Raw genomic sequence first — 143,584 nt, forward strand, 5'->3', positions numbered from 1 at the left:
ACAGCCATCGCTGAGGTCCTTTCCCTGTCCCACCTGCCACCTCTGCAATCTCCAGAAGGCGACTAGCCTGTGCCTCGTGTGCAAGGGACAGGATGTGCTGTCCTTCATGTCCTCGTGCTGTCCTTCATATCCTCATGCTGTCCATGTCCTCGTGCTGTCCTTCATGTCCTCGTGCTGTCCATGTCCTCGTGCTGTCCATGTCCTCGTGCTGCCCTTCATGTCCTCATGCTGTCCATGTCCTGGTGCTGTCCTCCCCAGAGAAGGGCCCCTGTGGCCCTGGCGCAGGCATGCAGAGCGCATGGAAGAAGGAAGCATGGGTGCTGGCCTAGAAAGCTGACGAGAAGGTGCTGCAGGAGCCAGACAGTAGAACAGAATGGTGTGGGGCAGAAAACCTTCTACTTGCAGTTCGTTTTCCACAGTTCCAAACCCCGTTGCAAATAGCGAGTGTTTTCTTAAATGCCCCAGGCGGTATTTGAGAGAGAAAATTTTCTCTCTTTAACATCTGTGTGGCTAAGAGGTGCCGGTGGAGCTCAAAAGCAAGGATAGTTTATGGGAAAATTTTATTTGCGCCATTCCATGTTCAGCAGTGTTTGTGTATTTCACACTGAAAATTTCACTAATGAAGGCACTCAATTTAGTTACTGTCAATGCACACATTTCTGACTGTTCGTGCAAGGTGCTCATACTGCTGAAGGATTCTAAAACGATCCTTGAGACAGCAGACTGAAAGCTCCAAATCAGCCATTTTGCCTGGTGATTGCTTGCGAAGGCAGTATTGTGAGCATTTTGTACAGAGGAATAGATGAAACCCTAGTCCAGTAGGCAGAATGAGCAATAAAAGCTTTTTCGTTCCAGTAAAATGCTCAGTAGCTGTTATCGTGATCTTTTTGCATAACTCAACAGCTAAGCTGAGCAAATGGGGTTTTGCAGCTCTAATACACTGCATTTAGAGACACCTCTGAGACTTCTTTTCCATCCATACATTGACTCCAATGAAGTGTCATTTTGTGAAGGGTAACTGTATGTCTGAATTGTTTCCATGACTGCCTGATTACTTTGAAATTCAGTATTTAAATTATGGCCCAACACAGAAGATTTAAGCTCTGAACTCCCCTTTTTCATGTTGCGAAACAGCTGCAAAATGCAATAATGGTGCTGTTCCAAATTATTTAGCACCCTATTGCCTTCTGCATCTGTTGCATAGTTTGCAACAACGCAAGGCCCACAACGTCTGCAGTAGCCCTTCCACATGATTTATTTTTAAAAGCTTTGGAAAGTACATATCTCATAGCACAATTCAGAAGAGTGACATGACTGGTTTTGAAAGCATACTCCAAATAGCTTTTCCAAGCAGGGCTATCTAGAAAATGAAGTTTACCGTTAGCTATGCAAAAAGTCTCTAAGGTGGGAAAATTCCAGTCTATGACGTGTTTGTTCTTAACCTTTACAGAAAATAGCTCACTAACCATTTTTAATATTTGACTATCCTACTCCAGTTTCAAATGCTCATAGCTCTGTTTATGCAAAACACTCTCAAGTGTTTCTCACAGCTTGCTTTTTACTTGAAATTCGCAGGAACATTACATGCTGTACAAAACAAACTGCTGCTTTCATGAAAGATCCCCTTTGGATATTTTTTGCTTGTGTGATTAACATTTGCATTTAACACTTTGCATAGATGCTCTTAGTTGCTTCTGTTAGACTGTGTTGTGTATTCCTGTGGGATCCACAGGTCATTGCCTGAAAAAAATCATTTAGTCATACAACAGTATTATCAATGTAATTAATTATTTTTAAAAGGTTGTGAAGTGCTTTTTTGTACTTACTTTATATATTATCTTTTGTGCTCATATATTTTCTAATGTTTTTGCAACATTCCACAGAATTTCTCCAGTTTGGGGTTTTTCTAGGTGGTTGGGAGGCAGGAGGCCAGTTGCCATGTTAAAGTTGTAGATTTAGGCATTAGCTCTTCGTTTTCACAGGTTTATCACTCCTTATTTTAGTCTGCCAGGCACAGTCACTAGGTCTGCATGTGTAGTCTCCTACACACTACGGTTTCACGGCAATTAGGAAGGCTTTCTCTGTCCAACTCAGAAAGGTGGCACTTGGCATGTTGTATGATGACAATTACATTTTCTTGTCAGACACAAAAAGAGAAATTGCATACACTTAGGCTCACTGTTAACCACTTCAGACACTGCTGAAATATCTAAAGAGTTGATGAGATATGGATCCAGAGGCATTTTCATACACTATCTAGGTAAGACCCTAAGATTTTTGAATTTTTGGACTGTTGCTACTCAACCTTTCCCAAACAAGGGTCTTAATTTCTCTAGCACAGATATATTGTGTTTGGGTAACTTTTAAAAATAAATCTTAGTCTGTGAGATTACTTTATAGGCCAATTTGTTATAAAAGCCCCTTTTGTGAGTTTGTGTGGATGAGTTGTACAGGCACCTGCCTATGGGTGTACATGGAGAAATGTTACCAAAAAGCAGGCTGAAGAAAGAATTGGTACATGCTGAGAGATAGCGTGTGAAAATCCCCCAAGAACTCATAAGCTTTAGAGACCAGGAGACCTGTTGAATTCACAAGGACAGATAAACTCAGTCGACCAAGAGTTTGCCAAATCCATACAAGGCCACCGGCACGCACAGGTATGAACAGGTTGTGTAACTTGGACCACAACCAAAAAGCGGTGGCTATGGCTGCTAAACACAAATGAAGCCTACAGGGCTATATATACACCTGCGGAAAGAAGAGGAGCCCTTCAAAGACTTTCTGAGCACCTTAGCAGGCAGGTGAGTTTGGCCCCCCAACTGTTGCACAAACCAAGTAGGTTAGTGTGTGTACGCGTAATCGAACCTTATCAGTATACTGTGTGCATAGTTATCTGCTGTTAGCAGTAAAAAACTTGATTCTAAGGATAAGAGCAGCTTAAATAATAAAAGGTGTCTTAAATACCGGTTGTGATTTGTGTCTTCCCCGACTTGAAAGTCCCATTTCCAAGTGACAGGACCGCTGTCAGGTGCCACTAGGTGGCAACACTGACCTGCACTCGCCTGAGGCCGGCTGCGAGACGCACGGCGTGAAGGTGAGCCGGCAGTCTATCTACTGTTTAGTATGAATGCTGCTCAGTCTTAAAACTGGTTTGATCAAGAATAGGAAAAATATATATATACATAAATTAGATTTGTAAACCATCTGTTACCTGCTGTTGTTTAATTACTTCTAGAACTGCATCATGTACATTCAGTACCAGAACAGCAGAAGTGTCGTTAAGAAGGGCCTTGGGTGGTAGTATCCTCTGACTTTGGGATCTGTTCACTCCCTCGTGCACATCAGGAGGCTCTCCATTAAATGCCACAGTCCAAAATCCATATCTACTACGCTAGTCATTTCTTAGCTTCAACGTATTAGCGATGGATTTAAACCACAGCTGTGTAAAACATGTTAGCTGTAAGCAATAAACAGCTTTACAGCTCAGAAACAAACAGGATCTGGGAGTAACAAAAGTGCTATCTCCGAGGTGTTTGGGAGTTGACTTGCATAGCTGCCACCTTTACCTCTGTACTTACATTAGCCTAGCCCAAGTGTGAGCAACCACAGTGCACTAACCACACGTTACCCTGACTGCATTGTTAGGATCTTGCTTAAAATGCTTATATCAAGTGTTGCTATTTAAATATTGCTTATATTAAATACTTCTCTTTTCTCCTCAGTTGTTAACTGATTCAGAGTTTCATGGCTGCCTTTGTTGAAAGGACCATTGGTGACAGGGCTGAGAAACTAAGTGCTCAGGGCCCAGGGACACGAATAGACCCTGTCCACCCTCCCTGCCCATGGGGGCCAGGAGCCCCCTTTAAGCTCAGACCTGGGCCTTCAGGGCCTGTCTGGGCTAACTCACAGGGCACAACAAGGCCAGCTGCTCCCTGAAGCATCCCACCATAGCATGGCCAGCAGGGCAGGGCCCTCATCAAGTGGTGTCCAGTTCTATGGGCCTATGGATGGGGAGTGTGGGTGGAGGCCCCAGGTGAGGCTGGCCGGGATTATTAAAGCCTATTAGTGCACTTGAGCTGCTAGCAAAATCATATGTCTCTTAAGACAGCAGAAAATAGGCAATATTTTCCTTGTGTGTATTTCAAGCAACTTCCAGACAGTGCTGCTCTCAAACAGCTCTCCCTAGGCATTTTCTGGTGTGCATGGAGGCTTCTATGAATGTATCAGGGGTTTCCTTATATTTATTTTGCCTTGTTTCATGGTGTTTCCACCTCTTACATCTCTTCCAAAATGTAGTTTGCAACACAGCCCATCTAACAGCATTCTGAAAATGGTTGTCTCACCACTCTTCTCCAGGTGGGATCTCGCTCTGCACTGCCCTGTGCAAGCAGTGTCATTCATCTTAGCATAAGGTGAGCAACACCGGCAAGGCTGACCCCACAGAAAACTATTTCCTGTCTTTTAGAATTTTCCTACTGGTTTAATGCTCTAAACAGACTTGCTATATGGTCATAAAAATGCCAGAAGTGATACAAGGAAAGTGGTGGGAGGAGTTCATAGCTAGGGGCAGGAGGGAGAGCGAGGCCTTCCTTCCAGCAACAGCTGGCTGCTGGAATGGGAGTAAACCCAGACTAAGTTCACACCCTGGCACATAATCAAACTCCGTCTACCACCACTATCTCTGTCTCTTATTTCTTAAGTAACACATGGTGAAAACCTTCTGTCACACATCTCTTGCACAGTTTGACTTATGGCCTGTGGTTTAATGTGTGCCTCCTATTGTTTAAGTTGTCTTAACCATTTACCTGCTCCCTCATTTGCACTAAGCTAAAGGAGAACACGGTATGGAGAAGCCATTTTCCAAATCTCCTAGGAGGGATTTCTTTCAGTCAAGAAAGGACTGCTGTTTCTGTGAAATCTCCTGCCTGGCTGGAGTTGCTTGTCTGGCAGAGAAACCATCTCTTCCAGTTTCCATTATTACATCTTCTGTCGCTGAGAATTCAGAAATGCCGCCTCCATTCCTGTGTCAGTGGTTATATCCTCACAATTAACTGTGGTTATGTCCAGCGGCACAATTCTGTGCATTCTTGCACTTACCTGTGCAGCCCTGTTTCATTCAGATCCTTATTTCATAGGTTCTCTTCCAAAGTTTGTCCACTTTAGTGTTCCAGATTTTTCCCTTCCTCACATGATTAGAAAGAAACCTAAGCCTCCTCCTCTAGAGCTCACAATATGGAAACTACTGCTAAAATGAGCTCTTGGTTTATGCATCTCTCATTTGTAACCCAGATTTTGCTGAAGATGTCATTGCTGAGGATGTCCATTGCTGCAGAGCCTTGTGGCAGCTGAGTAGATAAGAGCGGGCCAGACCTGACTACAAACAATTGATTACCTGATTCTGCTTCAGTTATAGGCACAAGCACATCCAAGCAATGTACTCTGATAGGCTTGACATTGTGTTGCAGGCTTCATAGTCATGCATCAGTTTCCTGTATCGAGTTTTCATTTTATCCAACAGTTAGTTTCTGGATTTGCCGGGAAGGTTTGCAAATACAAGACCTCATTCAGCATGGAAAACTATAACAAAATAGCTAATGTGTCCTCTGTATCTGGTTCAAAGAGCTAATGGCTGTACAAATACTCATTGGGTTTTGCTATCTTGCATGCAATACTTCATTTTCAATTCCAGGTTTTAGCAACCAAAGCTTTACTGTGATACTGCAAAGGCTTCTAGTATGGCTGTTTTTCCCAACCACAATTTTTTTGCTAAACATTTTTTCACTTGGTATTCACCTTTTTTCTTTTTTTTTCTATGTGTTCATTTTCTCAGCGGGAGAGCCAGGAACTTTCACAGTTTGGTAAATTATGAAAGTGAGAAGACTGTCATCCCTTCATGGATATGATGAGCCAGGTTTATGTGTTAATTTACTGAGCCTCATCAGGAACGTATTGCAAAGATACCTTAATTGCCTATATGGACACCTTTCATCCTTTGCAACTTTGAAATTAAACACTGTGGCTCATCCCCCCCATTATGTTTCTGCGTTCCTGACCCCTTGCACTGTTACTGGTGTTTCTGCAGGTGAGCAGTATGTTAGTTCAGGGTTCTAAAAAGCAAAAACTGAGCCCAAGTAACTAGTAACTGAGAGAGTTACTAGTTTTTTCCCAGATCAGCCCAGCAAAACAACCCAACTGCCCACACATACAAGGGCCAGTGCCAATGCAGCAGAGAAACAGATACATGGCAAGATGGAGGGTGGGATTGCAGCCACGCTAATTTGTATCAGTTTAAGCTACCATAAACCAGACTTTAATAAACAACGTTACAATTGTGTATTCTGTCCTGAACTAGAGATTTTTGCCCACCTACAAACAATGATGTCATGAAGATTTAATAATGATCAGGGATTCTTTTGGAGGTCATACAATAATTCCTGATGTAATAAGCTATGACTGACAAAACCTGGAGCATTGTGTCAAGAGACCCCCTGACCAGAAGAGACTAGTTTTGTAAAAATTGAGAGGCATTTAAAAAGTAATTTTAGTCAAAGCAAAAGCTATCAAAAGAGGTTTTTCCAACTGAAATAAATCTGAAACATACTTTGCTGCTCACTGCAATGGCATCCTTTTCTCCCCTAACCTATGCAGTAGTTTAGCAATACTGAAAACTGGTAAATACCCTGCCCATAACAGAGACAGAATCTTACAAAATTTTGAATATCTGTGAGTATCCAGCAAGCAGGCTGGTGCAGCGTAGCTTTTAACTCTCTTTAATGATGATAGAAATTCTTTCTTCACGAATTCTCTGCCCAAAATAAATTACCTCTTTCTTAAGCAAAAAGCCTGTTTCTGTGGGTTTGATTTCACACTGTCATCCCTAAACTGATCACAGACTATTTGTAAATGTAACAGTTCTTGTTCAAAGGTTTTAGCCTGCACCAGGATTTCTTTTAAATACAGGAAATGCCCAGAAGGATGCTGTGAAGTGCTGCCTCCATCAGCCTTGCAAACATGGCAGATGCATTGCATAAGTCAAAAGCCATCACTTCAGTTGCCACAGGCTTTATCCTGCTGTGAAAATACATTTGATCCTGTCCTTTTTATCCATTTTTACTTGTCAACATCCACTCACTGTGGAAAACTATACTGAACCTGTTATATTTTCCAGAGTACTATCCATTTCTGCTGAAGGATCTGTTAAACTACAGTAGCTGTTTTTATTTTATCCTAGTCCACACAGAATCTGTTTCTGCCTTTCCCCTCGCTCCCCCATTTTTTTTCTATTTTGCTTCCCTGACTGCCTGGGCCTTCTTTCTTCCTCATCCTGTAATGATTCTTCCTTTTTTGTAACAGTCTCAAACACACAGCTGCCATCAAAACAATTCTTCCTTTCCTGCATTTACATTCTTCACACAGGGCAACCTTTTACACATGTAGTTCAGAAATCTGGTCTGCTTACTGTAATACCCTCTACTCAGTCATAATTAAATAAAGTACTATTTAATTTTTCCTTCAATTACCTAGAAGGGGAGGGTATCTGTTTCACCTACTGTTTTGCCATCTGCATGAAAATTTCTCACAAATCACAGTGTAAGAGGTAAGGTTCCTATAACTCTCAGTAAGGCATTTTGGGGCAATATAGAGAACAGAAGCAGACAGTGTCCCATGTTAATTTCCCTGTGTTCATTTTCTGGAGTGTTCTCTGGTCTCAGAATATTTTAGTGAAGCCGAAATCCATCCTCTACTTCATGATGAGCCTTCCACATTTGTGAGTCTGAAAATAGCTAGGTAGATTTTTTTCACTTAAACTGCAGACTTCTTTTTCCATCTGTTTCTGCAGGCCTTCCTGAGACCTTTCTTTAAGCTTCACATCCAAACTTCAGGCTGCTCCAGTTAGTTTGGAGTGAACTGGATTTCAGCAAATCTTCGATTTCAGGAGATTAAAATTTAATAATAATTTGGTATTTCTGATCTGGAGAAGGCATGTCATAATCTTGATGTTGAATAGATTATTTTGGATTTCTGGCTGTTACAGATTTGATTGTGTCATATCAGCTGTGCACAGATAAATTCTTCCAAATTGCCATGTAAAGTTAATCAGTAGACCCTCTCACATGTGGGTTGAGTGGTATTCATCATTATACATGAAAAAGGAAGTAGATTTTCAAAAGTGATTGAGAGAATTAGAAAATAAATTTTGGTTCTTTGAAAAAGCCATCTTCTCTCCTTCTGTATCTCCTCCCTCAGCCACAAGGATTATTTGCTGTCCTTGAGGGGCTATTGAAAAAATTACCACACAAGGAAATCCAGAAAAGGGTTGATACCAGTACATATGTAGAGAGTAACAGCCATGACTTGCTTGACCAGCTATGTAGGCATCATGAGGTTGTTTACTAATCTACAATCAGAAGCTGAAAAGTAACAAAAGCACAATTTTTCATGTGCCCTTCTCTGGACGACAGAGAAGAAAGAAACCTATCTTCTGGCAAAAGTGCCAGGACAGAGGTGTTGTACCAAGATGGGGTTCTGTTTGTTACCACCCCAACTTAAGAGAAAGGCAGTTGTACATTTGCAAATAAATACGCTGGCTCTTCCACCAGTTACTTTCCTGAACGGGAGACTTTCCTATGAGATGCTGGATGTCTACTGCTGTTTCCCAGAGGAGATTAGAGCCAGAGGGCGTTGGTTTGTTTTCTGAAACGGATTGACAGTGTTCTCCCTATGTGTCATGAGAGCTTTTGGTAAAATTAGATTCTGCCCTGTCCATAACAATAAAGGCCATACCCACATGCAGCTTACACAGTTCATATACTTCCTGGAGCAAAACCACAGCAACGTTCAACTGTCTGGTTTTTTTTATTTTCACAATGGCTCCTGCTTCAAAAGCAGGTATCTGACCGTTGGGTCCCACTGCCATTGAGGGCCTGTGGGTGATGGAGCATGCAGCCTGGTTCGGGCAGAATATACTCGTCAGTTAAGCAGCGTAGTGCGGACAGGGTCAGCATCGTTCTGTGTCAGTGGTCAGGCTCCAGTTTTTGTAGCTAATTGTTTAAGCAACAATAACAAGTCATGTTGCTCTGATGATTTGTCTGTGTTCCTCTATTAGACCTGATTTGTATGGTGAGGACAGGCTACTGAAAGGAAGAGAAGGGGCTGAATTATCCCCTGTGACTTTGCTGAATTTGTCCTTGTGAATGGAAAGAGAGTGAAATATCTATCTGCAGGGGGGAGGAGAGTGGTAACTGTCAGGAACAGCTGGAACATATATACTGTGTCATGTCTTTTTGTGGTACTGGACTTTTCTGCTTACTGTGGGAATGCTGCAGAGGCATGTTAGCATTTTGCTGAGTAAGTGTGGTGCGAGCTCCATATGTAAACAGGGATCAGTCACTAGGTGAGAGAAAAGAGCTGTTCTCCCAGGGCTATGGCTGTCTCTTGCATGCACCTTCACAAGCCTTGCAGGGTTAATTTGTAAATTAATGTGGGGCTAGATTCTGGGAAAAATATATATGCTTGTGGGAATGTCAGCCTAGATAACTCTTCCTGCTTTGATACCTAGAAATCTGTGAACAAAATAAATCCTCCTGATTCTTCCCATCCTCTCATCCCAATTATTTTTCTGTCTCCAGGGGAGTAAGTACTTTCACTGCTCTCAATATTAATAATACCACCAGTTGCATTACAACATGGAAATGGGCAAGCTTAAATAGCACACTTACTTTAAATCAGTTGCCCGTAAGGTCATGAAGGAATTTCCCATCAAATGCAATGAGCCTGTTTGTTCTCTTCTAGTTTATTAGTAGTCAAGTGTTGTTTTTCTCTGAAACATCAGTAGCCTAAGTTAGGAAAGGAGAGGAGTAGACCAGTACTTTCATGATGAGCAGAGATTTCCTCTTAGGTATCTGGCTGATGTGAATTGCACACACATCCAGGGTAAAACTGATCATGCTTACTCTGATCTTTGCTAGCGGCGCATACGAGGTTACTCTGGGGAGCACTGCATTGAGTTTGCAGGGCAAGGTTCTGGAAGTGGGGGTACTGCAGGGGTGTCTCTGTGAGAAGCTGCCAGAAGCTTCCCTGTGTCCGACAGAGCCAGTGCCAGCCGGCTCCAGGATGGACCCGCTGCTGGCCAAGGCCGAGCCCATCAGCGATGGGGGTAACACCTCTGGGATAACGTATTTAAGAAGGGGGGAAAAAACTGCATAACACCAGCAGCAGCCAAAAAAAGGGAAGGGTGGGGGGAAGGTGTTTTTAAGATTTGGTTTTATTTCTCATTATATTGCTCTGATTTGATTAGTAATAAATTGAATTAATTTCCCCCAAGTCAAGTCTCTTTTGCCCATGACTGTAACTGCTGAGTGATCTCTCCCTGTCCTTATCTCAACCCAGGAGCCTTTTGCTGTATCTTCTCTCCCCTGTCCAGCTGAGGATGGGAGTGAGGGAGTGGCTTGGTGGGCACCTGGCTCCATCCAAGGTCAACCCACCACAAGGATAAACACTCTGACATGTTCCAAATAAAGACACATTCCTGAAATTTGATTGAGACGTGTCAGAACATGAATGACCTGTACAATTTGTGTAGAATAGAGAATGACTTCACCTTCTGGGGTATCAATTTTATGTTTTACATTTTATTTAGTTTTACTTCCTCTATAATCATGTCTACAGTTTATATCCATGAAGGCATCTCAGCTTTTGACTTTATTCTAGGAAGTGTCACAGCATGAAAAAAATTCTGTCTTGTCAGACTGAAGATTTGCTAACACTGGCTTTGATCTCATGTAGAAAGAAAGAGAATTTTATTGCAAGTCATTTTATGTTGGGTTTTTTCAATGGTCAGTCAGTTTTGAGAACATTCCTGCAGCTCTGCCTACAGCATATTTGGGGAGGCTGGTACTACTGGCTGAAGTTATTGTTACCAAGCAAAATCTGATCTCTTTCAGGGTAACCATGTGATACGTATAAAATAAAAGCTTTAAAAGTGAGACAAATAAAGCTAAGGAAATATATGTAATTCTACACTTTCAAACCTCTAGGCAACGCAGTAATACTAAGAAAATATTTTATTTTTAAACTTTTTAAATTGGGTTTTGCCAGTGATTTCAGCATATACAAAACATATTTAAAGCCCGAAACTAAATACTAATGGATAAATGCAAAAGCTAGAACTAAAATAGAACACCCCAAGGGTTTCACAGAAATGTTCAGCCAAAATCAATTTTTCTTTGCTCTTCTTTCCCTCCACTTTCCATTCTGTTTCCAGCCTCAGCTCACTCTCTACATATGTCTTCAACTGAAAAAAAAAAAAAAAATTATAAAATCTTTTGCTTTAAAAGCAAAGACGCTGTCATTCACCATCATGATGAAAGATTTAAGTAAAGAATTTTATAATTAAAAAGTGGTTGAAAAATCTGTGCATGGAGCAGGACAAAAGTGAAATCGCCCTTCTTCCATCAGGGCTAGATACCACTCATTTTTAAACCTGCTATTGTCAAACACATGCGTGAGTGACACATTATCAGCACTATTAAAATCATTAGGGAAAGAAAATAACTTTATTTCTTCTTTTAATATTTGGAGCACAAACACCAAGAAGGCACAGCAGCTTTCATAACAAACATGTTAACCCCCACATGCTCTGCTTAATTATGATTTCTGGCTTCCTGTATTTCCCCTCAGGCTACTGGCACCATAAGTAAACTGGCACAGATTTTATTTATTCTGAATATTCTGAGCTGCAATGTGCAAGTAGTTCAGCAGGTGCTTCACAAACAGCTGAGTTGTTCCAGCAGTGAGGACTGGAGCCGTCTGAGAGAGGAGTGACACATCTAGCAGGGAACAGAATCACTGTACCCCTCCCTGTCACCATGGCTACCACTCAGCAAGCGATTTTTGGGCAGAAGTGCCAATTTAAGCAACTACTGATCTCTTATTACTGCCCCTGCATCCCCCCTCTGTTGGTCAGGTCTGAGTGTGTAGTAGGCCACAGCGTTTATGAGAATAGGAAACTAGTCCTGATCCAGCTGGAAAATCACCTCCTTTTTTTGACTCATTCTTTTCCAAACAGTTTTTGAGTCAGTTCATCATGTATCCACACAAATACCCTGTGTAATGGAGGAGATCGTGGAAGGGCAGGGACAAGTGGTGTAAGAGGTGGAGACTACCAGTGATTTAGGCAGCACTACCACCAAGCGCAAGCGAAGACGGAGCCGGAGCTCTCTTTAAGGCTGTGGTTTGGTATTCAGTGTTTAGATCCCTTTGGCAGTCCAGGTTCCTCACCACCCTGTCCTGCCCCCTCCTCACCTCCTCTGTTGCCTCACCGCAAGTGGTTATGCAGCTGCAGGAGGAACCTGACAGGGGAACCCCCATCTGTCTGAAGAATGATCTGGTAAAGAATGGGTATTGTTATGGCACTGCAGGCATAACACATGAAGTATATCACAATTCACTTTGTTCCGGCAGACTGAAGTTTTAAAGTCTTCAGGGCTATCGCATCTGTCACGAGTGACACAGTCAAGTCACATGTGGAAGGAAAGTGTGACTCTCCTTCCCTAAATAAATTCCATGGCTGGATGCGTCTCTCCAAGGAGGAGCATTACAAAGCCTTGTTCACAAACCTGCTATTAAACATGTGAAGTTGTTAAAACATCACTGTGGATAAAAGATATATGGAGCTGAGTGAAGGCAGTAGTAGAACATCACGCTGGGAATTAAGTAATATTGCAAGGCTGCATGGAAGTCACTCTCAGACAAAAACCTATCTAGAGAAGTCAGAGCACATTTGAAATCAAGTGTTTCTAGTTTATCCATGACAGTTTTCATTTATAGCAAGATTCTTTTAAGATCGGTGAGAATGTAAAGCAGTAGCAACGGGGATGCTATGAGTTTACACAGATTTATTTGTACAGCTATGTAAATGCACATAGGGAAAATATTTATATATTATACGCCATGTATAGTACATATTATATTAAATACAATAAATACCTCTTGCCACATATTTGCTTAAAATCTCGAAAAAAACCCAAGCATGGTTTCCAGCTTGTCAGATTCCAGCAGTGACACTACAAGCTGTTGTCAGCTTGCTCTGCCGAAGAGCTCCAGCACAGCGGTGAAAATTTCTGTGGGAACGTTAAACTCTCCCCCAGGCCTGATGCCGCTAACCACACCTCGCAGAGCCCGGCTCTGCCGTGTGCTTGTGCCGAGGCAGAGGCATAGGAGACCCCTCAGAAACTACAGACTAGTAAAAACCAGTGAAGGGTCACTGCACCCGCTTTAAATCTAAGCCGTAAGTAACTTCTTAAAAACGAACACAAGCTGCCCTGTCCTTGAAGCGCCAGGAGTTTCCCATCCGGGAGAGAGGCACCAGCTCCAAGGGTATCAGCATGTTGTGTGCTCTGCGGCCGTATTTTGTCGGTTGTGGCAGTGGAATGGCAACCCGTCTCGCTGAAGTCACTGCTGAAAAAGTCCGTTTCTAAAAAATCTGCCCCGATGTGACCAGAAAAATGAAGTTTATTCGTAGTCAATTCATACAGGGGACCGAACGCCGCTGAAAAACCTCCGGATGCACAAGCTGACGAAGTTTGGGAGCGGCGGCCCGGGCGGGCGGTGGGGTGCGGGCAGAGCCGCGCAGAGGTGCGGAGCGGCGCCCAACCCTCCGCCCGCGCCGCCACCGCCGGGCCACGGCCCTTCCCCGGGCGGCGGGGCCGGCCCCGCCCGCGGCCCCGCCCGGACCCGCGCTGCGCGGGGGCCACCGCTGCTGCCGGAGCCCCCAGAGCCCCGCCGCGCCGCTCGCCCCCCGCGGCCCCGGGCAGGGGCTGTCAGCATCGCCGGGGCGGGCGGCGGGCCGGGCGCGGGCGGTGGCGGTGGCGGTGGCGGGGGGTGTCGCAGCCGCCGGCTGCGTGGCGGCGAGCCCCGGCCGCCCATCACGTGCTCGGTGTGTTGCATTGTGTTTGCGGCGGAGGGAGGGCTGGCCGTGTCAGTGATCAATGTCATGACTTCCTCCTCGGGCTGGAGCAGTATCAGAGCACAGCTGAAGGAAGCTGATTACTGCTGGTTTCAAATTGGCTGGGAACAATACACGCACACACACGCACACGCACACGGACACACGCGCGCACACACAAGCACACGGACACACACACGCGCGCACACACACACACACACGCACACGCAGCCCGCACCCTGGCTCCCGCGTCGCCGCTCCGCGCCGGGGGGGAAGATGAGCTCAGGGGACGTCGTTTGCACTGGATGGCTCATTAAATCACCCCCCGAGAAGAAACTCAAGAGATACGTAAGTACAGAGGCTCTGCTGGTATTTTTTTCCTCGCTAAAGGGATTTCGGCATGTGCTCGGTGTCTTTACTCTTCCTTTGAAATGTCTCGCCTGGTTCGGCTTCGCCTCGGACCAAAACAAAAAGGTTTACAAGTCCGTGCGCTTATGGAGTATTTTAGTTTCCACCGATATTATTGTGCTCTTTGGAATTAACCTTTCCCGGCTCGTAAGATTATAATACTTCAATTGTTATGCAACAGATCTTAGGTTAAAAACCACATTTCGGTTTCAGTTAACGTTGCCGTAACTAACAGAATTGTAACAGAATTTCAGATGTCACTTTTCCAGGGAAGGGCAAGAACCTCCTGAAAAAACTAATACTTTACATTCTGTGGCTCTGCTTTGTTAAGATGCTCTGTAATTTCTATGGCACTTGCTAAAAGCAACATCTGCAATAGTTTTATTTACTGATTTAGTATGCCAGATGCAGTTGCTAGCAGAAAGCTTTACTTTTTGTCCGTGATAAAGAGGTGCTGGAAGATGCCATGCTGTGAAGTTCCTGATAGCTGAAAGGTGAAGGGAGCTGGTGAGAAGAAGCGAGCACTGTATGCATGGAGAGCTGCAACCGCATTATGTGTAAAGGGGGCCCCTTGTTTCGTTCTGTATCTGCCTGCCTGTTTTTCTGAAAAAAAAAAAAAAAAAAAAAAGAAGAAAAAAAAAAAAGCGGGGGGGGGGGGGGCTGTTGCAAACATAAGAAACTATTATTGCAGGGCTGTGAGGAAGGCACTCCGGGTGGAAATAAAGGACCCTTAAAAAATTGCTTGGGACACCGTTAAAAATGTAAGCCCACTGTGGGCCATTTTGCATACTCATTTGTGATGGTTCTTCAGCAGGCTTGTTGTTACTGTTGTTACACTTTGGGAATCGGTAACACTCTGTTTGAGTCATGCACTTCTAACCTGACTTACCCCAGAGCACTGCACTGGACTAGAAGGATGCCATCCTATGTGTCTGTCACACTCCCAAGCCATCTACATAGCTTACATCATTTGTCGTATTCTCTTCTGTTTATCAGCATTTTTTCTGGACTGCTGATGTTGGCTTTTTCGAGTAATATGAGGAATAACTGTCTCGTGAAGAATGTGGTAGATATCGTTTGGTAGTGTATTTTTTCTCTGCACTAAAAACTAGGAGAGAAGATAATTTACTGATGTTAGAATTTACTTCTAATTTATTCTAAGCCAGAGTTTCTTCTTTTAGATCACAGTATTGCATTGAAATGGCTGAATATTTGCTTTGTTCAGTTAGCATTTTCCAATTCTAAAATAACCACTATGATGTGTCTCAAGGGAGCTGCAAATAAAATATGGATATCTAGTTTTTGTTACATTTTGTAACGAGTGTACTAATAGCACTGTACAGCAGGCACTAGACAATGTAAGAGCCACTGATTCACCCAGCTGGTATCATTAGTAACTCTGTCAGTGAAGCTATTTTTGATGACTCAATATTCATAAAAGGGCAAAGTAGAGAAAACAGAATGTGATAAAGCTGGGATTTGAAAGCCCCCATTATACAGTCAAGATAATAGTCACAACAGGGGCTCTGATCAGCTCACGAGACTAGTTGCAGGCTGCTCTCCTCAGATTTTGCACTACAAAACCTAAGGAAATGGGGTCTATGTTACTCTTCAAACATCAACCACTAGATTAGCCAGATCTTTGCAGATTAGGCTTTGTTTTCTGGTTAGGAGGATAAACTACTCCTTTGTCCATAATAAAGCAGGAAGAAATGTACTGCAAGTACAGCTAAGATTAATGTCCTTTCTCATAAGACTGGATGCTACAAACCCAATGGAAATTGTCTCTTACTCACTGTAAACTATTCTTTTCCCACTTTTTATATAGTTTCACCAGCATGGTAGCTTGGGCATCTTGCACTGGGGTAGTAGACAGCTCAGGCTGAACCACAGTGACTGCTTAAAAACAACACAAGCTTTAAAACAATGACTGTTTAAACTGACTTCAGTAGGTGTCAAGTGTCAACCGCTTACAGGAGAATGGTGTGTTGGCTCTGGTTCTGAACTGACAACATACATAAATCCCCAAGCTTTAAACCACCCTTTGTGTTCAGCCGGCAAAACCCATGGTCTGAGCTGAAGCTTCCAGGGAGCTTCAAACGCAGGCTGGGGCTGCCGCTCATGGGACCTCTCCTACACTGGAGCGACTGTTGCGCTCACGGGGTTGTCTCCCAGTTTACATTTTCCTGAGTTCAGCATCCGGCCTTTGTAAGGTCGGGCCTGAGGGTCTCTTGTTTTACACACTGATAAATTCTTAATCCTCAATCTATTGCAAACACTAAGAAAATCCAATTAATTTCAGTGGAATCTGTAATTAAGACATCAGAAAAGTGATGAATTCAGGTTGTGAGACTGGGAACTGCACATAGTCCCACTGAAGCCACTGAGAATATTTAGTGTTTGTAAAATTAAACAAATACATCTTTACAAGATTGGAGCCTAAAGACCAAAGTATACCTTTATTTATGCTTGTTCGCCGATGAAAGCTATTATTCTATGCATAAACAACTCAAAATTTGGCTCTAGGTAAGCAGAACGTTATTTTCAAAACTTTGAATAGTGAAAAGCAGGTGTTAAGAGTATATATTTTTCCTGCAATGTCTTACAAAGCTGATGCTCTTAGTTGCACTATTCTTAGAAGTGTCTTATCATTCCCTAACAAAGGCTGCTCTCTTACATGTGCAGGAAATGAACATGAGATTAATTACTCAAGTGTAACTTTCTGTAAAAACAGAGAGCTTAATGCTAAATGCAGAGAATTCATTAGAAAGCACAGGGAGCTTCACTTCAGCAAGCAAATACTCTAATATGGTTTAATAGCATGTACAATGCTTTTGCCTCTGTCTGATATTTGAACCATGAATCCACCACGTCAGCCTATCTAAAGAGGCAGTTGGGCAAGGAGTCTCCTGGGAGAGCATCTGTTGTGTGTTGCAGTTCTTTGTCCCCTAAGTATGACCTGAAAGCTGTGCTGCTCTCATTTCCTCACTTGGTTCCAGCTTTTCTCACCGATCAGTCGGGGCTGCGTGGGCTTGAGGAGTGCCGGGGAACCCCTGAAGCTCTGGGGGAGCTGGGTGTGGGGCAGGGACAAGAGAGGAAGAAACTGCTACCAAATACTAGGAAGTGGTGGAGGTGAAGGCCATCATACTCTAGAGAAAAAATGCTAAGCATCAGGCACAGCTTGACACTCAGCCCCACAGGAGGAAAACCTGGCCCCACAGGAGATGTCTGGTGTTGCTGTCAGTGGATCATGAGTACCAGCCTCTGTAGGAAATTAGATGTCATGGGAGAATCTGCTTCAGGTGTGATGGGTTTCACAGTGCCTTATATTACTGCTAAATATATCCAACCAGAGATTTAGATTAGGCATTCACAGCCACAAGGGGAAAAAAGTGATTACGTTTGTTAACAAAAAATTTAGAAATTCAGAAGACTCAGGGTGGTGGTGTTCATGTACCCAATTCTGTAACATCAGCCTTGAACAGCCAGCTTTTTGATACTTTTCATATAAAAATATATCTGCTCGCTGACTGGTAATATTTATTTTCTGTTTATTGGAGAGCAGGGAGAATGGTTTCATGGCCTAGGAAAAAAGGGAATTACTACAGCCAATGCAAAAAGTCACTATGAGGGGAAAAAAGACATGGAAGAAGGCACAGAGGATGCCTAATGAAATAAGAGGCTAGTGCCATTGAGAAGACACATAGTTGATGTGCCAATAAGGAGAAGGAGATGGGATTTTTAACAGGCAGCTCATTCCAACCTATCCTCAAATCGCTGTCCTGTAATTTGTCACACCTGTGAGGAGCAGCAGTGGTAGTTAGGCAGCCTGCCCGCTGCCTCCAGTGAACACCACGCCATTATTTACTTACTGTTAGTGTTAAGTTACGTGGTTTGCAATAGTAAAGCGCTATATACAGATGCTTGCTTGTTGTGAGTCAGTGCAGCTCCATTTAAGTCAATGCTGCACAGCTGTACCCCAGCTGAGGAGCTATTTTTAATCTTCAGTACTATACAAATTGATGAGGGAAGACCACTTGCTCAAAAAAAGACAAGTTTCCCACTTTACTTGAGTGACTGGTTTCTTCAAACGTTATTGAAAATCAAAATTCCTTGTCAGCATCTCTAGAACAAGAGTCCAAAATGGACCCTGTGTTAGAAGTTTTAGCCTTGCACGTCTTACCACACTTCTTGGATGTCTGGTCTGGGAAGACAAATCGATGTGTAAATTAATGTACCAGATGCAAAAAGCCAGTAAAGCAGTGTGTGTTCCTGCTGTCTCTGTGCGAGGGGCAGTAAGTGCTGCCAGAGGGGCATGGCAGCAAGTAGCTGCAGACGGATGTCTCTGACTGTTGGGGGGATCTGCCAGAACTCAACCACAGCACACACACCATTGCTATGGTTTTACAAGCTAAGAGAATATAGACTTCTCCATTTTTAGCTGAAGTTCTGGTATTTATCAGGAGAATAAATGGGAAGTTACTGGCCACTGAGAAGAAAAAGTAAAGTGGAAGAGTTTTCTCAAGTAATAGGAACAAGAGTCCCACAGCACTGCTAAGGGTGTGCGGGATGCAGAGCGTCTGCCCTCTAGTCTAGTGTTGGGCTGATGTCAGCAGAGGACAGTGCCACCCTCACCTAAAAGAAATCCCCAGGTCCTGTTTGAGGTCAAGTACTTCTGCTGGTTCAGGATTTGGGGGATGTTTCCAGAAAGCAACTCTCAAAGAGAAAGCTGAACTTAATACTTGTCCATGAGTCTATTTATTTCCAAATGCTTCCTACAAAGCATCACCTCTTGAGCTTTGTCCCCACCTTTCATACCCTGCTGGAATCAACATCCTGAACTCTCTTTGAAATAACTGAATTTATTTAACCAGTTTGTGCAAGTTTTGTAAGTCTAGTTTATAGGCTGGGTGGAATAGGAGTCCCATGTGATGGAGAAAGTCGACAGAGTCTTTTAGCTGGTTCTAGCTGTAAGTTTTGTACCTACATTTTTCCTGCTCTTACTTAATTTTAAAATACAGCGCATATTCTATCTGGTTTGTATATTAAGGAAGAACTCAATTTTGAGAAAATGAAGACTTTCATACAGAAGATCCTGTGCTGCAGACTATGTGTTCCCTTCTCTGTGGAATTCTGAACAAATTGATCTCACTGGTAAAAATGACAGCAGAAAAATTATTTTAGGGAGGGGTTTCCATCATTGGAGTTAAACATTTGCAATTAGACAAGTACAAATCAGACCATTTCCCACCACTTAACCTTGTTTTGGTAGGTTAAGTGCGATGTTTATTCTAGACCATTTTTTTCCATTTTCACCATGTTTTGGTAGTTTAAATGCAATGTTTAATGAGATAGGCTGACTTCTAAGAAAAAAATAATTTCTAAAAAACCCTGCTGTTCTTGGCAACCTGTGTATCAGAATGCTAAGCAGAATAATTTCCCTTGGACTATTTATTTGGGTGGAGCCATAATATCCCTGAAGCCCAAGTTTAATCTTTGACGACATGTTTTCAGTGCACAGGAATGTCCAGCTATTGGTTTCTATTCAAAACAGAAACCACAAGTTATCAGGTCTTTGCATTCAAAAATAGAGACTTTAAAAAAAGTGCCAGTTTGAAATAGAGAAGGAAATGTTAAGTTGAGTGGTAATTAAACTAGTGATGCAATCAAACATGTCTTAGAGGAAAAAGCATTACAAGTAGTACTTTGCTGTACTCTTTGTTGTAGCATGAAAACTATAATATGGACAAACACATTGCTTCTACCAATGATGCATTAAAATGCTATGAACGTGTATTATGCCAATTTGATAGGTTTTTAGGGAAAGGGACAAGTTTACTCCTATAATGTTACTCAGTAGAGAAACAAGTTGTTTTATTTGCTTTCTTGTCCTTTTCATTCGAGTTGGAAATGAATTAGTATTGTGATAAGGAAAAAATGCCATCTTTGAAATGAAATTTGCATGTCAAAACATTACATCCAGCCAGAGAAAATAGATTTTACTCTCTCATTTAACTGTTGAATAAAATGCAATACTTCAACTTTTTTTTTTCTTCTTTACAATAATATCCTTGACTTGTTTCAGTTTGTGTTGCATCAGGAAAAAACAAAAAACCAACAAACATATAGTCATGCAAAACTAAGGTTTAAAATCTGCACTTCGTGGCAGAAAAATACTCCTTTCTGAGGCTAACTCATTTGTAGCTTTATAATTGTTAGAATGAGACAACTGTTCTTGGAGATTTTGTTATTCCCTTCCCTTCTGATGCCAGAAACCCCACCTGACCCCTGCAGTCAAAACTGCTTTGTAGCTTTCCACAAAAGCCTTGAACAGCTCATTTCAGTTACTGGACATACTTTCCCATAAAGCATTTTACAGAAAGGCAGTAAAATGTCATTATTATGAATTTAAAATCACTTAAATGAAGGTGTTAATTTAAATGGAATTTAGATTGTCATCTGAAGCTTTCTGACTGGTTTTTTGACAGCGCTTTTTAAAAGTCAGTCGTTTCTGTGAGCCTTGTTAGTGACAAATATTATTCATTCTGTGACTCCCAAGTCTCAGGGACTGTGGGTTATGTATTCATATTTCTGTTGGACAGAATAATGGCCATAAAGGGACCCTTTCTAAATTTGCAACTGTTGTAATCTCAGCAGAGTGCAGAGTTTCTGAACAATCTGTTTTTACATACCAGACTTGCAAACTGTTTGTAGAAGTTCAAGGATTTTACAGTTGTGAAGCCATTTTTTCAAGCTGACATGAGCTGGTCGTGCCAAGGAGAAGCCAATAGTTCGGAACAAGCGTGAACTATGTTTTACTTGCAGACTTTACGAACTGTGCAGTGAAACCACTAAGTTTACAGAAGTACTGAGTTTATAAACCCTGGGAAAGATGAATGTGTATGCCTGCTGTAAAACTGCACTTCCATCTGTTTGATGCCGATTCCACAGAAAAGCCACCGGCATTCAGAGGTAGCTGTGTGCTGATCAGAACGCTATGAGATGAGAAAAAGCATCTGAAGAGATGCCAGCTGAGTTTACAGTAGCAATGGAGAAACAGTTTCATGAGAAGCCATACACTGCTTCATGAAGTGCTCACTGCTATTCCAGCTACTACATCTGTATTGTTTACTAATATTTACAGTGGAAGCTTTGCAAGCTTAAGAGAAGTTCAACATTTTGAACCCATCCTAAGAAGCACTTAAGTAATTGCTTTTTGAGATACTCAGGCACTTTTCTCCCACTGAAATAGGGTTTGCAGAATGTTTTTCACTGGGTACTCCTCTGACTCTAGGGCTGTTCTTACAGGTCTTCACTGGCTAACTTTCCCTGTAAAACAGCGAGATTTGGACTGTCAGCTGAAAATGGGACTGTTACATCAACTTCACTTTGTGCTTTTCAAAATGCTCCTTTTTGACAGATAACTCTGAGCATTGTATCACCCTTGAGCTATGGATTATAAAATAACAGTGAACTGTTTTTGAGAAGTGAGGGAAAAACACCAGACAAATCACATTATTATTTCAGTATCCTCCCCCAAACTGCTTTCGCCTGTGCTGAGCCTGAGAAATATTCAAGCTGAAACATGATTAAGGCAAACAAACAAAAAGGTTAGGGGACAGTCTGATTGGCATAGGAAGAACAGGGTTTGTGTTGGTGACACTGCTTTGGTTCCCCTGTGCATCCCTCTGCATTGGGTTTGCACACTGGGAACTTAATACTGGCTTGTAAAGGATAAAATAGAAGCATTTATTGATGTGTTACTAGATTGCAGTGCTTTAACAGTTTTCTTATGAAAAATATGTTATTTTTTTCTTTTCTTTTTTTGAAATTCACAACTGAAAGTACTGTTGCTATGTTACTGTGATGGTGTGTAGGCTGCTAAATAAATAGTGGGAGTTTAGTCCATGCCAGAAATAGAAAGCCAGGTCAGAGGTGATGTTTGGGACATGTTGAGAAAAAAGAGAATATATAATTATTTCTTTCCTTCCTATCATTCTCTTCGCTCTCATTAACCCCAGACTACTTAGAACAGAATTTCTGGATGTGTGAGAGTACTAAAAATTTACCTCTGGAGTTCCACTAAGTCTTTCAGCTTTGTTTTTTGCAAGATCAAATTTGCAAGGGAAACTGGTAAAACTGTGGCACCTCAGACACTTGTAAACTGAATAGCTACTTACAGGTATCACAGGGTATGAAGAACTGATGAAAATGCACCCTGCAAAGGTGTGCTCAGAAAGAAAAATCTAACAGAGGGAGCAAGCTTTGAGAAAATGTGCTCCTGTGAAGCCAGAAACTAGAAATTTGAGTCCATTATCTTTTTTAGGACAGCCTGGCAGGTTACCACATGTACAAAAACATGCTTAGACTCTTGTATGATGAGTCCTAGGTACCTGCTTGCACTTCAGCTGCCTAAATATCTTTGTAAACCTGGCTTGCGAACGTGCATGAGTGCCTTGTTTGTACAGCAGGGTCATTTTTACCCCCCTCTGCTGCCTGCATATGCTTCTCATGTACAAGACCTGGGCACAACGATCTCTCGTTTAAACTCCAGTGGCTGATTCAGCAAATGATGGGACCTGCAAGCCACTGACATGAAAAATAGAGCCCAGTCCTTCCTCCATCCGTGTCAGTCAGAGCAGAAGCAACCCATACCCTGGGAACGAGCACTGCAGCCTTGTTGCTGGCAGACGGCGGCCTTTGACTTTATGTCCAAAATGTTATCTCAGATGCTGGATGCTCTGGGTTGCGTTCCGCTAGCCACAAAGCTCCTCAGCCTGCTCCCAGCCCCTTGTGGGTGTCGCTGCGGGCATGGGCAGTGTCCCGATGCCCTGGCCCTGCCTTGCCCTTGGCCCCGCTGCTCTCGGGAGCGTCGGCAGCCCTGGGCCCACAGCAGAGCAGCTGTGAGCTGTCAGACCTTCCCGCTAGCAGGAGGTCGGACACAGAAACACGGACCAGGCTTGCTCATGTGTGAGTTAATTCAGCACATTATTAATGTGACAACAATATGAGGCATCTGATTTCTTTGTGAATTAGCAAAGAAGCCCACAGCCATAACCTAAACCAGTTCAGTGCATGCAATCCCATTAGAGATTTCTTTGTGGTATGTTTGTAGTTCCACAAATCTGTTACTTTCCTGCAAAGAAACAATGTAAAAGTGCCCCCTACCCAAGAGACATTTGGATCTGAGGCGTTCCAGAAAATCCCACATTTACCATAAAACTTATAGAGGAGGATTAAATTAGAGGGTACAACAAGAGCCAGTGATGTTAAGTACATTTATTCTTGTTCCTAATTTGCGGGGGTTTTTAAATTTTCATTTTATCTGTTAACGCTCCTTGAATGGAGGGCTGGAATTTGAATGGCTGGGAGTGTTTCCTAACACGAGGGATGTGAATAGCTGGTTTAATAAGAAACTTTCCTAATTTTCAGCCACAAGCCAACCCCTAGTGCCTTAGACCTTGAGACATGTCTGCAGAATGTCTGAGATTCTGTGTCAGAAAATGAACAAGTAGTTTAGGATCCATAAGGGTTGTTTATTTACTTACATTAGGAGTTCACTGCTGCTGTGATTGGAGACATTTCTTGTTTTCTAGCACAACCAGCATTCAGCCTCAGACTGAAGGAGAGGGTGTTAGAGGCTTTTTTGTCCCCTACGGAGTTCAAACCCTCCTTTGGGCTCTGTCAAATCCTTTACCCTTGCCAGAGACTGCATTTATCTGTGACTCTAAAGAGCAATTATTATGATTTATCTGTCTTCAGTGCGAATAAGATTTTACCAGGCATTTTCTCCACAGAAATCTCCAGCTGGGAGAAGTGCAACCTACAGCCTGTCCTTTCCAGGGCTTTGTTGCCCATGCTCAGCAAATTTCCCAGTTTTAACCAGCAGCAGCAGCATTGCTAAATGGAAGGGAGGATGAATTACACCCTCTGCAGTTCTGTTATGTTATCCTCCTAAAGGACCTATTTGTCTTTCATTGTATTTCCAGGTCCTTTGTGCTCGAAATGATCTTCTAAACTTTGTAAGTAAACTTGCTTTGCTGGCTGGTAAATTAAAGCTGTTTACCCATTAGAGTATTCCAAGAGGGCTGCAATGATGTTTGCCTGTGCTCTTTGTTGGGGCAAACAGCTTGGTTGTTAAAACTGAATGAAATTATGTCGAAGCAGAAGATGACAGACGTGACCAGGTTTCAGATAAGCTATAGTTATCTAGGTGAAGACTAAGTATCTTTACACTGCTGCTTTAAATCCTTAAGGACTCCCCTCACCATGGCACTTACCTTGTCATGGGTTCAGAGATGCTTTAGTGAAACTTGCCATTCGAGAACGGGCAACACAAGTTTGGGAGGTGAAGAGCCAGATCAAGCTTGTGCGAAGTGGTAGCTGTGCAGTTTTTTCCAGAATACGCTGATGGAGAAGGATAGTCGTAGAGATGCACCCCAGTGATAAGTCTCAGGAACATTTCCAAGCAAATGATTTGCATGTAGTTGAGCAACCTGAGCTATGTGAAGTTTTCAGCAGTGGCGGCCCTAATTCTCATACGCTCAGAACTTACCGTGCACCCACAGGCAGGTTTCAGTTTGACTCGTTCCTCAGGTTTACTGGATTTGGAAATGGAACTGGGATCTCTATATGAGCATACCATTGTAGGTTTCAGTTTAGAGATTGGGTATTTTTTAAGAAACTAACTGTTTTATGTGCTGTCTATGTGCAGGAATAAAAGATAAGGAGCAGAGGAAAGCACTCAGATACAAGACCTTGTACTATTCGTAATCATAAGGCCTAGGATCAGTTTTTTGCTGGGCAGCTGCCCACTTCTGACTTGCACCTAGGCTTGCTGTGGTCAAGGTAACTGCTCTGAGTGGAAACATGGTCTTGCAGAATCACTCCAGATCTAGTTTATGGTGCCAGTTTAGGGCAGACTCCTCATGGTTCCTTGCTGGGACTGACAAGAAAAGGCATATGACCCTACACAGCAATAGCAGCAAGTAAGTATGGTGATATAGCACAACTGAGTCTGTACCATCAAGCAGGAAACTTTTACCTTTCAAAAAAAATGCCCCCATAATGGACAGAAAGGCCAAGTAAACATTGGCTTTAATAAGCTGCTGGAATTGGGCAGGTGCACAGTCAAACTAGAAGGTTAGATCTGAAGCTTTCACTTGCATTTATCAGTTTGCACAAATCTGCTTGGAACATCTCTTTGTCCTCTCTGAAAAGATTTCAGATATAAAGTACTTAGACTCATCAGAAAAAAATATCCTGAAATAGAAGTGGTACCTCATGTTCTCTAGCAATATTGGAGCGTAAGGACAAACCAGAAGCCAAAGAAATGCAGTCTCAAATTCCAACCTATTATGACCATATTTATAGGGAACATTTAAATAATCTGAGCTGTTTCCACTACATATTCCTTACTGCTAACAACACTACCTTATGACTGATGGTATCTCATATTCATTGAACACTGAACTTGAATATCGCAGTTGAGCTTCAGGAGTTTCAGCTTTTGTATCACTTGGCTGCATGCAGATCAAGCACAGAGCCATGGTCGACAGCAATGAGGGAACAGGGAGAGAAAAGCAGATAGGAGGATTTTGCCTCCTGATGGAAACCTCCAGATCTGTCATTATCAGAGCTCCTGGTAGCTCCAGTTCAACTGAGAGAGGTGGTATGTGGTAAGGGAACTTCAACATTTACCAGCATGTAATTGGAAAATGAAGACAATGAAATAAATTAAAATGCACAATTTCACTTTATTTTGTGTAAGATCCTTAGCACAAAACTTTCCACTCAAAGAGATTACAGCCAGATAGAATTATGGTGAAAAATAAAAGCAGAGTTGCAGAGAAATTGGTAACTTCTTAAAAAGAGTAAACTGTCACTGAAAAATCTCACTTTCTATTTGAGAAATCAAATCTATGCATGGTGCAGCCATTTTTGCTTTGCCTGGCATAAGATTTGCATGACTCACAGCCAGCAGCATGCTGAGGATCTAGAAATACATAATACAAAAGCAGATGCTGACTGCTGTCCTCTGGCTGGGCAGTTCCCGTACCATCTTTGAAATGATGATCCCATTCGATGGGGCAATAGGCAGAATGAAAGGCAAGTGCATATGATGTTTCTCCCCTAGGTGAGGTTATTAATCTGAAGGGTGAGAGACAGTGTGAAGCCTGCTAAACACCTACTATTGTAGCAGTCAGTCCCAGCTGGTGGGGATGGGTGATGTAATCGATCAAGCAGGAGGAGAAAGTTTTCAAATGGGAGGGTGTAAAATTTGAAAGGCTGCACGTAGGAATGAAAAGTTGCAGTCCTAATTCGAGTATGCAGGCAGCTCAGCAGATGGCCCAGCAGATGAGTTGCTATGCACCACAGTATGTGTGAGAACTTGAGAGTAATGGCGAGGCTCCACGCAGAAACGTAACCCTGCCCTGCACATGCTATGAGGTAACATCAGATGCCATGTTCCTTACCCCAGCTGGGCCCTCTGTCCTCCGTCAGGGCACTCCACTGGCTTGCACACCAAGCTTTCCAGAAAAGTATTTCATACTGCTGTTCTGTACTACAGCAATTTCCTCTCCCATGCTTTGCCCCCCGTCTCCAAACAGAGCAAGGGCCATCCCCAGAAGTGTAGGTCTTTGCCAGTCACAGTAACACCAACGGTACGCCGCTAACTTCTCCTCCTGCCTTAGGCTGCAGCTCTCAGGCCAAGCTGGCACATCTCTTGGGGTGAAAAACCGCTTCAGGCCGTAGAACAGCCCCACTGGGATGTTTTGAGTTTATTTCCTACAATTCCAGGTCCTCCAGCAGTGAAGTCCAGTGGCCAGAGAGGTTTCATGTGCATCCTGTGTGACTGCCACCTTCCCTAATAACTGCAGCTCTTCTGGAATTTTAGGAAAAATCTTTAGAAAATCTCTAAAAATTCATTTTTTGCTTAAAAACTGACCAGTTTGCATCTGACTTTCTCCAGGGGATCCGTTTTGCTGCTGACTGTTTGTGAGACTTTTGGGCTCCATTTGCAAATCACCTATGCACTTATAGCTAGATCCTGGAAAAAGCATCTTTACCACTAACAGCTTAGAGTAGCCATTGCCACCTCACCGTCTAGTTGCACTGCTGCTCAGCATAATGGTATTAGGAGCTCTGTTTTTTCCAGTGGTTTTCTAACAAACCTCTGTTAATTCAGAGCAGTATATTCATATGGGAAATTCCAATAATCCATGTTTTGTGATACAGCAGAGATCTGTCTCACGAGCCAGTTTACTTGTAACATTGATGAAATGACTACCACTAAGTTGTTTCAAGAAGCTCCATTTCCAATGCAATCTATAGGAAAATTACATAGGTATATTGCGATGCATGAATTCAAATCACTATAATTATGCTGCTAAACATCTTCTCAGATGTTCTTGGGATGAGTGACATCTTTTTCCTTTATATTAAACTGCTTCTGAAGCAATATAAACTAAACTGGGAACAATGTTCTTTTTTCCAGTATCAGTGTTCCCATGGCATACTTGTGCCAGCTGATACGTGGCAGCTCAGCTATGCTAGTAAAACTGCAGACAAGTCCTTAGATTCAAGCAGCAATGACCCAAGCAGTGGTAATCCCTGCTTTCCCACGTGCTATCCTGTCAGATTCCTTTTATCATCTTACAGTCTTAAGAGCAGAGTTCGGGTTTTGTGTCTCCTTTGCCCTTGCTATATTTATTTGAATTGCAAACAAAGAGATTCTTTAATTCCCTCTATTTTTGTTGTGGTCCCCTGGAGCCAGCCCTAAGACTACCAAATGCACTGAGCTTGTCCAAGGGTAGACTATCACTTCTATCATGGGCTGGCCAGTCATTGGGACAACAGTAATTCTGTGAGCCCCCAGTGCAGGTTGTTGGGATCAGGTGGTTGACTAGGATACATGGTTGAGGATATTTCACTACTGAACCTATAAAGTGTGTTTAGAAAGGAGAATGTTCTGATCTACCAAAATTAAATTCTATATGTACAGCAGCCAAACAGTGATGAAAGAATCCAGGCCTACGTTCACTGTTTGTAAAATAAAACTCTCCGAATTGTCTCTCAGCATAAGGACTGTGAGTCAAAGTGGAAGGTTTTATGTTAGTAAAGGAAAAATTAAAGATCATCATCTGTCTTATTGTAAAGAAGCAGAAGGATGTTAAAACTAAGTTATGCTGGCTCACATTTTTGGGGGACATTGTACATGCTTACAATAAACAGTTAAATAGGAAATATTGAAATCCACTATGATATTTGCATAACTTTATCTTTCATAACATACTTGTGCAATAGAGTAGTTAGAATGCAATAATCAAACCATGTTTTCCTATGCTTGAACATTAGTGGCCATCTGGAAAATTGCATGCTACCTATATTCAGTGACCTGGCTGAGTGAGGAAGTCACCTCCAAAGAAACTACAGTTAGTTTTATGTGTTTGAGTAAGTTGATTTTTGCCAGGAAGAAACATAAAGAGGACCAAAAAAATCTTGTTTGTCACCATTCCTCCTTCACGATGGTGTCAACTGGAACTGGGGTTCTAACGCTGCTCACGGACCCAGTCCCCAGCTGCCCGACTTGTCCAGGGACTGTCCTCACATAGGAGTGGTGGCGATGGCGATGACTGACATGCTTCTGGTAAAGACACTGGACTCCAGAGCAACAAAGAGAAGTACCGAGCGCGGGGAAAAAACCTTAACGTTTTGCAGGAAGATCTTCTAGGAAGTACTGACCACTTCTGGCAAGGGCTCTGCCGTTGCAGATACCCTTTCTGCCTGTAGCACTTAAAATTGTAGTGTAGCAACTTACTTGAAAAACTAGCTGAAACGGCCAGTTATCACTCAGCTAGTACAGGGTGTTGCCTCTTCTCTTCCCAGTAAAAATGCTGAGCCACGGACAGGGTCTGTTCTGGGAACTGGCTACAGGCGCTCTCATTAGTCAACAAAGACCAGAGCCCCAGGGCAGGGAGTCGGCAACAGGGAATGGGGAGGAGGGGGCACATCTAACACCTGTTGGTAACTGGTTATTAAAAATAAATGTTGACTTGATGAACTTCCAACCAAAAGCTGTTATGTCAGAAGGGAACTGTTCTAATGCTCAGCTCCTAAGGTCGGGGGTATAACTCTGATAAGGCTGGGGACACCTTAGCTGGCTGCAAAGAAGAGCTGAGCTATCCGGGTAGTTATCTAACTGCATGAGGCCTCAGCAGCTTTGACCCCTGTCCTTTTGAAACCCACATCTGACTACGTTATATATTTGGTTTACTATTATTCCTGGATTTGCTCTGCTTTCTGGTGAAAATGGTATTAATCACTAATTCAGTTCAGTGGAATAAGAGTCCAACTGTGTATGTGTAGTATATTTAGTGGTTTCAATCCTTATCTTATAATTGCTCTTCCCTGAATATGATGCTGTTGGGAAAAGTCTTAGTTTCACAGTGTCAAGCCATTAATTAACCAAGTACCAAACCAGAAACAGAGCACCATGGAGAAGATTCTTAGGCATTGAAAGCCACCGGTGGTAAATCTCTGTGGAAATGTTGCCTGGCTGCGGTTGGGGAACACCTTCCAGTTACACGTTGCACTGCCTGAAAATGCAGTGCTGCTACTTTTTCCCTGCACAAAAACGAGGCACAGCCACCAAATGAGTCATGGATCTGTGCTCAGCTGTGTCTGACACATGAAACTCTGGAGCAGGATAGAGGCAGCAGCATTATGGTGTGGGAATGCAAGGCGCGCACACACACACACACACACACACACACAAAGAATCTTCTTATGCTCAATGCAGCCCAAGACTTGAAGGTATCTTTAGAGGCCGTTGGCTTTGCTGCATTTGACTCTGTCCACCCAGCCCCAACTCTCTTGCATTCTTCTTTCTGGTGGTTTTCATGGCTAACCCTCAGCATCCATACAAGTGGTTCTCTGGCCTCCTCAGGTGGCTGTGACCTGTGCTAGACCACAGAAAAGCAAAGTAGCCACAGGCTTAGAAAATGGCAAATAAACAGAAAAGATCTCTCGTTGCTGTTTCTCTCCCTTGAACTGCAGCTTTTTTAATCGCATGTTGCAAAATGGATTGTGTAGTGGGGTCATTTTGCCTGTGAGTAGGGTGGTGACCCTGGAGCTCTTAGAGGAGCAGAGCTGCTTCTCTCCAAAGGTGTTTCTAACACAGAGTGTGTGACATCTATCACGTAACGCCATGACAAAACGGTCTTTCTAATACAGAGCTGAAGCAATTTGTGAAGTGAAATTAATCATATGTCATGGGTTTTGATTTAAATGTGGATTGGAAAGAATATATAGCAACAGACTATTTCTAAAGACATGTATTCTTTACAGCAAAAGAATGGAAGTGAAAATACCCTGAAAAACAGTAAAACAAAGAGTACTGTAGCTCTGGCTCTGCAAAAATACAAAAATTTCACATTGGATACAAGGAATGGTATGGGGAGGGGGCATGCGATTATTTTAGTGCTTCATTCATCTTCAGATTCAGTTGTACTTTATGGGTCTGATTTTGCACTAAAGAAAATCTGAAGTTCCCCTCTTAGCTGTCAAATAGGAATGAACACAGAATCAGGCATGGAGAAGGAGTCTTGGATTAAACAAATGCAAAATCCTAATCTGGCTCTCTTTCAAGGCAGTTGGATGATTCTTCAGGTTAGAGAAGCAAAATTAGTATTCAGAGAGATGGACAAAGATGTCTTATGGCATGCTTAAAATACCAGCAGGACATGAGTACCCAATATCCCCAAATTCCTAGATAGGCTTAAATTACTGTCTTTTTTTTTTTTTTTTCAATAAATCATTGTGTAAATTATGTATATTTTAACTTCATGACACTAGCGGTGCAATAATATTATTAAGTACTGTAATTCTCAATTTTTGTTAAGTAATAAGAAAGTCACAGAATAAAATATGAACATATCTGATAGGTTTAAAAAAATGAATTCAAACAATCAGTAAGACCAGAAGCACTGTAAGTGCCAAATTATTGTTGCAGAAGTATTCTTTTTATCTATGGGTCATGATTTCCAAGAAACGAGTGAAAAATGTAAACACTTCCAAGCATTTGTCCCTTTGGGCACAGGGTGTATTAAACAACAACAAAAACTACTTCATGGACAGAAAAGAATTGTTGGCCAGGATATTACAGACACAAGCCAATAATGCCTAACTTGGTGAACAAGCTAGAAGAAAAAACTTGCAAATGGTTTTATCACCTGATTCATGGAAGTTCTCCATTCACCTGAGTTTTAAAATGAAGTCTTCAAGTTTAAAGAAACAAACTGGTAACCTTTTTCTGTAGTAGAATTCAAAGCAGGAGATGGTTGTGGTAATTACTGGCAAGCAAATAGTAAATACTCTCAGAGGTGAAAACCACAGAGCTGGAAATCATGCCTCTGCTAAGCTGGGTCAGATTCTGTGCTTGATTACACTGCATGAATAAATTACTATAAGACACGTTTCAAGTTCTTTTTTTCAGAAGTGAAAAAATAATCCAAATTCTTACTTTTGCAAAGCAGGGCAGAAATACGCAGAAGAACGTGGCCTCATTATTTTGCTGTAGTATTGATTCAGAGGTGCTCTTTTGAGTAATGCAGGTACAAATATCCTATTGCTCCCAGGCTAGATTTGTAAGATTTGTGAGATTGTATAAGTTATTTAAGCATCCAAATCCATTGTCAGCTCTTTGATGTTGGTTTAATCCCACAATAAAAAGTTAATTGGTATATCAAAGATAGGCTGAGAATCTATGCTGATAGAGTGAATGAAAATTGGCAGCACCCAGTCTTTTGTTGGTATGAACATTAAATAATGGCACTAGAACTGTTTCATCTAAAACAAGCAGCACAGGGGAATGCCATAAAAATCAGTAAGGTTACTATTTCTTTAAAATTGCCTGGAACCCAGCTGAGTAAATATTGTAATTTGTGGAGCTGCTGGCTGGCAATCGTAATGCTTCGTGTTTCACCTCAAGTCTTCATCTGTCCAACTTCTGCTCTGACTGCACACAAAAATAGCTATGGCAGTGCCGCAGGAAGGATCAAAGTCAGAGCAAATTTCTTTGAGTTGTACCTGGTATAGACCAAGACCATCAGAAATCACAAACTTCAGGCAGTGTTGAGTGCAAAACCAGAAAGCGGCCGAGGCTCTTCTGTCTGTTACAATCCCTGAAATTTCCCCAAGAAAATACAGTTTGCTGGGCAAGGAGTCATGTTGTAAAAATCTCCCTTGCCTTCTTTGGAAGCTTTTTCAGTTTTCCTCCACATTTTACAGTCAATCCATCAGCTCTCTGGAAAGACTAGTTCTCAGCAGACTTCCACAGTTTGAGACATTGCATTGTATTGCCTATATTTATCATGCACAGCACAGGAGGTTTTTGTATGTGTCTGATTATTCTTGTAACCTGCTGAAATCAGAAAAGGAATTTTACCCCTTGTTTCACTAAGGCCAGGATGCCATTCATCATCTTCTGGTGTGATACTGTTTTCTCCCTCTACAGTCTTCCCTCTAAATCAGAGTATTTGGGAGCAGAAGAGGCTCTTCCCTTGGCATACCCCTGGGAAAGAGCTCCCTGATATTTTGCAGTGACTTCTAACACAAACATCAAGACAGCATCACCACATGATTCTCCCTGGGCTTTGTAAACTATTAAAAAAATTTCTACTTAGGAGAGGCTTTACTCTCTACAGAATGATTAGATCAAGCATTAAATTTTCTTACAAGTTCACATGTATGCTTGTCTTTTACCATCTCTCTCAGCCTGTCTTTTAAAAGTCTCCTAAAAACCTCAGCACCACGTCAATCTCTTCTGAACGGCCCGCATCTCTGCTACAGCCACACTTACTCTTTGGCTGAAAAACATCCATAAACTTATATTTTAGAATCCACTTACTTACGGCTGATTTAGCAACGCGTGCTTTTGTAACACAAACTTTTATCCTGACCAGGGGATATTTCACCTCCAGCTGGCTTAATTTGAATCTAGCACTTAGATTTAACATTTTAGTAACCACATCAGCAACACAGAACCTGGTTGGGTTACTGACTGCAGCATACATGTTACTTTTTACACTGCATCCTAACGAGCCACATTTACAAACTGCCTCTCTGAAAAACATGGTAAGAAAGAGTCATAAGCGAAGGAGAAGAGTAGGAGTAATTCCGCATTCAGATCTAAATTTGTGCCAAGTGTGGGATGAAGTTTAAAATAAGAAAAGATAATAGTTGGGGTTCTGTTGTTTCTTTCCACCTCTTTGAAAAGTAATTTTTGATCATACTCTTTGCCTCTTTGAAATTGTAAATTCAAGTGATGGACCTTTGCTAAAGTGTTTCATGAGTTAAAATTAACCTCGAAAGTTAGCAGGAGGTGTTACTTGCTCTGAATTTATTTCTACTTTATTTTTTTGTATCTGACCAGAAATGGGTAGCATGCAAATGCCTCTTTGTGGTTTAAACAAATAAACCATGAAGTCTAAAAAAGGAAAGCAGTTACTGCTTTCTGTGTACAACCACTGCTTTCAGATGTCTCTTTTGTATCTGATAACGCCTGTGACTATGGCTACATTTTTACTCAAAAATATTCTGTACTTTTGGCGTACAAGAGATCAGAGGAAGGGATTTTACTAGTTCGATTTTCTCCTTGAGGGGAACTCCTGCATTTTCCCTCTCCTGGAAATCAGCAAGGACCTGGGGAACAGCACAAGGAGGAACTTTGTCTTTCCCTACACAACACAAAAGATTTGTTATTCAAAATGTCAGTTAATCCACAGTAGAGAACTCTGTAAGGGTTCCAAACATGGTGCCCATCCCTGAATGCCTCTGACAACATCCGTGGTTTTACAAATGTCCTTTCTGCACGCTGTTAGCACACTGCTACTGTGTGCAACACCCAGACAACAAGGGCAACACCTTAATAGAAAATCTCTATTGTCATACAGGGCCACCCTTTTGGAGTATCTTGTGCAAGAATTATCTCAACCTTCACAGGACAGAATTTCTCTCCTGTGTGCAACTCTGGCTTCAAGTAGTAGACAGCACTTTGCATTGGTATGTTTTAATGAAAGCCAGAAGAAAACAATAATTTCATTATGTTTCTCCCTTTCCTCTTTAGTGTATTAGTTTATTTTTGTCAACTTCAAGCTTTTGGATTTAATGTAGCTTAGATTGTTTTCAGTTAAGATGAGACATATGGCTTTAGTGAACCGTGAGCTCTCACCAAGTCAGCTTTGCTGCTCCTGTTAGACATTTTCTTGGTCCTTGCTCTGCTGGAGGGCTTGATGCTCCAGACTGGTGTTCTTCTCTCATGGTTTGTTAGTGAGTCATCAGGGTCTTGCTGCACTGTATTCTGATCTATTTTATTTACTAAGGATACATACTTCATGGCCTTCTAGTTTAGCAAAGTTGTTTTTGTAGAGAATAAATAAAACAGAAACATAACTGAAGGATCAATGACTATTCTTTTTGTTTAATATATATATTATCCTCTATATTCAGAGTTGTTAGGCATTCTTTGCACTTTAAGGTCTCCAGAGGTTGGCTCAGACATTTATATAATTAAAAGTTACTCATTCTAAAGTTTAAACCACTTTATTCTTCATTTGTGATTAATTTTGTTTCTCACATTGCACTTCAGCCTTTGGTTTACTTGCTTGTAAAGTGTTTGGTTACTGAGTTGTCTTTCTTTATAATACTGTAAAAAGTCAAAATATATGGTAAATTTTGACTCTTTTTAGAGAGAGAGAAGAGTTGAAGAAACCCGTTGTGCTGAAGCAGCAACACAATGCTGTCTTGCATAAGCAAATGTATTTTGGTTAAAAAAAAATTTAAAATTTTTGAGACACAGGTAATTAATTTGGCTGCATTCTGCCTTCTCCTAGAAGACCCTACCCCTTCTAACTTGAAGTTTCTAATTACTGGCACAGTTGATAGTGAACTGATCACTCTGCTGCAGGCATAGGAAGACTGAAAGTGTAAAGGTCTAGAGCCTGAACAACATCTTTCTCATAACTGAAGACAATAATTATTTAGTGAGAAACCTTATACAGAGCTCTCTGAAACATATAGATTATGAATACACAGAAGAAGAAAGATCAGTTCACAACATTTATACAGTCCATTAGCCTCAAGTGGATTTACAAAGCGTATCGGGTGATACTCTGACTGGGGGCTGCCTGTTATCCCAGGGAGCTGTACAGAACCCACCCCTCAGCTAACATCTCCCCTGGAAGGGGGGAGCATCTAACAGCATCTGCGCTGAGCTTGTCTGGCTGAGCATCTTCTCAGTACCTGGGAAATGTACTGCCTTGTTGTCCAGACTTAAATTCCTTTTCATAACTATAGGTAAAAAATAAGTGTGTGATTCAGTTTGGCTTCAGGTGACCCATGGGTCAAACTGCTGTTGTTTGTTGTTGTAATTTCTATAGTTACACGGGAAGCACTCTGGGCATTTAGGTATTTTGATTGCCGAAAGCCAGAAATAACTAGTTGGAATAAAAGTGTTAATAGTCTGATGGCTGTGTGTGAGTCATAGCCACAGTGGCCTTTGAGACAAAAGAGAGATTTCTCTAACTACAGCAGCAGAGAAAGCCCTTCCTCTGTGCAGCCTTACATGCTCATTGCAGGTCAGATTTAAACTTACTTACTCAGAGCACAAACAGCTCTTCTATTTATACAGTCTGAGCTCCCATACCCCAAGATCCCTGTATCACAGAATCACAGAATCATAGGCATTGGAAGAGATCTCTAAGATGGTTGAGTCCAACTGTTAACCTAACACAGCCAAGTCCACCACTAAACCATGTCCCTAAAGGCCATATCTACACATACCTCCAGGGACGGTGACTCAGCCACTTCCAAAGAAATACTTCAGGGATCATTGCAAAGCTTGCAGAAGCAAACCTTGCCTCACTCTAGCTGCTGAACCCCTGGGAGACTTTTTCCCAGACAGCTCGGACAGGGAGACGTTAATTGTGCCTGCTGGTTTTTCATGGCCCACTTGCAAATCAAAATCAGTGGGCATCCAACATTCAACACCCAAGATTTCCATGTATCTCTCATGCACACGTTCATGTACAGTGCTTGCTTGCCTCTCTGTGGTGCATGGCTTTTTCAATAGAAGAGGAAGTGTCCTCTCAGTTTCATGCTCTACACAGAATGTATGTTTCAAACACATACTGTGAAATAACATTTTTCAGAGAGAAAACCTTCACTGCCTTTGAAGTCAGAAGATAGTTAAATAGGAGCACATCACTTTGTTGGGAGTCAGGATTCTCACTTCATCTTGCCAGGCACTGCTCAGACTTTGGGCAGTGAAAACGCCAGGGAAAACTTGAACTATAGCCCCCAAAAATGCAGGCTCAATTCCTTAAAGTATTTTAGTTTAAATGAGGTCAAAGACTATTCCTGGGCTTGCTGTGAAGTGTGTGCCCAAGTACCTTCTGGAACTGGGATCTAAACTTGGAGGGCAAATTATCTGGTTATAAATGAGTTGGCTTTTTTTGGTACCATCAGGAAACATCCTGCAACAGAAGAGTTTCTGTCAGGCTGAATTTCAGAGGTTAAATACTGCACTTATCCTTTTGGATTTGAGAGATAGGGTCTCTTCTAATTGCTCTAACTGCGCTGAAGCCTCAGAATCAAAGTGCTCTAGGGAGTTTGTTTCTGTGCTCAAACAGCCCTTTATCTCACATCACTTTTTGTGGGATTCAGTTAGCAAAACCAGTGACTGCGAACTTCATGCTTCTGCTTACAGCTCCTGACACGATCTTTGCTCTGCAAACAGAGCAGATCATCAAGAGTTTTCTCCGTCAGTGTGCAGATACAGTACCAGGAGCTGTGGCATTAGAGCGGCACAGCTTCCTGCTCGGGGGGCAAGTCTGGAACTAGGTCAAACAAAAAAAGCAAGTAATTTTTGGAGTATTAGAAGATGTGTATCTTCAGAAATGGGTCAGGGGGCTCGCAGCTCTGTAGCCAACCTGCAGACCATTTTTTACAAAGAATTCCAGGAACTTAATGAGAATTCACATAGAAATTCAGGAAATCTAAGATTTTTGCTGGCACCACGAGAGACCATCTTGATGCAGAAGGATCGCACAGTGCCATGCTGTGGGATGCCTATCTGGGTTTGTGTCAGAGGCCCAAGAGCTCTGGATGGAAAAATAAACAAACCCTGGGATGTTTTGTGATGAGGATTGAAACCATGCAGAAGAGCTGAAGTCTGAGACAAGTCTGAGTAATACGCTCTTTCTTCTGGGGCTTTGTTTTTCTGGTATAGTAGAGAAACAGCCTCAGTCTACAGGGAGCTGAGCTGCAGTGTTTTGCATCTCTTTTTGGTGTTGTTTATTTTGGGGATTTGTTGTTGGTTTTGGTATGGCAGGACTGTTCTCACACCTACACACCACATTATGTTATGCCTAGATAGACACCCCCATCGCTGGCCTACTTTACACTCGCTCACCAAAGTGTGAACTGTTTCATATACACCGTGACCTGGTCTTTTTAATGATATCTGCATATTTGTTCTTAAATAAAATTCTAGATGTGTCTGAATTGTGACTGTAGTCACCAGCTCAGTCTGCTAACAGTGAGAGCAGGGGGGAAAACCCACACATACAAGAAGCTCAAAAGACTGTTAACATGTGTTATTCTCATGGTCTTTATGAAGGTGTATGGTGGCTTCTTACTGTACAGCAAGCAAAATTATTGTGTTGAATTGTTGGAATTAAGCTGTGATGAGAATGACTATTTACCCAGCCCTGAGATACCTTTTAGACTATGGGTGAATAGATGCCCCATGCTGTGATGGTCCATCACTGTGTTTTTGACATATGTGATTGAGGGTTCTAAAAGAGCATTGCCTGCAACATCATTGATCACAGGCTATAAGTTTTTTTTCAGTCTGGGAGTATTAATAGTTTTATTTTTAATTTCAACAGCTTCCCTCATTGTGCTTCCCCAAACTAGTCCAGCCACCTTGAGGAAGCTTTCCTATATAGAGCATTGATTCATGTAGAGCAGTGTTAACACTGATTTTTATAATAATTTAAATGAGAAGGTAGAAATCTTTGAATTAAATTATAATTTCCTGATCTCATTTCTTTCCACAGGTACTTCTACATTTATTTCCTTGAAATACACTTTCATTAGTTGCTGTGTAATGATTTACCACTAAATGGAGTTTTTAAAATAAATATGTCACTTATTTTTGCTAACAGGGATGCTCTATATCCATACATAAATAACTAGGCATTTGTGTAGCTTAATATACAATTACTCATGTTCTTTATATATTAAAGAGGTACCATTGTGGAAAGCTTTCTTTGCCCCAGCAGGGATTATTTTGTGTGATCTGAAAAAAGATGCATTTGAATGGAATTGGAATTCAGTAAAAAATGCAGAAAAGCATTAAAACACTTTTTAAAAGGATTTAAAATTAATTAATTACGTGATATTACCTACAAATATGCTAGGTGTTTTTTTCTGTGTTAAATTTTTCCTTGTTTTGATTACAGAAAAAAAAAAAGAACTGCAGAAACATAAAAATTGGGTTTATCTGACACTACCTATTTAGAAGGCAGTAGGTGAAATACACATAGGAGTCAGAACTTCAATGCAAACTGATAAACTGCACAGTCCATACTGCTTCCTTCTGCTGTTTAAGAGAACTGCTGTGCGCTGAAGCTCAAAGGCGTGATGTTACCCTTCTTACCGTATTATACAATCATGTTATAAATCACATATGTTCATACATATCAATAACACACCTGAATTCCCTTGAAGCTGAAAACCTGTGAATGGTGTCCATGCATAGAAGTGTTAAGCATGTTGAACTTGCATGTTAGTGCTTCTTTGCAACAGAGATGTGACTTGGCTTTGGGACAGCTCTGCCTTTGCCAGCCAGGAAGAGCTATATCTTTTATTTCTTACCTACTATGAAACGCACTCATGATCAGAAGCAGCACAGACACAACCAGTCACTGCAGAGGTGGGGAGGGCCGTTGTCCCAGTCCTGTCCAAGCAGTGCTGAGCAGGGAGGGCTGATGCCAGCAGCAAATACCTGCGGAGAGTCAACCGGGGAGGGGACGGGGCTCATAGCTGGGCTGGCCTGGATATGGCCTGAGTATTCCCCACTGCCAGGGGATCCCCAGCTGGCACTGCTTGGAGTTTGTTGTCCAGAAGACTACAAAATTATTCGGCAAAGGATCCTGCCCACCAGGTGACATATGATCATTTTTTCAAAGGAATATCATTAAAAGGCCAAGATCATTCCTACTCCAAATTTAAAGAGAGTCAGAAGCAGCCAGTCTGAGGGTGAGTCACACAGGAAAACACTAGCACACATGACTTGTACGTAGTGATTTTGCCAGCTGATGAGTAAAATACAAGAAACAACTAAAAGCTTGCTTTCAAAAGCCTTGTTCCTTAATTCTTTGGGAGCTCCCAACAGATCTGCCAGATGACGAGAGACTGTCTAGGTTAGGTCCTACCTTGCATTTACCATCTGGTAGGAGACACCTGGTGTGTGGAAGCACAGTAATGACAGCTCGAGCACTGAACAGTTATGTACATGCTTTATCTAGGGCTTAAGATGGAGCATGTCCTGGTTGCACAGGATGGCTCTTATTTACCTGGGAGCAACTGGAACTCTTGCAAGTGCCATTACAAATTCCAGTGCACTAGCTGTGATTGTAAACTCCTTGGATCAAAATCTGTCTTTTTTGGTTTTAATATTTTTGTCTAGTGCAACAGGGTCATGGATAAAGGCCATCACGGAGCATTACAATGCCATGTCTGCATCTAGCCCTTTTTTGGATTCCCAGGGATGCACAGGTTTGTCAGACTGTGTGGTTTTTGTTGTTTTTTTTTTTCTCACCACTTTCATGGTCAGTAAGAAAGTGGTCCAGTGCCTTTCTCCAGGTGACCCCCACCCTAGCCAGTGCCAGGGCCATCAGCCTAGTGAAGGTGGTGAGATTCCTCCTCCTCCTCTTGAGCCAAATAGTTGTGCTGAGAACATGTGGCCTAGCAATGTCACTTTTAAAAGCTGCTAAAAGTCAGTTAAAGATGTAATGGAAAAGATGCAGAAGGCTGTTAAAGATGCGGGGAATGCAGAGCAGTCCTCCCTCACCTCAGCCTCGGCTTCTGCCCAGCGTCACTGACTGCGCTGGCTGCGGAGGCAGAGGAAAGCTAGAGGAGGAGGAGGGGGAAGCTTGCACAACTATTACTTGCTCTCATCATCCCAAAGGATCAATTTTCAGACCATTACCTACTTTCCCACACATGCAGACATGCATACTTCACTGATCTGTAGAGGATTTATAAGTTAGCATTTGAGGGATAACTATCAATACACAGACACCATTTGCTTTAGGGTTTGTTAGTGGTTCTCCAGTAAAGGCTAACGCCAAAACCCAGCAGCAGCCCAGGCCCAGTTGTCCTACTGGAGACAATGTACAGTGCTATCAGCTTATTTTTTGCTAAGGCACATGTGATGTCTTTGGGATCTTTTAAATCTGTCTTCGGCTTAGTCAGAGAGCAGAGGTTTTCTCCATTCCTAAGCCAGCCCGACAGACACAGCTATCTAGCAAGCCAGACTAGCCCTCTCCAGCACAATCGCAGGAAGTTATTCCAAGCCTCAGACAAATCCCATTTCTATCTCTGGAAGAGTAAAAGGTCAAAAAACACCAGGCTGTAGCTCTGCCAGCAATAGCAGCCCTAGCTGTCGCAGCGCTGCGGCGGGGCTGAACAGAGGGGAGCATGAGCCCAGCGGCTGCATCCCGCCACGGCTCTGCCCTCCTGGCAGGCCCGGTGCCTCCTGCCCACACGTCTCCAGGAGGAGGTGGAGGTGCATGGGGCTCCGAAGGGGCTTCACAGGCTGTGCCAGTCCACAAGCAACCCCGGGAGAGGGAAGAAGGAAAGTGTAACTACCAGGTTACCAAAGCAGATTTTCTCTGGGAGTCAGTGGAGCCCTCTGATCCCTCCTACCATATTACTCTTGGCATCCAGCCACATCCCCATCCTCTCCCAGCAATAGGCAGCTTAATTAGCACAAGTCCTGATTAGCTCTTGCCCTCTGCTTGCAGTGTACTAGAAAAACAGGAGGTTTCTAGGGCTCTCTGCAGTTCTTTAGAAGCAGCCAGGTGCTCCAGAGCCAGCTCTCCAAGCTGCCCTGCCCTGGCCATGCCTGCCACACGGTGCTTTGGACACTGCTGTTGCAGTGGCTGCTCCTGCAATCAAAGCAGGGATGTGAGGCATAGTCTTTCATCATCCCTCACTGTTCTCTTAGGATTTCAGTAATGGCCTCTTCCCTCCTGTTGCTTTGCTGGCTTTTCTGCTTGGCTTTAGCAAAGAAGATACCTCATAACAATGCACACAATGGCCAGCCCATAGCCTGATGATTCAGAGCATGATGGGGCTACTCCACCCATAGTAAAAACTTGGGTGTGATTTTGAGAAACCCTTGCCTGAGGAGCTGGGAGGACTGCAATGACAGCCCTGCCTCCCTCATCTCGGGGCAAGGGTTTGCTATCAGGGCTCTGTGGGTTGTGGTGATGTGAACCACTGGGGACAGAGCTGCTCCTTGCTGAGGTTCTTCCCGCTGAGCTGAAGAGCCCAGTCCTTTCTCTGCATGATGCCTGCAGTTCATTTTTTATTTGTCCTTTTCCCTTCAGCTTTCCTGCTCCTCCCATTCCTGTCCTTCCAAGTTTCTTGCCCATTTGGGGCTCCCCTCCTCTCCCTTTGTAGTTCTCACTTTAACTCTCCCTTTGAAAACACTTATTATTGCTCTACTTTTGCTTTGCTCCTAGGACATAAACACCCTTGAAATGACCCCTGTTTAAACACAGCCTTTACCCCTTCTCCCAACGCTACCTACAAGCGCCAACAGGCGTGTGATACTAACATGCTGTCACTCCTGAACTAACCAGGCAGGAGTCTAAATGGCAGAACAAGGGGGCAAACATTGCCTGCTAAAACAGAAGCGAATTTGAGACCTGTTAAAAAAGGAGACCTTGTGTGCATGTGCAGAGCTACAGAAAACAGCACTTAAAACCAGTGGTGGCTAAGGCCTGCGTTGGTGCGACAGAGCTGTGAGCTGCACTGTCCTCACTGGTGTGGCACTCGCATCTGTTGGCACTCAGGTACCATGTTTGGCCTGGAAATATGTTTTAATCACTTGCTGAAAAAACTCTCGACTCTACTTCCCACCAGCGCTGTACAGCTTACTCTCCTCCAGGATACTGTATTCTTTATAAATAGGGCTGGACTGATCCGCACGGCTCCCGAACACCACATTTCAACTGAGGGCAGCAACGGGGAAAGTCTTATTTGTTTTTCTCTAATAGACCGAACACTGTGGGTTCAGCCCAGAGCCAAGGATGTTTCGTACGGTTTCTTTGTTGTAAATCTGTCTGTCTCCACACCCTCCCTAAGACAAATGCTCTGAGCAGTGGTTTCTTTGCCAGTGTGAAGTCACTGGCTGTCAAGGATCTGCACTATTTGAAGTAAGCTGAAAGCAAATTGTTGGGCACAGACCTTCAGTTATTTAACTGTTCTGCAGCTGGGGTATTGCTGGTGGGAGGAAGAGAAGAATTCGGCGTTAACTGGGAATGGTGTACAGGGCTTCCACACAGGCAGGAGAGCCCTGTGGATTAACTCTGCTTGCACATTCAGCTGATCAGGAAGTAGTTATATCTGTGGAGAATTTGGAGTTTTTATGTGTCTACTTTGTGGGTTTAGCAGATTTCAGCATACAAGGCTGTCTTGGCATTTCTGCTGTTAGTTTCTCTGTCCTCATGGATCTCTCCCATGGGATTAGAAGCAATGAAGTCCACTTAAAAACTGAAAATGAGGTTATATGATTTCAAAAATCAGCAGAGGAACTCCAAAACGGCCTGAATTTCACTTCACCTCCTGTTTTGCAGTTCAAGTTGACAGCGTCATGTTAGCATTAACATCAGCCACGCTTACATTCACTTCCTTCTGAAGCACATGCAAGCACTGAAGACTATGCAGAGGACCATACACTTTCAGTTTTGAAGATTTATAAAATTTGGGCTGGGTGATGTATGGTTTTAAGACCAATTGGCGAACTCTTTCCGTCAGAGGAAAGCAGAATGCAGACTTTGTGGTCATTACCACAGTCAAGAGGGGGCCCTTCACCCCAATGCAGTGTGTGTCCTCGCCAGCTGGTTGGGATTGTATGGTCCCTGGGAGCCCTGCAGCCTCACTGGGGATAGAGCCAGATGTGCTTCTGGTGCCCCAAATGTGCTTCAGATGCTCCCCCCATTTCAGGGCACAGGGGGAGAGAATGTACAGATAATTACCCCGGGGCAGAAGGTGTTTAGGTGGCCGTTGCACAGAGCTGGTGGCACTGACCTGCTGTGACCAGCTGTGAGGGACTGCCCAAGGCTGTGAAGGCATCCTCACTCACAGGTTCTCAGGTGACACAGGGTGGCGGGGAGGAAAGCAAGTGGCCCAGGAGCTGATGGAGCTCTTTGCATTCCCCACTTTCTTGAAGCCTCGACATAGGAGAGGGCAGCCTGGTGGAGGCATGACAGGTCCTGCCAGCCTCACGCTTGCAGGACACAGCAGCCTGGGTCCGAAGGATCCCTCATTTCTTTAGCTGTAGGCACCAGGAGGGTGCAGGGAGGCACCTCTCCCTGCAGCAGCATCCCATTGACTTCTGGGAATCACCAATGCCATGTGTTTCTCCAATGCTGGTTCATTCAGTGTCAGCAGCAGAGCGGGTGGGACATCCCCACACCCCAGCAGTCCAGTCCTGATGCCTTCTCCTCCGCCCCAGGCCTCTCCCTCGCAGCCTCCAGGGATCCGCGGTGCTCCCGCCCTGATGGGGTTGTGCAGCAGGGAGGCAGCCAGCAGCACACACACAGAAAATGATGCAGTCACACACTGCATCCATGTCCTTACTGCTCCTCGGTGACCTCATTTTCTGGGTGTAGCTCAGAGTGCAAAAACCACCAAAAAAAGGGGATAGGGAAGGGAGGAGAAGAGATAGAGAAGAAGTGGCAGAAAAGCAGAAATAAATGCTGCAGTTTTGAAAATAACTGTGGAAAAACCCAGCTGGCTCATTATCCTCACTTTTGTAACAGTAACATTGATCCTATTTCACCATCCCACAAGCACATACTCTTCCGATAGTTTTATGGTTTCAAAAAGATTAAGATCCGGATAAGCTGCACAACACCACTGCCTCAACTGCATTTACCAGTTTACATTTACTAAAAATCTGGCTTTTGGTGTTTCATAGATTAGTGTGCTGACAGATTGAAAAATGATAGAAAGGGAGCTATTACCCTTCTCCCACATTGCTCATATTTAAGATATTGCTGAGCACATTAATTGCACGTTGTTCCCAGTAGATCAAGCTGAACTTTCATTTTTGAAATCTGTTTTTACTCCCAAACTGTTCCACTATTTGTGGAGTTTGGCAGAGAGTTTTACTCCTGCTGTACTCGCAAAAAATCTGCATTACAAAATACTGACAACTGGCCGAATATAACCCCAAAGAGAAGGCACCTGCTCAGGAAAGCCAGCCCATCCTTTTGCAAGCTGCAGCTTCACAGAGGAACCGGCACATTTTGGCCGTGCCTGAGGAGCCAGGCAGCGTGTGAGGGGCAGGCTTGCCAGCTGCCCCCAGCCTGGGCTGCTTTGGCGCAAGCCATGCCACTTGAGTCTGTCACAATGCTGATATTACAGAAGTATCACGCCATCATGTCACCTCACAGCAATGCACTGCTCTGGGTGTGAAATCTGTGGGGTTCTGCAGAAATGAACACTTTTTTTCTCTCTTTCTCTCCATGCCATTTGGGGAGCCCCCAGTGGAGGGGCTGGCACCCAGCAGCCCTCCCAGGATTTCAAGCTGGCCCTTGGTGGCACAGGGAGGAGGACCACGGTCAGCTGCTGAGGAGCAGCCCCGCTCCTGCCCTTCCCTTTCCCCATGGCCAGAGAGGGGAAGTTCAGATGCTCGCACCAGCACATGGTCAGGGTGGATAGTGGGGAGTCAGAGTCGGAGGCACAGCCAGCCAGGGCAATGCAGTGCATCGCACCTTGTCATTTTAATGCCACATAGAATTTGGGCTTTCTACGCCACGGAGACAGCAGGACTAGAACTACCCAGTACTAGGTTAGACATGTTCCCAAGCAACACAGATCTGCTGCCTGCAGGCCAGCAGGTGGGCTGCTGGTTTGGGGCATCCTGAACTTGCTGTAGCCACCTGAAACCCAAGCTGTCCAGGCAAAGCTGGTGTTCGTCAAGTCCGGGGGATTTCCGAGGAAGTAAATCCTGGTGCATAGTTGTTTTCAATGCTGTTGTGATCAGAGAGCAAGCCTTTAAATACGAAGGGATACCAGAATTTGGAGTGTTAAGGATAAAGTGTGCAATGTGCCAAATGTAATTGTTTTCCTTTTGCAGCCTGTTATATTCAGATGCTGAGGAAATGATTTAATATTTCTGAACATGTTGTGATTTCATCGTTCGGTTCGGCAAGGGAAGTTTGAGAAGTCATGCAAATTAAGATAAACATTAAATATGCTGTTAGTACTTTATTTGCCATGCTGAGTTTTTTCTATAGCGGTGCTATACAGGGTATGCAGGCCTAGGGGACATCAGTGTCTTCACATGGAGGCAAAATTTGCAGCAGTAACAGGGGACTGAAAAAACTTAACCTATATGTGACTTGCCATTGGCAGAACCAGTCTCAGGAGGTGAAAAGAGAAGGTACTGGGGGTGATACAGCTCAGGACCCGTGCATGCAGTCCTGAGCCTGTGCCAGAGGCCACTGGGTTTGCACCCTGGTGCTCATTCCCAGCTCCGTCAGTGTTCCTCTCTGCAGGCCGGTGTGAAGTAGACAGAGCATGAAACGATACACTGAGAAAAAAAGCACAGGTCTGCAGAATCTCACAGGCAGCATTCTCACAGTGGAGCACAGAAATGTGAAGTTATCTCCTAAGCATGGGAAGTTTACATGATTAATGTTTGGATACTCGAGCTGACTTTAACCAGCTGACTTTGTGAAATGCACCTAAAACATGAAGGAAAGCGGAGCTTGCAGTGTGCAATTTCTTCAAACCCTTATCCGTGAAAACCCTGTTTTCTTGGATGAGATGCAGGGCACAATGGCAACAAAAAAAATTTCTGGCAACCCAGAAAGAATTCCTAAACAAACAAAAGAAAACCTGGCACAGGGAGCATTGTTTAAATTTTTCCTAACATTTATGTATTTTAAAATAAAAAATTACAGGCAGTGATGCTGTGTATTATGAGCCATATGAGCGATGGCCACTTTTCCACAAACTAATGAGAAGAAAAAATAATTCTAAAAATGTTTAAAAACCAGCTCAGCCTCCTGTGAAGTGTAAAGCAGAGATTAATTTAAGACAGCTTTTAAAGAAGAAGAAAACCCAGCTCTGGAAATGTAACACTGCCTAGCAGAATACTTAAGGGTGAAACGAGACAATTTAGTTGATGAGAAGACAGCTGAAACCAGCAGAACTGCAATCAAACAGATTTTTAAATTCCTTAGCGTAGCTGGTTTTCCAATATTGTACTTTGAAATAAGCAAATGGGTGTAGAACCAGCTATTGAGCACTTCCAGCCTCCTTCAGTGTTGTTGAGGTTCAGCTCAACCCCCTCTAGAGCTAGCATGGGCCGCCTAATACACCCACCAGTAATACACATTCATACTTAACGTATATGCCATATAGGAACAGACTTCATCCAATGCATTTCACCATGTGTTTTGCTTTGTGTCTTCCCCACACTTCTAGAGTACTTTTTAATGCCGTTATGATATTTACTAAATAGGCGTGACAAATAGCTCCCAGGTATAATCCAGTTTGTTTTCTGTAAATATTCAATGCAGGAATCTGGCCGGTGATGACTGGCTTTGGCCGAGCATCTGAATCACATGGCACAGCGCTGTTTCCAGTTGAAGACTGGAGACACCCAATTTCTTGAATTCGCATTTCAGTGTTGAGCGCAGCCTGTGTATTACCCACAAAAACCAAGCCAGACCCATGAAGGGAGAGTTCATCTTCTGATGTGGTTGACAGAAAGGCTCCTCATCAGTCCAGAGGCAGATTTTTTTTTTGTTGTTCAGATAATTTCTTGATATCGTGTTTCCATTTTTGGGAATCTCTGCATTTCTCAGAGCTTCCTGTCAAAAGGAGGACCTGCCCCCCTCAGATCAAATGGGAGCTTTGCCATTTGCATCAGTGGAGTTTAAATGTCACCGCAAAGGCCAAGTTGTTCCCATGGGACTGATTTCAAGCCAATACGTAGATCCCAGCAGAGGTCTTCAGAGTCTGTATAGCTAGGAGCATGCAGTGAAATCAGGGCCCCCTCCACGTGAGCTCATGATCTAGAGCTCATCTGCATACTAGATAGTTGATGTTATGCTATTGGACCTATTTCTATTTTTCTTTCTATCTTTGTATGTATGTCCAGAAAGGTTTGCTCTTATTTTCAACACGTGTGACCTGGTCTCTAAGACAAGACCTCCCACACATGTGCGCCTCCTCCCTGTTTTTCTGCTTGCCTCCTGCACACTTCCTTTCTCCTGGCAATTTTAGGAGTGAAATGAAGTGCAAAGGTCAAAGCCTTTGCAGCATGTAGCTGTGAATTCAATAAGGCTGTAAAATAGAACAGACCAGATTTGGCCCACAGTGGATGTGGAGGATACGTCTTTTTTATTCCTGTGCGCACGAAGCTGGGAGATCAGCTGGGCTGCTGAGCAAAACCCTGAACGTGGGTTCATTTCCCTGCATTGAACCATGTTGTTATGATCAGGCAAAGTGTTACAGCGTAAACATTTGCAGCTTTTATTCTGATCCTGCTGGATACTCTGGTTTTCTTCATTAGGTTTGACAGGCTGTTGTTGAAGGGTTTAGTTTAAAAAAAAAAAAAAAAAAAAAAAAAAAAGCAGTGTTGTGGTCCCCTACTAAAAGAGTCACTTTGCCCAATTTCCTGTTTGTGTTCCTTCTCTTCGGAGCCCTTGCATCATGTGAGCACAGACAGTTATAGATAGGCTGTGTGACTGTTGCTGACCTCACACCACATGTTCAGTTAACAAGGTGAAACAGCAAAATTTGTTCTGTTTGTGTAAAGAATACTGAGAAAACTGCCGGTTCCAAGTAAAACACAGGGAGAGGGACTCCCGATAGCCCGAGGCAGGGTGCAATCTCCAGGCAGCTCTTTCTGGTCTTTAACTGCTTTGCACATCTGTATTTACATCGTGCTTCAGAGTTACAAGAAAGGGGATTAGCCCCAACTCTTATTTCTTTCCTTAGCGAAGCAGGTTTGGAGTCCTTCCATAAAAGCTATTAGTTTAGCAAATTTGCTCAGAATTTGTCCAAACTTCAGTCCCTTTGGTATATGTATTTTCCTGTACTTGCTTCCAAAAACGACTGAAAACTCCTGTGACTTCAGTTATTCAGTAGATGATCATACCCAGCATTTGTATTTCAGAACTATTGTTCCTTAACCGACCTGGCAGCAACCTAATTTTCACTGAGATCTCAAGGATCCAGGCAGGATTTCTAAGAATCCTTCAAGATTATGTAGGACTTTTGGATTAGAGCCATTCTAAGAAATGGAAATTTACCTCTATTCAAGATTATATCTCATTACTATGTTGGTATTAAAAAAATTATTGTGAACGAGTCAGAGGGATCTTAAGGTTTCCAGGCCATTTTACACAAGTACTTTTCATGTAACAGTAGGCATCCCTGCCGTGCAGCATGAGGTTTCCATGGCACTTTTCCCACTAACAGAAAATGAAGTTCTGCTGTTAAATCCAGGAAGACCTGTGCCAGTGTGTTAGTTTCTCCTTTCTCCCTGTTTTCAACTTGTTTCTGTAAAAAGCCCAATCCTGTATCCTAAGAAATCAGAATTTCTGGAGTGGCACTAAGCCGGAACAGCGGGTATTTGTCCATCAACCTCTGCCATCTTAACAGGTAAATAAGGATTTCAGATGGAAAAGTTGCACCATAAGTTGGTCAAACAGATGTGAGTGCATACCTGTGGGTGTACAGAAAAGCATCCTGATTATGAGGAATACAGCATAACTTCACAGGCGGGTGTATACCAGTGACAGGTGAACAAATCACAACATAAGCAGCACGTAGTGATCATATACCAGTTGTCAAGTGCTTTAGGATTTAAAGGTGAAAATAATCACTGCAGAAATTTAAGCTGTGTTCAGGGTAATAATAATGGCATTTTAGATACTACACATAAACATGCTGTGCGGGAATATGGAACTAAAACTCTTGGCTAGCCAGTAAGGCTGTAAACATCCTCATGTAAAGAGTCCTGCCTGTAAGTCTTCACCTGTCACAGAGCTTAAATGCCTGCAAAAATGTAGCAGCAGTCAGAAGGTGTCACTTGGGGGGCAGCTTAAAGGAATTAATGCTTCACTGTGCCTGCCCTCAGGAAGGAAAAAATGTGCTGGAGGAGAGAAGGGCTCTGGGTGGGAGGAGATCCCTGAATGGCTTTAATCACTTCAGTCCTGTCTTCTGCTGCTGGGACCTCTACTCTGAGCTGTGACATACTTTACATCCCCATTAAAAGTGAAAAAGACAGGCAAAATGAAACAGAGAGGAGAGTATGAGGATGTTCACGATATGAGTCAGTGTCCACCCCTGGCTGCTCCCACGGTTTGAAACCCCCCCCCTCGGCATCACAGCTGCTTGGGCTGCGGCATGCAGGGGTCCAGGCAGGACGGGGTCCTCATGCCTTCCCTGGGCAGGGGCAAGACCAGCAGGCCAAAATCAGCTTCCCTCCACCCATGGCGTTTGCTCACCTGTCGCAGGATGATTGTGATGAGAGCTGGTGGCCCAGTGGAAGTGCTGGCAGCCCAGGCGGTGGGTGGCCAGCCCAGGGCCAAGGCTGTACTAGGAGCGCTGTGGCTGCCCGGGCTCTGCCCCACCTGGAGGCTTCCCAAGCTTGTGTGGATCTCACACCACAGCTGGATTTCTTTTCCTTAGCTTGATTTTTCATTGGTTCTCCAGATCCCTTTGGGCGCTGCTTTATAACGATGCCGAGTCACAAAAATTTTGGTTGCTTCCTGAAAGCATGTGAGACTGTCTTTACTGTCTTGTTAGTCTCAATGAAACACAGCCAAATGCAGTGGGGGAGTTACTTTATTTTTTTATTAATACCAATTGTGTCTTTTTACTGGCATCCTGCTGTTGAGATTGCTGGCTGGTCCTGGCTGCTTGGTGCTCCTGACAAATCCCACTCAGCCACAAGCCTCTCCCTGGGAGGTGCAGCCCTCCAGGCCACAGCTGGGTTTCTGCCCTGTGGAGGCAGTTAGTTCTAATTTCATAATGACTGATCCTTATGCTTTCTATAAATGAGTTCAAAGGGGCCTGCACATATTTGCAGGGCAGCTGTTAACAAGAAAAGCTCCAAGCTTTCAGCACCACTGCTGTCAAAATAAGAGGCAGAATAGAGAAGTCATGCCCGGGGATGACTAAGGGGAGGGTAGCTTATTTACTTCATGCCTTTGTCAGGACTTCACTGTTAAATGAATCCACTGAAAGAGGATTGCCATCCCTTCTTCAGTGTTTTGTTGCTACAGATTTCACAGGTAAGGCTTTACTGGCCTGGAGACATCTCCACAGCTTTGTGACTCTAGGAAGCAGTGAGCTCTGTGAAGCGCTGGCGTAGGTGGGGACAGTTGGGTCCTGCCTGCACCGCATGCCCCGGGCAGGGGGTGCAGGTAGTGCTGTGAAGCCGTTTGACACATGGCAGTCCCTGCAGGTGACATGGAGCCACGGTGTTTTTGTGGTGTGGTAGGGTTTGTTGTAGCCCAGATCAAGGCTTAGGAGTTCTTCCCCACAGCAGGATCTTGTGGAGTGATATGCCCTGTCAGCATCTTCCCCTGCAAAGCTCAGGGACCCATCCAGGGGACAGGGCATTTCTGCTCTGCAGGAGAGCCCCTTGAGACCCACCTGCCGGGAGCCATGGGGAAAAGTGAGAAGAGAACAGCAGTGCTGCTCCCCTTCAGCGGCATCTTCTCAAACAGTTCCTACTTGCATGAGGAGCAAGTCAACTTGCCAGTGTCCTCAGAGGAAACTTCTAATCAAAATGTTTGTGAGAAGCACAGTTCTGGTTTCTTTACTACTCTTACTAAAGGATGGGGGACATGAGTGAAATGTCATTTCTTCATCCAAGTGTCTGCTTCCTTTGTCCCTTCCCAAAATGCAGTGGTGTTATTATTAATTTTACTTTCAGAACTTGTTTTCTTATCTTCCACAAGGTTTTTAAGAACTCAGAACTCCCAAGTTTTTGGGTCACTATGATTTTGACCCTTCATGCCCAGATGAACCCATTAGCTTTACAAAGAATCTGCATTGTTTATTAAAGAGCAGTGACTCATTCTGTTGCAGATGTTTGTGTATGTAAAGCACTGTAAATATTATGGATTAGAATGTAGACCAGGCAGTGGGAGTGTGTGTAGGTTAGCAGGCAACATATTACCCTGGGTCTTATTCTCCTTCTTTTTAAGTGTGTGTCTTTTTTTCTTCACAAAACACGGGTTTCTTTTTGTGAGAAACAGAAACTAAGGAAACCTCTCTGCTTCTACAGGACGTCATCTTAGATGCATTATTACAAAGCTTTCATTGCACTTACAGGGCAGGAAATTTTTTGGTCAGTGTTTTTAGTCAATTAATGTATCTGTACCACCTTGAAAGGAAAAAGGTATTTCCCCTTCCACTATGCACTCATTGCATCTCCTCCAAGGAAGAGTCATGCTGACTTTCTTGAAACAAGATTCATTTAGAGTCATACTGAAACTACCGCGATCAGAAAGACAAGTGACTCAATAAAGGACTCATGACTTAGCAGATGGAAATACAATGTTAGACTGTAGTCTGTCCTGCACTCATTGTATGATGGTCCTTTGCACAGGGTAAGCCAGATCATTAGCTGTGTTGAAAGTTGTTTTGTATGGGAACACTGGTTAGCTCAGAGCTTTTTCCCCACTGTAGCTGCGCCCTAACCTTGAGAAATCAGAGCTGTAGTGGGCACGATCAGGCAGGGGCATGGAGAGCTGATGCTTCTTCAGCACCCATGGGAATGCACCTGAGCTTCCAGGCACCCAAGCAAAGGGACAAATAGTACTGAAGAAAATGTCTCCTTCTATTCTGTAGGTTAAAGAGAATTACATGCCTGTGGAGGCAGAGTAAGGCCCTAAGGGAGGAGTATTCGTCTCTGAAATTGAGTATTTATTGATTTTTCTTTCCCAGCCATAAACCATAAGTTTTAGCCTCTCACTGTTGAAGAAGTTGATGAGATCTGTGTAGAAAATAAGGGAAACCACACAGTAAAGGAGACAAAATCCAAGAGAAGCGTTAAACCAGTGGGTGATGGGCAGTGAGCTCAGCTGCTCCCATTGCGCTGCACAGGGACACACTGGAAGGGACAAGCAGGCAGCCTCATTAGGGAGAGATTTATTATGCAGAGCTGATGGGAGCTGCAGACCAACAGCCACAACTGAAGCAGCAAAACCATAACTCCAGCTGAGGGACGGGCTGGGTGGTTTAAGAGGTCTTTTTCATCTCAGATTTCTGCAAGTGAGTTAATCGAGTGCTATTACTGAGCAATGCAGGCTACTGAGCAGAAGGCATGAGCCCTTCTGCAAGGGTCTCACAGTCCGAGGAGCGCGAGCTGTGTGGGGCTGGCCCTCTTCTCTTTGCAGTGGTACAAAGAGCTCCCAACAATGTCCTTGGTTCTTTGAACGTGAGGATGCTTGCTGGGAGCTGGTCCTGACTCCTTCCCAGTGCACAGGTCCCTCTCGCAGGGACCGTTCTCTGCAGTCGCAACACCTCCCACTCAGTGCAGGCTGGGGAAGCTCTCTGAAGTTAAATGGTCTTAATGGGCTTAGATGTCAGCTGCTTACAAACCTGTCTATGTATGAATTTTAACTTCCTCTTTTAAGGCATTTAGAGGAAATGCTATAAAGTTCCGCCTAAACTTTTTTTCCCCAAGAATATGTCTAAAAATTGTTCTTTAGACAAAAGACAGCCTTTGAGAACTTGTGTCTCAAGTGCTAGCACTCCTGTGGCACTACTGCCCTGCAGCTCTGCTGGTTCTCTTGCCCCGAGCATGCCTTGTGGCTCGAGGCAACAGAACCGCAGTGAGTAGCAGGAGGAGCACTGTGCACACAGGCGCTCTAAGCCCTCAGCCAGCCATAGGAGGGAAGCCATGCCAGACCCTTCTCTGGTGGAATTTGTTGCTTTCTCTTTCCAAGGGAGTTTTCCAGGATGAGAGCAATCCCAAATGTTCAAACCTTTCACAGTCCGCCCTGTCACTGAGCTCTCGAACTCTTCTTCCAGTGTCAGACCTCCCCACAGCAGACCTGGGGACGAGTGCGTGTCCTTTGCCCAGAAGCATGACTGCAAGGCCACCAGGTGGGTGAGGAGTCAGTACGCATCCGCTGTTCATTCTGCTGCTCCTTGCCATCCCCTTCACTGCATTTTGTAAAATGAAGATTATCCTCATGGGGGAGACATGAACATTAATTTAGCTGGTAAAGAATTTAAAGTTTGTTGGCTGTTCTGTGTTTTGTTATTAAAACCAGAAAAAATCAAAAACCCACAGGACAAATTATATTTCAGGCCAATTTACCTCATTTAGCTTGTATGTGCTCTAATTAATTATTTAGATGTCAGATACTGGATATTTTGTACATACAAATGAAAACATGGTCCTTAGACAGAAGGTAGGTGCTGAAGGTCCTTGGCTAAACACAGGCACTCAGCTCTCATTCCTGTGTTGTTAACCAGCTAGCTTTTCTTCAGCACGTACTAGGTTTGCTCGTGGCCTGTTTTATCCAACATTGCCATGGCAGAGCAAATGTTTGCATGTAATAGCAGCTCTTTTTAAACCTCACACCACTTATTCAGCAGAAGCAGAGACGTCAGATTGTGGAAGTAGCGATTGCTTTCTTAGAAACTCTACTGAAATGGAAACAGAGCTATTCCTCTTCCCTTCAGAAGTGGCTCTGGAATTCCCAAAGTGAAAAATTCAGGAGCAAGATGAAAACACTGATAGCTTGTGTTGCACAAAGCAACATGCTGGCATCCAACCAATGCTGCTGCAAATTCTTTCTTCCTTTTGGCACCAAACTATTCCACTTACAAAGGGCAGATGAAAATTGTTCTAGATATATGTTGACTATTATCTGATGGTAGTTGTGCTTTTCTGATAAAGCATTCTCTCTAATGCCAACAAAGCTGTGAAGGACATGTAAATGTATCATCATCATATCATTCCTTTGTCAAGAAGGAACTAATCTCAAGAGACCCCCAAATAAATATAAGATTTATTCTGGATGCATGGATCCTTTCTATAGTGTAAGTGAGGAGCCTAGGCTGGATCCCAGGAATTGATTCCTATTTAAGTATATAGGTTACTTCATCTTAACCATGGGAGCGTAATCTTTCCCACTTAAACTGATCCAAATTCTCTTGTAAATTTAGCAGTGTGTGCAGCTCCAGACTAAATACTGTCGGATATTATTGGCTCTGATCAGCTGAATAAATCCCTCCTCGCCACAGCCCCGCCACTCTGGCCCTGCCGGCTCCTTGGATGGCCCTGCCAGCCTCAAGCTGCTGTGGGGGCTTGAAGGTACTCTCTAGCCTGATATCAGCACCCTACAGCCAACACAGGCACTGGTCCTCTGGGCACAGGCTGGCAGTGATAGGGACTCTGAGCCCTACAAGTCGTGAGGAGGAAGGTATTGCAGCAGCACAAGGGTGCAGGTTGATCATGCACACAGTGCCGTGCAGGACTGGGGGGAGCAGGGAGCACAGCTGCTTGCTGTACCACGGGGTGCTGGCACAGCACACCCTTCCCAGCGAGGACTGTCTGAGAAGCCCCCTCCAGCCCCAGGCAGGTGGTCAGCACCTTGTGTCATGGTGCTGACACAGGCACAGCCTCTGGTTTGGGTGAGTGATGGGGAAGGGGAGGAAGGCACACACCGCACCACACCGCATCCTGGTCTGTGAGAGAAGGTCATGCTCTAAAGACAACCAGGAACTGTGACAGGGGAAGGAGGAGGCAGCCGTGTGACTGGTAAATGGTAAAAAGAAAACTACTGACAGTGTACAACTATGTAAAACCCCACTGTGCTCTGCCATGGGGCTGGGATGGGCACTGGAGAGGAGCTGCTGTGGGGTATGACTGCCTGCCCTGCAGGGCAGGTGCTGGGAGGTGCCAGGCACCCTCTGCACCTCCAGCCCGGGCTGAGGAGCCCTGGCACTGCTTCAGCAGAGTGGACTGTGTAGTACATGAGCTGCCTGGGTCCCTGCAGCTGAAAGCTGCTGCCAACATCTCGTCTGGCCAAGGTGTGCCACAGCTGGGCTCCCAGTGACTCCAGTGTGCTGCATCCCCTTCCCCTGGGGAAAGGAGACATGTAGCTCATTGCAGACAAATGCCAGGAAAATGAGGAGAGGATATTTGACTCTTGGAGATAAAAGCCTCATGCTGAAAGGTGTGCCAAAACCCCCGCTTTGCCTATGCCACGGAGCAGGGCGAGTCCTGTGTATTGGCAATGTCAAACCTGCTCACGTCTGTTTGCAGGAAAGCTGCAAGTGTCTCAGAAACTTGGCACATTGTACACTCAGCATTGTAGGATAAGCAAAAACATTTTGGAGTACAACATTTTGTGAGTAAAGGCACATATCAGTGAAAGTTTCAGAATAGAAATGAGCCACTGCAGGAAGACAGTGATTGGACTGGATAGGTCAAATGGGAGAAGAGGTGCAAAAGATGGTCCTTCAAGCCCACACATGCAGGTAGCTACATTGGTAGTCATTGCCACCTTCTTTCCTAAGGAGTGGAGGGGAAAAAAAGGAGCCCAGAGAGGTGAGGCGCAAGTGCACTCTGTCTGTATGGATGCAGTTTGATGGTACAACAAAGTTGATGTTAAGCTCATCCCATCTCCTCCCACCCTCCTACCCCCTTCCTGGTGGTGCTCCCCATTTCCCAGTGTGGGATGAGGCAGTTTCCACTGATTTTGCTCCCTGAGATGTCTTCCTTTGGCAGCAGGCAAAGAGCAGCCCTGGCAGCAAGCGAGCTCGCTGGGCAGCACCGGCAGACTCCCCACTGGCCACAGCCCTGCGCTGCTGCCACCCCACTGTGGCACCTGTACTGATTACAAGGGGGTTGAGCGCTTAAACATCGTTGAAGATCTGAGCCTGCGAGTGCTGATTCACCCGCGCTGCTGACTCAGGCTGCACCTGTTTAAAAGCTGCCACCCCTCGGTGCCTCTCCCTCCCCTTGGCTCCAGGTCCAGCGGTGGGTCAGCAGCACGGGCAGGGTATTTGCTCTGGTCCCTGCTGCTTACAGCAAGATACCACCATCCGTTTCAGAGCACATTAATATTTGGGGCAATGAATGGCAGCAGCCAAGGGCTGTTAGCTTGCCCAAGCTTGCAGTATCACCAAAGCGCAGTTCCTCTGTCCCTCTCCACCTCCCACTTTCCTGCATGTTTCCTACAGCTCACATAACCCCCACAAGAAAAAACTACTCTGTTTTCACCAGATGGGGTGCTGGCTGGCTGCATGGGCTCCACCATGAGCCTGAGGAAGGCAGTGAGGGTGGCTGTGCGGGAGATGGAGAGGGGAGCCCACCCTTCCCAAGGGCAGTGCAGATTTGGGCAGCTATCTGGTGTTGTTTCCCCTCAGCCCTGTTTTCACGGCTGCCCAGCTATGATAGCCAGTTTTCTCACACAGCCTCGGCCCTGCTCTCCTCTCCCATCATAAGCTGCACTGACTGGGCACCTCTCCATCTCCAGTCTCACAGTGCCAGCCTGATAAGCCTGATCAAATGGTGTATCTGCAGGGAAGCAGGTTATCAGGCAGCTTCTCAGCTAGTACAAAACCAAAACCAGCACAGCCACAGCCACTCACACCACGTCAAAGCCAGCCTTCGCCTCCAAATGGAGGGACCGTGAGCTTTTCTGCAAACCTCAGCTGCAGTTTTCTCTTTCTTCTCACCAGCTGCTTGGGTTGCACTGAAACTACAGACCCCTTTAGACTCATGAAAATTAAAATGCTATGGAAATGGGGATGGGTACCGGGTCAGCCTGCCTAAGAGGGTTGTACTGGCCACCAGCAGGTAGCCCTGAGCTGGCCCTGGCTTCAGGGCTGGGCTTCCACCTCCCCACAGCTGCATGGGTGCCAGACAGGAAGGGTGTCCCCAGCTGCTGCTGCTGCTGCTGCTGCTGCTGCTGCTGCTGCTGCTGCTGCTGCTCCCTCTCCCTCTCCCTCTCCCTCTCCCTCTCCCTCTCCCTCTCCCCCTCCCTCCTTCCCTCCTCAGCTTGCTCATGTGCAGGTGATTTCCATCCAATTTCCATCAGAAGGAGCCAGGTGTATTTAAGCTGCAGGGCTGGCAGCTTTAGAAGAGGAATGGGAAGTGGTCTTGCAGTTTTGGTGAAGGGCTGATGGTGCCCTCTCTTTTCTACCTTAGTAGCATCCTTCTCTGGGAGGCAAGGGGGCAGGTCTTATTTGACTTGCACTCCTGAAGCCTTTCTCTTTTGTTGTTTAGGGATGAGAGTGTGTTAGGGCATGTGACCTTTCTGTCCTGATGCATCTGTGGGGTGTGTATTAAGCCTGTGTGGCACTTGGATTGCAGGTGTCAGAGGTGGGGACTCTTTCTGGGACTATATATGTGTGATACCTGCTGGGCTGTATTCCACTGTTGAAGCCTGCTCATATTTTTTTTTTTGGGGGGGGTGGGGGTGGTATGTGTGTGTTCTGGTTTTTTCCTGGCTCCCACAAAATTAGACTTGTCTGAGGTATCTCAGTAATCTGTTATCTCTAGTTACTTTCAAACCTCAACAGGTCATGAGGGCAAGACTTAGGGTTTTTTGTGCAATATACTTTGCACCTCACCACTGCTTCCTGTTTATTCTTGATGTGATCCCCCTATCTGAAAAGCCCTCCTTTACACAGGTTGGTATGTGCTTGTTCAGCCTTGCAAGAGCTCCCTCTATGATATTTCAGTCTCTGGTCCCTGTATATTGTTTTTGAATAATCTTTTGCTTTCAAAATAGATTAAGGTACTGCTAGGCTGAACAGACTTCTAGAGAAACTTTTGGAGTAATATTGACAGTCTATGAAAAGTTTGCTGCATTGCAAGGCAGTATCTTTTGAGTAGGAAAAAAGATGCTTTTTCTTTACGAATGATTGTTACTATTTTTTGTTGATCATTTTAGCTATCACCATGCTCATGGGAACTTGGTGTCAGTGAAATCTGCCAGTGTTGATCCTAAACTGTGCCAGTAAGGGCCCTTAGATATTAGTGAAAACATCCTGAACTCAGCTGTTTTGCCTTAGGCCAAATGGCTGACTGTCTTTAAAAAGATCCACTCTTTGCAAAATGAGCATGATTTTTAACTAGAACACAAGCTATCATCCAGGTTTACATCCTTGTGACAAGTCATTTTGCGAAGAGTACTTGAATAAGGTTCAGGTAGAGAGGTTGTGGTTGTTGTTCAGATGTTTCTTTAATGAATCTTTAACTCTCACAAAAGCAATTAAAACAGCTGGGGTTGTACAGCTGTTGCAGGTGCCTGGGTGGTATGTGAGCCCCTGCACCTTTCTTGGGCTGCCATCAGAGCTGGGGCAGATGCAGTCACCTGGGCCTTGCTGAGTTGGACATAACTTTATCCAACACAGTTTTTATGGAGTTTGGTAAGGGGGAAAGCTCCTGATGTCTTATTTCAGCTTTTGTCTATGGAACAGAGCTCAGAGTGGATTTCTTTTGGCCCTCAAAGTGTGTTGGTGACAGTTGTAATCAACATCGAGATGCATATACTGTTGATGAATAAAAACAGCTGCTGGAAAAAAGGGAAAATACGTTATTTTGTTCCTAGAAACATGCATATACAGTTGTAAAAATTATATTGTATCTTAGTCCTGCCAGGACTTCATTTCAGTATGGAACCCCACACCTTCAGTCCCATGGATCTATGTATATGTGACATCAGTGTTTGGTTGGGTTGAAGGTCTCTGGAAGCAGTGTCTGCTTAAATAGACATCCTTCTGCAAGGCTTGGAACTTTACTGTTTGACTTTTTAGCGTTACAACTCCCTTAAGGTTTGTTCTGGTCTTTCAGAAGTAACTGGCAGCTCATTAACAGCTTTTTATTAGCACTGAAAACCATGGGAGGGAAGCTTCACTGGTCATCTGGAGGCCTTGTCTTTGCTGGGCAAAAGATGTTTGTTGCCAGATAATTAGCTCTCATACTGCAACACAGAGTGCACTCCTAGGTGTTTTCATTTCACAAAGAAAAAAAGTGTTAGAAGCCTTCTATAGATAAGATGGTGAAGTATCAGATCGTTTTGATTAGACTGTGCTGACAGACTGAGGGTGAGAGGAGGGGAGAAGTCTTGCTCCTCTTGACCTCCAAAGGGACAACTCTTGCCTTTTTTCCTATCAGAAATGCAAGCTCATAGCAAGCACTTCAAATCAAAGTCACAACTTGGCCAGCTTATCAAAACAACTATAAAACCTCAAGGAAAATATGCATGTGTGGGCTGATTGATATATTATGTGGCTAGCACTAAAAGGGCCCTGTTTGTGCCGTTTGCAGGCATGGCGGAAGCGCTGGTTCGTGCTGCGCAGAGGCCGCATGAGCGGGAACCCAGATGTTCTGGAGTACTATAGGAACAACCATTCCAAAAAGCCCATTCGGATCATTGACCTCAACGAGTGCGAAGTGTTGAAGCACTCCGGACCCAACTTCATCAAGAAGGAATTTCAGAACAACTTCGTCTTCATTGTGAGAACCACCTACCGCACCTTCTACCTAGTAGCAAAAACTGAGGAGGAGATGCAGATCTGGGTGCACAACATCAGCCAGATCTGTAACTTTGGACATCTAGAAGATGGCACAGGTAGGATCATACTTGTCTTGGAGGTTGGGAGGATGATCTGTGTCTGAGCTCCTTGCACAGCAGCACCCAGTGTGGGAGGAAGCATGGACCTGGTTGGGCTGGATGGGTGGTGTGGGACTCTGTTTCCTATAGCTCCACACAGCACTGAGATGCTTGTAAACCCTGATTTGAAAGTTATCAGGGATCTCACTTCTGAGTAGAAATAATAGCTGGCTACTTGGTCTCACTTTGAAGCAATTCCTGCTAGAATAAACAGCAGGTCCTTAAGTAAAGGTACTGTTTATGTGAAAAGCTGACTGACTGTTATCTTCTGGGGCTGTTTATTTCATTACATGTCCCACATTTATTTAGTTTGGCTTAATGTAAGACACCTGTTCTAGGAAAGTGTCCTGCAAAACTTGCATTTTTCTCAGGCTTTGCTGGATGTGGAATGTTCACAGTCTTGGGTGCATATGCACATACATATATCGACAAAAATACTGAGCTCTCTTAGTCTATTAATGAGAAGAAAAATAAAGAAAAGGCAGAGGACAGGAGAGTGTTAGAAGTGTGTGTCTAGACTTAAGAGATGGTCCTGCCAGTCAAGCATAAAGTCAGCCTGTTTTGCCAGGACCTACACCTGTATATACTCAGCAGGGTGAATGTCTTGGAAAGCTTCCAAGAATCAACCACTCCAAGATGTATGTAGCCAGCGATTAAAGTTGGGACCTGTATCATCATTAACTTACCTTTCAAATGAGACAATTGAGCTCAGATAACAGCAATCTGTCTTTCCCTTGATGTTTCCAAGGGGCGTATACAGCAGCAATTTGAGACCTTCATAGGAAGTGAGTCAGAACGAAGTAGTTCACCATGATGAAATGTAGTGCAAGAGCAGAAGAGGGTGGTGATGGAGGTACTGGATCCCAAGGGCAGTAATATATTTGGGGCCATCATAGTGTGGCTCAGCAGATTATCCTGCCGTTGTCCCTGTGCTGCTGCTCTCAGACTGCTACTGGCGTCTTCAACTGCTGCATAGCCATACCATCACTTTGTAACTTGAAAGGAAATAAAAGGCCATGGTGAGATGTTTTATTTTAGTCTATCCTGGTTCCTGGCTTTCTTTAATCTTCTCTTCAGTAGTTTATTCCGCAGGGAAATGGTAGTGGAAAGAGCACTGCAGTGGTTCTGTTATAAATTTGATGTCTGCTCTCTTCCCATTTACTTTAGAGACCACCAAGAAAATGTACTGAGATATTTTTATGTGACAGTACAAGCTTCCCATGAATGCAACTTGCAAACTAGAGCTGGTAGCTTTGAGGGATTGGAGTCAGTTCCCCTTTGGAGCTTGGTTGTAATTAGAGATATCCAGTAACCCCTTTCCTACTGATCTGCCCTTGTTGATGCTGAGATGTTGGTCTTGTGCTGCTACTTCTGGTGCAGTATTATTTTAAATACAATATTACCAATTACTCTGAAACGCAGGTAAGGCTTTCCATGCAAAACAGAAAAGAGAAAAAATAATTTTTGCCTCTCAAATTTACACACAGACCTGTGCTGACACTGTTGAGGATGTGCATAGGAAGATGTGATCTATGGCAGAGGAGCTAAGGCAGCTGCTGTTGCCAGCACAGATGAATTTATACTGGGAAATGTCTGTGCTGTTTTGCTGGCACAGCATTGCTTGTGAAACTTGCATATGGGCAATACTCAGAGTATTATACAGTGATATTTCTCTCACAGCAAAGATTGCTAGTGTAGACACTGATGGACAAGAAGTGACAACTCTTGGCACGGCAGTTGGGAAGGCTGACATACCAAATTTCCAGTCCATTCAAGGCAGATATTGCTGGAAAAGTTCAACAGTGCGGAGCATTTTCCTTGGTTCACTGTAAAGTCTGGCACCTGAATTTACAGCCCTCATCGAAGACTACATAAGCTAAGCTTCCAGGCATGCACTTAGGTATCTCTAATGGCCAATAGCTCATAAGATATTCTATTTACCCTGCAGTTCATGCTGGTGAGGTCAGGTCTAGGGTGTATGTGGGTCAGGTTGCAGGACATGGTCAGATCATCTGATTTAAATCTGTTTAAAACTGTTACACAAGTTGCACATCACATTTCAAACAGTTGTTAATTACTTCAGATTTTTGGAAGCACCTAAATCCCCCAAGAGCCTGTAAGCTTAAACAAATTACCCTTAAAAATTAACATAAGAGAGAAGCTCTATTAAATGCCATATGCTTTTTTAACTTGAATGCTACTGTGTTAAAAAAATAATAGTCCCTGAAATGAATCATCAAAAGAAACACGCATCAATTGCAAGAAATTTTAATAAGCTGTTCTGTGTATTAAAATGAATCTCAAAGCCGATATGATATTGAGAAATCAATCACTCTTAATCCTTGCATCTGAAAATTTGCTGTGACTTTGAGACCAAAACCAAATCTGCTGCTTTCTCCCCTTAATGCAAAGAAAGTGCAGCCACAGGTTTATGCAGTGACTCAGCTGTAAACACCGTCCCATTGTTCCAAATTAGTCCCAGTAGCCAAGAAACTGGATGAACAGCCAGGTTCTAGTCATCGAAGGCCTCTGGTCTGACATGTAAGCAGCCAGATTGCAGACTGAAGTTAGCAAAACTGTGGCTGGCCCTGTGAGGACAGCTTTTTAGTCAACAAGAGAGAGGATGGCTGAGAGACAAGGCAAAATGTGAGCTCCAGGCAGATGTCAGGAAGCACCTGGAAGGGCGACTGTCAGGAAGGACTTGCCAGCAGCAATCATCATGCTGCAGCACTCGGCTGCCATAAGAAACTGTGCTGCTGGCTGTGCTGAAAATGATGGAGGAGCTGGCACCTTCGGGGGAGTCAGCTGGAAGAGAGAGGAAGAGGCTTCCTTCCCTATTTTCCCACCATTTCTATGTAAAATCTTGCTTCCACCTCTGGTGAAGGCTCGCAAGTAGAGCACTTGTTCCCCAATCCCACAGTACCTGGGGATTGAGAGGACACTTCAGGCAAGTGGCTGGGCAGAAGAGCAGATGAAATAAGGTGCACTTTATCCCATATGCAAGCTGAAGCCATGATTAATTGATATAACACAATATAGCAGCTTTTCATTGGAGAAACTGCTGTGAAAGTTGTTTAGCCTTTTTCATTAGGAAGCCTTACTTTTAAAGATTGTAGCTGTGCATTGAATGCTCCCTCAGGCCATGCCTTGGCAGGCAGCTCCTCAGCCCAAGAGGGATCTTTTGTCTTGGGTTCTCTCTTCACTTCTTCCACAGGCTCCAAGTATTGTTCCACATCCCATGTAAATGCTTTGCTCCTTCTGGATGCAGCCCTTACCTGAAGGTCCCTGCTGATCATTATTGCTCCCCTTGCTCTATTCTCTCCCACAGCACCCAGTGCCACAGTGGAGCCTGGTGTCCGTGGGGAGCCTCCCTCACTGGTGGCCCTCCCTGCACAGTGCATAGGGTGGCCCTGTCCAAGTCGTGGCCTAAGTGACAGGTTACCCTTGGTTCTCTCTTGGCTGCTGACATTTGGATTAGAGCGTTTCTGTTCCTCCACCTCTCCCTCACCTCTGGTTGCGTGTTCACTTATCCTTGCCCATTGCTGGGACTTTCTCCCTTTCTGCCTGCTCCCCTGATGGTTTCTTTGCCTCCTTAAATGTCCCTCCCTTTTGTTTTTCTTTTACCAGTGTGCACAGATCCTGCCCCCATGGCATGGGGACGGCCTAATTCCCCAGGACCTTGCTGCAGCCACACTGGGGAGCATCTCCCCCAGTCAGGGCAGCGTGCTGGGAGCAAGGGAGCCAGGACCACCGCAATGCGGGGACTGTGCCCTCCTTGCAGAGATGCTTTCTCCTGAGCATCTTCATTTTCCTGCTTTGTTCCCATACAAAGCAGGGCAGGCAGCATCCAGGCAGGCTTGCTCGCTGCCACACCTGGCCCTTGCACAGGATTTCAGGGGAGGTTGATGGCTCCTCCCGGCCCATGCTGGAGGACAGCCTCTGGAGCTAGCTCCCTCCACACTTCCCTCTCGGCAGGAGGAAATCCCCTCTCAACTGCATGGACTCCAGGCTGTTCTTTACTGTCAAGCTCTGGCCCCTGGCCAGAATGGGTGGGTGGCATTTCTACCTCCTTGATGTGGCAGTGCAGCCTGGCGGGGAACTGCTGTGAGCAGGACAACCCTGTTTCACTGTGTCCCTGCACTGCTGCTGTGCCATAACAATTTTGGGGAAATGAGATGAGGTCTGTAGCAGGTGGGAGAAGCCCTCTGTTTCCCCAAGCTATGGCCCTGCATCGATGGGGAAAGTCACTGCACAGGATGCACACGCAGTGACTTTCCCCATCAATGCAGGGCAGAGATTTTTTTGGGTTAGCACCCACTGAAGCAAGTTATTCTGGCAGCCAAAGCCTCCTGCTGCCTCTCTGGCAAAGGGGAGGACAGGCACCAAACCTGTTCTCTGCCTTCTTACTGTTGAAAGTGGCCATGCATAATTTATTCTACTCAGCTGCTGTCGTGGTACAACTTTAATGCATGCTGATTCGGTTACCAGCAGAGCTGGCAGGGACAGGGATAGTCTGTTAGGAGCTGGCTGCAGGTCTCTGAGCCCCTGAAGGTTAGAAGAGGGCAGGTCTGCGTTGTCCCCATCCCTCCCTCCTACTCACAACAGTTGCCATGTGGTCTGCAGCTCGAAGCCTTTCCTGATGGGATAATCCGTGGCTAAACCCTGTGAATACCAGATGGAGTTCAGGCCTGTTCATTCTCTGTGTTAATAATCCAGAAAGTCATTAATTTCTTTCCTATGCACTGTGGCGGTTTTTAGTTGTTGAGTTTTGTTTGGGTTTTTTTTTCTTTTTAAATGTGGTCAGATGGTGACGTGAACATGCTTTTCTGAGGTCCCCATGGAGTTAGCCTGGTGCATATTTGATCATCCTCAGCTTGCAAGACAGCTCTTAGTTCAAGATTTGAAAGCAGGGTTACTGTCTGAGCCAGCACAATGAACAAGAGAAAAGTTATTTTTCAGATGGGAAGGCTGCAGCCCTCAGCTCTGCTTTGCAAATATGAAACTCTATAAAAGCCATTCCTTCCAGATGCTCATTGCTGAAATCCTGCTGCTCTTAGCACCTGCTCAAAATTAAGCAAATGCTTTGCTTAAACTTGAATTTAAGCACGTGCTTATGTGCTTTGCTGACCAGGGGTCCACCAGTGCACCAGACCCCCAAAGGTAACAGGAGGAAGCAAGTGGTTACTGGTAGATGGTAAGGAAAGAGGCAGCTCCCTCCCCAGTTTAAAGGGATAAGGTGTGGGTAGTGCAGGGGGAGAAGATAAGCTGTCTTACCCTTCTGAGATCAGAAAGATGACAGGGTGAAGCCCACTGTGGCTGGTGTGGAAGTCTGGGTCACTAGAGGGTTTTGTTTGTGCTTAAGGACGTTTTTGTCTAACCACCCAAGTCTTGGCAGTCCTCTCCATCCCTCCTGACCTTGTGTATACACCTAGCACCTCCCAGGGTTGAGAAGTGATTGCAACAATCCAGTACAGTGCCAAAGGATTGTTGCTGTGTTGAGATGAGGACTAAGTAGAACCTGTCAGAGGATCTCAGGACCTCACTGCACAGTGCAGGATCTGGCCTGCAGCATGCACGCAGATGGTCAGGGGCTGGTTCCCAGCATTGCCAGCAAATTCTGGGTGTCAGAAATCTGCCTTCTTGCTACACTTCGGAGGCATGTTTATGCTTGGTTTGGTTTTATCAGCAGGAGCTGTTTTTTTGTTTTTGCTGCAGGGTTTTTCATTTTGAAGAGTTTTGCAGCTTTGTCTCAGACAGTGTTTGTGCTTCAGCCAGAGAGATGGGTAACCATGGCTCCGCAGGTGTTGGGGACAGCTGGGGCACCCAGGGAGCACTGCCTAGTACCCGTGCAGGCCTGGCAAGGGAACTGCCATGCAGCAACCTGAAACTTCATTAGAAAAATCATATTCTCTAATTGAGGGCTTGTGCTACTGGTGCTGCTGTCTGAGCTCGCTGCCAGGAGCAGATGCCTTTGAGGAACTGCTCTGCAGACACCCCAGTCCCCTCCCGCTCCACAGCTGCCCATGGTGGGAGGCCCGACTTGCACTGAGGACTCGATTTTTTTTGAGTCGGAATGCCTCAAAAGCTGGGCCAGAGGCTGTGCTTAGCCTTAGTTGTGTGTGGCTCAGCCATCACTCCTAGAACCCTCCTGCCCTGCATCGCCAGCTTTCTAGCTGGGATGGAGGCCAGGGAAGCAGCAGAGCCAGCCTTGTCTCTGCTGCCTGACGATGCTCAGGCCAGACAGGTATGTGTGCCTCGGCCGTATGCTGCCAGTGAATGGTGGCCTTGGTGGTCGGAGGTGAACCCAGAGCTGAGCAAATGGCTGGTTCTGTGCAGCCTGGGCCAACCCTGCTGCCTGCAGCCCAAACCTGCTCCTCTCCCCACCACCACGCCTCTCTGTGCCAGGGGGAACCGGTGTTATGCCTGAGAAAGGAAGGAGTGGGGAAGGTGTCACTGAGCACAGGCTCCCCTGTGCCTTGTGGCCTCCAGAAAAGGAGTGTCCCTTTTCTCAGCAGAGCCAACAGGCCTCCAGCTGGGCAATAACAGCTATACCATGGCTCTTGTGGATTTGATGCCTAAGGAGGCATAAGGAGTTTGCAGACAAGTTCAAAGATGCAACAAATCTGGGTACTTTGTGAGCCACAAAGCTTAGTTTTGTCCTCTGAGATCTAGAAAGCGTGAAGAAATCAATCCCTTTCCTTGTTGCCATTAATTTGAACTGTTGGATATTAATAATTAATTATTTGCATTGGGTCCTAAAAAATACTTGATAAAGCAGACTGCTCTGCCTCAGGACTTTCCTTGGCAGCAGCTGTCTTCCTTAATATCTGCAGGACAGGTGCTACAGCCCTGCAGGAGTGGGGGACCCCAGAGCAAGATGGGGTCTGCAGCTCCTGCGGCCCCTCGATTTGGCAGCTGGCTTGTCCAGCCTGGTCAAGGGCGGCAGCTGCAAAATCAGGCTTCCCTCTCCCCAGAATCGGCTTTTGCCTTGACCCACTGCTGTTCTGGGGTAAAACATCCCTGGTGCAAAAGCAAGGTGGTGATGGTCAGGAGAGGCAGTGGGCCAAGGTGAGTCAGAGCCATCCCTCAGCCAGGGCCATCTATTCCCATTGCAGGTTCGGTGGAGAGCCTGTCCCACACGACCTCGTCCCCACAGCCATCGCCGGCCGCCTCCACCCACACCTCCCGCATCGCTGATCCCTCCTTCTCAGTCAACCATGCTGCTGCTGATGTGTCTGCTGCGGAGGAGACGCCCAGCGAGTCAGAGTCAGTCTTCCTCCCTGACTACCTCTTCCTCTCCAACTGCGAGTCGGGCAAGCTCAGCCACAACAGGTAGGTCTGGGGTCTGCCAGATGCACTGGGTTGGAGCTGCCCAGTGATGCCCTGGGAAACTGGGGCAAACTGTTCCCTGAGCCCATCACTCAGGGTAGGCTCCCAAGCACAACAGGTGGTCTGCCGCTTAATCCAGTTTACAGGGGCTTTCATAGTACAGATTAGCAGTCGAGTCTTGTATGTTGGTCCTGTCCCTTTCCAGGGTGGGTGGCTGGGGACCTCACATAGCCTCCCTCCAAACATCCTTTCTGCCTGCTGCTGCCGAAGGTGCTTCACAAAGTGCCCCAGCCCAGCTCAGAAGGAACCTTCCACAGCCATAGGGAAGGGACAGATTTTGTCCCAAACTGTGGGGTTGGGGGTTTTTTTTTTTGCTGTGAGCTTGCTCAGTTGCAACCAGGAGGAAAGGAAAGCACAGGTCCTGACCTCTCTCTCTGTGCAGGTGTGACAGCTGGTCGAATTCAGACAGATCTCTGGAGCAAACCTCATCAGATGATGTTTTTGTCGACTCCTTGCAGTCCCAGCCCTCCTTGTACCTTGTACAGCCATCCAGCACTGGCAGTGTGCTCCAGGACGGGGCCCCGTTGGCAAATCCCAGCACCATGTCCAGGAACATAGACATTAGCGGGCCACCCAGTGACTTTTCCTCCTCTTCTCCACTGCTGGGGACGCCGCTGACACCAACCTTTCAGATTGACAAGAGCCAAAACACGCTGTCCTATGGTGTAACCCAGCTGGACATCCTGTCCAACACACCCCCGCCACGGCCGCCCAAGCCAACCCACTTCTCAGACAGGAGAGGGGATGAGGTGGGCGGCGGAGCCCTCCAGAATGGGCACGCAGGGATCTGCCGAGCTCAGGTTGCTCTGGTGCCCAGGAGGATCTCCTTGTCCAGCTTAGACAACGTGAGGAACTGGAAAGGTGAGTGCATTTCCAAGAGTGAGCAAAGCAGGACTTGTGTGAGGGGTAGAGCTGCCCATGAGCACAGAGTGGGTGTCCATCTCCAGTTGTGCCTCCCTGTCCTCCCCGCTGCAAAATCATACACCACCCAAAGCCATCTGAAATGCTTTGGGTGAATCCAGGTAGGATTCAGACCTGTCCCTCACATTCTGCTTGTTTTCTGTAAAAGCCCCTCAGTGTGTACGCACGGGCAGCAATTTGGCTGTGATCTCTTCAGGGTGCTTCATGACTTGATAATTTTCCATGCCGCCTCCCTCTCCAAAATAGAAAGCAACAGGAAAAAAAATGTCAGCCATTGAATCAGGCAACGCCAAACTCTCTGTTTATGCAGGTCAAAATGCGGGCTTGCACATGGGAAATGCCTCTGTAGCTGTGCTGCTTTGCTACATCCAGTCCTTTCCATAACAGTAGCATGTCTTTTTGCAGCTTAGAGAAAAGAACGGGAAGTCAGGGGGACACTGGGGATGGAATGTAATCCCAGTTGAACCAGGGACTCTGTGTGTCCTTAAGCAAATCCCACTCTGTCCTTGCACTTCAGTCAGGGTAGCCTGAAAACCTGCTGTACAGCAGGGCTCTGAAGTTCTGCTCTGAGCTGAGGTGACTTTTCCACTTGTTCTTGAAACATCAGCATGACAAACAAAAATAAGTCAAAAACCCAGAACATCAAGGTGTCAAAGAACAGATACGCAATATGAGAGTTTTATTTTGCGGAGTCACAGAACAGAGGGAGATGTCTGGAAATCAAGTATTTTGCAGTGATGTGTCATTTTTGATGAGGAAGAAAATGTAGGTTTTTAAGGACAAGCATCCCTTTAGACTTCTGTAGTTTGAATGACCAAGTGGTGTTTGGGGCTGTTAGATCTTCCTCTTAAAACTCAGAAGCTAAAGCAAGGAGACATCTGTCCAGCCTATTTACCAGTGTACAAACAGTTCTTGGAAGGTTTCTGGAGGAACACCCATCAGTGGAATTGGTATTCTTAATTATCAGTTATATTTGGTTGCTCCTCAAAAGGTGCTGCTCTTGCTTCTGCACATATGCTGCTGAAACACCACCAATGTGCTTGAGACAGTTAATGTTCCTCCAAACCAATTTATGCCAAAATGTTTTTAAGAGGATTAAGTGGCCGAATGTCATGTTCTGCTACTGCGCTGCAAGGTTATCTCTGCCTGACAGGGGGCAGCAATGAATTAATAAGTGCTGCTAATTTTTCTTACCCTAAGTGCAGCTGAAACTATTTGAAAGGTTAAACTCTGAATTCAAATGTGTTTAACAAGAAGATAAGAAGAAGAAACAGGGAGAAAAGAGCTGTTCCTCACCAGCTCCCAGAGTGAGCCCACTCGAGTTATTTACTTCATTTTTTGCCCTTGGCAACCTGTAAAAGCTGAACAGATGTAATTAATCCAGTGCAAACGCAGCATATGCTGGTTGCAGTACCATGAAGGGGAACAAGCTGTACACATGTAAGGCACCTGTATCCTGGCATCTGCCAGAGCATTGTGCCTGAATGTCTTTTTGCCAAAATAATAAATAAATGTAGCTGTCCCAGTACAGTGTGTCTATCTGAATATATACCCGCACTAACAGAATTGCTTTATTCTTGCTTAGCACTTTTGCCTTTTACGTTGATACCATCACAAAGACCCCCAGATGCAGTGCAGTATTGACATCTCCACCATAAGAGCAGGAACTGGATTAATATGGTTGCAGGGTGTTAATGCATTCCCACAGAAAAGCCATTTTCTGGACAGAATAATTTTCAAGAAAAGGATGGTAGTTGTAAGCATCTCTCACTGCTGATCCGCTATGCACTGAATATTGAATTTCAGGTTTTTTGCCTTTTGCTTCAGAAATAAAATTGACCTACACCAAGACAAAGGCCAGCCTACACAAGGGAACACTGTGACTGGTGACCATTTCCCTGGCTGTTTGTTCCCTGTCAGCTTGAGCCACTTGCACCACATCAGCATTTCTGGGTGACAAGAAGAAGAATTTCTCTCCTACCATTAAGTTTTCCTATGCACTCGCTGTACAATAACATGTGCTTGCCTGGCACCTTACATATGCGGTTCCTAAATAACTTTCCAAACAGTAACGAATTAATATTCCCTGCAGTCCCTTTGCATATCACTTCCCCAATTTGACAGATGGAAAACAGAGTAGGACTAGAGCAGGAGCTGGCTTAAATTTATTTTTTTGGTTACTTGCCCTCCACACCACACCAGTCTTTCTCCCCAACTGCTTGCATTACAGGAAGCATAAGTTACAGCTGGATATACATGAACATGTTCCTTGGTTTCATCATACTTAAAATAGATGTAATCACTCTTGAAATGCTATTGAGTTGGTTCTGGTCTTAGGTGTCATTGGATTTCCTCATTTAGGATAAATACTAGGAGTTACAGAATCTTTATAAAGCTCTAATTATTTTAGAGCCATATGCTTTACTCCAGAATTATGTCTGTAAGGTTGCACTGCCTTACCACATTTTTAATCACTTTTTTCTCCTTGCAGCAGACATGGAAGGCAGTTCCTTAAGAAGTCGGGATAAGAGGCTTAGCTTGAATTTGGTAAGTACTCTGCTTGCATAAATTTAAAACACTGGAACATAAACTTCAGAAAGTGAATCATTTCACATCCTGATATTCAATCATTCCTCTCCTGTGTTCAGAAGAAGAATTAAAAAATGGAAGAAGCACTTGGCTTTGGGCAACTTCTGAGCTGCTTCTTCACAACTACAGGAAGCCTTTGAGAGAGGAGGGAGGGGGAGACTACAACACTGAGCACTCTGTTTTTAAAGTCAGTGAAGCCAGGTCTGTTGTGAAAAGGATACCAGTAACCTCAAGAATTAAACTTGACCAGATGCATCTGGGAAAACTGCTTATCTCTTGAAAAAAGGGTCTAAAGAAGCCTATCACTTCATGATCCTGGGGGATGTCTCCTCTCTAGGACACAGGAAAGTCTCTGCTCTCAAAGTGCCTGTGACTCAGAGCTCTGTCAGTCCACAGCTTCCTGACTGAGCCTTTGACAGACGTGGTTATATGTAGCACCATCACACATCACATAACCAGTCTTCTGCCTGGCACTGGATACTGTCTTCTGTGTGGGAGATCCTTTGCTGCTTGTATGTAAGCTCTGGTGGTGGGCAACTTTTATTTTTTTCCCCTTTGAAAGCTTGCAAGGTTTCTACTCTATCCTTCTTGCCACTCAGCCAGCACTAACCTGCATGAAATTAATGTCTAGTGTTTATTCTCAACTATCACAACCAACTTGTAGGTCTGTTTTGCTCTCTCAGCTTCCACATTTGCAAAAATCTGGTTCATTGGATGTTCTTCCTTCAGATGCTTCTTTGTATGAAGAATCCTCCTTCATTTATAGGTCAGAATTACTGCTGGGAGAGGCAAGTGCAGCCTCACTGAAATTGGAGGATTTAACCTACTTAAGTCACCAATAAGTTTGGTTTTAGTTTCTAGCAGTGACTTGCAAAGCTCTGTGCACTTCTGGACTGGAGTATGCATCCGAACTCATGTGTTTGTCTCGTGTCTTTCCAGCTTGTGCCTCTCAGAAAGGTCATGTCAGGACTCTTCTGGCCTGGGACTTGTCTCAGATCTGCGGCCAGCTCACAGCACCTGGCTTGCAGGGGGTTAGCTATTCATTTATTGATCTGTTTATTTATTTTTTCTTCTTCTTTGCTTCTGAAGCCCTGTCGGTTCTCCCCGCTCTACTCAACTGCTTCGGACAGCACAGAGGACAGCTACGTGCCCATGCGCCCCAGCACCTCTCCCTCTGCGCCCGGCTCCGACTGTTCACCCGACGGCTACATCCCCATGAGCCCCGGCTCAGCCACGTTTACCTTCCCTGTCGTCAGCACTGAAAAACTCACCAGCCCATTACCTGAGCTTCCCTCAGATCTGGAGCCCCCTCCAGTGAACCGAGACCTCAAGCCTCGTAGGAAATGTAAGCCCAGACCTAAGGTGCAGTTGGCAGCCAAGGGGTTCTGATAGCAGGGACATGGGTGATCTCCTTTGGTAGTGTCCTTGGAACAGTTTAAAGCGCTTCGCACTCTAGAAGAGAGATTGAATTGCTGTGTAAGTGGCTTATAGTGCCATAACAGGATGCATCTGCAGGGTCGTTTGTGAGCAGAGGAAGAGCATCCATGCCTACTTTTCCAGTCAAAGTGGCTGCATTAGCATGGTGCCTGGCTTCAGATCCACTCTGACTGCAAATGACCAAATAGATGGACATAGCCTTGGAGCTATCCTGCAGCTCTGAAGTACATGTGCTGCTGTCTCACCAGCTCCCTGACCTTCCAGGAGCAGCACATCCAGGCACTCAAATACCCAAACTTGTGTGGGCTGTTGGTTAAACCCTGGTTGGGTAGGTGCAGCCGTCTTGCTTTAATTCGGAATTTCCTACAGATGCTTTTACTGATGGTAATTTTATACTTCTGCTTTTCATGGCATCTCCAAGATCTGGACTGGACTTCCAGAGGATATACTGGGGAAAAAATTCAGCTTTGCAGCAGAGAAATTGCCTAAACCTATCATACATTAGAGTTCTTCGGGCTGCAGAGCAACAGGGAAAATCGACTGGGGACAGATTTAGACCATTGCCAGGAAGCAAAGCAAGCTCAGGTCCTTTCTTAGAGGGTTTTGAGGATGGAGTGAAAAATAGTACATTGACTCGTGAGAGGAATGATTGTGATCTCCATGTGTAGGACCTTTTTGAAGAGAACCCAAAACCTGTGTTGACCTGTAGGCAGAACTGGCCTCTCCTCCTGGAGGCAGCATATGCAGAGCAGATCTGAGGCAAGCACATGGATCTTGTGGGGCACTTGCTCTCCTTATGCCTGTTGTATTTATTCTGTTATTTTAGGGTAAATGAGGGACTTTGCTTTCTAGCACTGACCAAAGTGGTCATTTGTTACTGATTTCTGTCTTGGTTATATCAGTTATGTTCTGTGAAATACTCTGGTAGTTTCTTGCTGTTAATATAAAACTGCATTTTTCTGAACAGTCCGTACTTTTCATTATCTCTGCTACTGGAAGTATAGTTCCTTTTGTATCTACTTGCAGCACGGCCACCTCCTCTGGACTTGAGGAACCTCTCCACAATCCGGGAGCATGCTGCCGTGACCAGGATGTGGACTGTGCCTTAGTAAGTCAACAAGAAACCTGCTGTTCCAATATTTTTTAACATTGTGGAATGGTGTTAAAAATAACTTATCATATCCCACAAGAAAAGTCCACAACAAAAAGTTCCCCAGGGCTCCTTCCAGCATCCCCCAGGCTTCTGCTGTCTCTAAAAAGCAAGTGTCCCTTTTAGGACAGGCAGCTGCAGTGCGTTCATCATCATGCAGTGATGCTCAGTCTGTATTGAAGGTTCCTTTTGAAAAGTCTGGAGCTGGTCTGCACTCTGGTGTGGTTGCTGTGATGGCTAGAAGCTCAAATGCCTCACTTTTTTCCAAAGTGATAGAGCCATTTTTGTTCCTGAAAATTAATGCAACAAAGGAGAACCAGATAAGATAAAGTTCTGCCTGACTTGTAGCCTCGGTGTAGCCTTTGCACAGCCACACAGCTATTCAGATTTGATCTGTTGGTGTGACTTTTAGTCACTGGAAATTAGTTGTGGGGTAAAACAAATGCTTTTGGTCCCAAAGCCCAGGTAGTATGAACAGATGATACTGCTGGGCTCCAAGGGCTGTGGGACTCATCTTCAGGGAACTCATGAGCAGGGGAGGACTGCAGCCTGCTGGCAGGGGGGAATCTTGGCCGTATAGCAAAAGGCTGACAGGAGACCAGCTGTGCTGAAGTGTGCATGCAAAAGCCAGGAATTCCCATCAACCTCCTCTGCACACCCCAGGCACTCCGGAAATTGTGGTTTTGTGATAGTGTAAGTGCCAGACAGGGCATTTCCACTCCTCCACCTCAGGTAGCCATTTGGAGGGCAAAAAGGACATGAGATAGGGAGGTTTCTCAATTGCAGAGTCCTCTCTCAGCTGTACAGTTCTAAGGTAGTTAAAGCCCTTCAGTGCTGCCTGTTAGGGAAACCCAGTAGCCTGCCTCCCAAGCATCCCTGCCAGAGCGCTGTGGTTAATTAGTGCTGACACAGTGCAGAGTCCAGAAGGATAACAAGCTCAGAGGGAGTTTGCATGTTTTACATTAACAAAACTAAAAAGAAGTATGCCCAGAACTAATAAAGCAAAGGGAATTATACTGTTCATGCTGCACAAAGTGGCCATCTAATTTCCTAATAACTAACCCCATTGTGCTAGCCTGCAATAATTTACTGACAATATACCTCTGACAGTTGTTAGTGGAAGAGATTTCCTTGTACAAGGGCTGAGTCACAGCCATCTCCATAGCACAGATAGCATGTGTTTACACTGTGTTCAAAGCCAGACAAGTTCCTCTGTATGCACCTCCAGTAGCTGATTAATTCACATCAACCTCCAAAATGTGGATACCCGCACAACTAAGTAGCAGCCCCACTGGCACATATTACCCAGCTGAATTATATCTGTCTCTGTGCCCCTTGTTGGAGAATTGCTCCAATGTTTTATGTTTTCTGTGATGCCAGAGATGGCAAACTTTCATAAATCCCAGGGAAAAAAAAAATTAACAAAACCACTCATAGTAATATAGCTCACTCTTTCTAGAACTGAGGAGTGGTTTTGGACATCCTCTCCATAAAGGCTGCAGCGTTAGTGTGAGTTTATTCACCATATGGACTGTGTCAGGCTTTGGCTTCATTTCAGAGCATCTGTAAGATGCTTCCTTAACCTCTCCTGTGTTTTTCTTCATAGCAATCGAATGAGCTTTATCTCACCAGAAAGAGACGGTATTAATTCAGCAAGAATATTTGCCAATTCAGTTTCCGGAGAAGAGGAAGAAAGTTACATTCATATGGTAATCTTCATTTTCACACAGCCATCCTTTGCTTTATTCTGCTCTGTCACATTGATAGAGAATGCAGAAGTTTGTTTTCTAAGAAAAAATGTTGAGGAGGTTTGTCCTTTGCCTTCTGTTTTTAAAAAAAATGATGAAACGGTTTTAAACCAAAGACACTGGGACCAATTTACAGAGAGATAAGGGAAGCCCTTCTTCTGCTCTGCAGAACTCAGCTGTTCACCCACGAATGTTGCTGAGCAGTTCCAAGAGATCACAGGGATCAGCCATATTTACATGAGAACTCATTAAGGCAAAAGAAAATTAAATCTTTTCACCTTTTAAAAGTGTGTCCTGCAAAATCTCCTAGGAAATGACAGAAAGCCGTTAGTGCACTTCCTAAAGAAACACACCAAATATTGTGCAGAAACAGAACTCCCATTAAAGTCTCTTATTGCTTCTGCTTTGGCTGGTGGCACTAAGCCCACTTCCCATCCCATGAAAGAACATCTGGCTTTGTGGCTTCCTTTTGCAAGATATGGCTAAAGAGTGAATGAAGAAAAGACCAGAATCTCAGTTTCCTTTGAATTTTAGGTGGAAATGGATCTCAAATCCCTTGATCTGAGCCAATGTCTACAGATTTGGCTCCACAGCCAAAGCCCAACAGCAATGGCTATAGAAATACATTGCAAAACTCACCACAATGTCCATGAACCATAGTTTCAAATTTTAACCCATACCTCTGCTAGATCAAAATCTGCTCAGGAGAGCAGTTCCAGTTGTAACTACTCTGTTTGATTTTTCTAGTCAAATAAGACCTTCCATACATTTGTGGTCTTCTGTGATTTTCTTGATTAACTTTCAGTTGCTAGATTTAAACAGAATTATCACCGTGTCTTCAGACTCGTAGATTGATGATGGTTAAGCGGGCACCCTGGCAAATCTGAGCCTTCCAAGGGCTTGGGTTGAGAAGCTGGGCACAAGTCCTTCCTGATAACATTGAATGAAAATCAGCCTGGTTTGTTTGTTTTGTCATAATTACGAGGAGAAAAAGGCTCTCACAGTTTCTTTATGCCGCAGTTAATCCTGTGGTAAGTCACCAAACGCACCCTTGGCATAAAAAATTAGGTGGGTGCTGACCCTTCTCACTTGCGTTCTGCCAGACGAGTCTCCCACCTCGCAGCTGTGGTCCTGCTTCCTTTTAGGAACATGTTTTAAGAACATTAAAAGTTTCTCTTCTTTCCCAACAGGAACACAGACAGGCAACATCTCCATACAGTGGTGCTTTTCCATGGACAAGGAAATCTAACCTTGATTACTTAGCATTGGATTTTAATTCTGCTTCCCCATCCCCTGTACAGAAGGTACGAGTCATCTGAAAAACCCCACAGCCTGTCCTATCTTTTTGTCTGCTGGGAGGAAAACAAGACTGAGTCACACTCTGCTAGGTGCCCTAAGTATCATGATGAAGGCAGTCGTGTAATAAAAGCACCATTAGTGTGATGATAAGGTGTCCTGAGCGTGACTCACAGGGATGCCATTAACACAAGCTTGGCAGAGGGCATGAGACTGTGCTGGGATGTGCAGCCATGAGGACTCATGGGACAAGCTTGTTGGTGCTTGCAGGATCTCTGCATGCTCCTTCATTTTCATCAAGTCTCCACAAACCCTTTCCTGCTAGTTTCCCCCCAAATCTCTTTGCAGTAACAAGTTTACAGCCCATGATAAATTCACAGAGTAAAACTGTACCATCTCTTGTAACACAGCAAAAAGTGCATCTTTATTCTTGCATCACTGAAGGCATTTCAATTTCCTTAGCAATGCTGAGAAAATACGTTCCTTGTCCCAGAGAGCTTACAACTTGCCCAGGTGGGAGGTAGGTACCACTGCAGAGCAATGAACTGGTGTCAGTTTGGGTCATTTTATATCCTGTATAACATTTCCCCCATCAGCTAATGCTCCTGGATGCAAAAGACTCAAGACTCCTAAGCTTTCTTATTTAAACCCTCCCTGTAGTTAAAATGCAGTTAGGTTATCCCTGCAACAGGATCACTCAGATGAGAAGAGAATGATTATCTGCATGGAAATAGCCAGAACAGCACGTTTCCCTCGCTCGCTGTGCTGGGCTGAGTGACAGGGTGACAGATGGATAATTATAGCTAAAGCAGGCTGTAAAGCAATGCTTTTGTCAGCTGATGTCACTGTGAGCTTCAAGGTGAAGTGAAGCAATCAAGGAACAAGGGAAAGGGAAAACAGAAAATCAAGTCAGGTTTCACTAGCATGCCTTTTCAACCCTATAATTAATAGATGTTTTTTTTCCTCTCTCACAGAAACCTTTTCTCTCTGAGGAGCAGAGAGTGGACTATGTCCAGGTAGATGAACAGAAGACTCAAGCTTTACAGAACACTAAGCAGGAATGGACAGATGAGAGGCAATCAAAAGTCTAAAGGAAGAAGATCTGGGATCTGGAGGATCTTTTTTTTTGCACTGGAACCACAATGTTAATGAAGCAGCTATCACAGTGGAGTTCAAAGGCAGAGGGAGTTATAAGATGCTTACAGGCTGCAGAAGAATGGCATTTTTAATGGAAACCTTTGATTTCAGCTGGAAATAGTATGTTGAATGAGTGGTTCACTGATGACTCAAGTAAAGCATTACGCTTTTTACTGCCCTTACCAGTAAGCTACATGGTACCATTTTCTGGCATGATTCTGCGACAAGTCATACACTTAATGTTAACAAATTCACTACATGTTGCATTAATCTAGTTAGTCCCGCCTTCTTCCTCTGTTGCATAATTCCTAGTTGCTAAAGCTATTTTTTAATATTCCTACAAACACTGCGGGTGCTCAGAGTGCTTTTATGGCAGCGGGCATCTGACAGGTATTGGTGACTAATCAACTAAAGGGCTAAAATACTGAAACAGTAAAAAGAACTTTTTGAATATATGTAGTGCTTAAGCAAAGAGAATTTTGGAAAATATTTTTCCCATGGGTTTAAAAGGTCTGACTCTGAGCTGATGCTGTCTGAAACTCAAAACAGGACTATGTACCAATGGGACTGGAACACATGGTCTCTGACCCTCCGGATGACAGTCATCATATTAAGCTTCTTTCCATTGTGGCTCACACTTGTCGCCTTTCTGTCTGATTCCTACTGATGTTTTCTCCCCTATCTTAAGCAGTGTCTTCGGCACAGCACAGCTGCTCCTCTAGCAGGAGGCTGCAGGCACACAGCTCTTGGCTGGCCAAAAAATAGAAAGGGAAGCTGTGAGCCTGTTTCTGCAAGTCTTGGGAGAACTGGCAAAGGATCAAGAATGCTTTCATCTGAACTGCAGAAGAAATGCCATTGGAATTGCTGGTAGTAGTCATCAAACTGATTGTTTCACTAGACCCACCCCCCCAAAAAAAGAGAGCTAGGAAGTGCAGCGTGCTCCGAGAGAGGCTAGCAGGCCTGCCAAAATAAAACAACAATGTGCTTACATGGCGTGAGGACCTCTGGGTTCAGGAAGCTTATCTACCTTGGGACTTGTTACAGGCATTATCTCAGGATCACATATGTGTATAGTTTATAACATATTTAACTTTAAAAGCTTGGCTGCAATCTTTATTTTAAGGTGGCACACAACCACTTGAATCATGGAAGTATGCAGTACTGCTGAGTGACCCACACTGGATTTGATCTTGCAGGCTTTGCTCAGGCAGGTAAGTCCCACTAGCCATAAGAGGTCTGATCCTGTCAGCAAGGACAGGCAGCCAGGACCCTTAGGAAAGATTTCTTCTTTGACAGTGCCAAGTCACTGGCCTCCCTTCATGTGCCTGTTGCTACCACGTTGTATTACTGTAATCTGACATCCCAAAAATGCTGATTTACCAAATGGAGGCTGTAGAAATGTCATTGCAGAAACCACTGGCATTGCAAGGCTCCTGCTTACTGTCCTCCATGCACCCACTCTGCTTCAGCCATTTGGGCACTCTGGGAGGCTGAGAGATGCGGCCGAGTCACACGTCCTGCTGGGAGAGGCAGCATAGCTAACAGAAACACCAATTTTCTCCTACCTCAAGAGAGCTGAAGTGCTTGCAAGTCTCACTGCAAATACAAAGCTGGGGATCCATGGTGACCAGGCTATTAGCTTTCCCTGCAAGAACAACGAGGCTCACCTGCGCCTTTATTGACTCTGGGGCAAACTGGGCACCCAGGCCTGCAGGCGTAAAGTGTCCTGGACTAGAGCTGCTTGGAAAAATGGGGTTTATACTGCAGATAGCTGAGCTGCTGTTTCCTCCTACTCTGCTCCTCCAGCCCCCACCAAAGCGCTAAAATGAAAGTTAACGTTCATAAAAGTTTTGAAAAGAATTCAGACTTTTCCATACAAATCTTGTCTGGTGTGAAATTTAGTTTGTTAAAACCCAGCTGTTCTGTCTTAAGACTGATTTAGGAGAGCTCTGAGCAACTGTGTCCTGGGTGTGGTATTGCTAGAGGGGAAGTGGGTTTGGGGAGAGGCGGTAGAGATCTGCACCTCCACAGAGGTGTTAGAGGTAAGTGAGGAAGGGCCACAGTTACAAATGTTTGCCTTTCTGCTCAAAAGAACTGGCTTTCTTTCAAGGTGTACAAATAATACATGTCACTGAAAGCTTTTAGTGAATGCTGCAGTACTGAAAGGGTTAAAAGACCAGCTAAAACGTATATTACAGTAGGGGACAGAAAATGTCCACCAAGGGCAGGTAAAATTATGCTATGCTACTGCAGATCCCCAATTGCAGAGTGATGGCATGGCAGCCTTCGATGCAGATTGCAATAGCATACCAATCAGCTCATGTTTGACTGGAGTGTTTCTTTTCATGCTGTCAGAAAACCTTCTAAGTAAAAAACCACAGAGTTATTGGAGACAACTGACTCGCTTGTTATTCTAGTTTATTGTAAAAATATTTAAACTTTGACAAACTGGCTAATGGATCATTCAGAAGTTTTGAAAAGAAAGAGCTCTTTGGGGTTAATTTGCCCCCATGAAAGGACATAAACATATAGCTTGGTGAGGGTTATCCTTAGACCAGAATGGGTTCCTTTCAACTTCCCAGTGTCCCCTGCTTGCCCCCCAGTACTCTCTCGATCAAACACTGTTCACTGGTTTCTGACTTTCACTTTTTAACTAAAAGCTGAGTTAGAAGGTTTATTCAGATTTTTCATTTAAGTTTTATTTTTACCTGCTGCTCCAGGGTCTGTGACATGCATTCTTGTGTAAGTTTTAAAAGCAGAGCAGTCCTCCCCCAAGACTTTTATTTCCTTGTGTTTTAGTCAAATTTCACAATACTCCAAAGCCGGTAAAGAAGAGGAGGAGGATGGCAAAGTCCAAATCTGCTGTGGCCACCCCATCATTAAAGAATTTGGTGTGAATGGAGCCACAGCAGCCCCTGCTGTAGTAGATGACTGCCATAGCTATGGGCTGCCACCAGCCCAGGACCAGCACCTGTAGAGCTTTCTGGTGGGAGAGGAGGGGTGTTACAGAGCAAAAAGGAGTCACTGTTTAATGCAGTTGGTTCTTAAATACTGATCCCTTGGCCAAACAGGAAAGAAAACCTGTGAAAGCAGCCTGAAAGCATATCTTATTTGAAAACATAGCCCAGGCAAGAGCCCTTGATTAGCACTGGGTCCAGGACCAGCCAGGCACACTCCTGGTAGTGTCTGGTTTTTGCTGGGGGTCTGTTATGTTGTTATTTGTATGTATTTCTTGAAAAAGTATCATGAGAGCTGTTGCAGAGAGAGGCTTTGCACCTAAATGAGCAAGGGATGGCCAGTGGTCCCTTAGGAAACTTATCTCCTGGGGAAACTGGCATTGCCTGGCTCAGGACTCGTAGTGCCTTCTCCAGCACTGCCGGGCTTTCTCATTTAAAATGGAGAGAGCACTCGGCAAGCAGAATAGCTTTTGCTCAATGGGAAATGTTGCTCTGTGGAGTTGCCAGGTGAAATTCTGTTGCGGGATGATGTGGAAAACAAACAAGTGAAATGGTTTCAGTGTTGTGGTTATTGTTAGGGTGATCAGCCAGATTCCCCCCACTGTTGGCACAGCTGGTGAGTGAGCTGGAGTGCCAGTACCCAGGCACAGGAGGGAGGAGATCGGAGATGGGATGGATTTCTTTTACTCAGACTGTGGCAACTGAATATAAAAATAGCCTGCATCAAACACCTGTTTGAAATACATTCTAAAGAATCATAAATAAATCAATCTGATCTGAATTTCTTTCCCGGAGCGAGCAGAATTTCAGTACTTACTGGGAGTTACATGTGTTCCCCAGGTCTTTACTCAGTTCAGGTTTAATAGGGCCTTATTCCACAGTCTTTCAATGATCACACATTTGAGCAAGGCATAGCAGGATCCAAGACTTGTTTGCTTTTTGGACTAAACTGTATTTTCCATTTATAATTCCTTTATTACAGGAGGCAGCATTAAATTCCTCACTGGCATATAGGAACACTTTACCTGACAAATGTCAACAGCCGTTTAACTCGAGTCAGGTGTTTTCAACCAGCTCACTTTTGCCAATGGTAGCACCCACACTCTTCCATGTCACTAATTACATCATAGATGTAGACTTTGGAGCTGTGTTCACTTGAAGTGATTCAGTGGTTTAGTAATTCAAAGACCATCAGATGCTGTGATGAGAATGAAGCACAGGGCAATGCCTTTCCTTTGTTCCCCTGTTCCGCAAAACTTGCTCAGGTTTAAAAAAAAAAAAGCCACCAAAATAGCAGACTTCTGCCATGTCAAAGCCAGAATATTTTTTGTTCAAATAAAAATAAACTTTTTGTCTTGTGCAAATGAAGCATTATACTTTTTTGTATTTGTAAAGCTGTGGGGAAGCATTAAACAGTCATCTCTGTTATGAAGGAGTAAGTCATTGATAGAGGGAAGGGGCTCGCCTTCCTGATGTTTCATGTAATGTTTGTTGTATATATTTGCACATTAAACTGTGTATCTTTTTTTTCTAATAAATTAATATAAAATGTAGCAGTGATCTTTAATTATTTTGACAAGCAAAGGTGCTCATGGGGAAAACTTTCACGTTTTTCATGTAATGCTTTTTCAATTTTTAAAATCTCCTACTAGGCTGTGACTTGTTCATATAAATTATTTGGATGCAAATGCAAACAAATTTCATACACCTGTGTATCAGGAAGATTATTTGCAGGTGACTTGAGAAAGAAAGAATGATGAAGTCATGACCTGGGCTGGTGTCTGCATCATCCTGGGCCTGGGTAAGATGCAGGTCCCCAGGCCCTGCTGCAGCCACGGGGCAGGAAGGTGCCACGCTCACTGACCAGAGACACAGACCACAAGCACAGATTTGGTCAGCACATGCTCTGGACTTGGATACAAAGACTAGTTGGTATTTAACCTGATCCTTTAATTGCTCTGTGCTGGGAAGCGTAGTTGCTGTTAATGTCATTTCCACAAGCAGTGAGCTGGGGACCTGGGATCCTTTTAACATGCACGTCTCAGGATTTTGAAGAGGAAACAAGGCAGTCCATGGGAGCAGAGCTGAGCAAGCCTAGCTGCTAACAAGCAACGTAGTTTGGGAAATAGTTTATTTATTGCTTCAGGCAAGTGTCACTTTTGGATCTGTGCGCTTTGTAATCCTGGCTGGATACCCTCTGTGGTGAATCGAGGGACTTGTAGAGCTTAGAGAGCCATTGATGGAAACTTGGCTGCAGGACTCCAGAAGCACAGACACATGTAATTTAGATAAGCCTACGCCTAGAGGCTTGATACAAGGGAACTGCGTGACATTTTGTGTTCAGTCTTGTAGGGAGAGCAGGCCAGATAAATAAAAGGTCAGATAAAGTCTGACTTCCAGTTCACAGGCTGCTTCAGTGTCCTCTCTTCAGTGGAGATGTGAACAGCCCTTTCAGCAGGGAGTACTCCCCAGAAAAGTGGCTCTCCTCTCCTGCACCAGCTCCCAGACCCCTGGAGGGAAGCAAGACATGCCAAAGCCACTGCCACCCCTGCCACAATGGCCTGGCATGTCCCCTCCCTGGGGTACTTCCCAGAGGAGCAGAGGTGGTTCTCACAGAGGGTCCCAGCACCCAGAGCATCCCCACAGATGGGGACAGCCCGACCCATGGGATCCAACACGCTCTGAGTTTGTGATAAAGAAATCGAGCTCTGCAAGTAAATGGTGCTGAAATGAAATAGTATGAGGCTGCAAAAAATGCAGGAAGCTCTCAGACTTCTCATGCCGCTTTGTAAAGTACTTTGGTGATTAGATAATAATAATAGGGAAAAACCTGATAGCAAAAAGTTTGACTGTGTAAGCACTTGGTAGAGGTTAGCCCCTCTAATCACATCCAGTTTCAAACCACGGAAAACATTTCCCTGAAGCAAAAAGCCACAGAGTAGCCAGCCAGTTACCAAACCCAGGTCATTTTCATGGGGCATGAAACACAAACCTCTCAAAAAAGGCAGTAATTCCCTATACCACTGGTGCTTTTTGTCTCTTTAACTCTTTTAGTTAAGAGTGCAATTGCTTTGATCTTTTTTAGCCTGAGATGCTCAACAGACCATTCCTGTGTAACTGTGTCTGTGCTGGAGACTGTATCAACACAAGTGTACAGGTCTTGGGCCACAGTGGTGATATCTCATTTCTCTCCAGTAGATCTCCAAGAGCTTTGGCAAAGGGATCTGTACTTTATTTCTGGTTTTTCATGCTCACTTTGAGGGCCGGTGGCAGCAGCAGAGATGACGCCTGAGTATGCAGTGTCTTAATCCTGCCCTTTTGCCAGCAACTAAAGCAGTTTCCACGCTGTGTTTTGACAGGTCTTAAGATCTTCATTGCCCTATCAAACAGCATCTAAAATTCCTCTGCCAGCTGTTTAGGGCAGAGCTCTATTGGTTATACATATTCATAGGCATGCGCTGGGTGTCAGCAGCACCACATCCAGTGGTTCGACACAAAGGATGTGTCTGCTGGAGGCTCAACCCCTTCCCACCTGGCGAGCTGATCCTGGACACTGTTGTTATGCAGGAGCGAGCAGGGAGCAACTCAGCCTTTCATTCATTGTCCTGTTTTGTTCTACTTCGATTTTCCTTTCACATCTGATTTTAGCATAAGCTTATTGTTATACAGCACCAACATACCCTGCTCTGACAGCTCAGGGATCTCAGTGTTGGCAAATTCATCACTGTGTAAGAGCCTGGAAAGCCCCTGCTCTGCTGGTGGGCTCTCATCAAGAGCTTTAAAGCTTAACGCAATTTGGAGATGTTTTCCTTGTGTGGTGGTCGTTGTCAAAGTTCGGTTTGCTTCTTCATTCAAAAATGCTCTGTCCAGGAGCTCAGCTACTTGGAAGTGCCTCTGACTATGGCACTATCTAGAGATGCTTGCTTTTGCTACTGCTGCTGTTAGTTCTTAACTTCCTTCCCACAGGAACAGCACAGAGCAATGGGGAAGACCTACTCTGTACTTTTCCTCACAAGAAAAAAACTACAGACTCCTCACATGAAAGCAGCGGTTCTGCCACCCACCCTGGGAGGATGCCACTCTGCAAGTGCCTCAGCTTTCTCTGGGAAGGCACGGAGCATTTTGTAGAGTTATGGGATGATGGAAAAGGCAAAACATCAAACAAAGGCAGCGCTGGTGGGTGTCTGACAGCGCTGGAGGAGATGCCAGAAGGCAAACATAGCTTTTGCCTTTAGGTTTCCAGATCAAAGTTCAGGACAAGCTTTCAGCACGACCTTTTGTACAGCCTGAGAGAGACAATTCCTCTACAGAAAGAGATGGAGGATTGAGCAATAAAGGAATTCATAATACCTCTGAGATCTCGGTAACTCTTTGGTGTCTCTGTTTTGTATTAACGTAGCTTTTGGGAAGCAGCCAGACTTGCCAGGCAAAGGGAGCCAAGGTTTCATACAGGAGTCTTGGTGGGGTTTGGGTGCCTCCACCACTGGGGCATCCAGCTGAGATCCCTCTCAGCCCTGGGGTTTCAGGGACGCGGAGCCATTGCCCTTCAAAACTCCGCTGCCTGAGGACATGCCCAAGCAGGGGCTATGTCATCCCACCACGGCTGCGCCCTGGTGCAGGCAGCCCTGGGAGGGTTGCAGTGACAGACCAACCTTTGCCCACCTCCTGCTGCTGCTGCTGCTGCTGCTTCTCCTGCCGAGCAGCCTGACCCCCCACCAAACCCCACAGGGCTGCGCCCAGGCCCATTGGGGCCCCAAAAATTCATGCTGGCAGAGGCTGAGAGATTTGCCTTTGACTACGGGAGCATGCAGCCCTCCATCATTCATATTTTACAGTATGTTCTTTCAGACTACGAACTATTTATTTCAAAGAACTGAACAAGCCCAACATACTAATGCTGGCAAATGAAGCTCCCCAAAAGGGGTAAGGGCTTCTCAGCAGAAAATACAGGGTCTTAGGGTTTGGGTGTATACAGGCCTTTGGTGTATATTTTATCCATGAAGATGAGGTGGTCAGCAGGCTAGAAGGCAGGCTGTTTACAGTTCAAAAATAAGAGATGTCGGTTTTTTAAATAAAAAATGGAAGATTCATCACTTCTTTGGTTTGGCTTCCTCCACAGTTAGTCAGAAATCATCAGGAAATGCCACCAAAGGAAATCCGTCCTGTTCTGCCTGGTCAGCACAAGGAATGTGCGCACACGGAGGACGGCAAGGGGGGGCTCTGGCTCTTGCCAGGCAGAGCTGAGTGACACAGCAGAGACAGCTGGAGAGCAAACTTGCATGACATGTAAAGTAGAAATGACAGGGAGACAAAATAAAGATGGATTTCCACAATAGCACATTCAAAATGAAAATTTCTAATATCTCCAGAAATGTCAGTAAATTTTTTTTCCATATTTATATATAGCACAAAAGCATCCTTTATTACCCATACACCTCTTCAGACGTTGCTTTTCTGTAAACAATTCTGACAGTTAAATGATACAGAAGGGTCATCAAATAGCTTTATTTCTATTGCAGACTCACCCGTTTCCCTGTGCTCCTCTCACTGGTGACCACACCTTTACTCCCTCCAAAACATGCAACTGGGCTGGCTCAAAAAGAGCTTGAATGTTATTATTTACCTCCAGCTTCTCTGAATCAAGTCCGGAGAAAGGGATGTTTTGGTGTAATTCCATCAGGTATGGTAGCTTATACACTTGTGGCTGCAAAAACAGAGACATCTAAGACAAAGCACCGTTTTTCTGCACCATAGTGTAATGTTAATCGTCCTAATGAGCTCTTGCTAACTCTGCTGAATGCAGATGTTCATTGAAAAATTAGAGTGAGGAGTGTGTAAAGTGGCTGGTCTGTATTGGGAGGAGGTGAGAAATAGAGATGTGCAGGAGACTGGAGCAAAGAGAAGAGCAGCTGTATCCATGAGGTTTGCTTCAGTCCTGTAGATGGGACACTGCATAGAAAAGGTTAAGTAGGTGAACAACCCCAAAACTCAGTTTGACAGGCTAATACAAAGTCTCTGTCTTTTCCAGAAACAGATGTTCTTATTCAGAACAGTATACCTGTATTGCGTTATTCTATAGCAGTGAGTAAAATACATTGGGTAAGGCAGCGAAGCAAGGTTCATCAGCTCTTTGCATCACTCTCTAGCTCTGACATGTGCTTCGCCGGAGGAGACAGACACAGTCAGGCTCACCCTCAGGGCCTCTAGCGTCCCAAAGAGCAGTCTGACCCGTGCTGGCAGGTCACCAAGCTGCTGCAAGACAGACAAGGAAAATAACCTTTACAGGCAGAAAAGCAGGTGTGTCCCAGCCCTGCAGATACCGTAACCAAAGAGTCTACAACCAGAAAGAGGAAACGGCTCTGAACCATGTCTTGTGTTTATAAGGGCTATTTTTCCTGCAGGTGCCTTTGATCCCGCTTCCCGGGGAAGTGGCAGGTTCAAGGATCTCTGTGGCATAAGGACACTCCTGAGGTCCTTCTACCAGGGAAAAGCTCGGCAGATCTGGCTGTGAGGCAGCACGGAGCCCGTGCCTGGCCGTGGGGACGGCTTGGTGTGCCCACCAGCTCTCACTACGGGGGTATGGGCTTTGTCTGACAAATATGTAAGCTGTCACTTTAGCTTGAAAGCCCTGTGAAAGCTCCTTTTGCTGCGTGGATCAAGAGGAAACACACCCAGCTGCTTGCACCCTCTTCCTTCCTAAGCAGCCAGGGGAGAGTCTCAGCTTTGTACCTAGGGGAGGGAAACCTGTAGTCTCAGGAGGAGGCAGAAAAAATCATGCTCAGCTGGAAGTCTTGCCTACAAATATTGTATCTTAGCAGCAGTTGGGGCATGCTTTCTCAAGATCTCCCATGCAACTATGGTCAGAAAAGACTTAAAAATCAGATTTCCCTGATAACTCTGACACTTGCACCACATCCAAGCAGAGTCCTCTGCCTGGAAAACATTGATGCAAAGGTTTCCCAGTGCTGCAGAGCAGTGGTCAGAGTGAGATTGGATCAGTAACTCCAACTCAGGGTTGTGCAACCTGTTTGTCAAACTACGATCTGGCCACTTCCCAGGGCGGTGCTTGCTTCCCCTCTGCACTAGCCCTCGCAGTACAAAGGGCCAAGGTCAGGGCAGGCGAGGAGAAACCCAGCGAGGAAGGCTACTAGGCACAAGGTGAGACAGTGTTGGGCAAAAGCAAGCGCTACCCTGCTTTACCCAATACTTAGCTGCTGCTTCCACAGGGAAATGACAACCCAGGATCCTCCAGCATGTTCAATCACACTTTTGTAGGAGGTTGGCAGAAGTTTTAGGGTGTGCACAAGGTGTCCAAAGCCGCCTGTAGCTGAGTGGTTGGGAGCTCAGGGGAATGCAATTTCCATGTCCCCAAATATTACCTTTTATTTTGGCTTAGAAACCATGCAAATAGCTGTCCTTCAAAAGGTTTAGAGCCTCTCCTTATTTGCTGTTCACATCGTGCACAGCCCTGCAGACATCACCCCAAACAGAAGGGGAAAAAAAGGGAAACTACTTAAGTGAAAGAAGTCCTAGCAAATGGCCCCCATAAAGATTTTCAGTTTTCATGGGATCTACTTTGTGCTGTGATTATTTAAAAAATAACCAGCCTCAGGAAATTTCACAAGTCAAAAAGCCAGAGGGGAGAGCCAGTGCCAAGATCTGGGGGCCACAGGCAACCTTGAAACAAATCTCAACTACGGTCAAGGCAGAGAAGAGGAACCGCTGCCACTGCCTCCTTAAAGGCTGGTCTTCCATGTCAACTTGTGAAACCTTTCAGGGGGAAGTGGTCAATCTCTAGCTGTTCTTTGGAGTCATTTTCATGGAAGTCTCCAAATAGATGTTATGCCTCACTGCTGAAGAGGGCATTTTTTAGAAAAGTAAACAAAATGCTCTTGCCACAGATCACATTTTGTCAAAGATGTTGCTGAAAGTGGATGAAGTTCAGCTGTATTCCTCTTGCCCTCTTTCTGCTCACTTTGCCTGCAGCAGAGGGAAAGAAGCCCAGCAGTAGCTCATGCAGCCTGGCACAAAGCAGAGAGGAAATCCAGGACTTAGACCCTCAAGTAAAAGCAATCCACTTGGATTTTCTTTCTCAAAATGGTGTTTTTTATCAACTCATAGGTAATGAAATCAGTTCAAGTGCTGTTTTGGCTGATGCTGAGTTGACTGAAGTCACTGCCCGTGGTTGCCTGTTCCCAGCCCCTGCAGTGACCGTGCCATGAGGGGCAGACCATGAGTGTCCACAAGTCCAGCCCACTTCTGCCAACACCAAATAATCTGACTCTTGGATTTATCAAAGTAATCCAGGATTTCTGGTGTGTGTTGTTCTTCTGTAACACTGAGTTAGACACATAGGAGAGAGCTTGAGGACGGCTGGGAAGCATGGCTCACTGCCTCCTCCTCCTCAGGATGCTGCCCTGTGCCTCGTCCTGTCAGAGACCTTCCCCACATGATTGTTCTTCACAACGCATCTGAAGGACTCCCAACCCCAAGGCTGCTGATGAAATAGTACGTACTGGAATTAAAAAAACAAACACACCTATATCTATATAAAAACTATTCATACCTATATACTGTGTGTGTGTATATATATATATATATATATATATAGCTTGAAGGCATATATATGTATATTTATATATTCTTGAGAAGCACAAGACATCTGTCTCTCGTCCTGGGACTCGGAGGTGCGTGGGGCTGGCCTGGAGCCGTACTCTTCCTGTGGGGAGACCAGAGTTTCTATTTCAGTTTCTGCCTCACTGCCCAGTGCCTGTTGTGTTGTGCCTGTGCACAGCAAAACCTGGGAGACTGTGCACGCACCAGCAGCTCTCTGTGCTGACACAATGGGCAGGCTGAGGAAAGAGAAAGGAAAAGCCTTGTTTTCCTTGTCACCTCCTCCCGTGCAGGGCTGCCCTGTGGCAGACATGCCTGCCACTGGCAGCCTGTGCTGTGACAGGGCTGCTGCAAAACACACCCAGCCTTGGTGACTTCTGTTTTCAGCCGCACAAGAAGGAACAGAAAACAACTTTCTATTTTGTTATTTTTATTTTATTGCAATTGGAAACATGCTCTCTCACGTTCTCAATATTGTGCAGGTCTGAGACCACGTTATGGCTCCTGGCGTTGAGGTTTAAGGGTCCATTAAAGCAAAGCTGGCAGCGCAGCCTCCTGCAACCAGCAGCCTGACTACAGCTCTGCCGAAATCCCTGGCACTACAGATGGGTGCCAAAGGCAGAACTGGCCCAGCTCTCTGCATCCCTTTTAGAAGATCCATATCACTGTCTTCTGTGGAAGATTAAGGTGAACTATGGTTACAGAAGTTGGTGGTCATGCCACCTGTAATGAATTGCTTCTGTTCCCTAATCAGGTCAGTGGAGGACAATGGCCAGACTTCACTCCTACCGGCTCACATGTTGCCTGCGGGATTTATTGCAATATTGGTTGTTGGTTTTGGTTTGCCAGAAGTGGGTACTGATGTACTGGTCGCTCCTTACCATGAGCAGTGCAGGTGCTGCTGCCCAAGCATTCGGGCATGCAGCAGGAGAGAGGTATGAGCGCTGGCTGAGCTGGAAACACTGGTTGACCTCAGTACAAATATCTCCCCTCCAGTGCCCCTGGCTCCTTGTTCTGGGGAGGTAACAGATAACCAGGCAGTGGTATCTGGCTGTGCCCAGGCACACTTGTGTGCACGAGCCCCAGGGTGTGAACCTGCCAACACCCAGCGCTGTAAAGTGGAGAGCTTCAAACCGCACTGTGGCTGTCCGCTCTGGGACTCTGCTTCCCAGCATTATCAGTTTTGCATGCAAGAGGCTTTGCAGTCCCTGTTCTTGTTATTTTTATCACCTTTTACTTTCTGAAGCAGGCAGACCAGTACCCGTGTTAATGCAGCTGTTTTCACCCTGTGGCACATGGACTTTTGTGGCCGTTGGACTGTTCCCCAGAAACCCCATGGAGGGTGGTGTTCCCAGGCACCAGACACGATGATACCCATCGCCCCGGGAACACAGTGCCCATTGCTGCTAATCTTGGGCTGAGGTTGGTCCGTTGTCCCCGACTCCCAACCCATGACCTGCACTGCCTGTTGGGCACCAGCCCTCAATCCACTCTGGTCCAGTGGCCAGTGGCACCGCCGTGAAGGACAGCTTGACCCATGGTGCCTGTGATAAGCACCAAGTCCTGTCTGCCTGGCAGAGTCAGCAGTCCACCCCCAGCCCTGCAGCCTTCTCAGCCACCATCCCAGAGGAGAAAGTGTTGCCATTTCCTTCATGAGCTTCAATTTACATGTAATCCAGCTGTGGCCATGCTCACTCTGGCTGCTCTCGAATGGGATTTTGCTGCTTCCCCCATGCAGAGACACTGCAGCTTTCCTGAGGGTGAAAGAGGGGATTGAGGGACTGTGAGACTCTGTCATTCAGGCCAAATCAGCCAGAGCTTTTCACCACCTTCTCTGGAGCATCTTCTGCCAGCCGCAGGGATGCCTGCAGACAAGGACCCCCACCTTGCACAGCACCACAGAGCCCAGTTCCCTTCAGTGCCTACAAGTGCATTGCCCTGTAACACTGATCCCACTGCTATGTGAGGAACAAAAACTGCATCCATCAATAAGAAAGTGTATGTGCTTGCATATTAAATCACATACTTGCATTCATCACTTCATTGTCAGAAGTGGGGATGCATTAGGGGTTGCCAGTACTTGCTTTCTATTTTCACCAATTAATTTTATCGAGAGAAGGGGAACTCTTGCAAAAACGGGGGTTCAATTGTGGTGTGATGTTTAAGGGATGGTGAGACCTATAGTAAGAGGTCATATTGGTGAATAGACATGATGGTATAGTTGGAGGAAACAGCAAGCAGCTTTTCAGCACACAAATATTTCTGTCATTGCCTGTGCACTCCTTCAGCCTGCATAACTTAAATACTTCAAAATAAAACAGGAGCCAAAGAAACTGATTGTAATGCAAAAGCTAATCCATAGTTAAGAGGTAAAGCAATAACATCATGAACAGCTAATGAAAGCTTTAGTTTTAACTTACCACAATGAAAAGTGAAATAAAACCATACTTGCTGAGAGCAAGATGTGCATGTGAGCTCATGCCATTAACATGTACATGTTTCACACTTTGGAAATGTGCATAAAAATCAGCCACGGGGCTTTCAGCAGCCAGAGCAACCTTGTGCTGGCTGACTATGGAGCACAGGGCTCTGCCCTGCACCCTGCGTACCTGTGCCCTAAGACGTTACCATCGGGTAGAGAAGAACAAATGTGATGGAAGAAGCATTGCTCTGTAACCTCTTAAAAACAGCTCCTCTCTCCCCTGCGCCAGCCCTGAAGCCTTGCCATCATCAGATGATTAATTTGTGGTTGCTCTCCTTGGCTTTTCTCCAGTGCAATCAAAAGCAGGACCCAGCTTCCTGAGCCCCGGCCCACCCGCTGCTGTCATCGCCCCGACGGGTGACGCTCCATGGCTGACAGCACACACTTTCCAGTGACCTCATCTCATCTCCAGCACGCAGACAAGTGGCAATACCACTCTGGTCTGCGCAGCCAAGCAGCCCAGGCAGCCTCCACTCCCACCGCCCACAACAGGGACCCCCTCAAAAAAATTCCCAGAGGGGTTTGTGCAGGTTAATTGCCATCTTTTTTTTCCTCCCAGGCAATGGAGTGGATAGCAAAACATCACCTCCCTAGCAATGCTAGTTAGTGAAAGTAGCTATTTTACTGCTGATATTTTGTACATCTGTTCTGACCTCTGTGATGACAATAGTTTGCGTAAAAAGAAAGCAAGAGCCCAGAAAGGAGTGTGGCACTCTCTGCTTGGCCGACTTTCTAAAAATACCTCGCACAGCCCTGTCATCTGCATGTAGGCATGGCAGCTTCTCCTGTCTCCACTGGGCTGATGGGATCTGATTTTCAACTTGTTTGCCTGTAAGGTCACACTTCATCCCTCCCCAGTAATTCTTGAGCCCACTGCTCACCTTACTGTCAAAGGAGTGAATGTCTGGAAAATATTAAGGTCTTGCAAAGTTTGTGAGAACAGGTAATCAGGCTGAGAAAAGAGAGGCAACAAAATGAATTACACCCTGGGAAAAACTTTAATGGGAGTCTGTGCCCTATTAGACACCAGAAAATCCACTCTTTAGTCAAGGTTTCTCTCTCATGTGGATTCACTGGTGTTTAATGAAGCGTGAACTCCCATTAAAGCTTTTCCTGTGGTTAGGACATTTGCAATGTGTGGCTTCTCTCATGTCTTATAAGCAACAGAGTTGTGCTGCAGTCTTGGAGAACTCAGTCTGTCAGTCTACAGGCACAAACCCCATAGAAAGTTATTTACTAGTTTATTTGTTAATTCTGTGGCACATGGGGCTGCTTGTCATATCCAGCATTTTCCCATAAAACCAGACAAATGGACAAGAGGGAAAGGCAGGCTGCATACGACAGGAGCCATCCCATCCCACATCACCCACTGTGGCACCAGCTCAGGCTCCTTCCCCCACCACGACCAGACCCTCATGTGCCTCTGAGTGTTCTCAGCTACCTTCATGAACATCCCAGGTTTGGTTAAATTCTTAGTGTTGCCAGTATCCTGATTGGGTTCATTTTAGCTTGTATAAAAAATTCCATCTCCTGGACAATTTTGAATCCCCTGTGTTTCAGTGGCATTGACTTAGTACTTGCTCTATCAGAAATGACAGGTAATGCAAATAGGCATTTTTGGTTTCAGAACACTTATAACTCTCTACTGTTTGCATCTATTTCCATTTCTCCCTTTCAGGATCAGCTTTTCAGAGGTTTGTGAGCACCTAGTAACCAGCGAGATACCTTGAGGGCATTACACAAGTGTCTTAGCTCCTTTGTCCATGTTTCTTTCTTTTTTTTTTTTTTTTTTTTTTCAAGTCTAGATAAGAGGTATGTGCTGGTTTACCCTTATCTTCTGTTTCACTGACACACTCAATGTTTTGAGATGGAAGATTTTCCTTTATAGATTTCTGTTTCTTTGTTCCTATTTATTCATGCTTAGCAAAATGTCTCATGTTTATTGTCATTGTTCGTTCCCATTCATTTATTTGATACGAAACTAATGCCCACTGGATTGCAATTTCCAGGACTGCTTTAAGCTGATTTTAATACAAGATCATTTTTCACTGGCCGTGTTTTTGAAGGCTGTACTGTTGGCTCCTTCCTCCATTGCTGTGGCACAGCCCAATCAGTGCCCCCACCCCAAATCCTTCTTCCCAAAACCAGATACGCTCCTCTTCCTTGGCGGGGATGGAAACACTACGGATCCTCTTTGGTTCGCAATTTGTCTAATTTTATTAGGTTGATTATTTTAGCTTCCTTGTTTCTCCAGGGTTATTGAGTCTGTGGTTAAAATGATCAGTATTAGAGCAGGGAATGGCTCTCTTGGTCCTGACCAAGAGGTCTCCAAGCTTCAAATCTTACCGCTAAGCACAGCCAGAAGGAAAACAGGCACCCAAAATGCTGACATTACTGGCCAAAATAAAAATCCTCCATCTACAGATTGCATTAAAGCACAAATTGCATTTCTGCCCCTTTCTCTCCTGCTCTGAGGGGCAACATGGATTGTTCTGCTCTGAAAATGGGACTTTTTCAAACTGGCGATGCCCAGATTGCTGCAAGTGGCCAGGAGTGGTCCACAAACCAGGCTCCCGTCTCCTGCTTGGAAAGATTTCCAAAACATCACTGGTTATGGCCAGCACAGCCAAATTGGCCCCAGGCACACGGCTGCAGCACCTGCGTGACACCCTTGTCTTAGCGCCCCAACAGCCCCTTGCAGAGAGGCCCCCTGAAATGAATGCCAAGGTGATGGAAACAGGGTGGATGAATCCATTGGTCAGCTGTCAACCCAAACCCTCTGAAATTTTTGGAGCAGGGCTAGCCGTGCTATTTTCTCAGTTGACAACTCCATTTCATTAGGTGTCTGATAACTTTGGCAGTGATTGACTGTATCAAAAGTGCTCACGTGACTGTACACAACACACACACAGACATACAGGATTCTGGCAAGTAAACAAGGCTTGTCCTGGGACAGTTCCAAATGAAAACAGAGCTCTTCCCCCCCTCCCCCCTTAAACCAAGACTAATCTTCCAAGCCTAAACTTCAGGTCCTGAATTTGCATGAGATTCCTCAGTCAGCTCCTGCTTCTCAGAGCTTATGAGACATTACTAAATTCATAAATGTAATAGACCAAACTAGAACAGGTTAAGGTAATTATATTACACTGAAGACATCATATTGTAGTATTTATTTTGCTCTATCGTTTAGAAAATATTGAACTGTAACATCAAGGAGAGAAGTCAAAGAAAGAGGACTTTCATGAACCTTAGTTAAATGCTCAGCAGTAAGAATCTGAACAGCTTCTTTAGCAAACAGAAACATTTTTACAGGGAAGTATTTCAGAAATATTACAGAAATTTTCTCATGTATGTCATTATTGACAGCAATACACCTGCAGGGAATATGACTAGTCTAAGGTCAGGAACCGCAGCCAGATGCTTGCAGCGGGAGCTGCAGGGAACCTGCTTTTCTGCCTCCCAGCACTTTTGCAGCTGTGGCATAACTCCAGATTGTTTCTTCCTTCCCTTTCTTTCTTTTCCTCTTTCTTTTCTCCCTTCTCTATACAAAGTCAGCACTTTGAAAGTTCAAACTTCACCAGCAGTTTGAGAGGCAGAAGTTGGAGACGGCTGAGAGGCAGCGGGCTTCTGGCGCAGAGCCCTGCCCCAGGCACCGCTCCTCAGGAGGAGCTGGATGGAAGGAAGGGGCAGAGAAAGCATGACTTCCCCTCATGTGACGAGAGATGAGAAAACGGATGTGTGGCTTTTACCAATCATACACTGTTGAGCACAAATTTCACGTCTGCAGGGCACTTGGAAAAGGAGCTTTAAAGGCCCCAGGGGCTGTGTCCTATTTTATGCATCTTGTGGGCTCCAAAACCAGCGCTGAAGCAAACCTGATCATGACTCAGGGTCTCTTGATGGTCCTGGAGGAGTGGGCTTAATCTGGGATCGATACAGGATGAGTCTAGCAGGGCTTAGGGCACGCACAGCCTCTCGCACCACACTCCTGAGTAGAGCTGAATCTCCCCCGGGGACCGGGGTCTGTTTCTGGGTGCAGGAGTGGGCTGGGCTGAACAGTTACGGTTCTGGAGGAGCTGCAAACTCCTCTCAGCACCACTTTTCCAGCCACATAGTGTCTTCTGGTGTCAAGCTTTTCAATGGAGGCACATTTTATCTTTCTGAGCATTGGCCTGATTTCTGGAAGCAGAAATTTCCCCTCCTTTATTTCCAGAAACCATACCAGATTAGTCTACATGGAGAAAATGTAGTAAGAAAGTGCAGATAAAGTTCATTAAATATTTTTACTGCCAACTTTTTTATTTCTGTCTTGTTCCTTATGATGCATAACATCAGTCATAAAACTTCTCAGAAAAACAAACGGCCCATTTTTTGTGTTAAGCACAATTCACGGGCAGGCAGCTGTAGATACAATTTCTTCTAAGAGTAGATTTCCTCCAACCAGTTTCTCTCTTAACATTATTGGGCCAGATTTGTTTGCCACTCTGTACGTTTCAGAAACTTTACAGATGTCAGTGAAACCTAAAGGTAAGTGGATCTGTTCTTGATTCCCCCTAAAAATAAGCAACCTCCATTAAAAAAAAAAGGATATTTTACGGTTTACTTTCCCAGAAAATGTTTCTCCCCCATCTCTTTCATGGCCCCTCTCTGTACGTCACTTCTGTCCATCCACACAGAACATGAGCCATGAACTCCACTCCTCAGCACTCATCTTCCTTTGCATCTTCACTTTTTTTCTTTGTTTCATTATTTTTACACCACAGTTTTCTCTTAAATTCTTACTTTAAAGACCTGCTTATTCAGGCCCGTCTCTCCCTGGAATTTTCTCTGATTCTGCCCTAAAAACCAAACTCAGACATAATGTCGAGTCTGAGTTTCAGCCAGGCAATCTCCAATGACAGATTCATTATCTGATCTTTTCATATTTTGCAGTTATGCAAGATTTGGATTAATTTAGCCGTAGAGAGTCCCAGTTCTGGACCTATACTTCCTATGCACATTTTACAACCCAGTCAGAGGGAAACAAGTATGTTTAAATGAGACTGGCAGAATATGGTACCCATAAATCCAAGTTGGACAACAGTGTGTGTGGTTTTATTTCTCTCATGTCTCTGCTGAGGTAAGAATTAGCATTGAAATTCATTTTGGTTTCAGACTTTTTAGATGATGCTCATGTCTCATTTCTTTCCCAGAAGCTTTCACATCCAGGAGCCAATTTCAACCACATCTGACAGCAGTAAAGATCCCCAAGACACTCTGCTTTGGCAAAACTCATGGACACACGCAGAAACGACTCTCAGTGCCCCTTCAGGAAGAAAGACTGGGGCAGGGGTTCACCTCTTGTTGGGGACTGGAGCACTGGGGCAGGAAATCAGCCCTGAGTCCCCATCACAGCACCCAGGAAACCCGGCTCTGCTGCTGCTGCTGCGGCTCACAGAGTCGTTTCCTTCCTTTGCAGGCAGCCATGGAAGCAAGGCTTTTCTCAGACACTTCAGTGTCCTAAACTGTGCGAGAAGCAGCTTTGCTTACAGCTCACCCTTCTGTGGAGACACCTTACTGTCCATCGGGAAAAAATCTAACACAGAAGTTTAATTCTTCCAGGTTTAAACTGGGATTGAACAGTCTGATTAAATTTAGAGTGTTATAATTCTTAGATCACAACCACAGTATTTAAAAAAAAAAAAAAAGACTATTCAACTAATGATTTTTATCTCACCTCTGTCTAGCAAAACAACAGCCATGGGTAAGGTAGGTTCTGCAATATTTTGGATTCAGTGCTGTTGAACAGATGGTATTTATTGACAAACCTGCTGCTAAACTGTTTGCATTCCCAGGGCTGTAGGTGCAGCCAGCCCGAAGGACATTCACTACTCATTACTAAAATACTCATTTCTAGGGAAAACCATCTGTGTCATTCAGTCATGGCAGAAGCCCAGAAACATCCCATTCCCTCCACCACCACCACCTCCCCAGCACTATTTATATCCATCCATGCCTGGACTATGTTTCCTGTCTCCTTTCTGAAGCCCTCATCACCCACACTACAGTAAACACAGGGCAGCAAGATGAACGAGACATAAATTGTACATACGATTTCCAGTTTTTCACCCTTACAAATATGAACTGAAGTCCACAGGTGCAGGAGAGTGGCTAAGAGCAAGACTTGCTAATGGAGCAACCTAAACTACATTGTATAACATACTGCTTTCACATGAAAGGGATGAAGGAGAGAGAGAAACAGGCAAGGAGTATTACAAAGAAGTACCAATGTGGTGTGAACACAAGAACTGCCAGCTACCTCGAGTAAGATGTGCTGTCATTCTGGCTGTAGTCTGCCAGAACCACAGTGGCAGCGACCAGCAGACAGGCTCAGATGACTCCTGCAGAAACACATGAAACCTCAGCTCACTCTGCCGTGCTGCAGGGCTGAGAAGGAGAAACCTCAGCCCTAAAAACATCGACACTTCCTTGTCTCCTCAGTTCCGATGACGTGTTTGGCACTGGGGAGCTGAGGGAGAGGTGGGTAATGTATCATTCCGTCACTCCCTACAAGCTATTTACATACCTCTCAATTGAATTTCTATGCAGCAATTTGGGTAGCTAATTGTGCATCTTTCATGGTGGCATGGCACAACCCTCCGTAAATACATCTTTAATTTAGGATGATGCATGCACCTTGCCACTCCACCCTAGAGGGTGGTAGTTTCTACTTCTTTGTCCTTATCTGATTCAAAAGTGTAGAATTTCACCCAGACACACTCTCTCACTAACAAAATTAAGTTCTACATTTCATCAGAAATGTAGATGTGTCTCTTAAGGTGGATGGATGATGGCCCAGATTGGCTTGTCACTGATTTCCTCCTCTCTATACTGATAAGGATTAATTTCCTTCACTAACAGATTCATAAGACATCAGATGTCTCAATAACCTAGTCTGCATAAGTCTTGAGAAATGTGAACAATACTAAATTGACAATGCATATGAACATAGAGGTTGCCCAGAGAGGTTGAGGAATCTCCTTCCTTGGAGATCTCTGGTGCTGCTCCAAACTGGGACCTGAGCAACCTGATCCACCCTTGGAGGCTGCTTTGAGATCCAGCTGTACCACATGATCTTCCATGATTCTTCACAAAATACATTTTCCTATGCTTCTGTGACCATGAAAAATTCTTTTGCATATCCCATCACCGCATAATTTTTTGTCTGGAATAGCAATTACACAGGCACTCTCCTTAGTAAACGAATTAACTGAAAGAAGGCACAGCTACAGAGCACTCCACTGAGATGGCCTGAATGCCACTAAAATACTGACTTGCACTTCCTACCAGTTGGTTTTCAGGCTTTATAGGCTGTGCTGTTGTGTTAGCCTGGGCAGACATCGTGCTGAATTTAGGCTTTCTGAAACAATAAAGTAAGAGAGACCCTTCTGAGGGTGGAGGTAGCACAGAATAGCTGCTGTGCTTCAGCTCACACCCTCACTTATTGCAAAATAACTTCCCTGTTTAGACAAGCCGTAAGAGATGTAGACATTTATAATGTGTATTTAATCTTTCCATCTCTTCTTTTCTTACTGTTTTGATGTTTCCTCAGGCTTTGAAGATTCAAAATCATTTTTTTCCTAGAAACTATAAGTTTTAAGGCGAAAATAAGGCAGCTAGAAATCGCCTGCTGCCAGCTGTACTAAAGAGTTTGTAATTTTTACAGCACAGGAAATGTTCAATATCTTAATTAATAGCAGTAACCATGTATTTATGCCCTTAGGGTTATAGGAACCCTTCATTTACAACATTAGCCATGCTGAATCATAGGACCGCTAACACTTGTACAGTACCATTGTGCTTTTCAACGGTATCAAAAGATAGACAGCTCCACTTCGGAGCCATCTCAGCTTGCCTTTGTTTCTGTGTTTAAACCTGTATTGGATCTGGCTGGGATGGAGTTAATTTTCCCCATAGCTGCCCTATTAGTGCTGTGCTGTGTATCCATAGCTGGAAAGGTGTTGGTAACACACCTCCACAGCACCACACCTGTCCCTCCAACATCCCCCAACCCACACCCCCAAAGGTCAGTACGCTGGGAGTGGGCAAGATCTTGGGAGGGGACAGAGCCAGGACAGCTCTGACTAGAGGGAGATTCCATACCATATGACATCTGCTCAGCAATGAAAGCTAAGAGAACGGAGGAGGGGGGGCATTTGTTATTATGACTTTTGTCTTCCAGAGCAACCACTACATGTACTGAAGCCCTACTTCCCGGGAAGCCACCGGACATTGCCTGCTGATGGGAAGTAGAGAATAATCTTTTGTTATCCCTTGCTTCTGTGCACAGCCGTTGCTTTTGCTTTATCGAACTGCCTTTATCTGACCCACGAGTTCTTTTCCATCTTATTTTCTCCCCGCACATCCTGCTGAGGAGGGGAGTGATTGAGCGGCTTAGCAGGCACCTGGCGTTCAGCCAAGGTCAACCCACCACAGTCCTTTCTGGCACCCAGCATAGGATCCAAAATAACAGCAGTTTTATATTAAGCATTTTACAGTTACAGTAGTTATTAAGTGGCAAGCTTTTGTGCAGGTCACAGAGTTTGTTTGCTGCATTGATTATCTCTTTATTTTGCTGAGCCCTGGAATGAGCTCGACTCAGGGGTCCCAACTGCCCAGGAATCCTGGGACTAACCAGAAGGCATCGGTTTTGGAGCATTGCCTGAGGAGGTGGTTCATGCCCAATAGGCACCATTATTTGAGTTATCAGAAGATGAAAGGTGATATGTTTTGTTTACTGATGGATCCTGTTGCATTGTAGGAAACCGCTGGAAGTGGAAAGCTGCTGTGTGGAGTCTCATGTGACAAATCATCGAAGCCACTGAAGGAGAAGGTGAGTCAAGTCAGTTTGCAGACGTGAAAGCCATGCAACTAGTCCTAGAGATTGTTGAACAATGTGGCCAGTACTCTATACTGACTCCTGGATGGTGGCTAATGAATGCCCTGTGTGGGTGGCTACAGCAGTGGAAGAAGACCAACTGGCAACGCAGGGGTAGATTCATCTGGACTGCTGCATTGTGACAGGACAGTGCTGCCCAGGTAGAAAACATTACCCTAAGGTGCTCACACGCTCAAAAGCCACATCACTGAAGAACATGGAAACAACGATCAGGTAGACAAGGCTATCAAAATTGAAGTAGCTCAGGTGGACCTGGACTGGGAGCGCAAGTGTGAGCTGTTTGTAGCTTGATGGGCCCACGAAACATTGGAACATCTTGGGAGAGATGCAACGTACAGATGGGCTCATGGTCAAGGGGTGGACCTGACCATGGAAGCAATCACACAGGTCACTTGTGAATGTGAAACATGTGCCGCAACTAAGTGAGCTGGAAGAGTAAAGTCTGCATGAACAGAGGACAGGGGCTGGGTTTTCAATATGGTGAGGCCTGGCAAATCGACTATATGGAATGACTGCCATGAACACACCCAGGCAAGCGCTACATACTCACCATGGTGGAAGCAACTACTGGTTGACTCGAAATGTACCTTCTAAATTATGACACTGCCTGAAACACCATCTTAGGCCTTGAAAGGCAAATTTTGTGGCAACATGGTACCCCAGAAAGAATGAAATCAGACAATGGAACTAATTTCTGAAATAACCTCATAAACTCCTGAGCTAAGAAAGAGCTTTGAGTGTATCACCTCTCTATCACCCAGAAGCCTCTGGAAAGATTGAGAGATACAGTGGACTGTTAACGACTATGTTGATAGTGTTGGACAATGGGGCATGGAAGCACTGGGATGTAAATTTAGCAGAAGCCACTTGGCTGATAAACACCAGAGGACTTGCTACCTGTCCTGTTCCTGCCCAAACAAAATCCCTACATACTGGGGGAGAAAATAAGGTTCAGTAATGCACATAGGGAAGTGGCTGGAGAAGGCGGTGTGGACTGCTCCTCCCTTGGGAAAAGGCAAACCCATTCATGGGATTGTCTTCATTCAAGGACCTGGGTGTACTTGGTGCGTAATGCAGAAGGATGGGGAGACTGGGTGTCTGCCTCAAGGAGATTTAACCTTGGGGGAAAAATAATCTGTGATGTGAGTTGTGTGTTGTAGGAAGTAACGTAGCAGGAACGATCTGAACCAGCAGGAACAATCTGAACCAGCAAAGAGTGAGTTTTGCAAGGAATCAGGCGAGTGCAATGATGACCCAAACCAAGCCAGTGTTGGTGCCTAACAATCAAACATGCTGCTTCTCCTGTCCTGAACACTCATCTTGAAAGATGGGGCTCAAGCCATAGCCTGTTCTTAAGAACATTTGGAGGAGTGGAGGAAAACTATGGAATGGGAGAACAATATCTATCTGTTAAAGGACATGGGTTAGTTGTTAATAAGAATGTATAAATATAAATCTGGATGTGGGGTATAAAGATGTGTAAGTATGTAGTATAAGTTGTAATTGCTGGTAAGAAGATCTATCAGTAGTTCTCATTCTCTGCGGTCACCTAGTTGCCTATAAGGAATGTGCTGAAGTACTTAAAAAATGCCCTCTGTGTTGTACAAATATTATGAAAAGACAGGAAATTTTATGTATTAGTGAAATATACAGTACTGTGGGATGCAAACATTTCCTGCTTTATTGCTCTTATACGTGTAATGCAGTAACAGACGGTTGGGTGTTTGGCAGTCTAGCACACATTTATGGAGCATCTCACTTTAGGGATAATGTAAGCAATAAAGCTTTAATCAGCACCCTGAAATACGAGTTGACTGTCAGAAGCTGCTAGATTTTTGTTTATAACACTCATATTCAACTGCCTCCTTCTTACTCTCCTTACTTTTTCTGGTTTTACTTCAAAGTTGTAACCTAAAATAACTATTGCTGTATTCGCAGACCTTCTATTTATTGAGTGTTCACACTTATATTAATGTACTATAAATGCAGAAGTTAAAAAAATACTCTTCCGTGAAATGGCATGGGAAAACTGAGTGTTCTGACTGAGTAGCAGTGATGCTACATTTTTCCCTCACTGTATCGGGTCTGGCTGGGATGGAGTTAATTTTCCCCATAGCTGCCCTATTAGTGCTGTGCTGTGTATCCATAGCTGGAAAGGTGTTGGTAACACACCTCCACAGCACCACACCTGTCCCTCCAACATCCCCCAACCCACACCCCCAAAGGTCAGTACGCTGGGAGTGGGCAAGATCTTGGGAGGGGACAGAGCCAGGACAGCTCTGACTAGAGGGAGATTCCATACCATATGACATCTGCTCAGCAATGAAAGCTAAGAGAACGGAGGAGGGGGGGCATTTGTTATTATGACTTTTGTCTTCCAGAGCAACCACTACATGTACTGAAGCCCTACTTCCCGGGAAGCCGCCGGACATTGCCTGCTGATGGGAAGTAGAGAATAATCTTTTGTTATCCCTTGCTTCTGTGCACAGCCGTTGCTTTTGCTTTATCGAACTGCCTTTATCTGACCCACGAGTTCTTTTCCATCTTACTTTCTCCCCGCCCATCCTGCTGAGGAGTGGATTGATTGAGCGGCTTAGCAGGCACCTGGCGTTCAGCCAAGGTCAACCCACTACAAAACCTATTTTGTATTTTTAGTCAAGTAATAAGCTGGTACGAAGACAGCCAAGCTAGGAGGACTGGGGAGTTGCAGAACCAGACATTTCTAGACTCTTTTTTTAACCCTGCTTGCGTGGTACCATTAACATCTTATTGATGGTGGCTTGAAACGTTTTTCTGGCAACGGTTCAGCTGCAATGGGCCAGCGTCCATATCAGAGAAAGCACCGTCACACCTGGCAAAAGCTGCACTCACCCTCCTGCTTGGTCTCCAGAAAATGGCAAACAAATGAACACACACATACAGTGAACTACCATTCCTCCCCCGCATTTTTGGCTGGACCCATCACCCAGTTCCTGTCCTGCCTGGTTCTTGGGTATCACTTTGAACACACAAGACCCATCAGCTCAAAACCAGGTCAATGCCAGGGGCCACCACCACTGTGGTTTGACAGCCTTGCAGTCCTGGCAAGGCAATGCGTTCCCCTCCAGAGGAGTTTCTCTTCAGCAGCCTCATGGAGGAGCGGGACAACCAGCCCCTGCGGACAGCCCAAGCAGGGTTCACTTTCCTAAGCACAACAACGCACCAGGCTCAGCAAGAGAGCTCGGGCCCTTTCTTCTTAAGGACGTTGTTTCTGCAAATAAAGTCTGCAGAAGAAAAGTCTTCCGAGGAGCTTTTATTCCTTCTCGCAACCCCCAAGAGAAGGAGGGAGTTCCCTCCAGCGGCACCAGTACCACGGGCTCGTTCCCGCACCCCGCGGACGCCGGTGTGCTCATCCCGGCGGGACGGGCTATGGAGGCTGCGGACCCCTGCTCTGCCCGCGCACGGCCCCCCTGTGCCCGCAGGGAACGCAGCGTGTGTCGGCCGACCGCCTGCTATCGCCTCTGAAGCCCACCAGGGCGCAGCGCGCCGCCCGAGGCGCCGCGGGACCGCGGGGCGCCCGCTGACGTCGCGGGTGACGGAGGAGCCCCCCGGGGCACGCGGCCGCCCCGCGCGCGCCTTCCCGCCCTGGGGCTGCAGCGCGCGCCGCCCAGCCCTCGGGCGCGGGGCGGGCGGGAGCGGGGGGCGGGCGCGCGGTCACCTGACGCCGCCGCCGCGGCCGCCGCCATTTTGTCTGGGAGTGTAAATGTGAAAGGGAAAGCCGGAGCGCAGCCCGCGGGAGGAGGCACAGGAGAGCGGGGCCGGGCGCGGCCGGCCGAGCGCGGCGGGGCCGGGAGGCGAGGAGTCGCCGCCGCGCCGCACAGCAGCGGGAAGAGCCCCGTCGTCGCCGCGGCGGCGGTGGAGAGGAGCCGGTGAGGCGGAGCCCGGCGACGACTCGCCGGTCTCGCCCTCGCCGCATCGGAGGGGGCTGCCGGCGCCCTTCCCCCGGGGACGCTGCGCTAGCCCCCACTCCCCCCCGCCCCGGCCGCGGGGGAGCCGCTGCCCCGGCCTTGCTGCCCGCCGCGGCGGGTCCGCGGGGGGAGCCGCCGGCAGGGCCGCGCCGACGATGTCGGGGCAGTCGATCACCGACCGCATCACGGCGGCGCAGCACAGCGTCACCGGCTCGGCCGTCGCCAAAGCCGTCTGCAAGGCGACGACCCACGAGGTGATGGGCCCTAAGAAGAAGCACCTGGACTGTGAGTAGGACCCCGCGGTGGCCGCCTGCGGCCTGCGCCCCGGGGCGGGGGGTGGCCGGGGCGGGCCCGCCGTTCGCCAGCCGCTGGTGAGCCGCGGGGCAACCGCTGTGGGCTCGCAGCCCTCCTGCTGCGGGGCGGTGGCGGCGGAGGGGAGAGCCAAGCGCGGCCGCTTGCACCTGGGAGAGCGGGGGGAGCGTGTCGCCTAAAGCTGGATGAAGCTGACTGGTTTGCTCTTTAAAACTTACTTTACACGTGGAAGGAGTGAGCTTTGTAACACCCTGTCGCGCCCGAGAAACAAAAATATTACAACCTTCTGAACTCTTCCCAATGAGAGCTACTTAAGTTTATGTGCTCTGGATGCAGCAGTGCTTATTAATCCGGCACCTGGGGAAAAGGTGGATTAAGTGGCGTGCTCTTACTGTTGTGAGCAAGGAGTTAAATTTTTAAGGACTCTTCCGTCCTTCTGTGTATCTGGTGGAGTGCAGCCGTTTAAATATTTCTGGTTTCCCGAAAAATCATAGCTTTGTGTCTTACAGCTCATGAAGCGAGGTAAAAAGACTTGAAGCGAGGTAAAAGGAAGGGCGAAGGTGGACCAATACATCTCTCCAGAACGAGAGTGTGCTGCCGCTGATATATTTAAACTTAATATGTTAAAACTCCTATCTGTATGCCAGAAGATGCAGAAAGCTACCCTTGATATCTGCAGAAGTATCAGTGGTGTTGCTTTGCTTCAGGTTTTAGTAACTGGATAGCAATTGAAGTTACTGTTTGCTCAAAAGTGCACTGAATGCTTCAAACCTTGTATGTGGTGCAGTTTACCCGTTCACTGTCTGTTGAAAGTGAAGTAAGCGTGTGTGTTTCCATTAGGGAGAGGCAAGAAGACATGAAGCTTTATGCTGGTTTCTTCAAAGTCAAGGGAGCAGGCGGGTAGTTTTGTAGGACTTGTTTAAGTTGGTGGTGCTAAGGGGAGTCTGCTGTTCAAGCTTTCAGAAGAAGCGTACTCGGTTGTATTGTTTGAGGATAGTTTGGCGCTCTGATGCTTGTCTGTTAATACAGACTTCTTGTGTGAGAGCTTTTGATGTGGATCAAAGAGTTAAAACCAACCAATTAGATACTTCATTTGTTACTGATCTGAACAAGTGGAATCCAGCTACGGCAGTGAATATTGCAGTCACTGTGTTGAAATTAAAAACCTTAAATTGGGTAACCGGCAATTTTCTTTTTTCTGAAGATACCATTTTAAAGTTAACTTGTGTCTGTGGTAGAAATGGCAACGTAACAGGAAGCCAGAAAGTGGTGACAGTTTGCTCAATAGTTTGAAAGCTTTTTAAGCTTAAAAGGTACAGGGTATTGTTTGAAGATGTCCTTAAAATAATGTCATCTGCTATAAGCTACACCCACAAAACAAGAAAGTGGAAACTTGAAAAAACTCTTGAGAATAGCATAAACTGAGCTTGCCTTTTGGCTGTCCTTGCCTTTTGAATATCCTTTGATACAAACCTGTTGAGAGCTGTCAGTCTCCTGAAGGTCCCCTTCTGTGCCAGATTAATTTTGTGTTTTGGTGTAATTCACTTTCTCAGACTTTGGTCTCAGACAAACAAAAAGCTTGTTGTTCTGACCTGGTATCTGAAATAGAGGAATGTGTTGGTGGGGTGAGGAAAAAAGATGTGCAGTAGGGTATGACGTATATCTCTCTAAGGCGTTAAAAAAAAATAATCCCAATGAACATTCTCCAGTCTTCATTGAGTATACCCAGGTGCTGCTTTTCAAACATCTGGAGGCCTTTGTGTGACACTTATTTTTTCCCTTGTACACAAAGTGTACTTGTATTAAATGCAAGCAGGTAAGATACTAGTTTAAGTACTGTAATCTCTAGGAAAATCACACAACATATTTTCAAAGATGCAGTGTGAGTACGTTTCAACTTAAGTAAATTATGAAGGAAGATATAGCTTGGATTTAATGCAAAACGCTGGTAGTTGCACTTTGGACGCTACATGTGTGTGTCATTCAAAATGCTACACCATCTGGTATTACTTGTAATTGCTGCTCAAGAAAAAGCTTCACCAAGAACATGTTTTTGAGAGCTGCTGTAGTTGCATCAGAGATTGTGGAGTATCAGTTTGTTCACTCTATTCAGATTAATTCTTAAAATGCCCTTATTGCCAAGCTTCCTCAGCAAGAAAAACTATAATGTTACAGTATGGATATTTATGGAAAGATGCTACACATGCAGTGTGTCAACTAGTATTTAAGAGTTTTGGGTTTTGTCTGGCTACTAACAGCTGAGTTGTATTTTTCTTGAGCAGAAAAAAACCACAAAAAAATTCCCAAACCATAAGCTATGTCGATGGGAATACTTGGGTTTTTTCCTTTTAAATAGGTCATGATGTCCTAAATAAGTCAGCAGATCTATTTCTGTAGTATTTTGTAATATTTTAGGATAATATAAAATGTTATACAGAAGCTGATCTTTTCTCTTAGTGGAGCACCTGACGGTCTTCTCTTCTTTCCCAGTGTGGGTTCTCTCACTTCCCCTCAGCCTCCTGAGTTTGGTTTGCAGTGGAGTGGGGCTAGATGCTGCTTTTAGTGACGTATCTCTTTTTGGCTAACTATTGAAAAGCCATAATAAAAAAGTAATAAATTAAAGCTGTAGCCAGGTTGGTAACTGTTAGAGTAGACTTCCATGTAGACCAAAATTTAGAAAAATAAGCCCCTAAATTAATTACATCTTAAATGTTTAAATGAGCATAGTAATAAAGAAAAAATCTTGTTTCTCTTATATATAGCCCACTTAAGAAGTGCAGGGAAGGGGAAGGTAGTTACTCATCAGAACTTAAAACTCCTGTACATAGAAAAATTTTGAAAATCTTGTGATAATTCAGTACTACAAAATTGTATTATGTAACAGAATTAAGCTCTTAAGCCTTTTGCTTTAGGAGAAAGTTCAGGTCTCCACAAAATCATCACAAACTTCAAAGTTTTGCCAACAACGTGATGTTATGACTATCAGTTTTGGGTTGTTTTTGTCCTCGTTCTTTCTTTTCCAGCTAGAGCTCATGACTGTCAGGTGAATGCTGATGCAGTGTGGTTCTTGCAGAGATATGTAAGTTGTGATACAATAGGAAGAAATACCCTTGAACTCTCGCATAGGCGGCAGTAAGGTGGCTGTCTTTCGTTTGAAGCTCTTTAGTTATCTGTGAAGCTTTTCAGTACTGTAATTGAGGAAGTTTGACTTGAACAAAAAATAGTTAATGTTTTTGTAATCTATAAATGTGGGTTTTATTTAGAAGCTGCTTAAATCTTTTTAAAAAACTTTATGGGCCATCAGGTATCCTTGTTCAGTGGGGGAGTAAGATGGAATAGCTGAATTGTGTTGCTTCTGCTGAAGTAACTTAAGGTCAGACTTGGTCGTTATGTAAATGAAACTTAAAGGTTGCTATTAAATTTGCACTATAAGAGCATATGGGCATAAAAATATTTCTTGCTATTAGTCAGGTGCAATCTTTAAATTACGTCTTCCAGCATAAATTGTTGCATTCCTTAGGCTACGCTGCCAAAGTTTGCTAATGTGGCTCTTTTGCTTTATATTTTTGTAGTTTATGGTGCAAGTTCCAAAAGGAAAATGTCTGTCTTTTTTTTCCCTTCAGGACTGCTAGGGTTAAGGAAAGTGGTCCTAAGTCTTACATCTTTCCTAGAGCAGTTTGAATCCTTGACAAAAAGGAAGAAATGTGGGAATATTAAATCATTGTGGTTGTCTTTAACATAAGTATTTACAGTTCTCTTGAGAGAGATATTCCTGAATCAAGAAAATTATTACTTTCTTGTTACTTGAAAGTGGAAAAGTGTCAGGTTTTGTCAGTGCCTGGCTGATAATGTTACAAAAGCCTGAAATATATAATCTTTTTTCTAATATCTGGATTTATGCATGCTGTTCTCCAAAGAGTTGTATGGTTTCATAGATGATGTGCCAGTATTTCAGATAAGCTGTGGAAGAGCAATTCTAATACTCTTCTAGGCAGTAAGATTTCTGCAGCTTTTCCAGGCTGCTTGAAAATGCCTGTGGTACTCTTATGGTTTAAAGTGGTTTGATTTTTTTTTTTTTTTTTTCTTTTCCTGTGTGATGTTAACATGTTTCTAAATTCCATTCTAGAAATAGCACCGCAGTTTCCCTTGCTGCAGTTGAAATGATTCCTCCGGGTAATTGGCAAAACGCTTTGAGTTGTAAAGTGTTTATATAAGTAGTGTGATAAGAAAATGAGCATCACTTGCCCTACACATTTCATTCCAGCTTTTATGGCCAACATCCATGTTACAGTTGCCCAGCTGTCAGTCTCTCAGGTGCATGTGTTCCTTTCTATTTCCATATGTATGGTGTTAATAGCCTTTTCTTCCTTTGCTGCCAGCTGTAACAGATCCATACAGTTGTTTCTATGTAGATATTCCTATCGTAGACTTAAAAGAATCATAATAAAGAAATGACACTTTCTTTTTTTGTGGATCTCAATTACTAGAATTCAGATGTGATCATAGCTTTATTACTGGTTGTGAAATAATAATAAAAAAAATTGCCCTGAGTTACCTTATTAAAGAGTCCTTTTAAATTTGTATTTTTGCAAGACACTCTTAAAGTCCAGTTTTGGTCTATAAAATGCACTAACGTTTTTTTCCCACTGTTCATTCTTAGTACTTTAGAGGTGTTTTGTTTGCCTAGGTGTGTGTTCTTCTATACTGGCAACTGTGGCTTATGTGTTTGTGCATTCAAGAAGGTTTTAAAACCAAAGACTACAATTGTGCTAAGTGTCCTCAATAAAAATTGTCTTCAGGGGAGCCAGTATGTGTTGTCTTCAGCATGTGTCTGAAGTGCATGGGACTTGCAGCTCACTCAGGTCCTCTAACCTCAAGCACAGCTTGAATTAGACTCTGAGTATTCCTTTTGGTTGCCTTTTAAAATAGTCAGGCTCATACCTTACAGAAGTGAGTAGCACATGCTAGAAAACCTTACTAGCACTTTTACAGAATTACTGGAACTGCGCTTTTCAATCACATGGAACCACACTTGTAGAATAAAACAGTAACACGTGAGCTTCTCAAATGCACCAGTGAACTTCCACTCTATTACTGGCACTTGATGGAAGACTTCTTTTGTAGGCCAAAGCAGAAGGCAGTTGCTCCCTTCTGAAGGGAGCATCTGGATTTTTTTTTTTTTGTGGTGATAAACCTTTATGATGGTATGATAAGCCAAAGCTTTTTTATGGATGTGTGGCTTAAGGAGAGGTGATCAGTTACAACATTTGATATAGTTGCTAACAGTAGGATTTCTGTCACATTGTGCCTGAGCAGCACTATAAGAACACATTTGATACCAGTCTTAGACGTAAGTATATGCAAGGGATCTCCCAGGTGTTCAACATCATCTTAGGATGTACTGGAACGACTGCTGGTAGAAGACTTTATCTGAGGGAAGGTGACAAGATCAAAGTCTCTGGAGATTGATGGCAAAGTATGAATGAAATTAGCTTGGCTAATTCGACTTGAGAGCAGAAAATTTTTTGGTTTTAACCTGGATCTTCCCTCCTGGTTTCATCTATTCTTTAATAACCACTCTTAATATTGAAAATCTTCAGTGAAGAATTTGACTTGCTTAGTGGTCATGTGAAGGGAAAGGACTTTGTGCAGAAATAATATTTTCAGTAGGCTATCTGTGTGGTCTTTGACCTTAGCAGATCAATGGAATTTCTTTAACTGTTACCTAGTAGTAATAGGTATGGCTTGGTACAGAGTTTGTGGAGGTTTTGTTGGTGTTGTCTGTGGTTGGTTGGTGTTTAGAAACTGAGAATAGGACTTGTAACAGTTCTGTAACATTTCTGTGATGGTTACAGAGACGTTGGTTACATGAAGAATACTAAGCAAGATCTAATAGCAGTGACTTTATAATGCTTACTTATAAACTGATTTGATTTAGGAAGACTGACTTCCCTTAATGTGTTTTGAGAGAATTAGAAATGGCCTAACAAAGTTCTCATTCAGTGGATGAGGCTGTTGAGAAAACTTGAATTTTAATTCTATTTATAAATTATGGAATTGGGGCAATAATTGTCTGTGGACTGTTTAGTTTTCTACAAATTTTAAAGTACTACTTAGATTTGACACAGCGTCTGATGATACAGCCATGAGTGGTGAGCAGCATCTGTCAAATGACTTGATTTTGAGAATCTTCACATTTGTAAATACTGAAATACTTTAATACTACTCAACAATAAGGTTTTGATGTATAGCTTGCTTAAAACTGTTCAGGGCGTGCTTTTTTGTGCAGTTATTTCAGCATTTTTGTGTGCTACTAATAAGGATGAAAGTTTTCATCCCAACTTTTGTCCATAATTGGAAACCTTTGACATCAGAGTGAAATTAGTAATTTACTAGAATTTGCATTTTATAGCTTTCTACCTTGACAAGATACTATCTAAAACTCTTCACTCTGTTAAAATTACTCTGGTTATTAAATTATTCAAACAGTGATGCTTAATCAAAGGACTTTATGTTCTTAATAAACAGACCTTTAATTAAGATACATCTGTAATATATTCTGTGCACTAGAACAGGTATAAATTCGAAGTGCAATATTTATACGAAGCATTTTGTCCTAAACTATCAGTGTGTGATCTATAAGTTCATGTTTAAATGTTTTGTGATAATGTAGTCTGTCCTCCCCATGCTGCTAAGAAGACAAAGAAGTTGGCATTTCAGTGGTGCCAACACCTCAGTATTCAATTGTTGCCCAACTTCCCAAGCACCTGCCTTTTTTCAAGTACTTATAAGACAAACCACATAAACAGCAATGCTGCTCTGCAACCAACAGCCTGCTCACAGGCTTGGCTTAAGAGGCCACAAAGGAAGCTTTTCAAACTGGATGTTTGTTTTACTGGCCTTGCCCAGTCCTTAAGGTGTACTTTGATCACACCTGAGCCAAATTTAGCTCAGAGAGAGAATAAATGCCTTATGTGCATGTCTTGAGGGGTTTAGAATAGTCCTGGATTCAGTTCTTTGCTCTCTTTTCAGCAAGCGTCTTCACTAGCATACCCAGGCAGGCTTTTTACCCATGTATCTGCTGGAGCCTGTTCTGGTTTTGTAGTGATACTCAGGCAGAGACTTGAAGCTCGCTGTCTCTGACCTCCCAAGTTAATGTTCTACTACTGAGTTTATAATCAGTCTTGGACACAAAGAGCCTTTTTTGTACAAAAGTCTGAGACCTGCCATGATGCACCACAAAATACTCAGTAGGTTGGTGATTAGGTTTTAGCAAAGTGGAAAGATATGTAGATGCAAGTACTTGCTCTTGATTCTTAAAGAGGCTTATTACAGGTATATAGCATCTCATTTGCTGTCATGTGTGTCAGCACTCAGGCTTAGGTCGGAGTTGCAGGGTACTTGCTGCCTGTTGATTTCATGAGGTGTAGATGTCTCAGCTTTTCCTTGCTTCTCTGATATTCATTTGTTTGGTTAGATTGAGTGGCTTCAGGCATTGAGCATTCAGAAGATCTGCACTGGCTTTCAGACAATAATTTGGACATAGAGTTTCTACTGGAGCAGGTTATTTATAGATGAGATATGGGGACTCCATAAACTTATTGAAATGCCTTTGAAGTTCATACTTGGAGTCTTTCAGTAAAATGAAGTGAATTTGAGCAAGGAATGTGAAATAGCTCAGTTATTTCTTAAACCAATGCTTCTACTATGAATTCCTAATGTTAAAAACACAAAACGTGATTATCCTCTTTGAGAGTATAACTCATTGTAATGCTTTGATTTCTTTTTTTTAATTCAGATCTAATACAGTGCACAAATGAAATGAATGTGAATATTCCACAGTTGGCAGATACACTCTTTGAGAGAACTGCGAACAGTAGCTGGGTTGTAGTTTTCAAAGCTCTAATCACAACACACCACCTCATGATGTATGGAAACGAGGTAAGACACAATTACTTCTGTTAAAGCTTCCTTGACAGTGTTTTAAAAAACTTCTGATGATCTTTTACTTCATTAGGCTAGTGCTTATCAGTAAGAGCACAGCATAAGTCTTGTTAGCACTCCATAAGTGTGCAGCCAACCTATTAACAAATAAGAATACTTACTAAAGGCAGGAGGAATATGGTGGCTAGAATATTTGATCTGTCAAATCATCATATAATGGGCTAAATCTTCATATGTTGTTGCCATTAACATTCTTCCAAAACAGGTTTCTATTGCATTTAGTTCACTTAAATTATTTCATCAGTTTTTTAAAGCTTCCGAGACAATAACATGGCATTAGAAATGTAGCCTCTCTTACACAGTCCTTCCATTAAAAAATGAACTTTTCTTGGTCAAGTGACAGTTTAGTCCTGAATGTAGGTGTGTAGTCATTCTCCCAGTAAATGACTGTTGGCAACTGGTAATACTGAAATGATGATTCTTAAAGATAAATGTTTCCAGCCATTAAACTGCTCTGAAAACTTAGTGTTGCCTCCTCTCTCCAAAGCTCTGTGAACTTAATTACAGTAACTTTTAAAACATAGTGTGCTCTTTGTTAACACTTCCCCAAGTTACTTATGTGCTTACATTGTAGTTTTGACAGATGATATGTTGAAATAAAAAGGTAGTATCAAGTAGAATTCATTATTTATTCCAAGTATAAAGCTAAACTGAATAGTGTAAATCAGTTTGTGTATTTTATTCTGTCTTCTTCCAATAAAGTTCATGTCTACACACTGAAACTTGAAAGAAAAAAAAGCAAACAACTGAACCATAGGAAAAAAAAGAAAACTTAGGAGTTGTGGGCTACCAGTCAGTATCTGTTTGCCCACACAGTGTTTTGTAGTAGCAGAAGAGTTGAATTTTTATGTTTGTACCAAAACTGCTTCTCAGCTTTGAATGAGTGCATTTGAAACCTCAAAAAGAGTTCCTTTATATCTGCTGAGATAATGTAGCTGGAACACTAGTTCTGTCATTTCAGGTGGAACATGAGTGTGCTCCTCACTCTCCTAATACATGAAAAGAGCCTTTTTCTTAGATAAAAAATTATCAGCTGTTGGGCTTCTATTTTAAGTACAAGTAAATACAGCAGAAGGACAAAATGTTGTCTGAGCAATCACTGTCTTGCAGTTTCTTGTTCAGCGTGACTACCTGTTTCTTGTGATGAAGTTTAGGGTAAAATGGGTTAAAACTGCTCTCGCCTGTGCATTGTGCAATACAGACCCCTGACATCTGGAGAGAGAGAGTTAGCATTGGCCCTTTTAAAATGAGATTCATAACAGTAGCTAACTTTGAAATGTTTATATACACCTTTTGAATATCGCTGTCCTGTTCCTAATTGTGTTGAAACTGTTTTTCTTCTGTATCTCTTTGAATGCAGTACTAAGATGTACAAGGACCAGATAAACCAAGTGGAAAACAATAAAAAGTTAAAACAGTGCCAGAACTATTGGTAGGCAAGCTGCACGTTGTAGACTTGTACAAACTCCATAGCTATAGGCTGAAAACACATCCAGAGTTACTGATGAAGTGGTATGTGACAAGTTGGGGAATCGTTCGGAAGGTGAAAGTACTGCTTTCAGTTTAAATAGTACTGGTGAGAAGCATTTTCTTGTTGCTGTGCTAAGCCCTCATTACAGCTCCCAAAGAGCAGGTATTATATGGAGCCTGACTGAAAAAAATGCTAGTTTTGTGGAGTGTGATATAGTCAAACCTGGCAGACAGGTGGATTTCCACCATGAAAGGTGAAGGAACAGGCCCTGCATGCTGTGGCAGCAGAGGGATTCAGATCAAAGCTGTAACAAGTCCCTTAAGCCATACTGATCATAATCCTCTTTTATGGACTTGAACACTTACAAAGAAGCAAGAAAGTCAAGAAATCACAATCACAGGAGATCTGTGTGGAACAGTGGCAGAGAAACCTTTAAAACTGTCTGGATGTGTTTGTCTCTTACAGAGCCAGCTACTATTTGTCAAAGCTTAAACGCTGTTTAGTCAGATCACTACATTACAACATACTTATTTTTATATATATATATATAGCCCCAGTGCTGCTGCTCAACACATTTCCAGAAGCTTTTTTGTTACTAATTACTTTTAAACTTGTAACTAAATCTGCCTCCCACTTCTACAGCAGCAGTAGAGCTATGCAAACCTTGGGAGCTTGGGCAATGCAAGTGGTATCTTTGTTTTGTTTTCCAGTTTGTTTGTTCTAAACTAAAAAGTTAAACTAAGCAGCTTCCTCTAGGATTATTTGTCTTTTATTTATGGGCAGTGATATCTTTTTATTTAGTTTAAATTTATATCTTTGCCCAACAGAGTTTTGGATTTCAGGGGCATTGCTAATCAGTAGTTTCAAGTTTTCCTTTAAATTTTTCCCTTTTAATTAATTTCTATTGTTGATAGAGGCTACTAGAAACAGTTACAAGGTAAGTGTAGTTTTCTGTAATATGCTGAAATGTTTTGGCTCTCACAACAATGATATTTTCAACTTTTCCTTCACCAACAGCGCTTTATCCAGTATCTTGCATCCCGAAACACTTTGTTCAATTTAAATAACTACCTGGACAAAAGTGCCATGCAGGGTAAGGATCTTTCACTAAGGGAAATAACTCTACTGTCTTTTTTTCTCTCTGATAGTGCCTGTGTCAGTGTACTCTAGGAGACAAATGACTTTTAAATGAAAGGGTATTTTAACTTATATTGCATGAGGCACCAAAGAATATCCAACCAAGAATGTAGACACAAAAGGAAAGTGCGATTCTTGAGTTACCTAGCTGAGTGCTAGAAATCTGTCTGTAACATATGTATCATGTGCATACATAGCTGTAAATTTAAAAAGGTGAACTCTAGAATAAACCTGATGAATATTAACGTAATGATCTATTATTTGCTGTTGCATTTTAGTGTTTTAGGATTAACTGTTTACTGTTAAGATGCATGGAATGGTAACAAGCATGTGCTGTATAAATAGAGAGAATTCCTTCAAATCTCTGTGAAGTCTTTTAATTACTTACCAGTGGTAGAAAATGTTTTTGGGTCTTTATGTGGTTTTTGAGACATTGCATATAAGTTTACAAAATCTTCAGCATTTTACTAGGAATACATTTTTAGTCTAATTTCAAGTACATCTTAGACAAGAACCAAGTAGCTCTTACTAATATTTTAATGTGTTTAGGTGCTTATTCTCATAATTGCAATGAATGCTTTCCTAATCTTAGCAAGTTGGAAAGAAACTCTAACATTACATTTCAAGGTGAAAAACAGTGAATCTCAAGAGTCTGGAAAGTGCCTATGAAGAGCTTTTTATGCAAGTTGATGTAAAATGGGCTAGTATGAGAATAGTTCTTGAAAAGAACTTGAAAGAAACCGTACCCCTTCAAAATGTCTAACTTTTATAAATGCTTAACTCTTAGGCTATGATATGTCTACCTTCATTAGGCGGTATAGCAGATACTTGAATGAAAAAGCACTTTCATATAGACTTGTAGCAGTTGACTTCACCAAAATGAAAAGAGGGTAAGACTGTTACTGCTTCTTTTGTTTGGTCTTTCTTATTGAGGGGGGAGGGAAATACCAGTTGTTCTTGAGCTTATAAATTGGTGTTCTTTTGAAGCAATATAGTATTCTTGAAATAGCATAATATGCTGAGGCCTTTTGGTAACCTGTAAACGTGTGTCTTCTACTTTGTAGGATAGATGGAGTGATGCGAACCATGAATGCTGAAAAACTTCTGAAAACCCTTCCAATCATACAGAACCAGCTTGATGCACTCCTTGATTTTGATGTAAGTACTTTAAGCTCAGTGTTAGGTAACATTCTCTCATTTTGAAGTGAGAGTTTAATTATTTTATTAAATACTAATTTACTTTCTCATTGCTTTCTACACAGGCAAATCCAAATGAACTAACAAATGGTGTTATAAATGCTGCCTTTATGCTCCTCTTTAAAGATTCCATTAGACTTTTTGCAGCATACAATGAGGGGATTATTAATCTTTTAGGTATGTGAGAATTTTTTTAGCTTTTGAACTTTTGTGAAAGATGTTGAGAGAACTAAAGAATGCAGACAATTTCTGACTGTAGTTTCCTAATAAATTCTTTGCTCCATTACCACTAAATTAAGTCCATCTTAGTTTCAGCAGCAACTACCATAGGCTTAAACATTTCTACCTTGAAGAATACATCTTGAAACAGAAATTAGCGATAGCAAGGTGACTGATGAAACTAAAACAAAGGTGCCATAAATGTGCAGTGGATAAGCTTTGGCACTTGGGCTGTAGAAGTATCAGTGACAGTTGGTATTTTGTGGATTGAGTATAGTCGCAGTTTCTTCATAGCCTGACTAATCATTTTTACCTGGTACCTGAATCTACACAAGCCTAGTAGATGACATGTAGGGGGTTTTAATGGACTCTTAGCAAAGAGTGATGGATCTTACCAAAGACTGATGGACTCTTAGCAAAGCCTTGTAATGATAATAATAGTAATAAACTATTAAAGCAAATTTCTGAGTGAAAACATCCGATCAGTTTGTTCTGTTAATCCATTGGTTTTTACTCAGTGAAATATCTCTTTAAGTATATAGGGCAAAACCATAAAAAGTAAGGATGTAGTTGATATTCCTTTTGGTAGGTCAGTTCAGTATATATACCACTTCAGTAGCCATTCTGATGTCTTTTGGATATTGAACCCATTTACAAACATCCAAATGTGTTGATACAAGGTCTAAAAATGTAATTGTATACCAGGAATATTTTCAAATGATAAAATAATTTACCTCATTGCCAGCTAAGATGACTTCTTGAAAATATTCACCTAAATACCTAATTTGACAATTGCAGTGATTCGCAACCATGTTTAATAAAGCTTTGTGTTATTTTCTAATGTACTGAAATAGTTAGTAGAAAAGCACTGATTTTTCTGACTTATTACAAAAGGTGTCAGATGTTTCTGTAAACTTTAAAATCTGAATAGCTTTAAGTTACTCCTGTCCTCTCCTTGAAGCTTGTCTCAAATTAACTTTTATAATACTGTGTCAGCTGTTTGCTAGGGAGACTGTTATCTTACAAGAGTTTTATTTGCATCCTCAGAAAGATATTTTGATATGAAGAAGAACCAGTGCAAAGAAGGCTTGGATATTTACAAAAAATTTCTAGCCAGAATGACCAAATTGTCAGAATTCCTCAAAGTAGCAGAGGTAAATAAATTGCATCCATGGAAAGGATATAATTTAGCTGTACTGGTACTATATTAATAATAACAACTTCTCAAATGGATTAATGTTTGCTTAACTTTGTTATATAAGGAAGTGTTCTACAGATTGTATACACTCGTTAACTTGAAGTGAGATTCTTGGGTATCCTTTTTATTAGCCAGACAACATAGTAAACTTTCTGAGGTGGTGTTACAAATTTCATGAATGGTCCAGATTGTGTCAACTGAATGTTACAGTGTGTATACAGTGCTCTCCTTTACTGTAACTGCTCAAAATGGAGAAGTAGTTCCAGTAACCAGAGTGGGTGTTTCTAAGGCTCCTCATAAGCTTTTCTGCATTAAAAAGTTAGGCTGGATGGGAAGTTGGGTTTACTTTGAGATGCAGTTTAATATGTTTGTGATTTCTAAGGTGTGTTCCTAGTGAGGCTGTACCAGTTCAGAAAGTTACGAATATCCCTTTAATATGTTAGTTTCTATGTAACATTCAGACATCACTGGTTTTTATTTTTATTGCCACTGCATGTAGTAATGTACTTTTTTCCCTTCTGTTTTTTGTAAACCTAGCAAGTTGGAATTGATCAGGGTGACATTCCAGATCTTACTCAGGTCAGTGTACATATCATATTAACCCGATTATTTTGTTCTTTGTGTTTTTAAAGGTTGGTGTGTATCATTAAGTAATCATTCCTCTCAAGAATGTATCCTATGTATTGAGTATGGTGACTTTTCCCACGGATTAAGTGTATTGAGTACTCACACTTTGCAGCTCTTAAGATTTTTTGATTGTTTCAAGCAATAAAACTCCCAGGAAATATTTTTCAATAACTTTTGTTTTTTATCACAGAGGATTCTGTGGCATGTAAGCCACAAGTACCTTACCATGCCTTGAGGAAAACCTTTAATTTCACTGTAACGTAATGTCTTCCAACACACTTAAAGATTGCAATTAGCTAGTCGGTCAAGAATTTTTTTTCTTTCCCCTGAGGTCTGAATAGTTTTGATGTTTCTGTATCAGCGCACAACACTGGCTTCAATATTGCACAGTAGTATGAGGACCATGCGCAACACAGGTGGTGTGCTGGAACACTTAGTCTAAAAGGTGGATTTCAGGGGAACACCTTCTGGTAAGGATAAATTGAGGGACAGAAAGGAGGTGATAGAGAGGATTTGACCCGGTGAACAGAAAACATTGATAGTCCACAGAAGGACACAAAGTTACTCATTGCAAGTTACTTCAGTTCATAGGGATGTTGTATTTCTTACCTAGGACACACCCAGCAGGGCAGAGGTACTTGGTATTCTTTCTGTAGTAAACAGTAACCTGATGGGTAGAATAAATGCCAATCTGTCAGACTCAGACAATAAACTGGAGTGCCTTAGAGGTCTAGAGTACTCAAACTGTTTTAAGTGGAGTCAGTGAGAAACAGTTAAAACCTAATCTGTAAACTTTAGAACAGTCACATCTAATCCTGCACTACCTTCACCAAATTCAATTTCATAGGTTAATCATGTAAAAATATATCTACTGTGAAGCTTTACCTGAACTTCATCAGTGTCTTTTTAATATGGAAATCAAATCTAAACCACAAACTTCCATTGTCAGTGTTGTTCATTACTGCCAATGGTATGATTTCTATCTGAAATCAAATGTTTCAAAGTACTAATCTCTAATTCTTCCTCCTAGCAATTAATATTAACCTCTTTAACAACTTACAGGCCTCTGTGGTAGGAAAGAAATGTGACTAACCAGCAGGGTAAGAGCAGGTAATAAGTGAAAACAGTAGTTGGATGTCTTCTATTCATGTTTGATCTTAGCATCTTACTCTGTCTTTTGATTAGTACTGCAGTATTCAGCTGGTCTGTATTATGCTAATCAAATTACACTCAAGTCTGAAGTTGTCCTTCACTGGGTTTGCGTGAACTTGTCCACGTAATTGGGTCATTATAAGGCTCTTCAGTGTTTTCTTGGTTCACTGAGATTATGGGATTTAGTTTCATTTTGCTGCTTTTTATATCTGAAACTTTCAGTGAGCAAAAACATATCTACTGTTTTCACAGCATTTTTTATCTAATGGTTCAGCTATTTTGTTGTAAGTGCACTTAGACATGAAAGGCAGCTCTCTCTGCATTGTGATGGTAGTTGTCAGCATCCCCTGTATTTTGGCAGTTCCAGTGCCACTAAGGATTTCACTTCCATAGTAAATTTCATGGCATTTTAATAAGAGTTGAATAATTGTGTGTCCATTTAGTGCCACATTAAAAGAATTTGCTAGGATTTCTTAATACTAGGCTTTCACAAAAATTTGGTTTTCAGTGTGCTTATGTTTCTGAAATAAGTTCTGACAGGATCATGTCTTTCATTTCTATTCTGGTCTACCGTATTTATTTTTTTTTCCAAATACTTTGTTTATATTTCTGGTGTATATTCTGTTCTGGGATATGCATATTTCAGAGTTTCCTTGACCTGATCCTGGTAACAATGGTTTTACCTCTAGAGGTTTACTATTACTGCTGCTGTATAACTGTTTTTCTTCCCTGATTCTAATATTCACACTACTGCCACTTTTGCCACTTCCTATAAAGAAAATTTTTCCTTTGTTAGGTGCTGTTTCACAATGAGGTTGCTTACTTTCTGTTTACAGCTGTTACTGTATTTCATGAATGCAACTGGGTAATTTTTCTCTCTATGGCTTAGTCTGTCAGATGTCTTTGAGTGGGGGGGGGAGACTGAGTCATGTAATACCGACTTTTTCAAGTTATAATGTCTGCATTAGCCCAGGCATCTCTTCTGACCTAAAACTTAAGATCTCTTCACTCAGAATTTCATCTCTGTTTTGTTGAATGTCTGCAGCAATGAGAAAGTTCAGAGAAGCTGCTGGGTTTTTTTGGTTTTAGGTTTTATGGTTGATGAGGGGGTTGTTTAGAGGATTTTAGAAACAATAAGTATAGAATATGCTTTTCCATACAGATAAGTTTTAAAGTGGCCTTGAAAAAAGACAACCAGGAAAAACTTTCTGGGATTAGGGTATAGTCTCCTGCTATAAAGATTGTCTGTCTGTGTCACACAGTGCCTTTTGCAAACTATTGTTCCTCCTGAAAGGTAAAGGTATGGGGTCTTTTGTTTTTTGTTCCTCCCCCCCAAAACCTTTTGGGAAGAGTATTTCCAAATGTCCCCCTTGGGATTCAGCTGTCTAGTTTGAATGCTGAATTTATTCATGACCAGTTGAGGTCACTACACAGTCTTAGCTTACCTAGCTCTATTTATAGAAAGAAATACCAACTCAGGTCAAGTTAAGACAAGCAGTTTTATAGGATTATTCTTACTGATTTTCTTTGCATCTTTTGTAGCTTGAATTGGCCTTCACTGAATGTGGGAAGCTAGGATTGTGCTCAGTATTTCAGAGGGGAACCTGCCAAAACTTTGTATGATTAATATGTTTCTTCTTTCCAGGAAATACTTTGGTCTAGCTTTTGGGTTAGGAAGGGCAAGATTGTTTTTCTTCCAAACAATGCTTATCTTATCTGTTCTACCTACTGAAAGTTGGCAAGGGGTAATGAGAGGCGTAATGTCTCTGAAACCCTGCCACATGAGGAGGACTGAGCTGGCAAGTAGATTAAAACTTCAGAGGTCTATTCCCTTCATCTGAATCTGCAGTAGGATTTATTTTACTTGTTTTATGGAGTATGGACTATGTAGTTAAAAACCATAAGAGCAATGTGGCTAGAATTGCAAGGCAGTGAACTCTTCCAAAAGTGACAGCCTAATTATTTTACTGGATGGATGTTTTTATAGGGTAATCTAGAGGAATCTTACTTGCTGCTAAGACTGTGTAATCAAGATGTGCACAAATTTGTTCAGAGCTTTGAAGCTGTTTCCTTTGGTATGGAAGAAATATTTCTGTAGTGGACACAAGTATATGGCAGAAAGAAGGCAGGTTATGGTTGGCAATTTTTTCTTGTTTTCTGTAGGAATCAAAGCAACTATGGTGTGCTTTAGTCCATATATGTTAAACTTGCTCTTTTCTGTTACCTGTCAGTTAAAATCTTTGTCTCAGGTACTAAATAATGTCATGGCTGTGCTCTAAAAGTTCTTGATAAGGTTATGAGTATTGGTCACCTAAAACTCATTTAGGTGTCTTAAATCATAGCTGAGGTGTCTTGTGCTGGACATATTGCTGGATTTCAGTGGTGAGAAGCCTGGTTTTTGAAATCTTAATTGCTTTATAAAACAGCTTAATGTTTAAAAACTTCTCATGGGTAACACTTTTTTTGGGGTGGGAATTCACAAAAAACCCCCTTCAGAATATAGCAACATCACTTCAAAGAATGTTTTAGACTACCAAAGACTTTGGAATGATTGAGTTAGTTTACTGTGTAGCCATGTGTTGCATAGCTACTCAATCTGCAATAGTATTGTTGGGATCATGTTGAATTTGATTGCCTCTTTTTTTTTTTTTTTAAGCAACCATAACATTCTGCTGTAGTCAAGTGTTTTAAATGCAAGCCTTTGACTGTAAATATCTGAATGAAAAGTGATTGGCTTGTTATGGGGGAAGGGGGATCAGAAATGCAAAGGCTTCATTTTGGTACTTTTGCAAGTTTAAGGGAATACTGCTTAATCAGCTTTGATTTGTTGGATTGATCTTAACATAGCAAATACATTGCCAAAAACAAGAATGCAACTTGCATACACAGAAGCAAACCTACTTTTAGGGGGATCCTTCCTTCCGTCTCTGTGGTGCCACTCCTTTTAAAGAACCACAACTGGGGTAGATGGAATTCAGGAGTGCAGGATGTCTGCAAAACCCAAAGACACGGTTATTGATGTGTGGGGTTTTGTTTGTTTTTAGTGAATGGGAAACAATGATGTATTGTCTAGAAGCAGTGTTTAATAAATACTTTTAACTTTAGGCACCCAGCAGCTTGCTTGAAGCACTGGAACAGCATTTGGCTTCTGTGGAGGGAAAGAAAACAAAAGAAGTCTCTGCTGCCAGCAGGTGAGCACCCAATGAATTACAATGATGCCTATACTTAGGATTTGTCATCTTCACACTAAGAATTTTCACGATTCAGTTGCTTGGTGTTCTTGAATTTTATTCACTTCCAAATGTATTTTCCTAGAAGTATAAATGAAGCATCTAGTGAGTAAGTAGTCTGATATCTTAGTCACATTTGAAATCTAGGTATGTCCTCCTGTGTCTCTGACAAACTTATGCTGTAATAAACCAGTGAGCTGAGACCTTGTATATTATTCTTTCTACTTGTTTGAAGTCTTTGGGCTTCTAAGACTTCTAAGGTATTTGGATTTTGAGGCTCTTTTTACCCAAGATAGGATAGTATTTATCTTTATTGTCAATTATTTGCCTCTCAGATCATGGTATTTTAACCTCCTTATAGAAGTCCTTTGGTCTATTCTCAGAACAGCCAAATTAACTCAGATGCTTTGTGCTTGACAGGAATTACTATTCTTTGTCAAGTGTGGTATCAATATATATGAACAGTACTTAGGACTAAAGAGTGAGAGATCTCTTTTGGCATAGGCATTCTCTCACAGAAACTTGGTAGCTACTGATAAATGTATCTCTGAAAGCTACATGAGTTTTCTGTCTTGCTACTCAGATTTTGGTTTTTTGTAAGTATCTGAGGATTCACTACCACAGTATCCTGCTAAGAAGTATACAACGTAGGGAGTAACTTCTGTGCTCTGTTTATTGTTACACATATAATATGTACGAAAAAGGTTTCTGTGCCTCTGCAACTTGAATGGAATAGAATTCCAGTCTACTCTATATGACCTTAAAGAAAAAAGACAACTGTTATGTTCTGCGCTTTCCAGTTCCTACCTGCTGAAACTTGAGGGCATAAGCCTGTGTACTCATGCAGCTTTTTCACCAGACTCCCTCATTATTGGGGTGTCTGCTTTTCTGTATCAGAGTAAGGGAAGGAAAGACTGGTGTGGAGGGAGAATGACACACAACTAGATAAGGCACTTGGTAATTAAACTAGAAGTAATATATACTTGACTGTTTTTCTTAAAACTTTTTAAAATTATTACTGTCTTTAGAGCTAGTGCCCTATCCAGTGCTGTTTCCACACTTGCCAGTACAGGAATGTCATTTAGCAGGATGGATGAGAAGGAAAAGCAGCAGGCGTTGGAGGAGGAACAAGCTAGACTGCAGGCACTTAAGGTACTATATTTTTTTACAAGTTTGTGTTCTGAGATTTGTTTTTTTATTTGGATGCAAATGACGACTAAGTTTGACTTAAAATAGTGTATGGTGGGAACTCTCATCTTAGAGACCAAGACATGATTCTGTAGGATGCAGGTTGATGGCTGCCACTATGTGGTGACCCTTCTACCAGGAGTATGATTTGAATAGCAGCTAGCTGATATTAATAACTTACATTCTTCCTTCCAAGAGATTGTTATTTATCTCAGAGATTCACAAAATGAGTATACAACAATTCTAGGTTAGATTCTGCAGCTGATCATACAGTGTTGCTATTGTAAGACTGGTTATTGATAGGAGGGAATTATTTTTTCCCCATGATGTATGGAATATGGCTTAAGTGTGATTCTTCAGTTGTCTTGCTCATAATGAGAATATATGCTATAGTTGTGTCCATGTTTAACTGCTCTTATTTATAATTCTATAATTTAGTTTGAAAAAAATGTTTTAAATCATGTGTATTTAGGTATAACTTGACTTTGAATAATAATGCATTTGGAAGAAAATTGATGTGTTCCGTCTTGGTTCCTTAATGAGCTTTCCTTTGCTCATTGGTACTTGCTGACTAGTTGTCTTAGTAACATCCCTGTCTTAAGGCCTGAATCCTGGTCCTCCAGATCCTTTTAACCCGTTTGAGAACATACACAGTATAAAATCTCGAACAAGACAAGATGCTTTTCTTGCTGAAAGCTGAATCTGTAGTTCTGCCATGCCCCACATGCATGTGCCTGGGACAGTTGGGAATTTTTCTTGTGTTGCTTTAACATCTCTAGACACACCTAAATGATGAGGCAACTCTGCTCATGTCTTCTGGAGGCCACACTGAGAGCCTTAAAACTATTGGGAGCCTGAGAGTAAACTGTGATGGTCATGCAGAGTTGAGTTTCATCTCTGGAGTTAGAGGTCTAGTGAAGATTCTCTACTTTCCTGATTTGGTGTGTGACATATTTTTCAAATCAATGTGAAGAATGTTTTTTGCTATTAGACTGTGAACTTAGTATGCCTTGCTACCTGCTGCTGAACTTGATACAATTTTTCATTTTGGGGGCGGGGAAGCTTGCAAGCTCACTCAAGGCTTTACTTGAGGAATGTAAGCATTCCTCAAGAAACATGTGCTTTGACCTGTGCTGTATAAATGCAGTGGGCCTCTAGAAGTAATGAAATCAAAAAAATAACGAAAATAATGAAATAAAAAAAATCAACATGAACTGAATTTTTATTTTGCTAGTTTAAGAGCAACACCATATGGTTGTTACTATATGATGCTCATTGTCAGTCTGACTTCTGAATGAACTATGAAGAGATTCTCACAGTAGAAAGAGATGGGCCTTCCTGTACAAAGGTCCACTGACCTGTTTCTCTGAGTGACTATGAAGGGAGCCTAGAATGTGCAGCTTGTCTAGAAGTGTTTTACTTCTAGGCAGTTATAGATAGTTTAAAAAAGCAATTATTTTGAAAATCAAGGTGTGAGTTGAGGTTTTAAGGCTTTGATAAAACAAATACTCTTATCTCTAATTGCAATCATTTTTTCTGTTTTCAGGACTTTACAGAAGAAAAATTGTTTTATTAAAGACCCTAATTAAAATTTCTTGGGAAATATGTTCAGGACTTAAGGGTTAATAAATTAACAAAACTAAAATGCAAATCATATATTTCATCTTTCAGGAGCAGCGATTAAGAGAGATTTCTGTAGTATCAAATTCCACTCCCACATCAGCATCCCCAAGCACCTTATCAGGAAAAAGTGTGAATACCACTGTAGCTGTTGACCTCTTTGCAGTACCAGCACCCACAACAAATAGGTGAGAGATACTTTGCTTTCTGAAGCAAGCAGGAATTATTGCATTGGCCTGTAGCTCCATGATCAAATGCAAAGCACTGATCCTAGTTACTTTTCAAGAATAACCTTTTGCTGATGCTTTCCTGGTGTATTCACAGGAATTTTGGTATCGGTCAGTAAGTGCTTAATTACTAGTTTTGTACCACTATTATTGATGGGCTACTAGTGAACAAGAGAAGGAGAGATTGGTCTGAGTGTTTGTATAACACAAGAATACAATGCCTATTACATATCTTCATGGGTTTTTTTTCTCTTTTCTTATTCAGCATGCCCAACCTTTCTAGTGATCTTTTTGATCTTCAGCCTGCATTCGTTCCAACTGTGCAGAGTACTCCAGCTATATCAACATCAGCAAGCAGTGCTTGGGGAGGTGAGCTGATATCATGATTTGACTGTCTAAATGATGGGTGAATTCTTAGAATACAAGAATGAATAAAATGCAGATTCATACTTAATTGAATCTACATCTTAAACCTTAATTACTTTGCATCCAAACATTTCTATCCTTGACAGAATATAAAATACATCATCTGAAAGCTCTGGCAAACTTGTTACAGGAAAGTTACTTTTTCTTAACACGTAGCTGTAGTGTTGATGTGCAGTAGATGGAATGAAGGAACTAGTCAGTAAAGGGTACAGGTAGAAGAAAGGTAACTAAAAATCAAAGTTTAAAAATGCAGATGTAACTGAAAAGGTGCTGGACTGGTATTTCCATTCCATTAAGTGATATTTAATACACTTTTCACTTAAGAGGTGTTGGTGACTTCAGAGTTCTTAAAGCTGCTGTTCTCAGTTTCTTAGGCACAGCATTCTCTGTACCCTCACCCATCCCTCCAAAGAACAATCAGAATAGATGTTGAAGAAATGTCTTAAATGCTGAAATAAGCCAATGTTAACACCATTCAAAGTGTTGGTATTTTAATAGGTAACTTTATGTGCTATTTAAAAGATAGATTCTTGAAGCCAAAAACATAGTATCATAACTTTTTTGATTGATAAATGTTCTGTCATTCTCCATCTTCCACCCAATGGCAATACTAGAATTATTTTCCCTAAAAAAAAGTTGTTAGGATTTTTATCTGAAACTAAAAATTTGTACCTTTAATGGGCTGATCAATAGGTGCAATATTTACAGTTTGAGTTTGTCTAGGGATTCTCATATTCAGTCATTTCGGTCTGTTTTTCTTTTCCATTATTTGTACTCTGTATTCTTTCCTTTACTTCTGCATCTGAAAGGTCCTTTCTCGTCCTCAAATGGTTGTGTTGGTTCTCCACCTCATCTGGACATCTTTGACATGAAGCCAGTTGAAGAAGCTGTAAAATCTACCACCCCTTTCATCAATTCTACCTTTTCCTCCAAACAAACGGTGGAACTGTTTAGTGGTAAAAAACCAAACAAAACCCATGTAATTTCTTTGCAACTGGAGATGATAATGCAGATGAACTGGGCGGTGTAATCTTTTTGCGGTTTGGACCAATCTTCACTTTTTATTAACAAGTTAAAATGGTGCATTAATTCCAGATGCAGTAAATTATAAGTTTCCTTAAAGTTTTACTTCTACAGTTGAAGTAACTCATTATTTTGTTCAGCTTGCCCAACCTAGACATCCTAAGAATTGCGATGTTGCTGGAATTTTTGCCGATTTCTTTCAAACTGCAACCTCTTTTCTCTTTTGTAACGGGGAATGCAGGAGTTACTTGAGCTTCCAAATTTGTTAAATAAAACATCCTTTTTTATTACTAAAAATTTATCATTTTTAACTGCAGACTTAATTTTTGGGCCCCCACTTCCCTTTCCTCTTAAACTGATCTTATTTTCCTCTCTCTTTTTACAAAGATGACTTTAGTGGTCATAAACCTACATATGCTTCTGTGTATCATCCTCTGACTGTTGATGGTAATTTGATTTTATTTTTTAAAAAACTTTTTGATTTCACTGTAATGAGTGGTATTACTCCATAGGTGTATTTGATTACTCTAAATTTTTTTTTTCAGGTTTTCCTCTTCATTCAGCTCCTCCAAGTACCACCTCTTCTACAATTAACGTGGACTTTGATGCTGTTTTTGGAGGAAAATCTACAGTACCAGAGTACAGGCCTACAAGTGGTAAAAACACACTTATGACTAATTTACACCCTTCAGTCAACTGTTGCTTAACAATTTAGCATAATTGTTATTGCAGTTCAAAATTAAGTAACTTAATACATCTGCAAGCTGATTATAGGGCTGATAAGATAACAGACAATCAGTTCGGTTACATTTACTTGAGAATGAGCTTTGACTAATTTCATATACTATGTAATAATGGTTTCCTCTCTTTTTGGGGGAATGAACATTGAACGTGGCTCACTGGATGTCTCTTTACGGGTAAGCTTTATGTTAATCTGTTTTCAGTGCTTATGACTTAATTGTTTCCTCTTGATACATGATAATGAGTTCCCTCTAACTTCACTGAGAGGTACTGTACTTAGGAAAATGCAAAACCATGTGTATATGTTGCTTGAAGACCAGCTGAGTTACAGTCTTTTGGTGCTGTTGGGCTATATATTCAAAGTCCATATGAATACAGAGTAAAGAAATTCTTGTGTACATTCAGGATACTAGCAGTATCATGAAATTACTGCTATATTGTGTAACGAGAAAAGTTTGGAACTAACGTTAACATTCTTTCTTCAGTTGTAGGGGAGAGTCCTCTTAATCTAAAAATACTATTACTGATGAAGTAAATTAAAGATTCTACTAGATTAGTGTCTACAATATAGTATTCCATTAAAAAGAGGCTAAACTATGCTGTCTAAGCCTTAAACACTTCCAGCATGTTAAACCTCCACATATAAATACGCAAACTACTCAGTGTTCTATAAAGAAAATATCTCCCTGGCTTATGGATGCCTTTCATTAAATGCAATGTAACTGCTTTGTTAACAGTTGCTTTTGTGTTCTTTATTTAGCTTTTAACTTTCTAGATGATGTATTGCAACCCACAGTACCACCACAAAGTCAAAGAGCCACTTTAGCCAACCAGCAAAGTGGAAAAATTTTGGCAAATGACCTTGATTCTTCACTTGCTAATCTAGTGGGAAGTAAGTGTGAAGCTTTTAAATTTGATACTTTCCCATTTGTTACTGAAAACAAAAATTCCTCCTCACTACCCTCCCACCCCCATTAAAAATACTTAGGGATCTTTTTCTGTTTCTCCTTCCCCTCAGATCTTGGGTTTGGAGGAACTCCATCCAAAAAGTAAGTGGCGTATGTTTACGTACAATATTCTCACATGACTGTTTGGTAGTCTGTGGCACAGTTTACCAGCATTAACATGGCAAGAGTTCCAACTCTTGAAAAGTACTCTTGTACAAGAACAGCACTGAACCAGGAAGTTTGTGGTCAGTCACCATAATAGCCAACGTTAACTTTTGAAGTAATTCAGTTTTGCAATTGCTGTATTTTTGTTTGAGTATTCTTATGAAGCACCATAAAAGATCTGGCAGTTACATCAAACTCCAATTAACCATTATGCTGTACAGTGCAGTAATGGTAGTTTACTTTTAAGACAAAACAGAACCTCCAGATTTCATACTTACTTGAACACAGATACATAAGTAGTTGCTGAAATTCTGAGTGTTTCTTCCACCCATAGATTTCAGCTGTGTATTGTATTAAGGCATGTTTTGGGTTTTCATTGTGATGTGTTACTTTAGCTGTTGTCTCTCTAAAACTAATACTAGTTTAATTTTTAGATCAGATATGCAGTGGACACAGCCTGCAGAGAAAAAACTTACTGGTGGAACAAACTGGCAAGCAAAGACAAGCACATCAACCACATGGAACCCTACTCCCTTACCCACTATTCCACATATGGTAATTTCTGTACTATTGAAATTGGGCTTCATTCTAGCAAATGCTACTTCCCTGCTTGAATTAGTTTTAAAAGAATAGCAAAGGCTGTTTGGGACAAGACTGGGGGCAGAGGGGAATGCTTGTAAGATCACTTCTCAAACTGAATGAGGTAGAGATTTTAGTGTGCTTTATTTCCCCTCACTGTAAAACTTGTCTGTTGAAGACTTAAATAATCAGCCTTTCACTTGAGATGTGTCTCAGTTCATAACTTCTTTTTGAATTGAAACAAATTACCTCAAACTAGAAAATTTATGTGCATGTTTGAGATGATCCTACCCCCGTCCCACGCACACACATATACATGCACCTTTAAGAATCCTAAGAATGTGTTTCAAGGGCAAAACTGCTCTTCCTTCCAGTTTTCACTCCTTTTTCAGTTTTGTCACATGAAACACTGCTGCAACCCCTGCAAGGCACCATAATGATCAGGTCAAGCAGCACTTTGGACTTTTATGATAATGCTCAGCAGTATTTTGTACTGTGTTAAAAATATGAAGTTGCTAAATGGAAGCTTTGTAGTTATTTAAATGAAGAATTTTTCATATTTTGGTGCAGTGTTTGTAGGCAACTGACTTTTATGCTTTTAAAAGATTTTTTGGAATGTCTTTTCATATATATTCATACAAATATACACCACTTCTGAAATATAACTGTCTTAGAAGTAGAATGTTCATCTCAGTTACATGTACAACTGGGGTAATTACCACATTTGCTATGAATTTTGGACTGCTGTCTGACTTTATTTTCCAATAAGAACAGCTTTGCCTGCAGTGCCTGTTTTCCTCATCTTACATGGGTGTTCTCATTCAAAGTTACAAAGTTGAATATTAAATCTGGTATTAGACTCAAAAATGAAACTCAGAAATTCAGATGAGAATGTGTCAGTTGTATATAGCACTTTTATGTGAGACTTCTGAGACCATAAAAATCTTTTTATCCCCTCTTGATGCTCTAGAACAGGTTATGTTAGACTGCCAATGCATTTTTATTTTTGAAAGATAAGAGAGCACCTTGGCAACCATTGATTACTGTGGTTTTGGGTTGTGTGTTTTTATTTCATGTGTTCACCTTTAATACTTTCTGGTCTAAGCATTTGAGTGCTCACTCACTTGCTTGGAATTCCAACAATTAATAATGCAAAGAACTAGCTTAGCTATGAGCATCTTTTAAAAATCAGTGCTGGCAAGATCTAACTCTCCTAGCTTGGGCTGTGGCATTCAGAGTACTAACCCTCCAATTCATGTATAGTCTGCATACTCTTCCATAGTGAAGTATTTTAACTAGCACTCTGTTTTTAATAAAATTAGCACTACTTAACAATGCATGGCAATATGAAGTGCATGCATCACTGTGCCTGTGAACATAACCTGATATAAGTTATTACTTTCTTAAGATGCCGCTCTTCTTTTTTTTCATATTGTGATATGTTGCAGACATCAGAAATGAGTGTGTGAGCAACATTTACCCGACTAAACACCTATTGCTATTTTGCTATTTGTTTCTTAAGCTGAATGGTCACTGGCTTCCTTGTTTTTTTTTTTCTGTGCCCTTCTCGCATATAATGGGAGGAAGAAGGAATATTGCATGCCATGCCCTCTAAAAGCTTCATGCAAATTTTTGTGCAAGGAATAATCCTCAAGTCTGGCTAGGTTTAGTCAAATTTCTGGTTTTGCTGTAAGTCCTATTACTGATAGCTTTCTAGGCAGGGAGCCTGTCCAGGTTAAAAGGCATAGTTGCTGATGTTGTTGTATTTGCACTTTTTTTCCTCCCCCTTTAATTATTTTAATAAATGAGTTGGGCATAGTTAGACAGTTATGGTGCTGGACTTGAATCCATCCCTTAGTTAGAATTTCCAGTTCAAATACCTCTTAAATAATTTTCTGTCCTTACTCCTTTTGCTGTGCCAGAATGGAGTACACTATCCTGGATATGTAAGTCAATTTCTTGTAAATATGTTGGATATTTTAAGTATTGAAAAATATGTATTTTTAAGTCTTACACATATTTCTAGTATGCATGATCTTATCTAAAGTATATTAAAACTTTCTTATTTTAAGGTACCTGCTCCTATTGCATACCCATTGACCACACCTCAAGTGCCTGTATATGGAATGGTAAGAAATGTGATTGTCTTGTATTCCTGAAAAACCTAGTTGTCCCCAGTGGTTTGTTTCATGGCAGGTATTATTATGCTCAAATCATCCTGCAACATATGTGTATTGTTTTGTAAGGTCAATAGTGTGTGCAATAGCTTTTTCACACTGTGCATTGGAAGAGATTACTCAAAATTTCATAGAGCAAGCTTTTTTAAAAGCTTTGGCTTTACTATGTGTGTGTATTTTCTACTATACTTAATGTGAAAAGATAAATCTAGAATTAGCTTGAATTTTATGTACCTGTTTTGTGCGGGTTTTGTTTTTCTAACAGGTACCTCCTCAGGTTGGAGCTGCTCCTTTGATGGCACCCCAATCAATGATGTATACACAGCCTGGTTTAAGGCCAACAAATCCTTTTGCACCTGTTTCTGAAACTCAGGTGAACTGTTTTCTTTAATTTTGAGATCACATTGAAACTTTAGTCTTGGTATAAGCAACCTAAAGTTTCATGAAGGGCTACTAATATATTTCTGCATTGGAAAGCGAGGGGTTCATCAGTCAAGGGCAACAGCTTTTGCTGGCAAATAAGCAAATTCAGGTGGTGAGAGCATGCAAATGTAGGAAGCAAGGAAGAAAGTAAAAATCAGAGATCTAGTGGCTAATTCCTTACTGTGTCAGTATTAAGAAATTGAGTGGTAAATACATAGAATTTAGATTTTCTATGACATTAGCTGGATACTTGGTTTAGTTATGCTGACCAGAGCAGTGGTGAAAGCTTTCTGAAAGATCAGGTGGTGGGTAAGTGGAAAAGGCATGGACAAGAGATCATTCAAGCTGAAGAAACTGTGTACTCCTGTTGTCCAAATATGTTCATGTTAATGTTCTCTGGGGATTTTTTTAAAGTGTCAAAACCTATAGTCTTAACTTGCAAGTAACAAGACAGTTGAATAGATCCATAATTCTACAACACTGAGAAACCATGTGTTATGTAAGTGGCATTAACATGTGATCTCTACTTCACAGATACAGTTTATGTAGAGCCGCCAAAGCAGCAAGATGTGAGAACAACCAAATACTGGTAAAAAAAGAAAAGACTGAATTTCAATCTTTCCATGATGTATTCCTGAACAGGGCAACTGTTTTCTACCCTGTATAATACAATATTATTTTGAATTGCAATGCTTTAGAGATTCTTGTTTATAACAGTCACTGCAGTGTGAAGTCATGTTTGTTCACTGATTTTTTTTTTTCTTAAACTGCTCAGCAGAAACCTGTATTTTATTGAGGTTGACTCAGAAAGTGCAAGTGGGATTATCATCTTCAAAGTTAAGAAGAGGGTTACGTGATTGCTCTACAACCTTATTCATCAGTGGATTACCTTAGGAACTTAACTGAGGATGTGAAAGCTATTTATTTTCTCCATAAATTATGTGGCTGTTGTAACCAAGACACAACACAAATGAAGTTGAGCAATAAAATTTTTATATGCTCTAATAAATACTCTGATAGAGCAATGCTTATATTATCATAAGGCCAATATTGTGTGAAATCAGACAGCTTTTTCACATTAGAATAGCTTATAGTAATTTGCAGACTTTATAATGTGAGTTTGAAATGCTGTGAATCAACAAGATATATACATATTACATATATATATATATATATAAAAATAAATTGCTCCATTGGTATGTCAGTGTTACATGGCTAGTTGAAAGAGCCAGGCTCTGGTAGGGGCTGAAAGTCTGTTATATGGGGTAGGGGAAACAAGGGTGTTACAGAACAGCATGTCCAGTCTCCAACAGGTGACAGTAGCTGCACTTCCATGGAGTGTCCTCTCTGCAGGTGGCATCTTTCGTAGCTCAAGGAAGAGTAGCTTTGGGAACCAGTGGAAGTGGGTATTGCCAGTAGCAGCAAATGGAAGCAACTTGAAATCTTTGTTGCTAACTGCAAAAGAGGCAAGAGATCAATTTTTTTTTTTTTAAAGTCCATTAGGTCAAAAGAAGCAAACCTTGCAGTAGTACTGACACTTGTGAACTGGCAACTATATTGAAATTATCCAGCTGTAGAGAATAGCTTGTGCTGCTTTTTGAAATAAGATCCTAGTTGTAAACCACATAAAAGTAATTATTTTTTAATGTGTAAATATGTGCAAACTTTTAGATAACCTTTTCTTTAATGCTGCAGTAATCTTTTTCTTCTGTAGTAATTTCAAGGTAAAAATGCCATGTTAAGAAATCTGGACTCTTTTTGAGAGGAAAATCTTTTAAATCTACTAATTTATGAGGTATGCTATTCAGGATGGGTCACATGTGTACAGACTTCTGGCATGTCTTTTGTATTTAACAATATTCCTCCAAAACTGAAATTGGCTATGAAAATGCCTTATTTTGTATTTTTCAATGTCTGATAGAAAGTGATAGCATTAAAAAAAACCTTATCAAGTAAATTAAATTGAGAGCAACCTTTCTTCCAGAAGTTTGTGGCAGAATGCAATGAAAAGCTCTCCTGTAAAACAACTTCTACTAATGAATAATATTAAAGAAGAGTTTTCAAAAAATTAATATTTTTTATTGTAACAATAGACCTCCAGAGTACCATGTCTTTTATCTTTTGGGGAGTCTATAATTGCAGAAATATCTCTGCCTCTCACGATAAATGTAAATGGGCCTGAGAATCTTGTCAAACTGTCCTGTAGAGAATTTCTAAAACACAGCACTTTCTTGATAGTGGGAACAAACCTTCTCTTTTTCTAAATGCTTAATTCTGTCCAAAGAGTGCAAAAGTAACATTTCTTAACCCTATGGAAATATTTTTTGCCAAATGAAACAACTCAAAAGAAACAAAATAACAAAGCAACTCCCAACCCTTGGAATCTGTAACCGCTAACTTTCTGGGACATGTAACCTTGCAGAAATTTAAAACTTGGAGTTTCTGGATGTGTATTGGTTTAAAAGAATTTGGACTGGTATATAGCAGAATTACAAAGGGCTTCAAGCTTTAATCCACCTTTATTGGGTTGAACAATTGTACAATTTTAAGCCAATGAGTTCTTCAGTGCCTACAGTTACCCTCCACATGATGAGGAAATAGATGCCATTTAGAATGGGTATTGTGTTGAGGGGACTATTTACTTAAAAAAAATAGTGAATTCCATTGATATATTCAGCATTGAGAAGTCTTGAGTTCAAATTAGACCGGTACATGTGGTAATAAATGTCTGGGCATTAATGACAGACCTGAAAGCAGGCAATTTCTAGTACTGTAAGCTGTTAGGTCTCTTTCTCATACTGAGTTGTACAAGTAATAATCCATTATTTTATTAAAATATGCAAATAAATGCCTGGCAAACAGTATATATTTGTTATAACTTCATTGCAGAGTGTTCTGAATATCTGGAATGTACTTTGCTCAGAAATGAATTTAGTACTAGGTATAGTTTGCACTACTTCTGATTTGCTCTGGATTTTTTAATGGTTCTTTGGTATGCTTTCTTGTAGCAAAGCTGTCTGATACCAATTTATTTAGTATTAAAAAAGGAGAAACAGCCACAAAGTACATCCTAAAAACTTTATAAGCTACCTTCTTTTTAGTCTCGTTCAGAATGTTTGATACATTAAAACACGACTTTCAGATTTTATCATTCAGAAGAAAAGACTGCTTTACACGTGTCTCTGCACAAAGGTGCAGAGGCCTGCTTTTTGCCAACCTCTTCTTTGTGCACATGCTGGAACGCATAAAATGGCAGAGCACTGTGTTTTAAATACCGTACTTCATACATTAGAAGTAAGAACCAAGGACTTGAGATGCTGTCAAGGCTTTTATGGCTCAGAACTTGTTCTCAACAAAAATACTTTGAAGACACAGGTTGTTCTTGAGGGTGACTGTAATAGCCCGCAAGAGCTGCGAATAGTAGTTGCAATGAGTGAAACACTGAAGAGACATGTATATACATGTGACTTTCCCTTTTGTTTCCTTCCAACTTGTTTGATCAGAATCCTGTTCTGAATACTTCAGAAAGCAGATAACTAAGATGTCACTCCATGTTTGTCTGAACAAGGAGAAAGACTTGAAGTATGCTGTGTGCTTTGCATTATTGTACTTTAGTGGGTCATTCAAGCCTAACTGGTGGGACTTCATGCTGCTACAGGGAGGCTTTCATGGGATATATACCATAACTTCTGGGGGAATTTGGAAAGGTTGATTGTGTTAGACTTGAAAGTGTACCTCTTTTTCAATAACTGGGGTTTTCTAATGTTCTCTAGATATAGTTTGACTTTGCCTCCAATAAGTTACTGATTTTTTTTTTTGGTAATTTTGGACACATGTACTAGAGGAATCTCAGTTCTGTGTACATAGTGGTGGAATACTTGTAGGTTAAAAATAATGAATGGACTTTTGTTTAAAAAACACACACAAAACCACCAACAAAAAACCTTCTGATTACAAGATTGAATACAGGGTGTATCCCCATCTGGGTTTTTTTGATGTGTGGCAGGGAGGGTGGGGTTACAATTAGAATAGTATGCACTGTGGATCGGTGCTTAATTTGTACATAAAAAGGAAAACTTTGTTTTGGGTAGTTTGTATTGTAAGGACAACATCTAAAGGCACTGTGTATCAGTCATTTATTTCCATTTAAAAGATTATATTTTTGAGCAATGGAAACTGTACATGTTATCATTTATACATTACTGATGGCTAGGAATATAGAAAACCTGTTGCTATTACTCTGAAGATGTATCTGACTTGTCATTGATATATATATATATATATATATACACATCACTGCATCGCTACTTCATGCAGATTCTCACGATCATTTATTTAAAGAGATTGTAGTAACTGGTAGAGTTACAACAGGAATTGTAACATCAAATCTTTCAGTAGATCTCAAATGTGTATCCTCCTTGTGATTTAAGTTTTAATCCTTTACCAAATGTTTGGCTGGAATTTCATTTTGGAGCAATGACAAAATAGGTGCTGGAACAGATTTCCCTCACCCCAACTCACACTTTACATTATTTATTTAATAGGTCTTGTTTTGTATGTTATGTTTTTCCCCATAACAGGTTTGTGCCTTTTATTGGATATTTATTTAAAAGGAGCTACTATAATTTAGGTTGTTCAGGCTTTTTTTCAAATGTATTCTTGTACAGCTGTTCCTTTACATGAGTTCCTCCATTTTATAAGAATACAGAATGTGTGGAAAATATACTAGCCACAAACTGGAAAAAAATTTTGAGGGTTTGATGTTCTGGGAATTAATAATTTTTTAAAAAGAAGCCTAAGCACAAGACTGGCTGTGTTGATATTTTAATTGTGGAACTTCACAATTTGTTAATACACAAACTGTTTGTTTTTTAAAAACTGCTCATATCCAATTATTTGATGAAACAAGTTTTGGAAAAAAATAAACTTTGGCACATGCAATCTGTGTGTGTGTACGTGATCATTCTTGAATGTGTTCTCAGGCTTCAGGCTTTCTATAATACAAATAGTAATGCTGAATTAAGATGCTTTATTAGTTTGTTACTCTTCTGCAATTACATTTAATGTGGTATTATGCCTTAAATTATCAGTGTACTGTAACTTCATCAGTAGACAAGTTTTCCTTTGATCTAATTTTTGTTTGGGAAGTAGTGGTTGGTTTTTTTTCTGTGCAGGACTTGACTGAGGGGGCAGTGGGGAGGGGAAGAGACAAAGCTGTTTCTATCATACCAGGCTGACTTCAGGTTCTTACCTGAGGTGTCTCACTGCATCCAGATGAGAAATAGGCCTTAACCAACACAAAGTACATTTTGTACTCAGTCACTCTAGGAGGTGTAAGGGTGGTTTTCATAGATCTGCTTATTACCGTGTGAAAAGTCTCAAGAAATCAACAGCCATAAAAACTTAATGGTGGAGTGTTTACTGCTTGTAGCTGCTTCTGGTGCCTGCAGGCTGGCAGAGTCTTGGGTTTTGGGTTTGGTTTAGCTTGCCTCAAGTTAGATTAACCAGTCCCCATTTCAGCACTGTGCTAAGGGCCTGCAAAAGACATGCTAGTAAGATCTGTCTTGTCCAGATGTTTCTTATTTATAAATTAGAAGCCTTGAAGACCAGTATTTTTAGGACCTGCTGCTTTGTTTCATTTCACTGTAGCGATTTGGTTCCAGTTAGGAGCTTGAACTATTTAATAGCTCATTCTTGCTGTGCCCTTGCCAGCTCTCTGCTTCCTATTGCTCATAAAGCCGGAGGCAGCAGCCCTGGGCTCCGGAGCTGAGGGGCCGGGCCGCCCTCTTCGGCCCCGGTGTGTCGACTGCGGGGGCCTGACCCCGTCCCTCCTCCTGCTGCAGGGTGGTAGAGGTTTAAACATGAACACAGGGCGACTTCAGTTCTGGCCCTTTGGACGCCTCTATCGTAAATGAGGAGTTCAGAGGTCTCCGCCTTCCCGCGGCGCGGCCCGCAGCGCTCCGGCCCGCTGGGCGCGGCGAGGGCCGGGCGCCGCCCCAGACCCCAGTGGGCGGTGCCTTGGGCGGCCGCCGTCCCGCCTAGCGCCCGCGCGCACGGCGTCCCGCAGAGCCGGCAGCCAATAGATGGAGTCGCGCTCGGCGCTGGCGTGATGACGTAGAACGCCGCCGTCCCGGCGAAGGCCGCGCACGCACCGTCGGTTCCCCAAGATGGCGGCGGCCACCAGCAGTGAGACGGGGTGCGGCGAGGTGGCGGCGGGCGAGAAGCGCGGGCCCCTCGGCATCCCCGAGGCGGTCTTCGTGGTGAGCGGCGGCTCCGCCGGCCGGGCTGCTCCGCGCCCCGGCGTGGGGGTGGGGGGGTAATGGGGAGAGCTGCGCTTCAGCAGCCGGGCCCGTCCCCTGTGAGGCGGCACCTGCGGCGGGGCCGCGGCCTGGCGGGCGGGCGGCGCCTGAAGGAGCGCGGACGGCGGGGAAGGCGGCGGGGCTGCCCCTCACGGCCCGCCCCGCTGGGCTGTGGGGGCTGAGCGGGATCTGCCGGCCCGGCCCCGCCAAGGCGGGCGAGCTGCGGCGCCCTCCCGTCCGCTCCCCCGGGCCGCCCGCGCCCAGCGCCACGGGTTTGTCCCGCGGACCCGGCCCGCCCTGCCCTGCCCTGCCCTGCCCGTGGCCGGCCTGAGACAGCCCCGTACCGCAGCAGTTCTCTTCCCTCAGCAGGGTGCTGTGCCCCGGGAGTGGGGGGTGCTTTAGTCCTGAGGACTTGCATGGGGTGACTTGCTTTGTTTAGATTCTGTTTTGGCGTGGTTAAGTATTAATACGCTCTACAGAAAACTCAGAGCCCCGTTTGAAAGCATTACTATCTTATTTCACTGGCTAACTCACACGCCAATGATGAGCGTGTTATGAATGAACTCTCCTGTCGTGCATACCAAGCCTTGGTTCCTTAGGACGGCTCCTCCTGCGCGGAGCAGTGTTGTCACTTCTGTTTCATCTCAGATAATGCCGGACCGCGCACCTGGCACCTCTCCCTGCATCTTCCTCTCATAATATGTTCTTGACTATTGACCAGAATCGCTCTGCAGAAGCAACTGCAGTGTCTAGATAGGTTTCCTGACTTCTCAAAAAACAGCAAATGTATATCTTTTGGAAAGCAGGCTGAACTTGTTTATCTAACTTTAAAAAGTGATTTACCAAGCATTTAATAATTCTGTTGACTGTTTGAAAAGAAGAATTCATCGACTTACGCAGTGACATAATGTCAAAATTATGCGATGTTCACTTCTTGCTATAAGCTAGGTCTTGGTGTGCTGTCTTGATGGCTGTTTTATTTTGTTTGATCAATAAGTATTGATCAGACTGGCTATACCTGGCTGCCTTGGTGTCATCTTGAAACGTCAGATGTGTGCCCTGAACACTTTCTTTATCATGCTGCTTTAGTACTGAGATTTTCTTGGACTTTGAGAATCTGTATTTCTCAGATCTGTCTCGATATCTTCGCCAGAGAAGTTTGGACTGATCACGTACGACTGCTCTTATAGAAATAAATTGATTTGACTTACAAGTACTACACCTAGAAATATATTACCTGTGTGTTTTGCTAGGGCACAGGTCTTCAACAAACGGGTGCAGGACAACTTGCTTTCAGTGCATCCAGATCCTACTTTTTCTTTAAGGTTCTTTAACAGTTACTGGGGTCTGGCAAATCTTACTGGGATGTAAAGCCATTGCTGCCTGTGGCTAACTTCCTTCCATCCCCTTATGGGAGACTAATGTAGATGCAAGTGAAAGGAAAGGGTCATGGCTTCAGCTGCACTCCGAGACCTTGATCATCATGACAGAGGAGAACTTGTGGTCTGTGCTGCAGTGGAGGTGGGGAACAGGAGAAAACCAGCCTCAGCAAACACTTTGAGGGTGTCTGTCACATCCCTCATTTTTGTGCTGGTAGCTGTTGATGCAGTTCACGTTTGGTTCCATGCTTGTCCCTCTTGATACTTGTGTCTGAAGCATCTCACGTGCTGTACCATGCAACCTGGGAGAGTTCTGGGCCTTGTGGTTTAGTTCTCTCCCTCTGTTCTTCATAACTTTGTGTCTGGATCTAAAACCTGTTGACGTTTCCTAATTCTTAGTTTTGAGAGGTGCTTTATTCAAATACAGAAGTGTCTGCAGAAAAGATCCCGAGTGATGATCTTCGAGTACTTGGATACAGATGTTAAGATAGGCTTTTTAATTCAAAATAAGAATATGCTAAGAAGTTTTTAATGTTATTTCACTCCACAAAGTGAAAATACTAGTGTCTGTAGGATGGTTTTTATTACAGGTTTTTTCTTCAAGAAAATAGGTTTCTGTTTTAAAAGCATTATGTACTCATGATGATAAAGACTTCCTTATCAGTTACTTGATACTTGCCCCCCCACGTGCTACGTGGGCAGTCTTATTGGGAATCTTGTCTTCAGAGATGTTTTCTTTAAGTGTCTTGATTCAGTAAAGGCTCTTCAACAGTTTGTGGCAGATACCTTTTCTTAGGCATCGATCTGTGAATTCTTGTGCCTCTCCAGATTTCAAGGGACATTAAGCACTAACTTAAGTTTTTACTGGAGTTTAAAAAATACTCCAGATAGAATTTTCAACTGTTTTCTTTTGCACTGTTGTCCAGATGTTTCCAAATAAAATGCCTTCCTTATTCTGCCTTCTTTAGCATGCCTTTGAGTGGGAGGACACTGAAAATGTGTATCTTCTGTCATGTTCTCTGTGTATGTCCATCGGTGATAATAGCTCTCTGGAGAAGCAGAGTGAGTTCCTGCAGCTCTTTATTTGGGTCATCACTCAAAAGATAAACATAAGGCCACATGGGAATGTGCTATCCCGCTCTATTTCAGGACTTTTACGGTGTTTGTGTAGCTTGGCTTGAAGTTTGCAAAGACTGTGTTACCTTTATGGTATACAACAGTGGTGTTTTGCCAGTGAATTTTCTTCCTAAAAAGACAGAGATGAGTTTTGGCAGAACCTGTACAGTAATTCTGCTGCTGAGATGCTGCGTGACACACCATGAAACAGGGATCCTAATAGCATTGACACCCAGCTCTGCTACAAAGCTGTTCTGTTCAAGGTCAAAGAAATGATCATGTCTCAGCCTTGCAGTTGGGCAAGATGGGCCAAAAGCCCAACCAGCGGGACTTGGAAGTTGCTGTTGGAAAACCTGGGTGGTGAATCTGAGCTCGCCTTGGACTGGGGCATTATGTGGTGGGAGGAGATCACCAGTATACAGGGAGCCTGGATTCACTTCTCAGCATCTTCCTTTCAGGGGACTTGGGTTCTGTCTTCCCTGTCTGTACAAACAGGCATTAACTGAGGCAGAGGTGAGGGGTGAATTGTTGCCCACCTACTTTTTTTTTCTGTCTTGGGTGATTTACGTGAGCAGAATAGCTTCCACAAGAGGGAGTTTTATTTCCAAACATCCCTCAGGCCTCACTTCTGCAACACTTGCCTGAATCTAATCCTTGGTTTTTTTGGTTAAAGCTTCTCTACAGGCTTCATCAGGAGGCAGGAATGCTTCTCGTTCTGTTGGTGAGGTACCTTAAGGCATTCTTCAGGCAGTTAGTCTGAAATGTGGTCTCCTGAGTCCCGTTGTACCACCTAGATCGTGCTGCCTGCTGAAGTCTGTTGTGGAGTTCATATTTCTACTGCAGATTTCCTTAATGATGAGCAAGATGGGTGACTTCTTACCTAGGTTCGGTAATTTCATAGTAAGCTTCTTCAGGCAAGAGAGCCTAGGAGTCATAATGAGGGGAACCAGCTGTATGTCTCGTGTTACTTTAGTCGTCTTCTGATGTGAAACTAATGGAATGGAAACACGTAGTTAAAAAGGAGAAGCTGAAGAGGCCTATGGTAGGTTTCCATCAGATTTTACAGAATTACTGCGGTGGATGAGTGTAATCATCTTGAATTTTACATAGGTAAATGTTGTCAAGGTCAGAAACGTGTGGTTGATCTCTGGCCCAAGATGCCTTTTGGGAGGTGGAGAACACTGCCGGCAGGCAGATGATCTGCTTCCTGGGAGTCTGAAGGAGGCACTTGCAGAGGTCAGCATCCTTGCCTGCTCAGGCCTGTCTTCTCTGGCTGCTTTTCCAGTTGACCATAGCTCTGGCTGGGATTTAGAGGTTTCCATGGCTTCCTGCTGACTATAGAAGGAGCTTTTGAAGACAAGCTGTTTACTACCATAACGCCTGCCTGAGCACATACTACAGTCTTCCCCCCTTTGCCTCTTTCTCTGCCACAACATGCTTGATCAGGCCGTGATTATTTTCCTTCACCAGTCTTACCCTAAATAGTTCCTAATCTGATTAGCCACAGAGAAGCATTATCCCTGCTTTGCAGATAGGAAACCAAGAGTTTAGCCGGGGTCTGAGGGTATCCATCCCTGTTAGATGTCACTGGACATCAGCCAGGACTGAAAGCACCACTAATGAGGTACTAGTAAATACAGTTATGAAACAATCCTTACTCCTATTCTGTAGTTCTCTACCAAATAAAGGGAGGAGGGAGAAGTGAGAAGGTGGCTGAGAAAGCAAGCTAAATGATTTTGTACTTCACTCCAGAAAAAAATGTTTGTTTACATATAAAAACCCTT

At 43.2% G+C, this 143,584-nt stretch overlaps 3 protein-coding genes across 9 annotated transcripts in view; all 3 read left to right on the forward strand.

Moving 5' to 3' along the window:
* The first annotated feature begins 13,876 nt into the window (after nucleotides 1-13,876).
* On the forward strand, nucleotides 13,877-85,021 carry GAB3 (GRB2 associated binding protein 3). 4 transcript variants are annotated; one of them, XR_012634359.1, is made up of 11 exons: nucleotides 13,877-14,293; nucleotides 59,994-60,297; nucleotides 67,455-67,671; nucleotides 68,111-68,589; nucleotides 71,141-71,196; nucleotides 72,328-72,583; nucleotides 73,702-73,783; nucleotides 75,432-75,534; nucleotides 76,764-76,877; nucleotides 77,844-79,217; nucleotides 84,930-85,021. XR_012634359.1 is itself a non-coding variant. In XM_074915288.1 (11 exons), the coding sequence occupies exons 1-11, from the start codon at nucleotides 13,994-13,996 to the stop codon at nucleotides 77,958-77,960; spliced, it is 2,031 nt and encodes a 676-aa protein (XP_074771389.1). In that variant the 5' UTR covers nucleotides 13,877-13,993; the 3' UTR covers nucleotides 77,961-82,516. The 4 variants fall into 4 exon arrangements, 3 of the variants coding, with proteins under 3 accessions (XP_074771389.1, XP_074771387.1, XP_074771388.1); XM_074915288.1 differs by lacking the exon at nucleotides 84,930-85,021 and adding an exon at nucleotides 75,631-75,633 and having other exon boundaries at nucleotides 77,844-82,516; XM_074915286.1 differs by lacking the exon at nucleotides 84,930-85,021 and having other exon boundaries at nucleotides 77,844-82,516.
* Nucleotides 85,022-104,733: 19,712 nt separating this feature from the next.
* On the forward strand, nucleotides 104,734-137,947 carry LOC141964823 (phosphatidylinositol-binding clathrin assembly protein-like). 4 transcript variants are annotated; one of them, XM_074915630.1, is made up of 23 exons: nucleotides 104,734-105,228; nucleotides 113,054-113,196; nucleotides 115,748-115,823; nucleotides 116,655-116,757; nucleotides 116,932-117,025; nucleotides 117,130-117,241; nucleotides 118,331-118,437; nucleotides 119,019-119,060; nucleotides 123,366-123,451; nucleotides 124,519-124,642; nucleotides 126,350-126,486; nucleotides 126,791-126,894; nucleotides 127,761-127,907; nucleotides 128,362-128,421; nucleotides 128,520-128,630; nucleotides 129,491-129,607; nucleotides 129,734-129,764; nucleotides 130,262-130,382; nucleotides 132,329-132,352; nucleotides 132,479-132,535; nucleotides 132,849-132,956; nucleotides 133,541-133,595; nucleotides 133,782-137,947. In XM_074915630.1, the coding sequence occupies exons 1-22, from the start codon at nucleotides 105,099-105,101 to the stop codon at nucleotides 133,553-133,555; spliced, it is 2,049 nt and encodes a 682-aa protein (XP_074771731.1). In that variant the 5' UTR covers nucleotides 104,734-105,098; the 3' UTR covers nucleotides 133,556-133,595; nucleotides 133,782-137,947. The 4 variants fall into 4 exon arrangements, with proteins under 4 accessions (XP_074771731.1, XP_074771732.1, XP_074771730.1 ...); XM_074915631.1 differs by having other exon boundaries at nucleotides 133,785-137,947; XM_074915629.1 differs by having other exon boundaries at nucleotides 133,541-137,947.
* A 1,195-nt stretch (nucleotides 137,948-139,142) lies between these two features.
* The window catches only part of VBP1 (VHL binding protein 1), a 10,429-nt gene continuing 5,987 nt past the window's right edge, over nucleotides 139,143-143,584 (forward strand). Inside the window, exon 1 of the mRNA XM_074915381.1 lies at nucleotides 139,143-139,266. Within this exon, the coding sequence (XP_074771482.1) occupies nucleotides 139,174-139,266 (93 nt within the window). The 5' untranslated portion in view covers nucleotides 139,143-139,173. The remainder of the gene's footprint in view (nucleotides 139,267-143,584) is intronic.

The sequence above is a fragment of the Athene noctua genome, chromosome 11 (genome assembly GCF_965140245.1).
Source record: "Athene noctua chromosome 11, bAthNoc1.hap1.1, whole genome shotgun sequence".
NCBI lineage: Eukaryota > Metazoa > Chordata > Aves > Strigiformes > Strigidae > Athene > Athene noctua.

Excerpts from the sequence above, each read along its gene's own strand:
- GAB3 (XM_074915288.1), top strand. The coding sequence starts at position 13,994 with ATGACTTCCTCCTCGGGCTGGAGCAGTATCAGAGCACAGCTGAAGGAA. Across the intron at positions 14,294-59,993 it reads AGAAGAAACTCAAGAGATAC|GCATGGCGGAAGCGCTGGTT; the intron begins GTAAGTACAGAG and ends TGCCGTTTGCAG. Across the intron at positions 60,298-67,454 it reads ACATCTAGAAGATGGCACAG|GTTCGGTGGAGAGCCTGTCC; the intron begins GTAGGATCATAC and ends TTCCCATTGCAG.
- LOC141964823 (XM_074915629.1), top strand. The coding sequence starts at position 105,099 with ATGTCGGGGCAGTCGATCACCGACCGCATCACGGCGGCGCAGCACAGC. Across the intron at positions 115,824-116,654 it reads GGACAAAAGTGCCATGCAGG|GCTATGATATGTCTACCTTC; the intron begins GTAAGGATCTTT and ends CTTAACTCTTAG. Across the intron at positions 126,895-127,760 it reads AGCAAGCAGTGCTTGGGGAG|GTCCTTTCTCGTCCTCAAAT; the intron begins GTGAGCTGATAT and ends TGCATCTGAAAG.